At 34.3% G+C, this 110,839-nt stretch overlaps 12 protein-coding genes and 2 pseudogenes across 15 annotated transcripts; 9 read left to right on the top strand and 5 right to left on the bottom strand.

The window, feature by feature from the left end:
* Positions 1–2,793: 2,793 nt before the first annotated feature.
* Positions 2,794–12,104, bottom strand: LOC128183547 (xaa-Arg dipeptidase-like). Of its 3 annotated transcripts, none has more exons than XM_052852600.1 (7): positions 11,982–12,104; positions 8,893–9,304; positions 7,293–7,441; positions 6,774–6,916; positions 5,485–5,639; positions 4,277–4,520; positions 2,794–3,941 (listed from the first exon to the last, which is right to left on the bottom strand). In XM_052852600.1, exons 2-7 carry the CDS (start codon positions 9,265–9,267, stop codon positions 3,814–3,816), a joined length of 1,194 nt encoding a protein of 397 aa, XP_052708560.1. In that variant the 5' UTR covers positions 9,268–9,304; positions 11,982–12,104; the 3' UTR covers positions 2,794–3,813. The 3 variants fall into 3 exon arrangements, with proteins under 3 accessions (XP_052708560.1, XP_052708559.1, XP_052708561.1); XM_052852599.1 differs by lacking the exon at positions 11,982–12,104 and adding an exon at positions 11,550–11,642; XM_052852601.1 differs by lacking the exon at positions 11,982–12,104 and adding an exon at positions 11,542–11,565.
* Positions 12,105–12,218: 114 nt separating this feature from the next.
* Positions 12,219–28,455, top strand: LOC128183548 (xaa-Arg dipeptidase-like). The gene is made up of 7 exons (XM_052852602.1): positions 12,219–12,338; positions 14,835–15,230; positions 16,825–16,973; positions 24,616–24,758; positions 25,167–25,321; positions 26,032–26,272; positions 27,494–28,455. The coding sequence occupies exons 2-7, from the start codon at positions 14,856–14,858 to the stop codon at positions 27,619–27,621; spliced, it is 1,191 nt and encodes a 396-aa protein (XP_052708562.1). The 5' UTR covers positions 12,219–12,338; positions 14,835–14,855; the 3' UTR covers positions 27,622–28,455.
* On the top strand, positions 19,830–24,512 carry LOC128183546 (uncharacterized; annotated as a pseudogene).
* Positions 28,456–30,980: 2,525 nt separating the features above from the next.
* On the top strand, positions 30,981–32,271 carry LOC128182793 (pyroglutamylated RF-amide peptide receptor-like). The gene has a single exon (XM_052851544.1). The coding sequence runs from the start codon at positions 31,130–31,132 to the stop codon at positions 32,114–32,116; it is 987 nt and encodes a 328-aa protein (XP_052707504.1). The 5' UTR covers positions 30,981–31,129; the 3' UTR covers positions 32,117–32,271.
* A 3,503-nt stretch (positions 32,272–35,774) lies between these two features.
* LOC128182794 (uncharacterized) lies at positions 35,775–44,228 on the top strand. Its single transcript, XM_052851545.1, has 7 exons — positions 35,775–36,010; positions 36,623–36,727; positions 39,529–39,600; positions 39,850–39,879; positions 39,991–40,091; positions 41,070–41,853; positions 44,079–44,228. The coding sequence occupies exons 1-7, from the start codon at positions 35,997–35,999 to the stop codon at positions 44,182–44,184; spliced, it is 1,212 nt and encodes a 403-aa protein (XP_052707505.1). The 5' UTR covers positions 35,775–35,996; the 3' UTR covers positions 44,185–44,228.
* A 452-nt stretch (positions 44,229–44,680) lies between these two features.
* Positions 44,681–54,079, bottom strand: LOC128185688 (uncharacterized). Of its 2 annotated transcripts, none has more exons than XM_052855315.1 (3): positions 53,620–54,079; positions 46,370–46,549; positions 44,681–44,866 (listed from the first exon to the last, which is right to left on the bottom strand). In XM_052855315.1, the coding sequence occupies exons 1-3, from the start codon at positions 53,674–53,676 to the stop codon at positions 44,696–44,698; spliced, it is 408 nt and encodes a 135-aa protein (XP_052711275.1). In that variant the 5' UTR covers positions 53,677–54,079; the 3' UTR covers positions 44,681–44,695. The 2 variants fall into 2 exon arrangements, with proteins under 2 accessions (XP_052711275.1, XP_052711276.1); XM_052855316.1 differs by lacking the exon at positions 53,620–54,079 and adding an exon at positions 53,398–53,537.
* A 4,862-nt stretch (positions 54,080–58,941) lies between these two features.
* LOC128186034 (interleukin 17-like protein) lies at positions 58,942–60,926 on the bottom strand. The gene is made up of 2 exons (XM_052855759.1): positions 60,811–60,926; positions 58,942–59,692 (listed from the first exon to the last, which is right to left on the bottom strand). Exons 1-2 carry the CDS (start codon positions 60,835–60,837, stop codon positions 59,147–59,149), a joined length of 573 nt encoding a protein of 190 aa, XP_052711719.1. The 5' UTR covers positions 60,838–60,926; the 3' UTR covers positions 58,942–59,146.
* A 1,811-nt stretch (positions 60,927–62,737) lies between these two features.
* On the top strand, positions 62,738–63,974 carry LOC128184987 (interleukin-17F-like). The gene is made up of 2 exons (XM_052854652.1): positions 62,738–62,774; positions 62,984–63,974. Exons 1-2 carry the CDS (start codon positions 62,763–62,765, stop codon positions 63,494–63,496), a joined length of 525 nt encoding a protein of 174 aa, XP_052710612.1. The 5' UTR covers positions 62,738–62,762; the 3' UTR covers positions 63,497–63,974.
* A 164-nt stretch (positions 63,975–64,138) lies between these two features.
* LOC128184988 (uncharacterized) lies at positions 64,139–65,177 on the bottom strand. Its single transcript, XM_052854653.1, has 2 exons — positions 64,913–65,177; positions 64,139–64,709 (listed from the first exon to the last, which is right to left on the bottom strand). Exons 1-2 carry the CDS (start codon positions 64,958–64,960, stop codon positions 64,248–64,250), a joined length of 510 nt encoding a protein of 169 aa, XP_052710613.1. The 5' UTR covers positions 64,961–65,177; the 3' UTR covers positions 64,139–64,247.
* Positions 65,178–72,937: 7,760 nt separating this feature from the next.
* LOC128184563 (toll-like receptor 4) lies at positions 72,938–76,393 on the bottom strand. The gene has a single exon (XM_052854103.1). It carries the CDS (start codon positions 74,844–74,846, stop codon positions 73,263–73,265), a length of 1,584 nt encoding a protein of 527 aa, XP_052710063.1. The 5' UTR covers positions 74,847–76,393; the 3' UTR covers positions 72,938–73,262.
* A 3,636-nt stretch (positions 76,394–80,029) lies between these two features.
* LOC128182816 (complement C1q-like protein 2) lies at positions 80,030–81,165 on the top strand. The gene is made up of 2 exons (XM_052851568.1): positions 80,030–80,114; positions 80,644–81,165. The coding sequence occupies exons 1-2, from the start codon at positions 80,042–80,044 to the stop codon at positions 81,105–81,107; spliced, it is 537 nt and encodes a 178-aa protein (XP_052707528.1). The 5' UTR covers positions 80,030–80,041; the 3' UTR covers positions 81,108–81,165.
* Positions 81,166–81,948: 783 nt separating this feature from the next.
* Positions 81,949–95,112, top strand: LOC128185263 (uncharacterized; annotated as a pseudogene).
* Positions 84,182–85,298, top strand: LOC128185662 (complement C1q-like protein 4). Its single transcript, XM_052855282.1, has 2 exons — positions 84,182–84,266; positions 84,782–85,298. Exons 1-2 carry the CDS (start codon positions 84,194–84,196, stop codon positions 85,243–85,245), a joined length of 537 nt encoding a protein of 178 aa, XP_052711242.1. The 5' UTR covers positions 84,182–84,193; the 3' UTR covers positions 85,246–85,298.
* LOC128185661 (complement C1q-like protein 4) lies at positions 88,574–89,717 on the top strand. Its single transcript, XM_052855281.1, has 2 exons — positions 88,574–88,658; positions 89,198–89,717. The coding sequence occupies exons 1-2, from the start codon at positions 88,586–88,588 to the stop codon at positions 89,659–89,661; spliced, it is 537 nt and encodes a 178-aa protein (XP_052711241.1). The 5' UTR covers positions 88,574–88,585; the 3' UTR covers positions 89,662–89,717.
* Positions 95,113–110,839: the final 15,727 nt, after the last annotated feature.

Raw genomic sequence — 110,839 nt, 5'->3', positions numbered from 1 at the left:
TGATTGTTCAAAACTCCTGAAGATTATAATGAAACCGGTAGAGTTTTGAATCGGCTTTCTGTTATTTTTTATTATTTAATACTTGTGTGGATTAACTTTACTCATTTTGGATTATATATATATATATATATATATATATATATATATATATATATATATATATATAAGGTCGATTATATGATTATACTTGTCTAAAGTAACTAGAAATGTCAGTATAGTGGGTCCTGTACCTTTGGTTCACGCTATATAGTATCGCTTATCTAACTGCTTTGAGTGCAAAATGTTAGTCTTTTATGGAAAAAACGCCGATCAGGTTTTCTACTGTATACTTGTTCTACATGTTGTCTGTTGAAAATCCATCGAGCTAAATAAATGTATTCACAAAGGGGTATTTATCGAGGAATAAAATCCTCTATTTCATGGTAATGTAAAGCTTACGTGGCTTTTACTGATATCAAATAAAACAAAATGAAAAAAAGTAATTCCGCTGCTTTAAATCATTCCTAATATATTTTACTTTATTACTTATACTAAACCAGAACCTTTTGGGAACAAACTGACCCCTTAAAATATAATATCATCTGCACAAAAGACTATATATAAGATCTGTAAATGACGCAATCACTGACTTCTCTTGTTTTCAAAATGTGCTGACTTTGTCCTAAGATTCGCGCTCTTTGAATTGTTTTTCCCCACACATGCATATTGTTCAAGTTGAAGAGCTAAAGTTATAGTGTTTTAAGTTTTAAAGCATCAAGTTTTAAGTTAAATCATCTAGTGTTTTATGTGTTAAAGCTTTAAGTTAAATCAACATTGTCATTTTCCCCATTATTCATATACACGTAGAAGCATTGATAAAAAATAACTTTCAAAGAACTAAAAATTCGACCTCAGGTTTTTTTTTATCACGTTTTACTTATTAAGAATTAATTGTTTATCAAACACAACATGGGGGGGGGGGGGGGTGAAAGAGGGACGCGTTGAGTTCTTGAAGTTTATAGAAAGTATTTTTCTATTACAAAAAAGGATGGCCCTTTCTTCTTCTAATGAGGTAAATATTAGCCGGGTAAATAATAATAATATAACAAACTTTGTCTGATTTCTGTCGTCGTCGTAAACTTTTAGATTTCGTCTACCACACTTGGCACAAAGTATCCTTAAATAAAGGGAATACAATTTTTCAACTATAACGGATCAGGCCATCTTTAAAGTGGGAACAGTTTAGAAATTATTGCACATTTCTTTTCATGTTTCAAAAATCTCCCTCTCCAAAACCATATGACCAGAAATGCTACGTCGTATAGAAGCATCATCAGGTAGTGTAGATACAAGTTTGTTTAGACTATGATATGATATCCTGGGTACGGGTTAGGCCACAGTGAGGGTGGGTGGGGTGGGGGTAGAATTTTTAACATAGGAATAAATATGAGAAACGTTTTTAGCTCACCTGAGCCAAAGGCTCAAGTGAGCTTTTCTGATCACAATTTGTCCGTTGTCTGTCGTCGTTGTCGTCATCGTTGTAAACTTTTCACATTTTCATCTTCTTCTCAAGAACCACTGGGCAGATTTTAACCAAATTTGGCACAAAGCATCACTAGGTGAAGGGGATTCAAGTTTGTTCAAACGAAGGGCCACGCCCTTTTTAAAGGGGAGATAATGGAGAATTATTGAAAATTTGTTGGTATTTTTCAAAAATCTTCTTCTCAAAAACTATTAGGCCGGTAGAGCTTAAACTTGTGTGGAGGCATCATCAGGTAGTGTAGATTCAAGTTTGTTCAAATCATGGTCCCCGGGGGTAGGGTGGGGCCACAATTGGGGGATCAAGTTTTACATAGGAATATATAGAGAAAATCTTTAAAAATTTTCTTCTCAAAAACTATTAGGCCAGAAAAACTCAAATCAAAATGGAAGCATCCTCAGGAAGTGTTGATTCAAGTTTGTTCAAATCATGGTCCCCGGGGGTAGGGTGAGGCCACAATTGGGGGATCAAGTTTTACAATCCTTAAAAATATTCTGGGAAAGTTTTCGGTCCAAAACTCAGTACTTAGTGTGAAAGCACAGGTTATGAGATTAAAGGTAGATTTAAGTTTGATGAAACCATGATTCCCTAGAGAATAGTGGGGCCACGAAATGGAGAGGGGAGGGGGGGGGGGGTTATAGGAATAGAGAAAAATCCTCTTACAGGTACAACAAAAGGGGCTTTACTAAAAAATAAGAGGTGGATAAAAATTGGCAGATTTTCAATTTTTTTTTAGCAAGATCTACTGTACTCAGTTGTCAAGATATTTTGATACTGTAATGCTAATTTGATCAGAATTAAGGCAATTGTTGCTCAGGTGAGCGATGTGGCTCCTGGGCCTCTTGTTTATATTTTAACCCAATTTTACCAACAAAGCTGAAACTTGTGAGGAAGCATCTTCAGGTAAAATATTTTTACACCTTCTCAAATTATGACACCTGGGAGTACGGTAGGGCCACGATGGGGGTTGAAATTTTATAAAGGAATATTAACAACTATCAAGTATTTTCTTAAGAAAACCGATTGTGATTTCTAGCTTTGTAGAATCTGAAAGGGCTGAAATCTACACGATAAAATTCAAACCCGATTGAATAGTAAATTAACTCCCAATTCAGCCAACATAAGTAACTTAGACAAAGGATGGAAAATTGACGCTATGGCTATTACTATCAGTCTGTGGATAGAGACGGACAGGTCAAAATGATTCACCTCTCAACCCAGAATAACCCCAAATCAGAAACAACCATTGTGTAAAAAGGCAAAATAAAAAGTAGTGGAAGAGATTCGTGTTTTATTTGAGGGAAAAAAAAACCCAATGCTGAAACAAATCTTACATGTACAAGCATACTCGTTGTTATGAAATAAACCACAGCAACTTTGAGACAGACTTCATCATCCAGAGAAGTACATGTAAATTCACAATAATCTGCATGCAAGTTAATTAAAATGGAAAAATTAATACAGTGATTGTGTGTTGTATATCAAAACCAAAGACATCTGACTTTAAGAGGAAATTGTTTTAGACTGTCTAGTAGATTTACTATGACTTTCATCCAATAATACATGACACGTGAATGCATTGTGTATAAAGCAGTGCAAAATTTATGTGTTTTCTTTATTGTCACTTTTGAAGCCGACTATTCCAATCTGATAAATTTTTACACCAGAAATCTGATAATATTTGACATTGACTACTTGCAAGCTAGCATGTATATAATAAAACCCTGAGGCTTCAAAAAATGATAATACAGTAAATCAAAATAAAAGACCAACATTGATAATTGCATTCTATAAAAAAAAATTGATATACCTGCCATCACCTGCCTGAAACATTTATACTGGTACACCAGTGAAACTCTTATAAAATGTCACACAGTATGCAATTAAGTACAAAAGTCATTAACTACTTCTACTGGTAAAATCCCCACATTAAAGACAAACAAATTATGCATATTTTGGTATTTTTTTGGTCTATCACATAAAGACTGTTTTGATAATCATGACCACAACCAACGTTTTTTTCCTTCACAAAATCATTAAAATACTGGTACTGACCCGAGCAAGAAGACTTAATCTATATGGCACATAAAAAACTTGGGATAAAGTTTATTGCATTTTTTCAAATTAAATGCAAGATCCAAACTACAAAGCTCAATTTATCTCTCCGTGGACACAAAGACTGAGAAACAACATTTAAAATCAACTGAAAGAAGAGTGGGTAAAAACATGCACATTCATCTTAATGGGACATCAATATCTTTTAAAAATTGGAAAAAGTTCTAATAAATGCTTCATCATTGTGACTCTACTTCGAATTCAGCTTTAATTTTGGCTAGTAGTTCTGGTTTAAGCATTATATCAATGCAAGTCATAGCTAGAGCCTTGGCCATGTCTAAGGTATATTTCTGGGCTTTTGGATCACCTGCAGAAAAAAATAAAACATTTTACAGTTAACACTCTTTATGGTGATATATATATATATATATATATATATATATATATATCCTGAATTGCAACTTAAACTGGTAAATGAGAGAGAGAGAGAGAGAGAGAGAGAGAGAGAGAGAGAGAGAGAGAGAGAGCTAATGCTTTAATGTTTATACTAACAAATGGTCCAAATCAGTTCATAAACATTATAGTGGGACAGACTGACTACAGACAAATTATACAGTATCACAGTATTTGGAGTACCAGTGGTGCCATGTAGTACCTCCTAATATTAAATCTTCAGAACTAATTTCACCCATCAATCCTTACCAGCAGCAGTTGTGAAATCCATGGAGTGGGTGTTACAGTCCGCTCCTATCTCAAACTCAGGGTGTATAGTGGGAACTTCATAGGACACATTGCCGACATCGGTGGAGCCCCCGAGCTTCTTCAGAATGGACTCCTTGTCCGTGTCTGTCTGTATACCCAGTCGACTGGCGTTCTCCTCATAGGTCTTGGTCATCTCTTCGTTGGTCAGCAGATTCAGGAAGGTGGAATGTAACTTCATTTTAACCTTTGGGAAATTTAATTCATTGGAGGTTACTGTATATGCTTTGTTTATTAAGCTCTCAACATTCAGCTTCCACCTTTTTGTTTATAATGATGGTGAAAGAATTAAATACACATACACTGTATATATCATCTAGCTGATTCTATTTTAAATATCTTTTTCACACCTTATATCAAACCTCCAACAAGTGAAAAGCTGTCAATGTGACAGCAAACCGGGTTTTCTTTTATGTAAACTGTATCCATAATCCATGTCAACCCTTATCCAGTGAAATGGAGTACCCTACATGTATATGCAACATTTTGCCAAAAAATGACTAAGTTCAAAAGCTGGTATTTTTTCGATAAATTATCGGAAATCAAAATCCTAGCAATATGCACACCTCTGATATATGTACAATTGATCTGCAAAAGAACAACTTCCTATCTTGAGAACTGTAGGAGGAGTTATCCGTACAATGAGGGTTCCCTATATGCAACATTTTGCCAAAAAATGACTAAGTTCAAAAGCTGGTATTTTTTCGATAAATTATCGGAAATTAAAATCCTAGCAATATGCACACCTCTGATATATGTACAATTGATCTGCAAAAGAACAACTTCCTATCTTGAGAACTGTAGGAGGATTTATCCGTACAATGAGGGTTCCCTATATGCAATATTTTGCCAAAAAATGACTAAGTTCAAAAGCTGGTATTTTTTCGATAAATTATCGGAAATCAAAATCCTAGCAATATGCACACCTCTGATATATGTACAATTGATCTGCAAAAGAACAACTTCCTATCTTGAAAACTGTAGGAGGAATTACCCGTACAATGAGGGTACCCTTTTGGCAGCCGCCCACCCGCCCGCCCCGCCCGCCTGCCATCCGCCCGTCATTTTCACCATTTTAATAACCGGATTTTTCCGTTGGAAAACCCGGTTAAAAACTAATAATAATATAGAAGAATACATGTAGTACACACATCACAGTCAGTAGCCAGAGCTGCACCATCCACACAGTTCTTAAGCATTTTCTCTAGTTTCTTTAGATTCCTGTTCTTTGGGGTTCTGATGTAATACTCCAAGGCTGCGGTCCTTGGTATAATGTTAGGCCTAGCACCCCCATCAGTCACAATGCCTGTAATAATCAAAGAACTGAAACCACTCACAGGTTGGCAGATATTATAGGTAAAAATTCCAATATTGACAACAGAAAATCAAAGTACTGAAGTACTGAAAGCCGGGCTCTTTTGGTGTGTCTTTATGCATATTGTGTAGTAAAGACTGAAAATCTCTCTCTCTCTCTCTCTCTCTCTCTCTCTCTCTCTCTCTCTCTCTCTCTCTCTCATGCTTATGATGTCGGCAAAGCATCAGAGAGCGATCATTTTTTGTAAGCAGCAACAAAAGCAAAAATATGTCTGTCTAGTAGGAAAAAGTTCAAGAGCTTCTGCCTTGAATTTTGCAGCAAGCGTTGTATTTTCAATCCCCATTTCTTCAACGCGCAGCAAAGTAGTTCATGGAAATTCATGCGCATTGTATGTGTCCAAAATGCATAGTCTTGTTTTTAAAACACTTTATTATTAAGAAAACTAAAAAAGATAAACTATTCTCTCGAAATTATAAAAAAGCAACAAAATGCAAACACTTTTGACAAAACGTGGCTCTTTGTGTTACTATTTGGTAAAGCGGAAGCTTTGACTTTGACGCTGTTTGGTTTTTTGTTTACTTTGTGCTATTTATAGTAACATTGGCAATTTGCCTGCCTACAGCCAGGACTCTGCTTTCAGCAGAGTCCGGCTAAAAAGGGATAAATGACAAATTCATTAATTCTTACACTTATGAATTGGCAGTAAAAATTCACTCATTTCCAGAATAAAGTTTTGGTGAATAGTAAAGTAGTAGAATGCTCATACAAAAATAATTTTCAATTTCCAATTCAATGCACTTTTCTTTAAAAAGAGGACAGGTTTCAGATATATTTTTAAAAATAATTCCAAGCTCTGCCACACTTTGCAAAATGCTAACAAAATCTTTAGATGTTGTTAAGCACTAAAAATGATTGGAACTGTGATAACACTAAAATGTTTGACTTTGCAAACACTAAAATAATTGTGCACCTTGCAAACATTGCAGAATGCTTGAGACTTTGTCAACACTAAAAAAAACTTGATACTTTGTGAACACTTAAAATGTACAAACTTTGTAAACACTGAAAATACTTTGAACTTTGTATTTACTTCTTCATCAGTCTGTATAAATTGTATAAACATACCGTGAAGCATCCAGCCTGGAGGGAGTTGTTGCCTCATACAGGAGACATTGTTGTAGCACAAGATGGCGGCATCAAGGGCGTTAACTCCTTCCCAGGGAAACTCAGCAGCATGAGCCTCTACTCCAGTGAAATGCATAGTTACTCTATCAAATAAATTATATGATATCAAATCAATTCTGTGTAATAGTTTATTCTCACTTCATTCTAATATATTGTATTTTTACTAGTTGAATCACACTTGATAACGTATTTACTCCGTTTCAAATTTGTTTGACAGTTGTGTTTGAAGATGTAAGACTGTAATACCGTATAAAACTTACCATTTTGTATTGTTCAAAAATTAAATTTACCAAATTGCAATGAACATGATGAAATGGGTGAAAATTAAAGTGAGAGAAAAGTTTTTCAAATAGAGTACTTATAATTACAGATATTACATACCCCCTCCCCCCTTTTGTTTTTAACTTCACACAATTTTTTCATCCACATTAGTCTTAATTTGACAGTTCATGCACTCACTCTGATATGGCTACATAATTTGGTCTGGATATATAGTACTGAGAGGGATGGGCGGTCATTGCAAAATCGACATCTTTGAATACTTGTGCTTTGATGAAGGACAGCTTCCCTCCCCTCTGTTCCTCGGCCGGGGTGCCCAGTAAACTGACCTACAGCAATGGAAATTAAAGCAGATAATTAGAACAACAGATTTAAAAATAGCTTAAAAGTCCATTGTCAGTTAACAAGAAATTGTGTAAGCTTAACAATGTCTTTTTGTTTGAATATTCTACTGTATACATGGTTATATTCTCCCCGTGTTATTTTCGACCTTCTTCAAATCTTCACTTGCAAACAGTGTTGCCCTGTCTTGAATTCGCCCAGACAGAGTTGTGTTTAAAAAGAGATATAGTTTAAGCCAATGCAATTTGTCCAGTCTTAAATTTGCTCATAGACAAGGAGGGCGAAAGGGGCAAATATATTTCCCTGTACACAGTATGTATACCAGTAGCATTGCTTTCAATATATCAGGGAAAGTGTCAAAAAGATATGTATATATAGCAATCAATGATACTAATGCATTGTGCTAACGATAACAAATACTGAACTACTACAATAGTGATATAATATAGCAGCAAAACATTTTAAGTGATCAATTAGCCCCCCCCCCCCCCCCCCCCCCCGAAAATATGTTGAATTGTAAAGGAACCCACGCATGACTACAACTTGATACTCTGCTTGCACATGATGGTTGACGTCAAGTATATGTAGTACACTTATAAATGTACTCACTCATGATAAAAAATGCTTCCTGTTCTATATTTATATTTTACAGAGTGTTTCATATCATATAATCATATTTTGTTACATTTAATCCACAGCATGACATCATAGTTCTCCTTATCTTACTGCACTGCTCTCAATGACTACCTACCTCTCTGAAAAAAAAATTGCTTTTTCCAATGACTTTAAAATAAAACATATACATATATATATACAATGTCATGTACATGATGCATACATGTATATATTGGCTCATAAAAAAAAAAACAAAACAAGAAAAATTAAGTCAAGACTGGCCTAGCAGTTTATATGGAAAACTTGGCAAGTAATCTACATCGCGTTGGCGGGTTATGTAAATTTTTTCTGCAATGATGGCTACCTTCATAACCCACATGAATCACCAAAGAGAGCATTTTATTGTTTATATTAACATCTTTATTCTAACTTATTAATAAATTGAGTGTAAAAAGTAAGTAAAATTCACTAAATTACTGTTAATGTACATAAGTACGTTAGCTAAAAGAAACAGCCAAATCGTCTCCAGTGAGACTTTGAGTCTGACATCATCATGGTTAGTTCGTGCAGTCCGTGATTTTTCTTAAGTAGTTGTAGGTCTCGACCAATCGATAAACAGGGCGTGTCAATTCAATCCTGTCACTTTCTTGTCAGTTTCAGCCGCTGTAGATTTTGACCAATCAAAAACAGGGCGTGTAGATTTCAGTCTGGCTGTTTCTATAGAGCTATGAATTAACTATAAGTTTCCGTAAGAAATAGAGGGAATAATACTTGGTGGATGTAAATATACTGTTATAGCATGCACTAAATCAATTTTCCTCACCTTCCCGAAAGGTTGACCAGCTGCTTCAAAACATGCTTTAAGTGCAATCGCAATAGCCACACCGGACTCTACAATGAGATTGTGGCCACTAGCATGCCCTATTTCAGGCAGGGCATCATATTCCGTTAAAAGCGCCACATGTGGTCCCTTGGCTTTGTCACCACACACTGCTCTGAAGCCTGTGGGAAGAATAAACTTCCTGTCCACCTGTGGAAACTTGTACTTATCCAAGATCTCAGTGACAGCGTCGTGAGCTTTGAATTCCTCGTGAGCAAGCTCAGGATTGGACCAAATGAAGTGACTCAATTTCGCTAGATCTTCTGCTGCTTTGTCTATAGCTTCACATGCTACTTCCTTTAGTTTCTCTATATCCATATTATGTGACAGAGTTTTCTAACAAAATGGAATTTCTCTGAAATTATAGAAATAAAAATATCATCCAAATTGGCTAGCTAATAAAAATCATTGGTGATAAATCTATTATATTATATACTGGTTGAAATATTTAAGGTTCATGTACTAGAAAGTTTTTCAACATTTTTAATAAAAATCCATTCTATAATTATCATGGCTTATTGAAATATTGACTCTTTAAAATTTTTTACAGGTATTAAAAAAGGCCCCATTTCCATGAATATATTACATGAACAGCAGTTATGTAGATGTTTTCCATATATATAAATTAAATACATGTATGGAAATTGGTGTTGACAAAAAATTACAGGCAAGGATACCATATCATAATTTAGTTTACCGTATCCCATAAATAAAATAGTAAATAAAAAGTGAACATCTGGCTCATGCATTTACACATCTGTCACTGAGGGGGATTAAGGGCACTATAGAATAAGGGGAATTAACTCGTATAGGCCCAACCCAAGAGGCAGGGGGTCAGCCTATAGTTATTAGGCTTAAATTGACCTCTAAGTTGAATATGCATAGAGCTATAACTCGAAGGCAGGTTTTCACAATTTATTGATTAAGTGATTTAAATTAACTATGAAATATTAACAATAATCAAATAAAATAAAGTCAAATAGAACAGGATAAAAATAATTATTTCTTAAAATTCCAAATGAGTCAGAATGAATTTAGCTCAATGTTGCTTAGTCTTACTGACAGACTGGTGGACAATCAACTAGATAGTCAGTATGAAGACTTATTTAAGCAACGTACATGAGGTACATGTAGTGGCCAAAAGATTCTGACTGAATTGAATAAATTTCTATTAACTGTATTTATAATCTAAAAGATAATTAATGATAATAACTCAGATAGCTTAAAGACAACTCAGAACAATTATATAGACTAATTGGGGATAATTAGTAAAGCAGACTGACCCTAGCTAATTACTTGTCATTTGGCATGAGTAAACTCTTAAACATATTTACACGAAATGACACACTATGACACATCATGTACATGTAACCTTTAAAAAGCACAAAAATCATGATCAAAATTTTTAATATATATTAGAATTAAACAGTTACAATATCAGTGCAAAATAACAATCCCCATTTGAAAACTTTCGATGCTTTTAATATTGATTACATAGTGTAAATGGATATTGTATAACAATTTTAAAGACTTACAAATCCATTTTGAAAAACTCCCCCAATGTTCATTAAGTTCTTACAAAAATTTCCTTGACATGATCAAAATACAAGGTCTATGAACTTTTTATGGCTCTATCATGCCTCTGTATTTGTATGCAGCAATGAATTGATTCATATTTTCAGACTGATCAATAATATTTTTTTTGTCAGTCAGACTTTGTGTGGTATATTATTGTCCACAAATTTAAATAATTAAAACACTGCACCACAGGCCAGCAACCTCTGCTAATGACATGTATGTATCAAGTTAGCTTCAATAGTCCAATCCACACTATGAAGAGTCAGCCAAATGTCAAAATGCCTCGTTGTTACCCTCATTATAATTATCACCCCCCCCCCCCACTTTGTGTAGTGGGAATACAAGATTAACCCCCCCTTTTTGTTTTAACAATTTAATTAATTCAAAACAATATGTAATTGATTGTGCCAAGTTAACTTCATTCAGGTGTCTATTTGAGGTGGTATGGGACACATCCATGTTATGACGTACAGTATTTATCGAAATAGACAATAAAATCAAGTGTTATTTTATGATGATTTTTTTTCCCTAAAATTTTCACCTAACATCGTAGTGCATTGGGTAAGAGGCATATTGACAAATCTGTAAGTTATGAGTTTGAATGATCAATCCCACTGGGGATTTGAAAATTTTTACCTTTCCAAGAATACATTTTTTTTTGTTATTGTAAAATTTGGAAATTTTAAAACTGGTGAGAGTATTTTAATTATAATGTACAATGTACTTATATCCACATTATTATTGACAAATATCTCCTCAAAATACCACCTTAACCAGCTGCCGAAATCACCCACAGTGCCGAACTTACTTTTTCTACAGGTGCCGAAAATCACCTGGTGCCGAATTAACATGTACTCATCCATTCAACATTTTGAACACCAGTACAGGATAAATGGAGATTTTTCTAACCTGCTTTTATAGCTATTTAGAATATTTATGTAATCAAAATATTAAAAATAATTTGATCATAACAATAACCATTTAAAAAATAGAACATAATGACCATTAAAATACCTCATTACCTGTCACTAGTCACTCCTCCGGCAGAACTAAAAGGTATGACTAAATGAAGAAGATTTCGGTGCTGGGAAAAGGGACACGACATGTGTGTATTTTTAGAGATACAACATTGATGTGTTTTCATTGTAAAACTTTAATAACAAAATTCACTATTTAAAATTAATCACATGTTCACGTAGACACTAGACAACTGATCTTAGAGAAATTATGTATTTTTCTTTTTTTTAAATTTAAATTGGTTTCTGTATTACTATAACGGTAACAACGTTAAGCTATATCATAATAATATACATGTATATGTTTGCATGAAAAAGGAGTAAAATACTTATATTAATACAAGATTACGTTTCTCGGTAAATGTTTATTTTGTGTTTGTTACATGTATATATTATAATCATAAATCACATAAATGTTTTCCCGTTAAATAGACTGACCCTATTTTCGTTTTTGTTTCCTCCTTTTCGATCGACTGCTTTGTAAAGTTTGTTGTATGGAAAAAAAACCCAGCCTTTTATTCCAAGTTACGTAATTGCTCGTGAGCTGTATGACCTTTAAACTCAATGATTTACAGTTTTTCTATAAATCGATAACCTTTCAATGCGAGTGTTCAATAGGTCATTCGCCGGGTTCTACTGAGGATGATCCGGAAAATTGCAGTTCAACCAAGCTGATTCGTCAAAGCGCCATAGCCCGGCGTGAACCCGTCGTTTATTATAATATTATGTTATCGTCTGCTTGCTGTTCCAACTCTTGAAAGAAAGGATTTTCGGCAGGGCTTTTCGGGTAAAAATGTAGGTTGTGTTTACAATTAATTTCTTCAAAGTTTTTTCATCATTAATTATTATCATAGGCCTAAATTGTTGAATGGGAAAATTTCCAAGATATCCCTTTTGACACATTGTCATTTTTCAGCGTTTCAGAGGAAAAATGTGGGAAATTTTTCATACTTTTGAATAAACATCGTTTGAATCCTGAACATGCTGATGTATTATAGTATAATGAATATCGAGATATGAAGCAAAATGTGAATTGAGTAAATTGAGGATATCTTAGGACAGAGTATAGTACACACAGTACAGATGTACATGTATTTGATCAACCTCAAAATTTATTGTGGGAATTATACTGGCGTGTTTCGTGCAACCAGTTTTCGCAAAGTACCATTTCTCGCCAGTGCATTGTTACGTCATTTGATCAACACATTAAATCATATACGAAAAATGACGTAACAATGCACTGGAGAGAAATGGTACTTGGCGAGAACTGGGCGCACGCCAATAGCGCAAGATCACAGTGACATTATAGAACCATTTTAACAAGAGCTTGCACTATGGGTAGTTGTGTCGAACATCAATGTGACGTAGACCTGTCTATTTTACCACTGGTTACTCAGCCCTGTCTCTTTGAAATCTACAAGATTTGTCTGGCTTTTGAGCTAAGACTACGCAGTCGGTGCATATATAATTTTGCTTGAAATCGCGTCATTTTTAACTTGTTTTGACCCCAAAAATAGATAGCTATGCCCTATTGAAAGTCCAAGGTCTTGTTAAAATGGTTCTATGTTAAAATATATATGGAAATCATTTGTTTATGTATTTCGACTCGATACGAAGGAATGGAAGCATGTAAAAAGTCACTTGAGTCACACCAAAGCTTGTGCAATACTCAAAACGTGTCTTTAAACCTCTAGGAACTGTGAATTACAAGTGAAATGTCAACCACTTTTGGCATAGTACTACTGGAGCTATACTCTTTTAGAGAGCATTATGGGATGCTGCCCAAAAAGAACTCTTGATAAATCTGTAGGTTTAGCTCGTTTTTTTTCCAGTGCACTGGTTCTTAGGGCTGGCTTTGCTAGCTACTGGTGTGCGACCAGTTCTTGTCAAGGACCATTTCTCGCCTGTGCATCGTTATGTCATTTTTAACCGGGTTTTCCAACTGAAAAATCCAGTTAATGGTGAAAATGGCGGGCGGGCGGGCGGGCGGGCGGCTGCCAAAAGGGTACCTTCATTGTACGGATAACTCCTCCTACAGTTTTCAAGATAGGAAGTTGTTCTTTTGCATATCAATTGTACATATATCAGAGGTGTGCATATTGCTAGGATTTTGATTTCTGATAATTTATCGAAAAAATACCAGCTTTTGAACTTAGTCATTTTTTGGCAAAATATTGCATATAGAGTACCCTCAGTGTAGGGATAACTCCTCCTACAGTTTTCAAGATAGGAAGTTGTTCTTTTGCAGATCAATTGTACATATATCAGAGGTGTGCATATTGCTAGGATTTTGATTTCTGATAATTTATTGAAAAAATACCAGCTTTTGAACTTAGTCATTTTTTGGCAAAATATTGCATATAGGGTACCCTTATTGTACGGATAACTCCTCCTACAGTTTCCAAGATAGGAAGTTGTTCTTTTGCAGATCAATTGTACATATATTAGAGGTGTGCATATTGCTAGGATTTTGATTTCTGATAATTTATGAAAAAAATACCAGCTTTTGAACTTAGTCATTTTTTGGCAAAATGTTGCATACAGGGTACTCCATTTCACTGGATACGGGTTGACATGGATTATGGATACAGTTCACATTAAAGAAAACCCGGTTTGCTGTCACATTGACAGCTTTTCACTTGTTGGTATATAATTTTATGTGTTGATAAAATAATGTAACAATGCACTGGCATGAAATGGTACAGTACTCGGCGAGAACTGGTTGCACGCCAGTTTAATTTTATGTGTTCAACTTGATAAAATGACATAACAATGCACTGGCAAAAAATGGTACTTGGCGAGAACTGACTGCACCCCAGTAGCATAAAACAATAGACTAAATTTGAAATGCAAAGAACATTAACTGAGATGACAACATGAATGCTTAACAGAGGTCCTAGTCAAACTTTTATATTTTGTTATTCTTATACAAAATGGAATCATTGATATTTGTTGGCGCTTTATTTGGGTACTCCTTATCCATGAATATTTGGACATCCGCAACGAATTATAAATCAATCTTCATTTACTACACAAATAGCTACCTAGCTGCAATAATGTAGCCCTCTCCCGATTTTTTTTTCTCCAGTAAACATCAGATATAAAAATCGGAGAGGGCTACATTATTGCAGCTAGCTACGCACAAATTTACCTCCCAAAGTCTTTTAAGAACCTTTAAAAATTTAACAATCAACAAAAAACTGCCCTCAACCCCTCCCCCCCCCCCCCCCCCCCCGAAAAAAAAAGTTTTCCTTATCATCACCGATCATATTTTTTATGTTTTGTTTTCAGTGAAGGGATCAATTTCCAAAAATGGATGCACAGAAGTTACGTGATGTAGCATGTGCAGAAATTGACAAAAACGCAGAAGATTTGGCGGCACTCAGCAATGTACTCTGGACCAACCCAGAGCTAGCCCTAGAGGAATTTATAGCACACGATGCACTAACAACATTCTTAGACAAGCAAGACTTTGATAAAGTAGAGAAAAACTTTGTGTTGCCAACAGGATTCCGCGCTGTATTTGGGGACAAAAGTAAGGGCCCCCATGTGGCTATTATGAGTGAATTTGATGCCCTACCTGACATAGGGCATGCTTGTGGACATAATCTCATTGCTGAGGTGGGCGTGGCAGCCGCTCTCGGGGTCAAGGCTGCACTCAAATCTGTGGATGTGCCATTTGGACAGGTAGGACTTGGAAAAGCATTGCCAGTAAACCAACTTTTATTTGTGAGCCAGAAATTTTTGCGAGGTTTGCAAGAGCCAAGTTCTTCTTTTGTAAGATTTTATTAATGATTTTAATTGTGAGAATTAGTCATCGCGAACCAATTTATCACCACTTAAGTGCTAAATAATATCATCACAAATAAAAGTTGGTTTTAATTCAAGTTATGGTAATTCTTCAGTTTGATTACCTTTGATTTGAACTGATTTAAAACCAGGTCTTTTGTTACATATATTTACTAAAACTTTAAACAAACGTAATGCTTTTACTTCCCAAAAGAACCATGGTAAGTATCCAAAACGTTCCTTATTGCATAATATTTGCATATCCATTGTTCTTTCCCACTGTAAGTCCATACGGAGGAACTGCAATTATTTTTCTATAATCGCAATTGCTCTGTCTGTATACTAAGACGTCATATAGGTGTGACGTCATATACTTTTTCCATGATGTTATAGATTTAAACCACTATATGATACATGTACATCATGTGTTTTTCTCCAACTCCATCAAATTGATGTATTTGATTAAAATATGTCTTATATTAACATTTTAAAGGAATTACTGTTATAACATATCATTGATTCTGTTAACAAATCTATGTGAATTAAAAAGACACATTACAGTCTGAATGTTTATTTTTGATGCAAAAGCTAAATGTCAAGGTCTAGGCTAATACAGGTTATATGCGAGTGATAAAATGCAAATATAAGTAATAAACAACGATTATTTAGTGAACATGGCGTTATGAATAGCAACTGCTCTGCTGGCATATTTTCCATGATGCGCTAGTGCGCATCATGGAATATGCCAACAGAGCAATTGCTATTCATATCGCCATGTTCACTAAATAACATTGATTATTTCTTAAATATTCTCATGTAATTAAATAGCTGTACAAGTTTTTCGATGTTAAAGGTTGGTATTACATCTACTAAGATGTTACACTGAAAATTTTCAAGAAATATCGTCATAACGCCTTGTGTTAGGATTTAGGCATGTCTGTCTTAATTAGTACTTCATTGCTCCCTTATATGTGTCTGAGCTTGTCAATGTGAAAATTTTTTTTAGGTTGGAGAATGTTACCATGCTTACCGTCTTGCAATGCACTGTCACACCATACTGAGAATTCAGATCTAGCCCCATGCAATGTTTTACTTTTTCCAAAACTCAAAAAATTCCTATTTCAGAAGGTCTTTGTTAGTTAGTGTCTCAGAGGTTTACCTAATCAGTGTTCTGTGACAAATTTCAGAAATGGATTCAGAGATTAAAATTATGTTTATTAATAAGCCGCAGAGAATTCTTTGAGTGGATGTAATGTAAATTCATTCCACTATTTGAGTCAAATGCTGGAATTGAAATATCATGGAATACCCATTATATATCGAACAACCTCTTATACTATAGTATACAGGGTATGTATATAACGTGACGTTGTTTTTAACAAACAGCTTAATTGTTGTGATCACTGATCAGTCTTCCTCTCTCCTTTCCTATCTCTCTCTCTCTTTCTTTTTTGTCTCCATTTTGGTGATAGAAATTTTTTTGTTTGTGTAGGTGAGTTTACTGGGGACCCCTGCAGAGGAGGAGCATGGGGGAAAGATTGACTTCATCAAAGCGGGCGTGTTCAAGGATGTGGATGCTGCCATGATGGCCCACCCTGCCCAGTATGAGGTGCTCCGACCAAACTATGTGGCCATCTCCGAGTAAGACATCTCTCAACTTTTAGCTTTGGTCAAATTAATTTGTTTTTAGGTCACCTGAGTCACTTATTGCCTTCCATTTTTGCCAGCGTTATATGTCATTCATCAGTTTTAAATTTTCAAACATTTTTAGCTTCATCTTTTCTTTTGGCATATATATATCATCTGTGGGTGAAGGGAAGCAAAAATTTGGAAATTTATGGCCCCTGCCCCCCTGGGATGGGTTAAAACCATCAAAATTAATGTGATCTTTAAAAGTTCTTCTCTTTACTCCTGGACATCAAGCAGTCAAACTGCTGGCATGATTCTTTTAAGCATTGAGCTCTAATTGCCCCAGGGTCAGGGGTTCTTGTGCTAGCTAGGGTGGGGCTCTGATGATTATGTTGTAAAAATGCATTAAAGGGGAAGGAAACTAAAATTATGTTGTACAATAAATCAATTAATTATCATCCACTATAATTGTTAATTGATTTATTTTCATTAAAAACCCCAGAACAATGAATAAATCAAGAAAATCGATCGCTTAATTTAAATTTCCCGCCGCCATGGGGGCTTCCATTGAACTTTAATCTATGACGTCACACCATCTATTCCGGTTCGTCTTATCAACATAACATCATGATATTCGCTCTAAATGACAAGTTCTGGAAAATTTGAAACAATATTGATTTGAGACTGTTCTTTTACCTTTGCAAACTACAAACTAACATCAAATGGAGCATGTTTGTTGAAATCTAAAAGCGGAGGTTAGTGTCGGAGAAATCTCCGCGTAAATGTGGAAATTGTCAACAGATGCCAAGTATCATAGAAAATGTCTGCCGTCGTTAGTTCGACATGGTAATTCCGACTTTAAAGAATGAATTTTAAACATCCCGATTACAATTTTAACATTTATTTAGTTAGCGAAGAACTTGACTACGAATAAAAAATTTAATCGAGGTCGTTTTCAACTTTGAATGATAGCAGATTAACAGCTGTCATTTACTTATGAAAATGCATATATTTCTGCATACAATGATACATGTATTTATTCTTTAGATTGACGTGTAAACTCAAACATTATCAATTTTGTTAAGTCGATTATTTGAGTAACAGAAAGGCATAAACCAGCGTTAATTATATTCAGAGCACTGTGTACATTCATTTGTATATGTAAACCAAACCGGAATAGATGGTGTGACGTCAAAATAATTAATTTGTTTGGTTTTTAATACAAAAGAGGCAGAGTTCTACATCATGTCAGCCTCCAGTAAATACGATTTTTCCAACTTCAAACGTTCATTAAAGCTTAATTACCTATTTTATTTTCAAAACAGCATGACCACATGTGATAATTTACACCACTTTATTAAAATAAATAAATTATGTTTTTGACTTTCCTTCCCCTTTAAATCTTTGAAAATAATCTCCTTTGCTCCTGAATATTAAGCAAATGAACTATAAGTACATGCATAGTTATGATGAAGAGTGCCTCTTCCAAAATTGTGAATTTCATGGCCCCTTGGTCAAGGGTTCTAGTGTTATTGTTTTTGTAAATGCATGTAATTAAAAAATAGAAATCTTGTCTTGAAAAATTGTGCAAACACCAAAATCCCTGATCCAGAGGCCATTAAAATCAAAACTTCGGATGAGGCCTTTTCCGAAGTTATGATTTTAATGGCCTCTGGATCAGGGATTTTGGTGTTTGCACAATTTTTCAAGACAAGATTTTTATTTCTTATTATTATCCACTGCACTATAAGGCTAAAAGAATTTCATTAACCCTGTAATTATAATGGCCATGGATATGCATTACAAAGGCCACATTGCAGTTACTCAGGTGACAGATAAGGCCCACAGGCCTCTTGTTTCTGTAAAATAATTTGTTGAAGTCATAATTTCTGCCATCATCTGTTGTGCAGACAAACTAATTATATATGTAAAAATACATGTACAAGAATCATACTCCTATTTATATGTATTAGGTTTTATTGGTAGAACATGTATGGATGTACCGTATGAACTTAATCACATGTAAGTTAAAAATGCATAATACGAGTATGTTTTCTGTCGGCACTTCATGTATTTATGATGTAGAATACTAGCTGTTACAGTTTTAACTTACTTTGACATCCTATTGAATTATGAATCTTGTAGTTATTAGGTTTAAACCACACTGACAGGCAATTGTCATTATATTTGTTTCTGCAATAAAGTTTACCCCATAGTACATGTATAATAACATAAGGTATGTGTAACTCAAAATTAAGTGCAGTACCCCTCTTCTGTAAATTCCAACCACTTCTCTCAGTGAAAAACGGCATACAAGTGTTATTCTCTTCTGTGATAATTTAGCTACAATAACAAAGTAACTTGTTTGCCTATATTTCCATCTGTCAGCATAATCAGCATTGAAATGTTTTTCGCTGACTCTGAAAAATGTTACACACCAGGAACCTCTATATACTGGTCTTGGGCATAATGCAGAAATTAAAATCAGGTTTTTTTTTATAGAAAAAATACTTGTTTTTTTGCAGATAAAAGTAAACAAATGCATATGCAAGCATGTTCTTTATATATATACATGTACCAGTAGGTAAGTTATTGTAGAAGGAATGTAGTAAGCACTCTCCCATTGCATTTCATTCAAAAGCAAAAAGGATTGCAATTGATTCAAAGAGCGGGTACTCCACAGAATTTGGAGTTAGATACATGCATCCTGTATCATATTATACTGCATCAATAATTTTAAAACAGAAACAAGCCCCCTGTCGTTTAAACCTAGTATGAAAAGATTCAAGTCAGAATATCTTAACATGTTGATTAATACTGCAGGAGTGCAGGAAAAAATGGTATTATAATAATGATTGTTAATAATTAATATTTTCCGCGGTACGGAGATTAGCGGAAAATAATTGTCTTGTTGATTCGAGTAGAAAATTGTATCCAATGAAATTCATAGTTACGAGTCACGTGGTGACGAGTGTATGATTGGTGTTCGAATAGCACGAGAAATCAGTTCTAGCCCGTCTTCTTACAAAGACGCATCAATCATGGACGAATACGGGGATGCCGGTATAAGTTCCGAGGTTCAGCAAATAATTAGCTCCGAAGTTAAAAAAGCAGTGGAATCGTCCCAAAATCAAATTTTAAGCAGCATGAAGACTCTGATAGACAGCAATTTCAAGAATTTTCAATCGTCTATGGAAACAACACAGAAGGAACTCTCGTCATCGCAGTTAGCGAAAATAGAGGAGAACATTTTTGGCAGTTATAAGTTTAAACGTCATGGAAACGAAGCGCAGTACCGGGGAAACGCACAGGTCATCACTAAGCTGAGGGAAGCAGACGCCAGTTTGGACAGCGCCAACCTTGGCGTTGAAAACATAAACACCGCCCGGACAAAGATTGGTGAAGGTATTGAACTTTTGAATGAGAGACAGAAATTGATAAAAATAGCTGATTCTAGTCCTTTAGGGTGGAAGGTAGTAGCTGAATACCAAGCTAATCCCATCGCTGACGATTCTGACGATGAAAAAAGAATAAACAAGGCGCAAAATAAAGCAGAAAAAAAAGGACAAACAACAAAAGGCACAGCGGAAACCAACAAACGACTATTCAAGGCCACACCCATACAAGAAAGACAACTCTAGGTCACCTACGGTCAAGCCAGGGACGTGCTATCGATGCGGGTTTAAAGGTCACTGGGCGAGAGACTGTAGAAGGAAGCTCAACGATTCGGCAGAGATAAGTATTGTTACATGTAATACATTCAGAAATTCAGATAACAATTCAGTTTCAGAACAAAACTATTCGAATTCACGCCTGTCGACGTCGGTCACGGACGAGTGCACTACTAACAAGGTAAGCCCTGTCGGGCATTTAAATAGCCGTTTATCAAGGTGGGTTGAAACAGGTGTGGACAATTACATTAGAGATATAATTTCTCATGGATATAAAATTCCTTTTAAAACAATTCCAGAAAGTGTCGAATTAAAAAACAATAGATCCTCATTAGAAAATGTAGAATTTGTTTCGTCAGAAATCGAGTCTTTGTTGGCAAAAAATTGCATTTCAGAGGTGAGTACTAAGCCAAGTGTGGTCAATCCGCTTACTGTTGCATATAACAGATCAGGTAAGCCTAGGTTAGTCCTAGACTGTAGACATGTGAATTTTCATTTGCATAAATATAGGTATAGATATGAGGACGCTGAAGTAGCGAGAGACGTGTTTGATATCGGTGATTTTGTTTTCACATTTGATCTTAAGTCAGCATACCATCATATTTCTATATTTGCAGAACACAGGCAGTATCTAGGCTTTAGCTGGAATATCAATGGTCGGCAAAAGTACTATGTATTCAATGTTCTGCCTTTTGGTTTATCTACAGCTGGTTACATTTTTTCAAAAGTTACTAGGCATTTTGTTAAGTACATGAGGTCCAATAATGTCAAAATTGTCATGTATTTGGATGACGGTTTGGGAGGCAGTTCTTCACAGTCGGACGCTTTTAGAGTCAGTTGTTTTGTCAGGGATGAGTTACAAAAGTTTGGATTTTTGTTAGCTCATGAAAAATGTCAGTGGTTTCCGTCTCAAAACGTGAATTGGTTAGGTTTAGAATGGGATTTTCAGAATGGTTTTGTCAGGGTGTCTCGGGAGAGGATAAGTAGGACAATGTCTTTAGTAAATGATATTTTGATCAAATCAAAGCGTTCAAATATGTTTTGTGTTAGACTTATTGCATGTCTGACGGGTCAGATCATAAGTATGAAAGCTGTTTTTGGAAATGTAGTCCGGATTATGACTAGATTTTTATATTTTTGTGTAGAGACGAGGGCTAGTTGGAATAGCAAAGTATTGTTGTCAGAAAATGCAATTCAGGAAGTTTTGTTTTGGTCAGAAAGCATAAAGTCATTGAACTGTAGCGGTGCATTGTTTAGAAACATTGATTTATCAGAAACGAGAGATTTTGAATTATTCAGTGACGCATCAGATGTAGGTTATGGGGGTTATATTAACCCAACAGTTCAGCGTTCAGACAAGAGCTCCTCACAGCAGGGTGGGGATATAGTCCTACAGAAGGACAGAGTTACTGTGTCTGGTTCTTGGAGCCAGAAGGAATGCAATAAGAGTTCTACTTGGCGAGAATTAGAATCAGTTCATAGAATAATAAACACGCATTCAGATGACTTAAAAGGTTTGTCTCTGGTTGTTTACAGTGACAACAAAAATGTGTCTCATATTTTAGAGGTTGGCAGTAAGAAAGAGAATTTGCAATTAATTGCTTCTGATATTTTTCAGTCATGTAGTTACAACAAAATTACATTGATTCCAAAATGGATCCCGAGATCGGAAAATCAAGAAGCTGATTTGATCAGTAGGCAGACTGATAGAGATGATTGGGGTATTAGAATTTCAGTGTACAATTATTTGTGTGAAAAGTATGGTCAGCATGACATTGACGCGTTTGCAACGCATTACAATACAAAGTGTTCAGTATTTTACTCAAAATCTTGGTGTCCTGGTACTAGCGGCATTGACGCATTTAATTTTTCATGGACGGGATCAAATATGTGGCTTGTCCCTCCACCAGTGTTTATTTCAAAAACAATCAAAAAATGTTTGTCAGAAAAAGTGGTAGGGACACTAGTTGTTCCTAGGTGGATTTCAGCTCCTTTTTGGCCTTTGTTACAAAACTGTTCAAGTATTTCAGATTCGTTAGTTTTGCAAAGAACTCATATAATAGAAAAGGGAAGATATAAAAAGGGGGTATTTTGTAATGATCCCCTTCAGTTTGACATGGTCGTTTTCAGATTTAATCATTAGATTATTTTATTTTGACAGACATCGGGATACGACAAAAAATAATTGATGACGTAGCCAGAAGCGGAGCCGGAAATAACGACATTTTGAACGATTTGGCATACAAGATGTCCGACTATATTCTTCAGGGGAAGAGTTTTAACACAACGAAATCTTACCATAGTAGTTTTAAAAGATGGAAAAATTTCATTCAAAAAGAAGGATTTGAGTGTTTACCCGCACAACCTGTTCACGTCGCATTGTATATTACACAATTATTGGATCAAGGTTCATCTTCTCATGTGGTCAATCACGCAATCTATTCTTTAAAGTGGGCTCACGAATTACATGGATTTGCCGATCCTACCAGCAATTCTTATGTCAAGTGTCTACAGGAGGCGGCCAAGCGCATCGCAACTCCCAAAATAACCAGAAAGGACCCTGTCTCATCTGATATATTGATTCGTTTGTGCAATTTATATATCGAATCTACGGATGTGCTGATCGTAAGAGACTTGGCCATGATTTTGTTGAGTTTTGCCGCTTTTTTGCGTTATGACGAATTAAGTAGCCTAAAATGTTGTGACGTAAAATTTGTTGATGATTATTTATGTGTGTACATTAATAAAAGTAAAACTGACCAATACCGGCAAGGAAACGAGGTGTTGGTCGCAAATGGTTCCACAAGTGCTTGTCCTGTGAAAATGTTGCAAAAATATGTTATGTTGGCAGATATTAATTTGTTATCTTCAGAATTTTTATTTAAGCCAGTTTTCAGATCACATGGTATTGCAAAGTTGATATATAAAAACAAAAAGATTAGTTACACTACTGCAAGGGAAAACATTATTTCCAGGCTCAAAGAGGTCAGTTCTGGTTTAAATTTAGGTTTACATTCGCTTCGATCAGGCGGAGCTACAGCTGCAGTCGGTTCAAATGTAAACGAAAGGTGTATTAAAAGACACGGGCGCTGGAAGTGCGATTCTAGTAAGGACATGTATGTTGTAGATCAGTTAGAAAACCGATTGGCAGTTTCCAGAAAATTGGGGTTATGATTATCATAAAGTTTTTCACATTTTGGTTTTGAATTTATTATCAAATGTATGTTATATTTTGTTTTTTCCCTGATTCATTTCGTCGCCTCACCCTAACTTTGGTGTTTTTCTATGCATTCTGGGCTAGTCGGCAAATATATATTTGCTTGTCATTTTTGTAAGAATAGATAAGACTTAATATTTTCCGCGGTACGGAGATTAGCGGAAAATAATTGTCTTGTTGATTCGAGTAGAAAATTGTATCCAATGAAATTCATAGTTACGAGTCACGTGGTGACGAGTGTATGATTGGTGTTCGAATAGCACGAGAAATCAGTTCTAGCCCGTCTTCTTACAAAGACGCATCAAATTTACATCAATAAAAAATTGTTATTTTTTATTTTTTATTATACTATAATTTAGAAGCTTAAAAATTTTCATATTTTTGTTGTAAAGTCCCTGCACTACCCTTGAGACGGCGCGCATTTGCGACTTTGACATGGTTTGGGACACAGGTTTCCAGAGATTTTTCTATTTAATAGTTTTTTATTTCTGGTTTTTTCTGGCCGGTCACGTCGTCGATGAAAGGTTCAAATATTTGTTTAAAAAAGGGTGAGGCAGTGATTTTTTATATTACAGTATATGTACATGATACAATTTTGTATTGTTCAGCTTGAAATAAACTTCCGGCTCCCCCGTATGCATTCTGGGCTAGTCGGCAAATATATATTTGCTTGTCATTTTTGTAAGAATAGATAAGACTGCTATTATGTTGAAGATGTTTAATATTCCATGGTGTCATTGTTATAAAAAGTTATCCCCCTTTACAGAATCATCATTGACTTCATAGGTGTAGAGGCTCACGCGGCGGAGTTTCCCTGGGAAGGAGTTAATGCCCTTGATGCAGCCATCTTGTGCTACAACAACGTCTCCTGTATGAGGCAGCAGCTTGATCCGGGCTGGATGATTCATGGTACAGTGTGTGCTGCCTTTTGTTTTTCATCCCTTACTAATACATATGCTTTGAATTACTGTAGAAGCACATATTTTCGCTGTTTTTAAACGAAATAAGATTTCATTGGCATTTAATTTCATCATATCGTAATCTCTTTGTATTCATTAAAACTTCCCAATGGGTTAAAACTTCGTCATGGAATTAATTTCGTTGATTTTTACTGCCAACGAAAATAACGAAATTAAATCCTCAACGAATATTTCAGCTTCTACAGTAGTTTACTGTTCAACTGTTTTGCATACATATATTCAAATGTTTTCACCTCAAAATGTAAAATCAAGTGATGGTGATAGCAGTATGAGGCTGTTTTTTTTGTTATGTTGAGTATTCCTGATTAGATTATTTTACTGTGTTTATGTTGAGCAGGCATTGTGACTGACGGAGGAGCCAGGCCTAACATCATCCCCCGGCGGGCCTCGCTGGAGTACTACATCCGCACACCCAAAAACCGCGACCTCAAGAAGCTAGAGAGGAAACTCAGAAACTGTATTCAGGGGGCTGCACTAGCCACTAACTGTGAGGTACGTAATATATGGACAGGTAAATTATGCAGTAACGAATTGTGAGATACGTAATATTTTTACAGGTAAAGTATACAAATATGCTGGTAACTGTGAGATATGTAATATTTGGAAAGGTGGAGTATACAAATAATGAACTGTGAGGTTTGTAATATATGGACCGGTAAAGTAAGTATACAAAAAACAAAGTATGGGGTATATACATGGACAGGTAAAGTTTACAAATCAAGGAGGTAGAAACGTGTATAGTGACAGGATATAAGATGATGCTTGTAAATTTCTTACTTAGAATGGCAAAGTCAACTGTGTACAAGTACTATTACTGGCAAACTCAATCTTACCGCATGCATATACATGTACCATTATGATTAAATGAAGGTATTTGATTTTAATGAAAAGGCAGAATTTATTTTAGCTTGTGGGAATTGCAAGCTGATAATTATTCATGAAATGTTTTAAATTTGTCTTGCATGTAGATGTAAATTTCAATACTGGTACCATTTAAAATGATTTATTAAATTGCCTTAAACATTTGATAGTTAATAGGAATTCAAAAATGGCTTTTCCCAATATAGGCTGATAAATCCCTGCACACAGTGTATTATTGAGGATTATAAAGAATAAAATGCTCTACATTGCTAAACATTGTAACTGAAATCAATGGTAGCATAGCTAGCACAATCACAGTTATTTATTTTCATGTTTTACAGGTGCAGGTCAAAGTGAGGTCATCGTTCCTGAACCTGCTGTCCAACGAGACGATGATCAAGAAGTACGAGGAGTACACCACACAGCTGGGGACGGAGGTGGACACGGATGAGACGCACCAGGCCCTGGGGGGTGGATCCACAGATATGGGGAACGTGTCGTACGAGGTCCCCAGCATTCACCCAGACTTTGCCATCGGATCTGATTGTAACACACACACCAAAGAGTTTACACCAGCTGCAGGTAATACGGGATGTTAAGAATATACTTTGTTTTGGGTTTACCTGCTTTCGTATCTCTTAACTTTTATTTCAGTTTCTCTGTCTTCTATGCTCCCCACCCCTTTGAATAAATTAAGGGTCAAATCGTTTTGAACCTGTCAGTTGGTCAGAATATCTTTTGGTTTGTTTCACTAGTGTTGTTAAAGCAATATCTTTTATGGTACCTTTTCAATTTGCTGAACATACGTAAGATTTGATATACAGGTATCACTAACTTGGGTCATTGGGTCAATGTTAAAGGGTCACACCATCTGGAATTAGGAGATTATTGAATATGCTCTATTTTTTGGAAAACCTTTGCTAAAATAGACTTGATACTAGGTATTCTGGAACTTCATAGGAGATTATCCCTATTGATTTTTGATGTAGGACACAAAATAAAGGGACAAAAAATGGCAGGCACTGTTGTTATATATTGAGCATCTTGCTTACTTGAACTGGGGACTCCTCTAGATTGTTACTCAAAAGGCAAAGGCAAAGTCCTAGTCAATCTACAGAATTTTACAGTTCATTTAAACAGTTTTACATGTACCTACATGGGTTGCTACTGATGTAAAAAGTTTACAGATTGTAGTCATTGGTGCATTGTATTTAGTAATGGTTGTAATTATTGGTGTTGTATTTAGTAATGGTTGTAATTATTGGTGTTGTATTTAGTAATGGTTGTAATTATTGGTGTGTTGTATTAAGTATGATCCAGCTAGGTTATTATTTAATGTGTTGCATTGTTTGTAAGGTATAAATATAAGAATGCTGTATTTTGCCATGGCTGTAATTTTTGGCATTGTATTTGGTTTAGATATAGTTATTGGTGTGTTGTATTTGGTTGAAGTTGATTTGGCCTTAACAAATATCCATAATTATTGACATTGTATTTGGCCTGATTTGTCTTTGATGCAAAGACCAATCCACACTTTATAAGAGTTATGTCCCTTGGCCACCTTAATGGAAAAAACCTGTAGATTTCTCATAGCATTTGTAGTTTAGAGGTTCATCATTTAACGTTAAAAATCTGCTTCAGAACTGTAATGTGTTTTGATTGATTGATAGGTTGTAACCATTGACTGGTTTTATTTTGCCCAGGTTTTATATGTTGGTGTGTAATATTTGGATTATTTCATAATAAGTAATTTTGTGTTAGTCTATGTTGTAATTTTTGTTGCTTTTATTCTCTTTGGTAAAGGTTCAAAGGAGGCGCAGATCTACACAATAAGAGCGGCCAAGTCACTGGCCATGCTGTGCATTGACATCATGACGGACAAAGACTTCCTGGATAAGATCAAGCAGGAGTTTGAAGAGGAGTCGCAGTGACGAAAACAGTGCCATAGAAATATTACAGTTGTAAAATTTTCCCTCCACCTCAACCAAGCAAGCATTTTGTTCTTTATTTACCTCAACCAAGGAAGCATTGTTTTTACTACATGTATTATTTTTAATAGCAAATAATCTGTGTCCAATATTCTCTCCAAAAATAAATAGAGAGCATACATTTTTTGCTTGGTCCATGGGTCAAGTATTGCAACTTTAACTTGCAAGTTGAGGACTATTTTCTGTCCTTTAAGAGGGACTACATTGATGAATAGCCAGTCCTGTAGCCATTAAATGGCGGTAGTATCCACAACAATTCATTCTGCCAAGTATTTAATGTAATATCATCAACATTGGATGTGTTTCAAGATCCTTTATTACAGGAATTAAGACACAGTCAAACTCCTGAACTTGAGATACAAGTGTTTTTTTTGGCTTGGTAGGTTTTTTATTCTTTGTAATGGGGATGTTTGATTAAAAAAAAAAACCAAAATTTTGAAATGGGTATAAAATGACTGAACAAAAATAAAAATACCAGTCTGAGAGTTTCTGCTTTAATGAAAGTCATGATAATGAAAATGTCGCGGTAATCGAAATAATTGACACAAATACACATTTCTTCACATTTTCAGAGGGAAAAAGTTGTAAACACTCCTTTCTCTGTATATTTCATTTTTTATGAGGAAATTATCAATTAATGTGGGTTTTTTTTCGTTGGTTTGTTTGTTTTTTCTTAATTCGATGCTTTGGCTGTGTAACATTTAGTTTTGACTAAGGTGAAAAATTGTGATAATGATGTGAAATTGAAAAGTATTTATAAATCTTGTTGTAAGAGTGTCAAGTCATTTTTTTTATCAACAATTACGTGTTGATCCAATATGCCCCGCTGAATTTAAAGATTTATTTTGAAATTACATAGTTGGTTATTTGTAAACATTAAGAATCATTATAATTATAAGATACTGGTATATTGCTAATTTTATTCAAACCAGTGTTAAAATCTTATAAAACGGCAGATAACTTCGTAATGCTTCCAATTCAGAGTGAGAAAAAAATATCATGTAACCCTTGCTGGACACTGAAAGGTTTAACTTTTGCTTCATATTTTTTAAAACAACGTGGTATAATTATGGCAAAAAAAAATTACTTCTGCACTTGAAGTATGGATAAAGATGAATTTTAAAGATTCGTTTTCTGTCTATTTTTGAAAACCAGAAAATTAAAAACAAAACAAACACAGAAATGTGTTTAAAGTTTGTTTTGCAAACTAGTATGGATTTTTCGTTGAGTTGGCAAGAATTTGTAATCGCACAAAACCATCACACAGTATGGCATTCACGCACATCGTTGTTTGAAGCTGACGGTTCCACAAACGCCACAGCGGTATTGGAACTCATGACTTGCAGATTCGTGGTTAACGCTCTAATCCATTGCGCTACGCGGTTGGGTAATAATTTGGGAAAGAAAAAAATTACAGATTTTATTGTTTCTTTCGATAGGTAGTTTGTTTGAATGTGAAGGTGTCCCGTGCCACATTTAAAGCAGGCTGGATTGTCAACATATTAACCTTCAGTTCCTATAAAATTTAAAATATGATTTGTCTAGCTAGAAACTATTTTCTAGTGAAGAGAAAATGTATACATTTTATATAACTTTTAAATTTGGGGTTTTCCTATATTTTCATAATTATAGAACTCTTATTCTAAAGGAGATCAATATAATCTAAAAATGGACACGGCCGTCGATCCCTCTTAAAAGCAGATCGGATAAGACGCGTTTACATGCCACGTGACTTGATTCAAAATCCTCACAAATTGAGCGATTGCTTAGTGATCACAAATGGAATCCGTTGATGATACATGTGCAACTTACAAATAATGTATTTGAATTAATGAAGATTATTGGTATAATTATATTTACATCTCCCAAGTATTTTCCCCTCTATTTCTTACGGAAACTTATAGTTAATTCATAGCTCTATAGAAACGGCCAGACTAAAATCTACAGGCCCCATTTATCGATTGGTCGAAATCTACAGCGGCTGAAACTGACAAGAAAATGACAGGGCAGATATTGACACGCCCTGTTTATCGATTGTTCCAAACCTATAGCAACCTAAGAAAAATCACGGACTGCACGAAAGAATCATGACGATGTCAGACTCAAAGTCTCACAGGAAACGATTTGGCTGTTTCTTTTAGCTAACTTACTTACGTACATGTACATCAACAGTAATTTAGTGAATTTTACTCACTTTTCCTAATTAATTTATCGATTAGCTGAAAGAAAGATGTTAATATAAACAATAAAATAACACTGTGCCGGATAATTATGCCAGTGCCAAGGTGGCATTTTTGCACCCGCTTAAACTGCATATATCGAAAAATTCAAATATGCCATTTATGTTATGTATTTTTTCAGCAATGTCACTACCTTCATATCCCAAATGAATCACCAAAGAAAGCATTTTATTGTTTAAATAAAGTTACGTCGAACACGCTTACGAAAATCAATATCACGTGACACGCTGAGTGTAGACGAGTAATTAATGAAAGGTGAACAACATTGGTAAGGTTATTATAAGTAGAAAGTCCACTGGAATTCAGCATTTTTTAAAGAAGTTACATATGAGCGCATTGAGGTACATTTTTCTCGAGCTTCTTGCACATATATGTATAGATTTTTAAAACATACATCAATCATTTTGACCAGCAAATAGGGGAAAATGAACCTAGCAAATGATATTTGCGCTCGTATATTTCAAAGATTTTCTAGTACGGAGCTAAAAGCATACGGGGATTGAATGTAAACAGTGTATCCGCTATATGAAAAATATTTTTTTTCTCCCATGTGATTGTTTTATCATGGGTAAGAAAGGTACTAGTGTTCTGTCGATCTAATTTAAATTAGATGTTCTGATTCCACAACGGCTTTATAGGTAGCAGATTCAGAACATTTAGATTTACTTAGTTATTCCATAAGAGTACATAAATTATATCAACGATAGGTACATACGAAAAATATAAACATAAATTCCAGAATTTATTTGTTTACCAATTTACTGGGGGCCGTTTTTTACATCATATCCTTCGATCGATATGTTAACCCTTCATATGATTTATGTAAATTCGAAATAAAATGACGATTTCAATCAAATTGTGGGGTAGTCATTCCCCCCCCCCCTCCTTGCTACGTGCCCATGTACAAGCCAGGCTCAGTAACTATGCAAGCGTTCGGTATAGTTACTTTTAGACAATCGGAGTCGTATCTTAATTAATAAAGACAATTCCGATGAGTAATGCACACGGCAAGACGAAAAGAAGAAACCACTTGACAGTATATGTACGTTATGTGTGTGAGTGGCACGCAGACCTGTGGCTTTAAGTGTTATGATTTTCGAAATGAACGTATATATGCAAAATTCGAGATTCTGTGAAAACTACCTCAAAATGCCCCTGGCCTGGTGTTTGTACTTTCATTCTCGGATGCACGTGCACGATATGGTAGGACCATGACAAATCAAAGTGTTGTAGAGATTAACACTAGTGTGGAAATCAACACTACGAGTGTTCACGATGGCAATCTTCTACACTGTGTTGAAAAGGAAAGTCTCATTTTGATCATGGCGGTGGTGATTTGGGTTTTGGGGGTGATAGGAAACACTGTGACCTTCTTCAAGATCGTACTCAACAAACGGCTACGGCGCCCCGTGTCTGTCTCCATAGCCTGCCTGACTGTCGCAGACTTCTGCAGTCTGTGTATGCAGTTTATACGGATACCCATATCCCAATGCTTTTTTCTCACAGGTATCGGCGTCAAAATGATTGTCCTTGACATCACGGCGGTTGCCATCCATTCTTCAACCATGCACATTGTTATTCTCGCTGCCATTCGATATTGTCTGATCGTGTACCCATTCCATACAAAATGGCGCCTCACTTCCGGGAAAGTCATAGCAAGTTCCGGTGTTTCTTGGGCCATTAGCGTCTGTTTGGGAATATCTTACGGAATATATAACCGGAAATACTACAACAAGACAATAGACAAACAAACCGACGCCATTGTCCAGCTTTTTATCGGATTATATGTTCTGTTGGTACCGGTGACGTTTTTTGTGATTTTCTACATCAAAGAATTACGAACCATGAAAAAATCTCTTCTTCCAAAACGCACATCGAAATCAATCATAAGCATCTCCAAGATGATATCGATAATTCTAATTCTCTACTGTGTGTTCATTTTGCCGTACGTCGTCGCCGATTTATGTCGCGTTCTGTACTTCCATAATGTATTCGGCGACTCTGGAGACTCGACAGTGTATCAATCTGTAGTCATTCCAATCTACTCCGTGGCACAGATTACAATTTTATTGAACTACACTGTGAATCCCTTCATCTACTTCCTGTTCTCAAGGATGATCTTCCGGGTCCGGTCTTGGCCTTTCCGGAGCAAACTATCATATCGACCGCGCAAGCGCCGGGAACAGAATGGCATTTAAACAAAGACTGATAAAAGAGTATATAGTTTGTCTTTAAAATTAAGAAACTGTGCATGATTTCGAACCTCCTACAAGAGAGATAACTCTTTGTCCAACATTTTCAAATTTGCACCGCAATAAATACGGAAATATGTGCATTTTAATTATGATTAATATTTCCCACAGAAAATAAATTAGAAAGTTGTAAAGGGGGGGGGGGGGGTAAAGTTTGATTTAACGCAGTACAGGAAAGTGTATAATTATGTACAAGACTGTTTACGCTTTAAAAAGCGTAAATTTGTAATAATATAGTATGACTATATCGTGAAGATTTCTAAATAATATAATATTTTGAATACCACGTAGATTTCATGCGACAATTACACAACCGCTCATATACATGTACCTCTGTTTTAATTAATATGTTTATATTTATTGCGCTGGAACGCGGCGCGTGTCTTCAGAATAGCAGTGCCATCGCCCCTCTCCGCAATAGACCACCGTTTTAAGTCCGCTAAACATCTTTGACAGATGTCGTGGTGAATTTAATAGCGTTTATTTGTCACAAAAATACATAATCTCTTAAGAATTCTCTTTTAGATAGAAGGTTAGATCGAAAGCAAACACGTTATACTGTTAGAAGTATTACCAATCCGAATGCACTACTTATGTTTGAACCGGCATTATACGAGGCGTCCAAGGTTAGGATTACAAGTGCATACAGACTTTTCTTCTTCTGCACCAATGGGGAAAATAAACTGCTGCATAACTTTAACAAGTTTCACGTTGTTCAATACAGATTCCTTCATCGTCCTTATTTTCTTAGTCTACACAGCGCGGCTCGATCACATTTTTAAAGCATCTGCTTTCGCAATAAACAGTGTACCGGGAAAGACAATATGTGCCTCGTGGATTCATTTTCCCCCGACAGCTGTCAAAGATGTTTTGCGGACTTAAAACGGTGGTCTATTGCGGAGAGGGGCGATGGCACTGCTATTCTGAAGACACGCGCCCGCGTTCCAGCGCCATAAAAATAAACATATTAATTAAAACAGAGGTATACGAGCGGTTGTGTAATTGGCGCGTGAAATCTAAGTGGTTTTACATTGTCTTGCTGCGCTCATCACATACCGCGAAAATTATTTTCATGACGGTTTTTTTGGAAGGTTAAAGACGGAAAGGTTTCGAGTCGGGCACAATTCTGGCGAATTATTGGTGATTAGATATGACACCATGTTGTGATCTATATGCTGTGTCTGTCGTGTGTATATTCTTTCAAGTGCTGGGCTACTTTTAATTTGCAGATAAAATTCGGAAAACTTCCAACATTGAAATAGCAAGGAGCTTTCTCGGAATTTGTTCTAAACCCATCAAAGTTTTTATGCTTGGAAATTATTGGAGCCGTTAAATTGCATGGAATTTGAAATTCGAAGTTGATTTAATTGGGTGTGAATTTAAATAAGCTCATGCTTCCGGTGCCCAATTAACGGTATGTAAACTTCAATTTGATAGATGCATGAAATATTTAACAAAATCATTCACATGCCAAAGAGAAGAAACGAAGGATTTTAACCAAGGACATATATTCTAAAAATAAAAGTGATATTAAATGTTTAAATATGCGGGCAGTCTAGAACACCAGAAAAGTGTATTTGAATATTAAGGAGAATCATGCAAACAGTGGAGAATGTGACGTCACAACATGGCGAAGCCACTCTTCTCTGTGAAAAATGGGATATTCTTATATTAGTGATTACAACTTTAATATTTTTGTTTGGATTTATTGGAAATCTGATCACAGCTTCGAAAGTGATTATCGAGAAGAAGTTACATAAACCGGTACCCGTATGTATCTCTTGCCTGGCCATCGCCGACCTTTTGACCCTGTGCTTTCAATATGCCCGTGTGCCTCTTTCCCATTGTCGTATAGAGGTGAGTATATCTACCCGGGAGACATTTCTGAACTTGACTGCGATCATGGTCCATTCCTCCGCTATGCATATTATTCTTCTGGCTCTAATCCGCTACGGCTTGATTGTCCACCCTTTTACTATGAAGTACTGGCTCACTTCCGGGAAAGTCGTCATAGCTTCCTTATTGTTCTGGCTGCTGAGTCTAGCGATCGGACTCATGTACGGCCTGTACAACCGACAGTACTACCTGGGCAATGTCGACGAACACACAGACGCCATTGTACAGTTAACCATCGCTTTGTACATTCTGATCGTGCCCATCTGCTTTTTCGCGAGTTTATACGTGGTGGAGATGAAAGTGATGAGGAAATCGCTTCTTCCCGAGAAATCCTTCTACATTAAAAAAATCTCCAAGATGATCAGTTTGATCATGGTCCTGTACATAGCTTTCCTGGCACCGTACGTCATAGCCGATTCTCTGCGGCTCTTATACATGAAAGAGATTTTATCCATGGACCAGAGGAGGTTCGAAACAATGAAAAATGTGATGTTTAATCTAGCGCGAGTTTTTATTTTGTTGAATTACTCTATAAACCCGTTTGTGTATTTTCTTTTTATTCGTTGATAATCTTGCATTAATATTTTGTTGAATCTCCAATTTCAAATTGTTAACCACCTGATTTCATTCTCAAACCCTTTTATAATGCATTTGAGTGAATAGATTTCAATCCAGAAAATGCATGATTGTTATATTGATTGTACCACTTTATTTAATATCGCATTTCGTTTTGCGAAATTAATGTGATAACAAATTCTCGTTGTTATATAAAATATGAATTTTATATCTTCAGTGATTTTTGTAAATATTATCAGATAAAAATTTGTTAAGAGTTTGAACTACTCAAACTTCTACATTTCACAATTATCTGTGTGATTGAGTGCGCTATACGGCATCATAGCTCAATATCTCAACGATCTAGTAAGAGGGGTTAACAGAAGAATGTTACATATGCAACACTGCATAAAAATGGGAATATAATATTTAAGAAATGCTTATTTGATTCACGTCAATGTGAAATATACATTGTATAATTGGGAAAGTAAAGGTTCAGTTTTCAAATGTTACCAAAGTATGATAGCATGCGCCTATCAGGGGGTAAATCCAATTTTCTGAATTTCTTTTTCTGAATCAAGCATATTCCATATTTTGGGGATCTTAATTCAATTTTAAATGTATCTTAAATTTTAATTTACAAATAATTTAAAGTATGAACAAACCTTGGTATTCTACATGATCTTATATTTAGTAACTTTATCATAATACATAATAATGATATGTAATGTTATTTACAATACAATATGTAATAATGTTTTCATTGTAAAGAGTTTCATATTTTAGTAGATTCTGATAAAACTTACGGTTTGAAATCAATTTCTTTCACAGGTCTCATCAAAACTTCCTATTGCAAAACTGACAATATATTGAGAGATACAAAAAACATTTACATTTAGTTCAAAATTTGTATATATTTCACAATAAATAAATTCCAACGTAAAAAACCTTTAAATGAAAGTATAAAATCGTGTTACCCTGAGAGGATTACTATACTAAGAACATGTACATGTATATTATAACACTTTGACTGATCTGATTTAATTTACTATATACCTTTGGTTACTTACAATGCAAAGAAGAGAGCATTGCAAAATAGTGCTCAAAGAATCGAAGGTTATCATATATGGGGTCAGATTAAATACAGGGAATGTAATTCTTCACGTACATGTACAAGTACTTTACAACACATGCTAACATCGTCATTGTTGAAAAGTATTTGTTTTTATATTTAATGATAAAAGTTTAAAATATTTGTCCGGGATTTATTATTTTCTTTGACGTCCGAAAGTTATCTGGATGCTAGATTTCATCATAAGGAGGCTGTTTCTATGACGTCACAATGTAGCGAAAACTTTGACGTCACAATCTCAAAATGAATCCATCAAGGTAGGCATATTTTCGTGTTTTAAATATTAATGTTATGATTTTTTAAAGATTTAAATGGTTGGTTGTTTTCCGTGCATTTCCAAATTTTGCGGTCGTGATATTTATCGTTAATGCAAACATGTTTACATAAAAATATACGCCGTAAGATTTCGATTAATGTCAATATACTGATACACCTATATAATGTATCATGACCTCAAATGCATACTGTAAGAGGATTATTGAGGTCAGACAATTTATTGTATATACAGAGAATTTTGTGGCTTAATTTGTATAATTATTAATGACGAATACTTTGAATCGTAAATTGTAGCCGTTGAATGAGAAAATTTAATGTCTATTGAATTGGAAAATATAATCTTCAAGGAAGAAGAGCAATATACCCCGTGGATTTATTTTTATAAACAATTCAATTAACGTAAACGAAATCTCAAATCCTTCGAAAAATCGGTCGGTCGAAATGCTTGATAAAATACCAAGTTAGTTTATACAACCTTGATATCATTAAGTTAGGTCGTGGATAGAGAGAGAGAGAGAGAGAGAGAGAGAGAGAGAGAGAGAGAGAGAGAGAGATGACTTTTTTATTATGTTATATATTTACTATATCTACAGGAGTCTGGAGAGTACGGAGTATGGCCACCCCTCCCCCCGGTGGGGAGAGTACGACACCACAGAGAGTGGGAGGGACCACAGGAGGAGCGATGGGCTGACCAGATTGTAAGCTACTATTATATTATCATACTTATCAAAATCAGACTCCCTTCTTTATCTTAGAGCTGTCGTTGGTTGGGTCCCTGCTGAGGGGCTGATTTTAATCAGAATGAATCTTAACTAAGCTCAGCAGGGACGGGAGGAGGTGAAATAAGGGGGATGTATAAAATTTTGTAAAAAAAAAAAAAAAAAACCATAGTATCTTAAATTTAAATATTGCTAATCGGGGGAAGAAAAGATCTCAGATTATTTATTGTAATTAAATTAAGGTTAAAATTTAGTAGAATACAACAACACTGGCATTATAAATAATTTTCAAATATACTTGCTACGATATATATGTACCGGTGTACTTTTTATACTGACCTCCTTCCTTTGATTACATGTAGGACTTTGTTTATTTTCCTCTCTTTCTCTTTTTTGTTTATTTCTCTCTGTATTTCTGATATAAAACTCTGAGCTAACATTACATCATGCGTGTGTAACATTTTTTGGTAAAATCCAGGTGCTTTGCCACAGAATCCATGCAATATCAAAGTCGACAAATTAATTACATTAATGTTAATAAAACAGAGCTCTAGCCCGACAAAGATCGTCAATTAAACTATTTCTGTTCTACATCAATGCATCTTTCGTTGTAAATTTATTTAGAGCTATAGCATGATGGAGATCAGGCTTCGGAAACTCTTGAGCAAGAGTTCAAAACTTGTGAGGTCTGAAAGAATTCTTTCAAAGCTCCACAAAGAGCAAATTTTATACAATTGAGATTAGAAGTCTCAAATTAGATTACGTGTTTAACAAGAAAGAAAAAGTGCAATTCTAAAAAACACCTTTTTCTATTCATCAACTTTTGTGCTAGATTAATGAACACCCTTCTCTATTCATCAACGTTTGTGCAAGATAAAGGAAAATAGGGGGAAAAGAGTACATGTGCACCTCAATTAATTAATTTTATTGGTTAGTGGCACTTTATGGAAAATCATACGTTCAAGGTGCGCTTATCTTGTCTGTTGTGGTATAAGGTTAATAGGAATAAATTGAATTAATCTTTCATTCAAGATATTGATACAGTACACTACCGCAAGCCAAAGAATTAATTAACAACCAAAAATTGCATCAGTTTTAGATTGAAAGAAGATACCGAATGTCTTTAATATAAAACTTAAAGTACCTGTCTGACTTGTTGTAAATGGTTATTCCACGAAAAAAAAATTAATCGAAAATGAGACGATCGCGAAAATAATCGGATATGCAGTATAAGTTTATATCTATGAGTTTTATAGATATGCTTTTCACTATTAACATTTTTCAATAATTTCTAATAGAATTTTAACGATTAAGCAGGTTTCATTGTTCAGCAAAAAATATAAATTGAAAAATTCAATAAAGAAAGAAAACATTTTACTGTGACAATTTTATACCTTTCCTACATTACAGGTGACCACCGACTACCTATCAATCTTTTTATCATTATACTTATTACAGAAAAAAGGTCATACACTTACATGTTCCTTTTAGAATTATTACCATGTATAAAAGCGAGTTTTTCTAGTTTTTCTTCTTCTTTTTTAAAGGCGTGGTATTTTTTCGATGTCCAAACTTCTGAACTCAAGAGCGATAACTCTTTTACCCCTGTTCCTATTCTAATCGCGATGTATGCGATATCCCCACCAAATCAAGATCAATTTTTTCAACGAGTAGGGGGTTATGAGAATATAGAAATTGTAGAACGTATTCATTTGAAATTTTTTAAACACATGTATATACTGAATTTAAAAAGTTGTACTTCATATCATATATGGTTTTTATTTGTCTGTCTTTATTTATTCTAGAATGGTTTCAAACGTTAACTGGGCGAAATTTTTCTCGGCCCAGAAAAATAAAGTTGTTCATATATTGTACTAATATTTGGTAACAAAATATAATAATGAATTTTTTAAGAACCCATGGATGCATTATATGCATTCTATCTTTTATAACTGTGGATTTTCTAATATTTTGAATGAACAATGCAATGTATTGTATGTATTGTAAATGTTAATTGGATTACTAAAATGCTGTCAAGTAAACACTCAAAGACCAGCCTGTGCAGTCGGTTGATATCGTAAATTCTTCCAAAGGTCATATAGACTCGTATAAAACTTTTAAATCAAATTTTGGAGATGAGAATACAGATGTACTTGAGGTTGATATCGTAAATTCTTCCGAATGTCATATATATAAAACTTTTAAATCAAATTTTGGATATGAGATGTACTTGATCGAGTATTTTACTACCAAAATTCAGAAAAGTATTTGTTAAATTTTGAACTTCAAATCACCGACTTCCTGTAGAAACTGGTAGATGGTTAGACATTCATCTAAATGAAAGATGCTGTAATAATAATCAAATAGCCGATAAAATGCATTTTGTGCTAGAATGTAATGCTCTTTCATGTATAAGACAAGAACCTAGATTTTGTGAAAGACTAAACATTGTTAAATTTTATGAATTAATGTTTGCTTTAAAACTTTAAAAACTCAATTATTTATGCATGGAATTTATGAATCAGTCTGTCCTCCTTGAACATTTGTACATTTTCCTCATTTATTCTATAATTTACACTGTAACTCTGACAGTGTATCTAATTTGTAAATATTTATATACTTACCTCATGTACCGTCACGTTGACAGTTTGTGTGAAATATAAACTGTGAAGTAAAAAAAAGTGTGTGAATAAATTGAATTAAATTGATCATTATATTCAGTTCCGTATTTTAATTTTGTTGATCACATTTTTCTAATATTTAATAATTGTTTGTTGTAGTCGGAATAATTTTGACTGCTGTCACCAAGTTCCATTAGAAGGCCGGCCCACGGAGAGGTTCGAGGGTCATATGTAAGTTGATATATATGTTATATAATCATCAACTGTGATGGAAATCTCACCACAGAGTCACTATACTAGTCATGTTGTATATTTTATTTGATAAAATGAAATACATCGGAAAGGACAATATACTGATTTGTTTAAAGTAACGGCTTGTTGGGTATTATTTCTAATGATATAATCCCCATCTACTTCAATATATAAAATATATACTAAATATATATATTTGAATTATCTATATTATTTTTTATATTTCAGGATACCTAAACCCAACAATGTCGATTGCAGGTAAGTTTTACATTGTGGTATTCTGTTGTTATATTAAAGTGTGAGTTTTCCCACACAATATAGTTATTCATGAATTCAACGTTGTAAAATAAATATGTATTTTTTCTACAGCTCTCTCACCAATACAAAAAGCTACCGCACCAGTAGCAAGGAAAGGGAGGCAACCTTCGAGGTTTTTCCCCAACATCAAACCACGCGCTTAGACGATGAAGGTATTTTATATTTGATGAAAGATCGTATTTATTACTTTCTGTATAAGGAAAATATTCGCCCCGTTTTATTTTCGCCCCTTTCGCCCTCATTGTCAGCGGACGATTTTAACACTGGGCGAATTCAAATGTCTAAATTACAAGTACATCTCTCTTTAAACACAACTATGTCTTGACCAATTCAAGGACGGAACGAAACTGTTTGCAAGTGTGGAAGGGCGAAAATTACACGGGGCGAAAATTACCCCGCATACAGTATTTTTATGATAAAAGTAAATTGTTTTCCAATTCACGGGAAATACTCGTACGCGTGAAGCTCTTTTCACGTAAAATTCACATGAGGCACGTGTATATTGACTGTGTAAATCTAACACATGGGTTGGTAGTGTGTGTAGGGGTAGAAGTTGGGGATGTTAAGGGAGACTATGTTACCGATACGTATCAGTGACTATCATTTTTGCACGTACATTATGTACGCGTACAGTGTACATGTGGCTATTTTATGTGTCCAGAAGACTGTTTATGTCGAAACGTAGATGCAAGTACCCAAGCTTACCAACTATTTAACGTTATCCAGATGATGTCTTCGTGTGTATATATATGAAATCAAACAATGCAAGCTGAATAATATCGCTCATTCTCTTATCTTTTTCTAATGTGTCCTATGAAGTTTAATATAATAATAAAATAAACATGTAATTAGACATAACACATAAGTTATTGCAACGCTCGTTATAAAGTTAACGTTAATAAAAGAAGGATTTAAGCCATGCATGATTCCGAGCTTTTAAAGATTACGCAATGCTTGTACAAAACGCTGCTAATGCACTTGATCAATGTTACAGGGTCTCTTAAATTTGATTGTCAAAAAAGATTGATATCCGTAGCATAAACCTTGATTGAAATTCTAGCGTTTCATCGATGCAAATTGACAGATGAGGAAAATTAAACAGTGTTTAAATTTTCATTCTTCATTTGCAGGAAATTTCATTCTTGAACAACCCACCAGAGAGGCCATTAATCAATTGCGCCAAAAAATGTACGGCAATTCTCGCTACAACATCATCTATCCTGAAAATACCAATCCCGATAATCTCGGGAATTCTCGCTCCCTCTGTGAGGCGGGAAAACCGAAACGCGTTCGATTTGCTGATGACATCGGGTACAATTTAGAAATAAAGCCAACCCCTCGACAGGATTATGAAGCAATCATTAATCTTGAAAACTGGCCTCGTTTTGAACCAGAGCCCGAAAGTGGTCCCGAAGCTTTCTGTACGTATTTCGGACACACTGATAATTCTAAAGTCTGCGCTTCAAATTATGAGTATCCGTTTACGGTCCCAGTTCCTCCAAAACACATGGAAGATGAGAGGCAAATGAGAATATCAGATCTGGATAAAAATCAAAATTACCATTTCTTAACCGCTGCCATTTACAACTATCGCTTACCATCAGCGTTGCACCAGGAAGATTTCACCATTGCGGATAAATCAACATTAACTGATAACAATGATGTCGCACCTAAGAGGACTCCGCCATCAGATCTAGTTAAGAGGCATAAACGTCCAGCAATTCCAGAGAAACTCCTACTGGATATGAAGAATGTAAAAGACGAAATGAGACTGATGGAGGCAGAAGCTCCTGGGATCTCCAGAACGATTTCTGTGTTGCAGAAGAGTGATCTCCCCTGCACAATCAATCAGTGGATCGACTCGGCAGACTCGGAAAAACTGCGTCTGAAGGGGAAGTCTGAATCACAGAAAAGGTAAAATGTGTTTCAAACCGATGTTTTAACGTTGATAGAGTGCTTCATGTAAGAGTTCGATGCATTGTATGAAAGTGAAAGAATACAAAACCCGCAAAACAATTTACTAGGTTATATGACTTTTTTTTTTATCGGTAGTGACCGCTTCTTTCATATCCTGCATGAATTACAAAAAAATCACTGTTTATACTATGCTCTCTCTCTCTCTCTCTCTCTCAAATTACTCGTATAAAGTGAGCATTTTAATTAGATGGTTAGAACTTACAAAACGATAAATAGAGATGGAAAGACTTCAGTTATATTTATTAATTGGAAAATAATTACATGAAAATTTAAGGTGGTATGGGGCATCTCTATATTGTGACGTACTATTTATCGAAATAAAAAATAACATCAAGTGTATTTTTTTGGAATAGTTTTGTTCCCCAAAATTGTCATCTAATAGCGTATAGCGCATCGAATGTTTAAATCATGAGTTCGAGTCTCGACGGGAATTTTAAAATTTTTACTTTTTCGACAATTTTTAAAACGTATTTTTTATTAAATATTGTAAAATTTGAAGATTCTAAACCGGTGAAGGTATTTTAATTATAATTTACTTTAATCCCCATCAATATCGACAGATTTCCCATACCATCTAAGTGTCATCTTTTTCTAACAGACGAATATAAAATGAACAGCCCCTGCATAACATATAGGTTTTCAGAATTTAAAAGAAACCCAACAACACGAAGACGATTTATAAAAGCTAAAAATACCAATAGTGCAAAGAAAAAATCACTCAAATTTCTGGCTAAATGGGTGAAACGGTCTATCAGTTAGAACAGAACATGTTTTCAACATTTACTTTCCGAGTCGTTGTATAATTAGACGTGTAGGACATTTCACGTTAAGTCCCTACTCGATGAAGCCATTGTCTTTAAACGGTGTTGATTTCTGGTTTAAATGGTATTCACACAAACAATTAATGATTCAAATATAGCGACTGTGTATTCGGAAAAGAAATTTTATTTCTAGAAACGGAAAATTGATACATGTCTATGGGGAAATCACAGCCAAGAAAAAAATCTATAAAAATTAGATTCCCATGCGCTTTGATACACCTCAGAAGCATTCTTGGTTTACACTTGGCAAGAGAAATCAAATTTCCTTCTCTCGCTTTATTTAACTCGGTCTAAAAACCCTCCATTATGGAGATTCTGCGCTTGAATTGCGATTGTTGTGAAATGGGGATCTCTGCGGTCTGATTATCGTGTTAGATTTTCAAACATTGTCACCCTCTCTAGATTAAACACTCCGTCAACTTTTCACCGAGCTCGCTGGCGTTCGGAACGTGCCAGTGCTTAGACGTCGAATCACATGGCCCTTTTCAAGATGATGACATCGTTTGGAGTTTCATTTTGGATTTGCAAAGCCTCTTGGGAAGGGTGCTTCGTGTTAATGGGGAAATCATATGTGTGAACATTATCTTGCAGAGCTCGATCATCTACGGAGTTGATAAGTTATAAAATCAATAGGAATTACTCTGAATGCTTTTGTGGAAGCATTTATAAAAGTAATCAAAGTTTATTAGCTGTTGAAGAACGCAGTGATATTTGAAACTGCATGTACGCAGCGGCGCCATTGTGTTTGAGTGTGGATATTATGTTGGCATATAATGTTAATGTAGTCTATATTAGAATGAATCATAACGATGAAAAAGCTCGTAAAAATTGTACGTTTTATAAAACATTAAATCCAGTAGATGTAAATAAACGTATATAAAAATGTTTTGTATATCGAGTAATGCAAGACTGAAGTAAGACCAAGCTTGCTGATAAAGGTTCGCAAATGAATTACAAAAAGTTGTTGAAATAATAGGTTTTCGCACTAACCACCGATGGATAACGTAAGGAATTTGACCAGCTTTGCGTCCAGTCTATTGCTTTCAATAATAAATACAATTTTGTTTGGCCAGTTTTGCCATATTGTTTTTTGGGCTTTTTTGTGTTTTTTTTTTTACAAATTAACAATTTTTTAATTGTCAATGAGTCCATGGTTAATTTTTAAAAAAAAATGTTAATTAGTAACAGAAAATATTACCGCGCATATGCCAGCGGATCAATAACTGTTACAGTCAAATCGTCATATTTGCCCGAAAAGTGTCGCATATTGCTTTAAAATATTTACAATAATCTGACACAATCCCTATCAGCATTGACGGTTTATAATTGTTATGTTTCCAGGTTCCACCAAGATCATCCCGACCCCGTGCCCGATCTCAGGGAGCACACCCGCTACACCAAGAAGGTCTTCTTCGACGGCTTCAATTCGTGCGCTTATAGAGGATAAGTCAGTGATCAGTTATGTACATAGAGAAGGAATAATAAATTTGCATACCAATATCGCACTCTCTTTTGTTAGTTTCAATAATGCATTAATTGAAGGTCTTCATAGAAATATTACTTAATTCAAATCCAGCGTTGTGTATATACATATGATATGTTCCAAGGAGATGAGTATGGAGGAACCATAGTTTACAATTCATATATGCCTAACATACTTTGCATATTTATAATAAAATAATAATATTTCTAAGTATAGATCCAGCAAAACATATTTCTTTTTTGAATGTATATATACTTTTAAATAGTCCATACGAAATTAAGATTTTTCTCCCTAAAGCGTTGATTTGATAGTTGGCAAGAGATCTATCTTTGCAGTTATCTGCATATAACCACGTTTTCTCTTACTATGCCATCATGCGTAAGAACAGTCATGCATATATACATCTTCTGCAATTATGGTGAACATATAAAAGAAAGAAATGGTAATTAAAAAACGGTCTTGATTTTATTACTTGTTATCTTCTGATGCATTTTATAACTAAGGCGGGGCTACTGGAATTGAATACCAAGTTAAACTTGAGTCCATCACAACACCTTTTTGGCTTATATTCGATTGTGCCTATATCTTTCCCTGGCTGAACTCTCTCATTTTCTTCGAAGCACCTGGATGTAATTTCCTTTTTCGGCTGTAAAGAAGATGAACGTCAAAGAGAATTGAAACATTTAAAACAGTAAACTATAGTGTTAAAGTTAAAGTTTTAGCCGCACTTGCAGTCGGAGAACAACTGGGGCAGGATATTTCATAAGGAAATTTTAGAAATGTTTTAACAATTTAAGTGCTTGGACTTTGGCAGTCCGTGACAAACTTCGATTTATATATATAATGAAGGCGGGGTCTACTCATGGTCTTACTGTCTATATAATAGCTAATTGGCTATTAGATATGAATACATCGAACGCCAATGACACTTGTCCAATTTCATCCAGGGATGTATATTTCAGCTGAAACATACAGCAGAGCAGTTTTGTCCGATTTTGACTGTCTAGTATAAATATTGATGGGCTTCTCTTAGCGGATTAGAAGAAAGGAGGTCAATATTTGAAGAACAATCTAGAATAGTAACATCCCATCGAAAGTCCAAGCTATTGTTTAAACTGCTTTATTACATACTTAGTAATAAATACAGGTTTTTGGCATATGTGATACAGATGACATCACAAAATCCGTATCGGCCTCCGGTGCTGATACAGGTTATCAGCCCTCCAGGGCTGATACGGATCCGTATCACACCCCTTTCGGAACTCCTCTGCCTTTTTTCGCTTCGGCATTTTTGCATGTTTACAGACGAAAAATAAAATATTTTCAGTTACAGTCGACATTTTTAAGTACAGTTGAAAACTTCAAATGCTAGCAAATGTTTTAAAGCAGTCAATTTTTAAAATCTGATGAAATTCCATTCCGTAGCTTCATGTTAAAACAAGAAGAACTCATATTTTTATCAAATACATGTACACGTGCAGACTTTTTTCAAATAATATGAATAATCAATTTAAAAAAAATTTGATGTTTTTTTTTTTAAATTTATTACTAAGTATGTAATAAATATAATAATAGATACCCTTTTCCATATCACAGCTTGTATCAACCCTCGACCAATATCATCCCTCGGGCCTTCGGCCCTCGGGCTGATATTGGAGCCATATCACAGCTTGTATCAACCCTCGACCAATATCATCCCTCGGGCCTTCGGCCCTCGGGCTGATATTGGAGTCTTGGGCTGATACAAGCTGTGATATGGAAAAGGGTATGTATTATTCTTTATATTTAATATAGTTACACATGTATAGGACTACAGGTTATATATCGCTTATTAAATTACACTGCTTATATAGCTAAGAGCAAAGCTAACGATTTGAAGACCTAATACTGATATATGATATATAATTACATGTACATACAACTAATTTTTACCAAACATACCATATCAATTGTAAAACGATCTTACAACAATTTATGTTATTTTGTAATTGTATCAGACTTTATGGCTTTCCTTAAATTTTGAAACAGTAACAGACTTACCATATGATATTTTAGTATGTAATATATTATCAGACTTATAACCTCATGTTATACAATACCTGACTAACTATTCCAGTATGTCAAATTGTTAAATATATATGATACTCACAATGCATCTGAACTCGTAACCCAAAGCGTGGTTGACGGGGTACACTACGACGTCCTCTACAGACTGACAACACTGAAAGGAAGAGCAGGGCATTGTGGGAGGTGCCGCGAACGCAAGAGTTCCGTCACAGCACGGCCCGTCCTTCCGGTCTGTGAAAGGTCTTTCTGTTGAGTCCCACACCTAACAAAATGTATATAAAAAATCATCTCTCAAATACAAATAATAAAGGCCATTAAAATTTTATTTCTATTAATCAAAAGTAAGAAAAAAAGTTCGGGAGAAGGGTGTCAATCAAAAATGGAAAGAGCAATGCAATTTATTTTTATTAAATAATTGCAATTAAGGTTGACGTTAACTCAGAATTAAAAAAAAACCCACTGATGATAATGAAAAACCATCTATTGTGTGTTATAGACCTTTGCTTGTATTGTTATTTTTCACTTTCAGAAAAGTAGGTAAATTACATACTTTTTGAGTTAATGGCCATTGAATATTTATTAAAAAAATCAAGAAAAATACCACACTAATTTTACACTACGATTGAGATTTTCTTAATAAAAAAAATATTACAAATAATTAAACACTTTAAAAAATAAGATACACTTTATGAATGGTAGTGGCACTAAATAAGTACACATCATTAAGATTTCAGCATAAATTTTAGAAAATAATTCGGTCCGAATTTCCTCTATCATTTTTCAAATCCCTTCCCATTTTTGATTCAATTTTACAAAAAATTGAATGATGATAATACAAAACCATTTATGGTATTGAACTACTTATATTGACCTTATTCTGTTGGCATAAAATTTATATGAGGTAAATGATCAAAATTTGGAGATATGGTGTCTTTTATCGTTTTTAAGCATTTTTTAATATTCTTATTATTCGTGCCATAAGATTATTTTAATGAATAAGTGAAGTAAAACCAACGGATTACATTCACTTTAATATAAAATCCTAACTTTTAATATTAGACTACTGCCAAAAAACTTTTAGGAGAAAACAAAATCTGCAAAATTTAGTCTCTGTTTGGCTAAAAGTCAATTTTTGTTTGAGCCTAATTACATAATAAAGTAAAACTATTGAGTATTGAATGTTTTGTCAGTAATAATTCATTTCATAAATACTTTTTGTGTTTAGAACAAATTTTACTCATTACATTGAACTTTATAACAATCGGAATTTCAGAACTCAAACCCTGAGTAAATAACACCCTTAAGAAGCCTTTTTCGGTTTACTTCCATTCTGTTTCCTTTCTTGTTAATACATGTATTTGAATTTCAGCTGTTTTCTTAGGTGCTCTGAAACCAAGAAAGAGTCCACAAAAGCAAGAATCAATGTAAAACCACAGAAATACAATGTATAATATCATTTGGAGCGTAACTATTATAATACATGAAGAAGCAAGTTCTGCCGTTAAAGGAGACGCGCTCCCATTCTTATTTACGGCATCGTGTTTCAGCGGCAATATACAAACATTTGACAAAGACATTAGTTATTGCTGCTGAACTTAGATTTGCAGTTCCCAAAAGAAAACATTTGAGTGATTATGATTCTCACTACTTGGAAAAACACGCTAATGACTCAGACTCTCAGGCGAATGGCGTCGGGCCTTTGTTAGTAAAATTTGCAAAGATGTCACTCTTTGTGGTGTTTTGATATAATACCGTATTAGAAACAAATAGTGCCGTTTTCTATGACAGCTTTGCCAAATAATTGTCGGCGATCAATAGAATTAGTAACAGAGATTACGTGTAATGATTCTTATTATTTTTAAGAAGATTTTTCATGAAAGCGAGATGCTCCTGTTTTTTTACAGTAACTGCATTTCGAATCCTAGGATGTTCTTCGTTAATTAGGTCACATCGCTCACTTATGTCTCTAGGGTCAATGAATTTACTGGTGATCAATTTTGACGTGTAAATAAATTGATCCTCTTTTCTTAGGAGAATCTGGCTCCGCCGTCACCAACTTTTCTCAAGCCAATACCCAGCCTCTGGTACGAGTTTTGACTTATGCTCAAATTATCTCTTTTGAGGATTTGAGTTGAGGACTTAATTGAGTGATTTGAATATTTTAGTGACGGGGGGGCCTGAGTGTATTATAATGTTTGGTCATCCACGATTAACTTATCTATTAAACATCTTGTTATATGTAAAGAAATAGCATATATGTTTTATTCATGTTTGTGGTAAAAATGAGAGGATGTGCAGATTCAGTTTAGGTCGTACCATGTATAGGTCACATTCTATTCCTGGTGCCGTTGGGGAGACGTTCATTACGTTGTGAATATCATATTAAATTACCACAAACACAATAAAATGATGTATTGTATACGTAAACGTTTTCCACAATAATACTAGTACTGTTTTTTTCAAGTTTCCCAAGTTTTTTTCCTCTCTCATGGTATAATTAAGTTTCACTTCCGTTTTACATGTGGAATTAGACCGGAACTGACTGTTACAAACGGGTTCGAACTTTGCATGCTCAAAGATGCAGTAACCTTGATACCAATCGCAATTTTTCGGGCCTTTCCGGCAGGCTCGGAAAAACACCTCGAATGTATTACCTAGGCGTCCATGACAACCCCCCCCCCCCCCCCCTTTTTTTTTTTTTTATAAAACTTGATATAAATACAACACATTTTACGATCTGTTGAGATGTAAGCTACTCTTCAACAAAGTAAATGATATACCCTAAGATATAACACAGAAGCGACTTATAAGGCTGTCTAGCCGATACCTATTTTAATGGGAAGCGACTCCATTTTGTATAGAATTCTAACATCCGGTAATGTTAATACATTCGAGGTGTTTTTCCGAGCTTGCCGGAAAGGCCCGAGAAGTTGCGATTGGCAGTAACCTTGATATCTGTAGTGCAGCAGGTGTGTACTCGATAAAAACCCCAACTCCTTCGTTTGTGAAACAGTAGACTAGATTCAAGAACTATATGCCTACCCCACATTTACATACGGATACATTTTTTTCAGCACTGAATTTTATATTTATATTATGGATCTACATTTTCAATGCCAATTACCACTAGATTAGACTACGGGCAAAAAAAGCTTCCTTTGATGCAGAATGTTTGGATTCGTATATCACATTATGATAACGTTTTTTGTTTCTAAATCTCTAATTCCTTAATTGGGATTTCCCCGTCGTTACCCCTGGGCTCTGTTTCCGCTCTTGACATCCTTTGTCGTATTAACGTTCAATCTAGCCTCCTCGTGTTCAATTACAGCGATACTTAGCGCGTCTCAAGATTCTGCTAATGGAGGAAATTTTAAGGCTTCAATAAAAATCAATTTTTGAAGGACATTGTTCGCAAAAATTTTAAAAAACTTATATTTTCCCAAAAGCCTCAAAGCTTCTTACAGTCTGAGAGGAATCCTAACTTCAGATAACGCCATATTCTCTTAACGTGTTCGAATGGATATCGGCCTTTGCACAATCATTATGATATAATCTCGAAATGTGAAGCCCCTTGTTTCTGGCAGTAGGATTTAGCAAGGCAATTTACTTCAAGTTAATACCTAATGAACCTCGTATAATTATTGCTTGATTCTAAGCCATAGTAAGTAAAACATTGGATCGTTGAAACAGAACTTGAAGGAAAAGGGTACATATTTTGATAAACATCGAATGGTGTCTGAAGACATGCATGTATTACATGTATAACTGTTATTATACTAATATCTATAAAAAGACATAACTATAAATACAATTGTACTTAGAAATTTCAACAGAAGCAGCCAGCCCCCGGGCTGAATGGCTTGAATTACATACTGTGACGATATTGACAGCCGAGAAAAATCCAATATTGTATGACAATGACAAAAAAGACACCCAACACCAACTGAGGGGAATATTCAATAAAATATTCCACAAAATTGAATTAACAGATGATAGAATGGACATTTTCAAAAGCCTCAATAGCATCGTTTTACTCCCAGCATATTCGTTATAACATCGTCTTACGTAATAGTCAGCTCTTTTAGACTAAGATCAGAGAGAGCCTTGTTCATAATGAAATAAAATGCAATGATTTTGGCAAATTAGTATTTATTATCATGTTATTTTGCGCGGCCATTTGATGTAATCACGGTCTTTTAATATCATTTTTCGATTACGCACCGAATGTAAAAATGGGCCACGATTTGATGTTTAAGGACCAATAAGGATTTACTGGTTCCAATCCCCTTCAGAATCTCACGACCCGTATCAAAGGCAAATGCTCGCGAAACAGAATTCAGAGAAATTAAATTCACGGAACATTTTTCAATATGGCATCGATTTGAAATCTGTGTTTGACATCGGAGAGCATTATGGCCAAAGCGCCCGTCAACTTGATGTAGCTTAACCCTTTATGGCCGGCTGGCGTTTTGAGTTATGTTGGGAAGTCTTCTTTTATTTTCCTCTTTTGCAATAAAAGAATCAGATAAAGTCTTGTAATTAAGTCAAACTGTGTAAGAAAGCAGACTGTTTGTAAACATGCGAAGCGAATAAAACGCGGGCCTTAAGAGATGTTACGCTTGATTTTTTTTTCTTTCGGTCCTGACAGAAAAAATGACGGAGCATCCAATAGGGACACATACAATTTGATAATTTTAAAAGTTACATCTTGTGTTTACAAAACGCAACATCGCACATTCACCGCAAAACGTTATCTTTATTTTTAAAAATACAAAAAAGATGCCTGACTAGAAATGTAATTTTTGCAACACTGGAGTTTGAACAATGGTTTTAAGTTCTGAATTGTAATCATGGAATTTTTATCAATCTTGTTAAACCAAGCACAATCATGTAAAAATGTATGGAAAAAGAGACGCTCAAAACGCCAGATTCTTTACTGTTAGCTAAGCTATACTGGCCATAAATGGTATCTGTTTTTGAAACCTGCGTTGATATATACTACGACACAGGTAAATACAGGTAAATTTACTCATCATTACATATTTCAGTGGATGGTATATGTAACCACATGTATTTTGTAACTGAAGTGTAACTTCATATGTACATGTTTAACTCGTATATGTATATTGGTGTACATGTACATGTACATTTAATCGCCATCACATGATGTAAATGTATTTATTTCATTTTATGATTGAAGCGTAACATTTACATGTAGTTTGATATACATTTAGTACATTAGTCACAATTTCATTCTGTAAATGTTATAATGATATTAGGTAATATAACTTCAATTACAATTTGTAATTAAAACGTATACATGTCATGTAGTTTGGTAAATTTCGCTTTTTAGTAACATTATATTTTACTTATTCAAGTACATGAGAGAGAGAGAGAGAGAGAGAGAGAGAGAGAGAGAGAGAGAGAGAGAGTAGTAGTAGTAGTAGTAGTAGCTTACATTTAAAGGATCCCTCATTGCTAAACAAAAATCAGGACCAGATGTGTTTTAAGAAATGTTGAACAAATTAATTGTTTATAACATACAATTACATACATGCTATTTCTCATCAAATTTCAATGTAGCACAATAAGAGAAGCTTATTCAAACTTATTTTCTGTACAAATAACTAGATTAGTTATAGTTTATGTGAATACTTCTCTTAAACATGATCATATTAAATTTTTAGTCGTAATTTTGTATAAATTTTCTTGGCATGTTACGCCAGAAAGTTTTGAACTTGCCAAATTACGCTTGGAAATTTGAAATGACGATTGGCAACAACCTCTTTTACTTGGGCGTATTTGACAATTTATGTATACATTTAAGAGTTTCTGTGTAGTCTGCTGATGCCATTGTAAAAAGATACATATACACGTATAACCTTTCGTAAAAAGACTACAAAAAACGTAAACAATGAGCAAACACTGACCCTTGTTTTCGAAATGGAAACAATATTCATGGGAGAAATAAGTGTCGATTAATTCTGGCTAATTTTCATACATAAAAGAAGTAAATGTTAATACCAAACGACTGGTGGTCCACAGCGACATTTAACGAAGGTTTATTGGAGGAAAACGGCGCCAGATATATACAATGTAGTAAAAAAAAAAACCGGAACTATATTGTAAAGGCAAATCGCATTATTACAAAATGTTAAGTTGCTGCGAACAGTATCGAAACATCCTTTCATGTTTCATTTTTTTAGGTAGGTCGAGGGGATTAAATCATATGATATACATGTATATGAGAACATCTGGTTTTATAGTGTACATGTAAGCATGTTTGTAGAAAAAGGGTGGTATCTTATGAATACATGAATTCGCTCATATCGTTTGGATTCCTTTAAAAGAAATGAATATTTCTAGAGTAATGGCACAGCACAGAACAGAAATCGACTATTATAATTGTAGTTGCAGTTTTTTTCTCTTTGCAAAGAATACAAAATTGTATAATGGCCGTCGGAGAGAAAAAGACAAAGATTTTAATGTTTTATACGAAAATTAACCATGCTAAATGATGTCATAGTAAAAAGGAAGACATTTAATGTTTCAAACCGTGATTACGTAAACTTTGCTACGTAATCAATAGTTCAATACACAGCGTTTCATTCAACCCTCCACTTGTCTCTGTGTGTCGTTATTCAGCATGAGAATTGATAAAAGGAACGAGTTAATTACAAAGACATAATCAAATGAATAGTTTAATACCAATAGTAATATACTAGTTGTCATATTAAAAGGAAAACTCCTCATATTTTCACCCGAACGATCCAGTTTAAATGTTTACTAATCAATAGAAATGCAGAAAACTTATTTGTATTAAAGTTAACCAAAATATTAAGAAAGTTTCCAAAATAATCCCGTTTATTACATTGAACTTTACATTTATTTTATAGAAGCCATTCAAAATGTAACAGCGATTAGTTGTAATTTGTAATCAGTGCAATGATTTTGCCGTCAATCCTTTATAACTACATTGATAGAATTTGTATTGATGCATGGATAAATTTACTTTATATGTTAATTGCAAAGTAATATGACCTCGCAAAGTAACGAACAAAAACAAACTACATGTATCTTAAATTATGCGGAAATAACTTCATAACATACCATTAAAAGTAATAAAATACTATTCGTCCCTGGCACATTGAATCATCAATTGTCCGTTCCGGGGGAAAAATCCCACAAAACCATCTGTTTCATAATAGACTATTTAGAATCACTTCATCAAGTTTTACATTAAATCGAAAAACTTATTTATAGAATCCACTATCCCCCCAAAAAAGTCCGCTTGCGCTACATAACCTACAGTGTATATATATCTATACTTACAGAAAGTGAGACATCTAGGCAGATCATGATATCCAGTAACAGGGGTCTGATATCCATCTCCTAGCTAGCGGTTTGTAATCCAGACCGACACTATCTAGATATCGAACATCCCCCGTGTTAAATTACAATGGCAAAAGCTGTAATGGCCCCACAATGCACAAAAGTCATAACGATCATGACAATGTAACAAATTTAACGCTCTCGCTCTTTCTCGCTCTCTTTCAATTTTTGAAATATATACCCACTAGGACTCAACACTTATGGGACCGTCTGCTTTGTAACCAAGCGTTTAAATTAACTGATATTTTCATTTTTCCAATAAAACGGAAGTCAGAGATACTGATAGGAACTTTCTATAAACACGTGTTCATCTGTTACGACTCTCTGCCGATCATCTGATTAAGAAATACCGGAGCGAGGGTTTATCCGATATCTGTGTGCATTTATTGAGAAATACCAGTTCACTTTATTTCTCGGCTTCCCCTTCTTGAATGATAAAAAATCAAGTAATTAGAAATCGAAATGCGGACTGAAAGATCTCTCTCTCTCTCTCTCTCTCTCTCTCTCTCTCTCTCTCTCTCTCTCTCTCTCTCTCTCTCTCTCTCTCTATATATATACACTAGTATTGCTTCTGCCTATGAATGTCGTTTTATGAAGAAATTACTATCTTCTTTGGTAGTATATATAAGTAGAAAAGACATACATTCATTATGATACATGTACATGTATGTATACTCAATTAAGCAATAAAATTTAGGAAACTGTAACCTCAAGTTATGAATTCTTTGATTCACGATACTAGTGACTATTGAAGCTATGACACAGCTTATAGAGTATGTATGATATACTCAATTTGCCGCGATGATCAATATAGACAGAGACCCTGACGTTCTCTAATGAAGGAAGATAAAGACATGAACAAATTGTCCTTAGAATAAGTTTATTGCAGTCATTTGTATTAAGCTGTTACTCGATAGGCTCCCCGATAGGACCGATGATCCTAGATTTGTAGACAAAGCGATTGGTTTTTATTATTATGGGTTACTTTGTTAATTGCATCTTCTTGTCCAGTAATGCCCGCTAATGATACTCGCGCATTGGAATATTCCGAGGGACAAATACAATATATCTTTTATATAAACCCGGAATAAGTAGCCGGACGTGTAAAAGCTAATGGATATCCGATAGAGTGGCGGCTAATGTGCCGAAACCATCTTTGTCCTTAAGAGATATTTTTTATGGTTACAATACTGTAATTTAACAGTCGGTGTGGTATTCTATGAATAGAAAATTGAATAATATTTTAAACTTCAGAAATATATCTACTACTGTTTTGAAAGCTGTCAAGGTATTTATATTTCTGCAATTTAGCGTTTTTGTTAGATTGAAATTGATTTGTACTAAATATATTCTTTAATAATTGAAGGTATAATGATCTCCTTTATTCTTAATTAATACGAATTCAATCTTGGAAGTGAATTCAAAGGGTTGTAATTTCAGAATGATAAAATAGAATAAAGATGAAGAAAAATGATATGAAAATAAATTAGAATAACTGGGTTCAACATAAATTGTAAAATACTTGCTTTTGCTGAAATATCTAATCTTTATCTTAATCGCATGTGTCATATTGCAGGGTTTACAATATCATAAAATATACATGTACAAACCTATTGTTTTGAAATACAAAGATCTGCTGAAGTTGCAGTTAAAATGGTTAGATATCATTGGTGATTCTAAAGTGGTAAAAAAAAGACAGTGCGAACAAAATACAATATGATTACTGAGAATATTTCATCCAAAGTGATGGTTACAAATAATTTGTCTAGATGTGTCACTTAACCCTATATTAATAATAAGGATATGTTTTTCACCCTCATGAAATTCAATTGAATGAAAACTTGACTCAGATTCCCCGAAGATCTCTCTTTACAGCTGAACCTAATTCAAAACGGGGAAAAATTGCAATTGACCTTTTGTCGCAAAAGGAACTTGTGTACTTAACAGCCGTGATGCATTAAGAGTTTGTTATCTTCATTACAAAAAGAAATGTTCAATTATCCCATCTGGGTTGCATTAGCAGTGCTTTAACAAGCTGAGTTAATGAACTTCGTGACAGAGCTTAGAGTCCGTGAATTACAGGGGACGTTCCGGGAATTGAGCCGTCTCCACTGTGGAGGACTACAAACACGCGGTCTCCGTCGCCAGGCTCGATAAACCAGGAGCTCTGTAGCCATATCATCTATAGAAGTCAGTCAAATGTCACGACATGGAAAGGGGGGGGGGGGTCTATCACCAAAAATACAGCCTTCAATGACAGTGTTGTAAATTAAACAAAATGAATACATGTAACTAGTATTCGGTTCTCCCGGTTCTTTGGGGTATGCATGCATATCGCAAAAATAATTCTTTTATCAAATATTTGAAAATGACGATATGAAAATTTAATACAGGTGACTTTTCAAAAATTTTGTAATCGACTTGTCTCCTTGACAAAAAAAAAAAACAACCCGAAAGTAATCATTTACCCGAAATATCAGATCCTCTACAGCACAGGCTTCATGTAATTAGTTATAATTTGGGACTGCGATCCTTCTTAGAAGCAGTCTCAATGTAACACATAATTTGGGATGAAGAAAACTTTGGGTAAGGAGCGTGATCTATTGGAATTTTGGATTATCTATCTATCTATCTATCTATCTATCTATCTATCTATCTATCCACACACGCACGCAAGGACCAACTAAGGATTGGCCTCCATTCCTGTGCATCAAATTAAGTTCAAGAATTATGTTCTCTTCAATCTTAACATCTTTCATACCGACAAAAATAGGCCATCTTAGGCATATCAGAGATAAGATACTTGTATCTAAATTGGTCCTGAATACATTCAAGCAAGAACAAAGCTTAGCTATACTTTTAACCCGTCCTCAGCATTCAGCATATCAAATGGGTGACTGTAGGAAATTCTTCCCTCCCCAACTACTGGCTTATGATGGGCTAAACTGTAGCAATGTTCTATTGACTATTTTTTGGAGGGCAACAATTAACTTTAGAAACACGTAAACACTTTATTGTCATTTTCAATTATCTTCACAATATAACAATGCTTTTATATCACAAACATCCATAACAAATTAAATAGCTACTATATTATTTTACATCTTTTTGTCCAGTGTTGTGGTATACCAAGCTTTCAAAATTTTTCAATTTTTTGATGTACACCCCTTTCAAAATTTGGAATTTCCCTACTATTAATTTTATTTTCAAAGTTTTTTTTTGCCGGAAAACGAATCTGGTATACCACCAAGAGATTTTGATCAAAAAGAGAAAAAAAACAATGTCGAACGAAAATTATGACCTGAGCCATACATGTAATTCTTAACGTTAACAATACCGCCTATTGAAAATATATTGGTGGACTACCAATTTGTTCAATAAAGTTGTGCCTTAGTTAAAGAGGAATGTCTGGCCACCTTGTACGTTTGGGGACCAAAATGTGAACAGTTCTTTAACTGGCCTTTTTCTGCCCATAACTGACCAAAACCGTTGTCAAAAGATAAAAAAGGAATAAATATGACGTTCCACATGATGTTTCGTATGCAAATTACGCATACAAAAACAGAACAATGCCATATTCAATCACTTAGATCTGCGCAGCCACGAACTTGATTTTAAATAAAGTTAAGAAAATTAATATGAAACAATATGAAAGCAGTATTTTGTGTCATTTCTACAACCATTTGTTGAGAAAAAAAGTTAGCTATTCTGAAAAATAGTGTCGTGGTGTAACTAACATATGAGAGATAACTCAAAGAAAACGGTTACCGCTATAGTTGACTGAAATAAAATATGAAAACTTTTTTAATGCTAGTATTTAGTCAAGTGTATTTTTAATAATGTTCAATTTAGTGACTGGACCAGTTAACTCATTATGATATCATATTTTGATATTGCGTCACGGGATCATGAATTTCAAGCATTGTTTAAGCAACCTTAATCATCGCTGAGATTGTTAAATTTAAAAAAAAATTATTTATTATTGTCTGTTTTCACAAAATTTGTCAGTCCATGAACGTCACAATATTGGTTCGAAGATGAAATTAAGGCGTTTCGTGCGATATGTCATCGCATGGTAACTTAATGAAATTATGTTGAACTAACGTCATAGAAATTTACTTGAGGTTTTTTTCATTAGACACGTTAGCTTCCTGTTTCCTTAGACCTAAGTTTCATTCATCTTGTAGTATTTATCCCCAAAGGTTCGCCTAGGACATGGCGGAGGTAGCAGTGTGCGGATAAAGAGCGTTTCCGCCTACAACAAGGCCAGCATTTAAATGACTCGTCAGATGTGTGATTTTCCAATACATTTTGAAATACGAGAGCATTGCAAATTTCATTTCCGGATGATGGGTGGGTGTAAATTGTCCTGACTTGATTTTCAAGCTTATTGACAAAAATATGTTGTGAAATCTGACAATGGGTTGTAACATATATTAGCATTCTTATTTATCAAAATCAAAATAATTAATAATTTAGACTAAATTAGGGAACCCTTGAGTTTCAAATAAATCATTATTGAGAGAGAGAGAGAGAGAGAGAGAGAGAGAGAGAGAGAGAGAGAGAGAGAGAGAGAGAATAATCTCCTGGTCATTTCAACGAGCTTATAAAAACCTTTTAGTGTTAAACCAATCAAATATATATCAAGAGAAGCAAATGATTGATCAACCGTAATATTTTTTGTTAGCCGTGGTATAGTCAAGGAAGTTTTTAATTTTGGCCAACAGGTGTCTAATTAATACCTGTTAGTGTAGAGAACTCGATATGCCATGTTGTCTTACAGGCCTGTCATTTAAACACACGAATAAGACGTTTTGTAATTTGAGTCCAATGAACTTTGGCACATTTCGTATGGCTCACACCAAACGCGTAAATGCTTTACACAAAAGTATTCATCGCTCAATTGAAAGATATCCGTTTGCTGACTTTTATGGCGTGTTAAAATCATCAATATTCATGTAGTAAGACTATATGTTCACAATACAATACATGTGTATATATTCACAACATAATACATATGAATGTGAAATAGAAGAAACCCTAAATCTGAATTTAATATGTAAACGTTCAGCAGTATTTTAATTTCAGCTAAAAAAATACCGAATAATTTTTGGTTTTAACAACAGCCTTTTTCATATAGAATTTGATTCACTTAATTAAAGCAAAATTTGTGGTGCATTTACATCACAACAATTATTTTTTTTTTTTGTATCTATTTTGAATATAATTGAAAACCTTTAACAAAACTATTCATATCTTTTTCCCAAAAAGTCTTTATTAATCGTAAATCATATAATATTATTATGCAGTAATATAAAGTTTAAATCCAGTATTAAATATATTGCACAATTTCATACTAAATAATCAAAATATGATTTCCAAAAAAACAACAATGTTAATAATACGCATGTACAAAAGGAAAAAAAAAAAAAACAAATAAACCAAGGGACAAAATGAGTGTTCTTATTTAAGGCACCATCGTTGGTACTTGCGGGCTAAGAGCATCAGGAATTTTAACGCAAGTACAACCCGCCACAACCCTCTCTAGTTTGGTCTCATACTTAAACATGCGAGTTACAACGTCACATCCTGTTCTGCGCAAAACATGTACGTAGTAGTAAATTGGTTGGCAGCGAGAACATCCGGGTCGAATACCGTCGGCACAGCAAAAATCACTTCTTCTTCGACAGCAGGAAGTGCTGCATTGTGCTTCAATAATAGTTCTTGGGCGTCTGTTTGGATCAATATTTTTGACAAAATGCCACGGACATGTTGACTGAATTGAACAATCTCTTGCGGCGGTATTCGGTTGGTTTGTCAAGTTTTGGCGGGTAATATCTAGGAAGGATACGTCAATGTTGCTTATTTCCCCTAGTACTCTTCCTTCCTCTCCAGGCAGAATTGCGACTGATTCGTTGAGAAAATCAGTGGCAAGCCGCGGTAATGGTGTAGGATCTCTGCAGGTTACCGATCTAACTCGTTCAAAACAGGATATGACGAGCAGGATGACAACCTAGACAATGATAAGACGCATAAACAAACCCGTAACTTCTAAATCAGGAATTGTAACTTACGTTTCCGTGTGTCGCTACCACTTTAGGGGACTTGGACACGATTTGACCTTAAACTTCCAAATTTTATTTTTCCATATTTAATGTCTAGAATAGTTAATATGGGTATTGTTAATGCTTCCTCAAAATTTGACCCCCAAAAAAGTGACAAAAAAGAATAACAAGCAAGATACAGAGTTTGAAATTCTTTGTTTTGTAAACAAAGCTCTAGTCTTGTTATTGTTTACATATGTGTTGTATTGGTTTAAGTTTCGATTCAATGGTGCATATTTTGTTGACAATATTGTTTATGAACACATTGAATCGGTTTATCTTGTTTGCCACGAGTCAATTTTTTCCAGAGAAATGGTAATTTCTATAGTAAACAAATACAAGTCTCAAGCTTACTTTACATAACAATGAATTTTTACCCACTTATCTCGCTTGTAACTTTGACATCTAACATTTAAATTTTGGTCAATCATTCAAAATGCACAGATATACCATTTATGCACTAAAAATAATAAAATTGTGATCTGAAATCGTGTCTAAGTCCCTTGGTAAATGAGTGCACTCTGGAGTAAATATACAAACTTTTCATGTTGAATAATAAAATTTCATTCCATTATGATAGTGTTAATTCGCCTAAATAACTGCTCTTGTGTTTTCAAGACCTATGTTTTTGATCCTAGTATTGTTACTGTATTACATTTGGCTGTGTATTTTATTCTTTTTAGCGTTTTGGCGGAAAATGGATTCCACTAAATCAAGTTTATCGCCAAATGTAAAATATATAGGCACATAAATAGGTGCATTTAGAAATGCGCTAAATAAAATCCACGCTAGGTTGTTGAAAAATCACATTTCGCAAAAATATCATACAAGCTTAATATAGCAAGTTTTCATTATATCATTTTGAGTTAGAACATTGAAGAACATATTGTGTAAATATTTAAATGATTTTATATGAAGTAGTACATTTGAAAATTTAATTCAAATCAAAGAAATCCATTCTTGTTTTTAATTCCTATTATTTTACGTATTTTAACATTTTATTGTTTTGTGAAACTTTACAACAAACCTGTTGATGAACCCAAAATATCTTCATGGCAGTATCTGTCTGCAAGTGAAACACCTGTACAATGCTACTCTTATATATACTAAGCTTAAGGAATTATTCCGATTCTATATTCTTAAATTTAAAAAGGAAGTGAGATCGGATTTGGTCAAACACTCTCTTATTTGAAGATTATAGAGTAGGAAATGCCATAAAATTTCCCTTCTCATATAATGATCCATAATCGATAGATCAAAGGCTTCTTTTCAATGGTTTGTCATAAGTGATCACAAACGGATATATTTTTAAAAATAGTTCCAATTTTTAAAAATAGTTCCAATTAAATATCTCATGTAACAGAACGTGGAAATGCATATAAAATGTATACCATTTTAAATAATTTCATAACATTTTTATGTGTTACTTTGTCAAATACAATGAAATATCTATTGCGAAAATAAATCAGATTAGCTGTATCCTTTTTTCAGATGTCTTGCAGATTGCACAACAGGATATAAAAATTTGGTAAAGGGGCACCTGCTCTCTCTCTCCCCCCCCTCCCCCTTCACACCACTTTGACAGAGAAATAATAAAGTAAACAACAAATGTTAAAAAATTAGTTTTATTTATTTATCCATATTTTTCTTACACTAAAACACTTGAAATCTGATGATGACGGGTAGACTTCATAATATTTATTTGAAGATTATAGAGTAGGAAATGCCATAAAATTTCTCTTCTCATATAATGATCCATAATCGATAGATCGATAGATCAAAGGCCTCTTTTCAATGGTATGTCATAAGTGATCACAAACGGATATATTTTTAAAATTAGTTCCAATTTTTAAAAATAGTTTCAATTAAATATTTCATGTAACAGAAGGTGGAAATGCATATAAAATGTATACCATTTTAAATAATTTCATAACATTTTTATGTGTTACTTTGTCAAATACAATGAAATATCTATTGCGAAAATAAATCAGATTAGCTGTATCCTTTTTCAGATGTCTTGCAGATTGCACAACAGGATATAAAAGCTGGTAAAGGGGCACCTGCTCTCTCTCTCCCCCCCCCCCATTCACACCACTTTGACAGAGAAATAAAGAAAACAACATTTTGTAAATTAATTTTATTTATTTATCCATATTTTTCTTAAATTTCAACATTTGAAATCTGATGACGGGTAGGCTTCTCCATATATGAAAATTTCTACACGTCAAGGCTACATTCATTTGTGTTTCGTAAATCTATAATGTATATACTTTATTAGTCAAAGAACATATGTTGATCATCAATATGAATATGACCATAAATGGACAAAATCAAAATCAATCCTTTTGTATCAGCATGTCGATTTCAATAAAAGGGGGATTTTTAGTAAGAGTGTTCTTTTATACATTGAAAATAAAAAAGATGGTGGCTTGCAAATTCAGCCGAAGCATAAAAACAAAGAATTATGACAAAATTGACCTCTTTTTACTTTAGCATGGTATATTATTCCATAGACATTCGGGTGTACATGTATTTTACTTTAATTTTGACCTACCGATGCGGATTTCACAACTTATTTTTAGAAAAACCCTTATCAATTTTGGTCACATAATTAAAGCACTGCTGTAAATTGTTTTTTTTTTCGAAAGGAATAACGCACAATTTTCCCCGCAATTAGAATTCTTAAGAATAACCATAATTGCAAAATAATAAAAAGGGAAGAAAATTTAGATAATTATAATAGGAATCCGTCATTAACATAATCAATTGCCTTTAAATTTCATTGGCTATAAACCATGATTGTTCAGAGGTACAAGTGAAATTTAAAAAGAGAATAAGTTTTTCCTATCGTCTATTCGTTCAGTCTTTAGATTTGTTGATTGGAAAACCATAGAATGCATGGCTGATAATAGATTGTAAGCGGATTAGAATGGTATATATAAAGAAGTGTCCATGATTATCTTGGTCAACGAAATCACCATGATTTGGAAGGTTGTATATTACATTACATTTGAGTAAAAAAAATATATCATTTTTTCTAATTAAGAATCGATACAGGATATACCCAATTATATCTTTTTAAAAAGAATTATGTCATAACATGATTATATTAGTGTTAGCTTAAGGAACATAAATTTGAAAAGGGTGATATTTGCGATCTTTTTAACATTTTCATTAAAAAAAAAAAATTTCCATTGTAGATTGCCTTTTGTTTGGGATTAATCTACCACTGCGTAAGAAGCTCGTCTCATGAGACTTCTCATGGCCACCGCGGGGTGGACACATTGAAACAATCTCTATCCATTCCCAGACTTCATGGAGCTCTACGAGATGAAACGGAGTACGTCATGGACATCCTCCGACAAAATCACGTTGTAAATGCCAGCGAGAACTCTCTGCCGGATCTCTCACCTTCACGGGGATTGGACCATCTGTCCTCGTCCGGTAGCTGTCCATGGAGGTACGTGATAACACGAGACGACAATCGAATACCATCGACATTAATAGAAAGTAGATGTATTAATAGTAACTGTCAAGGCGTGGACCGAAATTCGGACGACGGTTGTAGAGCAGCCTGTCATTGTCAAGAAGTCTACCGGTTTGTAAAGGTCAAAAGGAAAAGGGTCTCCACATCGCGTATCGCGATGTTCAGTGAAGTGTGGGAACGATTAGCGGTTGGGTGCACCTGTACTTGTGACTTTTCTACGTCATGAAATCAAACGAAATTTTCTTTGGAAAATTTCAAAATCGTATGATCATATCCAAAATGACCAAACTATCCAAATTTAGACAATTTTCATTCATGACGTGAATTTATGTGTTCCGTTTACTAAAATATTGTACAGAAAAAAATATATATCACTGTTTATTTTTTTGTCATAGAAAGAGCCACTATGAATAAAAGTTAACATGGCAGGTCGTTTAAGAGTTAAACCATTCTCATAATATTGGAATATTTTTGATTTCTTTTTTTTTCAGTTTTTTAAATGACATATAGCAAAAAGGTGTACGCTAAAAACATATTGATTTACCTATCATAGTTTGAACACGTGTATAACACAATTTTTCAAGGAATGTTTTACATTATTAGACTGCATAATGAAAAAAACTTATGCATTGCATTTATATAAGGTAAATTATTTGATTGATGAAGACAAAATAAAAAGTAAATATAATTGAAAAATGTAAATTATTGTATTTTATTGCTGTATGGTAAAATAAGACTTGTAAAAAACTACATAGTATGTAAAAGTTGAAATATATAAACATTTAATACTGCATCACATGAAAAAACATCATATATTCTTTTGTATAAATAGATTAAGTATGAAAATCCTGACAGTCAGTAAATATCATGAAATATAAATATACATTTATATAACAAACCTATTGTGATTGTCATCAATGAGTTGTCGCAATAAGTGTTGATACAATGAAAGAGTTTTCTGTGAGTTTTTTTACATTTCAAGGGATCATTTGATTTGCGTCTAACCTGCGAATAAGCCTCACTTGTGTGCAGCCAACACTCAGTGGGAATATTTCCTGTGTGACATTTGTACAATTCTTTCTCCTGAGTACAGTGACGTATGTGTACACTGGTACACACCTGTACTGTAGACAGTCGGTCCGATGTAAACCACAGCGACACGCACACTTGGCCTCCCACAACTCTCTCGGTACCCTGTCATTGTCGACGTTCTTCCCAAAGGTCCAGGGACAAGTGCCTACTTCGTTCGTTGGTGGGTAACTTCTGAAAGTTGCGTCCATTCTGAAATCCTCACACTGTGTCTTCCCCGAGATGTTCCCAATCTGAGCTGCATATTGACTTTCAGTGAACATGTCTTGTGACGACTTGGTGAAGGACAGATAAAGCGGGTTGTCACAATGGACATCCAGGCAATTAATTTGATGAAAACTAATTATTACCTGAAAATATTCAATACAATGAAAAGCCTGTTTTTTGTGACCTTTACGAAAGGAAATCAGATAGGTGTCTAAAGTTCTAAACAGGCGTGCGATAATTTGACTCAATAAAATTTCAGACTTGAAAAACTGAACGATGAGAAAAAAGATAAAGCAGTATTCATTTACATCGAATAAAAATAATGAAAACGAAGAGAAATATATACCAAGGCAATAATTGAGTTAATTAAGGCTTTCCTGATATTGTGCATCATCGTTTGTTTCCCTGGGGCAAATTCTTCGATACTAATTACTTTTTAAGAGGTAATTTAATTATATATATACTAACCCGTTTCCGTTTGGAATTTTCAATATACCAAAAACAAATACGCTCGACTATTGCCAATGCAATCAAAATACCCTAATTTCTTTTGTTTTATATAAAACAATAGCAGACTCTGTATATTAAAATCTACACTTCCTTGATATACAAAATATACGGACTATCGATGATGTATTATGGAAGCTTTGAACCTATAGAAAAAGACATTATCTCGGATTATAACATGCAAAATGCAGTAGTAAAAAAGAAACTTTCAAAGTCTATAAAAAATATTAAAGAATAGAAAAGTAGTTCTTATGAATTCATTAGAAGCACTTTAATGTAAATGAGATAAAGCTTATAGCCTATATTGAAATCTTTGTAACAGGAATTACGCTTATTTCCAAATGTCCCATGAATGTGCTTTTTGCAAGGTGGTTGAAAAAGGGTTTGGATTTTTCTCATGACACAAATCTTTAAAAAACAGATCTTTGTTATGAAAATAACACACTTTTGTGTCTAGCAAACTGGATATTTCGAAAAAGACCCTGAGTATCATCAATCTACACCATAATCTACAATTAGATAAGGGTTTCTCTCGCAAAGAATTCTTCAGCTTCCTTTTACAAGCCCTGCCAAAAATCAAAGCATTACTTGAAAAGAAAAGAAAACCGCGAACTGTATAATTGTTTGTTTGTTTGTTTTTTTTTTAAACTCGATACGTTAATTTACGTGGGAAGTAATTAATTATGGGATAAACGTGAAACTAAGGTGTTGTAACTAGTAAAAAATAAGTCCCTGTGGGAATTATACATTGTATATTTTCTTTCTAATAACAATCAATAACTACATGTATAACCTTATGAGTAATTGTGTTAAAATTATTAAAATCAAATTATTGCTAACAATATCATTATAATTCAACAAATGTTTTGGTGCTATATTACCAAAAAAATCTTTCTACAACTTAGATTCTATTATACTTTTAGTGTAAAGTTTCGAACAGGAAGTCGTGTATGCGAATTTTAAAAAAATCGTAAATGTCCATTCAGAATGTGTTCTTTAAAATTTTACACTGTAATATAAACGTATAATCTGATTAGAACAACAAAAAATGCGGAAGAAGAAATGTCTTTAAAATACACTTAATTAATAACAAGAGAAGGTTTCCGATTACGGAGATAGGTGACGGTATTTACGTTAAGTTCCACTACCCGTTTAGTTATTTTACAAAACAACAGCCGATTTTTTTCATTCATTAATAGAGAAAGGAATACATTATGTTGTGGATGTGGCATAATATTTGTTATTTACAGAAAGGTTCATATAAAAACACACACATTTTTTTTTATATTTTTGAAATAATCAATATTTCTATATTAAATCATGGGAAAAGTAATCTCGATACCTACATTCAATTCATATATACATGTATTTTATTCGTCAAAGATGGATCAAAATCCAAAATTTGTTCCTTATTTCCTTCATGTATCAAAATGACAGTTTAAAACATGATTTTTCATTGTGTTTACCAAATATTTTAGCCCCGGTACATCCTATCAAACAAAGCTATTGTTATAAAGCCTCATTTATTTCTTAAAATTAAATCGGAATTTACATCTTAAATCTTATAAACCTGTAGGCACCTTTCATTTACTAGACCTTGACCTTAACAACAAATGAAATTCTACATAGATTAACGTATAAAAAAATATCGTATGTATTTTAAAATTAAAAGGAGAAAGGCATCAAGGCATCCAATGACGAGCCTGGCTTCTCCAGGTCAGAGATTCACATTTTATAAGCTTCTACGCGAGGGATCTTTAATATGATCGCATTTTACGTTTAAGGTATAAGGTTTGGACGATTGTAGTGAACTGTCCAACACTCCGTTGTGAGCAGTAAACTTAGCTCTCCAGTAGTAGAGGATGTCTCTCTGCTTTTTATTTTAAAAATACAGACTGAAATACAGGCTACTTCCAAGATAGATGAGAAATTTGAGTATACAACAATAGAACTTTTTTTGTCTTCAACAAAAAGTTAGATCAGGGCTTTTCGACACCTCTTTTCTCTTTTATTTTTAAATTAAAAATGTCAAGAAAAATCATTTTTTTCAAATTTTTCAACGCCTTGGTATAATTAGTTGCCTAGATAAGAACTTATAAGTAATGCAATGTCAAAGAAAGATACCTTCAACACTTTAAAAATAAATATATACTTTTAATTTCTAAAAGAATATTTTTAAAAAATCATAAAAATGCATGCAGTATTTATTTCTATGACAGAAAACTTTGTATGCCTAGAGTATTTACATTCTACGTTCTTTGAGCAAAGCGAGAAAACTCTTTCTGAATTAATTTTTCATCTTTTAAAAAGTTGTAATATTCATGACCTTAAGGGAGATGTGCGGCCATTTTGTACATTTCAGGATAAGAATGTAAATATTTCTTGAACTGGCTTGTTTCTGCCCGAAACTGGCCAAAATGTTGTCAACACATATAAAAGCAATATATATGAAGTCCTACGTGTCATTTTTTTTTTTAAAAGTATGCATACAAGAACAGGACAATGCCTTTTATTCACTCAGAGCAGCTGTCGAACTGCGCAGCTACAGACTTATTTTAAAGATTTAAAAATTTAAAAAATATGAAGGGGGTTCAATGGTGTCCTCTCTACAACAATTTGTTGAGAAAAATTTCTAAGCCTGATTATTAAATTGTAACTTTGTCTTAAAGTAAGGTACCCTATTCTTAAAATGGGCCCCAAAAAACCACAAGATATACATGCACTTGTCTGTGTCTATGGAGGTACATTGCAGATATATATTCATTGAAAGATGATGTATACTTTTTTAAATTAAGACAATCACTTTTTTGGACCCCTATCCCACGTCTTAAATGAATTTACTTTAATTTATACTTATATAACTAAAATATTCCCATAAAACAAACATGGGACAGATATAGAGATGTATATCAAATTCAAAACGGGTTGTTTTGAATTGACATTTATTTTTTTTTCTATGAAAATCTAACGTCAATGTCTCGCCATAGACACAGGAGTTCAAAGTATATAGTTTTTTAAAAAAAATTTTTGTTCTTAAAATAGATCCCGTGCCGACTGATAAAGATAGAGTACCTTATTTTGAGGCAAAGCTACAACTTAGATGAGCAAAATTCAAAGTTTTTCTCAACAAATGGTTGTAGAGAGGACACCATTGAACCCCCTTCATATTTTTCAATCTTCGAAATAAGTCTATAGCTGCGCAGTTCGACAGCTGTTCTGAGTGAATAAAATGGCATTCACCTGTTCTTGTTCATGTATGCATGCTTTTCAAACAAAATGACATGTAAGACTTCATATTTATTGCTATTATATCTTTTGGCAACATTTTTTGGCCAATTTCGGGCAGAAACAAGCCAGTTCAAGAAATATTTACATTCTTATCCTAAAATACACAAAATGGCCGCACATCCCCCTTAAAACTCCTACAAGAAGTCAAAAAGTGACAATCGGACCATAATTGTTAAATTTTACTGTTTATTCCAAAGTATAAACCAAAAAAGTTTAAAAAATAAGATGAAAAATAAAAAAATTACAGCTAAAGGGCTGTTTTCAGCTTTGACCCCTCTGATTCAATTATCATTCAATAAGAAATTAAAAACTTGCACAAAGCTGTCACCGGATAGTTAACAAAGCTGTAGAGGCAAAATGTGTGCGCAATTATTTTAATTCGCCGGATGCCTAATATACTCCCTGCGTGAAGGTGATTGAAAAAAATTAAAAATGTTTGCAATGGAATCTGACGTTTCTAATATTCTCAAGCAAATGCTTTCCTCCGTAAGCATGCATATTCTGACCGGTGAAAGGACAAAGTCGATCAGAAAAATGGTCATCACTGACTTTTAAACTATACATGTAACCTTCACTAAAGAGCAGAACAAAATTTATTTGCAACGCACACAGTAGGATCTGTTTGTATACAAAATCATAAGCCAAAGTAAAATATTTTTTCTCTCTTCTTTCCAATGTTTTTTAATTTTCCTAGTACAGTACAGGCAACGCGGATCCCGTATTGGCCCGCGTTACCGTCACGGTATTTTTATCGTTCCCGCGATACACCATCGCGGTTTTTGATCGCGGTATGGATTACGACCGTGATGACACCACGACGGTGTGATTTACCGTTATTCCTGCTGCTGCTTGTTCTTGTTACTTTACCTGTACTGTACATTACAGGCAATGCGGGTCGCGTAAATCCACGTCAAACATGCGACTTCAGATTTAAGCATAACAGCTGCATTGTAAATAAATTGTGGTTCATATTAATATAAAATTAATAAATAATATTTATGAAATAGAATTTCGTGAAATTGGAAACTACATTTGAATTACAACATAACACAACATTACGCAAATAAATTATGTGATGTGTAAATAAGAACACACATCTTTGTATTTGACGTGCTTATTTCAGTTATTATTTCTATTAGTTGTTAATCCTGTTTTTAGAACACTCTTAAAATTAAATATTTCATCGTATCAATGCAGAGCAATTTCATCTTCTCATTTTATAAGTTGACACGCATAGCGCCGTAAACTGTCAGTACATGTGTATGTTTTAAATTGAGAAATGAACAAATGTCGGGAATCAACTATCAAATATTTTTTTCCATTCAATAATAAAATTATCATTCAAATATAAAGTTGGTGCTGCTTTAAAGCGCCTTGAATAATAACGTCTCAGTATGCGTTCTTGTGTATACATATAAAGTTTAAGTCACGGTCATTTTCTGTGTATACATGTAGTGATTAACAAACTAAAGGGTAGAAGACGACATGCCCTTGAGGGTTTTCACACCTATTCACGACAAAAGAAAAAGTTTAAATCGCGTACGGCTTCGTCTAATCGCTCAACACCTTACAGAAGAGGAGAGAGAGAGAGAGAGAGAGAGAGAGAGAGAGGTGGGGCGTTTAGGAGTAATTTAACGTACACTTGTGTGAAATATAGTAATATCCAATTCTAAATATTCATAAAATTAGTATTCATAAAAGAATATGGTACACTGTGATTGAATCCATCATGCAATTTCAGATTTGAGTCCATGTGCTGCACCTGTCAATCAAATCAGCCCGCTAGTTCTACCACGTGTTCCCTCCATGACAAAGTTTCGTTCTATTAGTTTTATTTTTAATAAAGAAAATAAGAAGTATATCTAACAGTTAAGTTTTTACAATGTTCGTGATGCTTGATTTACTGTGTTTAGAAAGTTTAATTCGTTGTGTTTTTTCTCTCTCTCGTTTACTTAATAATGGAGGTTTTTTGCGGGAATGAACATCTTAAACACGTTTAACTGTTAAAGAACGCAGTAAAATGAATCAATTATCTAATGTAACTATTGTAAAATTGTTTGATATACATGTAGAATTCTTCTTGGTCAATCGTTACACAGATTATCTTCCTGCCTCATTCCTGTGTATTCTGTGCGTTCAAGCGTAGAGTGATTTCCTGTCAGTGCGATAGTTTCACACCTTTGTGTACAACAATAGGGACTAAAGTCAAATAAAGTTAACTTTGACAGACATAAAACTTTGAGGTGAGTGGGGGGGGGGGGGGGGGAACGGGTTTACATATGTGTAGTAGCTTTATATACAATAAAATTACAAGCACACATAAAATGATATCAATACATTTACTGAAATGTTTAAATGTTTTTTTATCGGCATGAAATATCAACAGCAAACTTTCAATACATGTTCCTAATTCGTTTGAAATGTGTAAGAACATAGGGATACGGTTTAACAACATTTCATTCTCAAAATAAATTATCTAGTTATTCTGTCGAGAGAGAGAGAGAGAGAGAGAGAGAGAGAGAGAGGGGGGGGGGGCTCGGTCGCGAGCGAACGCTAACCTCCGTCACGGCGGGTAGCTGGTACACCATCACGACAACATGACAAGGGATACCCACAATATCTTTCGATTACATAATTTTATGCAACTCTGGGTATCTCTAATGCTCCGTACTCTCTATTTGTTAGAGATACACGTTCATTTGATTTTTCGCATTACGATGGGGCGTATTCGACACGATTTGAAGCTGGAGATAGTTAGAATGCATCGGAGCGGTACTTCTGTAGCTGGGATTCGTGGACGACTTATCTCCATGGGACACATTAAATATTCAAGTCAGACTGAGTATTGAAGAACACACGGCTTCGCACTTGAAGATTGTCGTCGCAAACGTAACGCACTAGAAAGTGGGAATCCTCGTGCAATGACAAACGTCGAGCCAAACTTAAAGTAACGCAACACAAAATCACTAAAACGTGAATACACAAAAAATGTTCTTTACTAGAAGACCTTGACAGAAATGAACCGAACGTGCTAAAAATACCGGGTTGCTAATCATAGGAAGCCCTGATTTTGAATCACTTGCTCACCATTAGTTGACACGCATGGACTTCAACAACAAACGATACAAATGTAAGCGGACCATTTAATTGTTAAGAAAACACAATCACACTGCGTACACATTCATAATTTTAAAATCATTTCATGATAATTTTTATTTTAACGACCTTCTTGAAATATGATAATGGAATCGAAAATATTTTATTTGCGACTGCTGCACAAGTATTAAATTAAATACTATAATAATATATTTAATAGCTATGAAATAAAAAAAAATTATTAAAAAAGATTACAAGTATTTTGATTATAATCTCTGTCAAAATCTGGTTAAATATCGTCATTAAATATAAATTAACATGCAATTTATTTGTCATTCGGGGAGATAACTCCCGCTTGTATACGATACTTTTCCATCGATAATTTTACCGTGACGGGGACAGGTAGATGATCAGTTTACCGTGATGGGAACGCGGGATACCTGTCTCACCTGGCCGATCACCTCGATGTGTTTATACCGTGACGGGGCGCGGGAAACACGTGATCCGCGTTGCCTGTACTGTATGTTGAAGAATTTTTTTTACTTTATTCAGCCTTGATGTTAATGATTTTATTTTCCATCTAATAGTTTTATTAGACATTCGTGAAACTATTCGAATTTCTTGATTAATGCATTGTTAAGAGTTGTATAATTTGAACAATAAATTATTTTTATCTTTTAAAATAACTTTCAATCAAACATTGGAAAGTTTTTAATTGACAAGCGGCAGTCATATAATAATCGAGTTAACTTTTTGAATAAAATGGCGGCGTTTTTGGCTGAAAGAAAAAGTTTTGGCCCTTAGTACCTTTAAATCAACTCCTATTTTCTGGTTTTCTTAAATATGAAATGTACGCGTTACCATTACTCCTTGCTTCACTGCGCTCGGTATAAAAGCGGGATGAATTGTTAGAGTCAGAGAAAATCTCGGATAACCTTCAGGCTTTCTTATTTCCGTAAAAAACACATGTATGTGGTCCAAGTATTGCAGTCTTTTAATAAATGACGTCGACAACCCTTAGACTATATCAATATCCTTGAAAAGAAGATTGCTGTATAAAGATGTAGGATTTTGTTAAAATCATAAGGTTAAACATTTTGGAAATTATCTTTATTATATACCCATTAATTTTCTGTTTTTGAAACTGTCAATTTTACAGAGTGTGATCCGGATTCCACACTGTGGGTTTCCGATCCAGTACACTCTCACTACTCTGAAACTGATGAGTTAGTACACATTAAATAACGTCTGTACTTTAGCGCGGGTTAAACGAGTTCATTTAATTACAGCTTTGTTTTATATTACGTAAACGTCATACAATTGATTTTAAAAAAATGGTTCTGTAATTTAAACTTTTAAATAGACAAGGGTGTTATTTTTAATTTATCATTGTAACAGTGACTTGTTTCATAAATATATATTTATTATTAAAAAAAATAGTTAAAACATATTTTAGGTAAAAAAAACTCAGTGTAAAATTTGAAAATTCTAAAAGGGTGAAAGTGATTGTAATGTACTTTTATTCACATTAATATTGGCAGGTTTTCCATACCATCTTAAAAACTGAAAGTTCTTGTATCATAATGTACTTTCGTTGAATGCTTTTTCGGAATTTGTACAATTATTGGTGCTAATATTTTGAAAAGAAAAAAAGCCCTAGCATTCAGATTTTTTTTTGTCAGCGAGAATCTTCATTGTGGGGTTAGTATTTATTTAGCTAATTACATACATGTAATCATATGAATAAATGAAATAGTAACACATGACACACATAACAAATTTTTAGGACACTCCAAACTTTGATTTCAAAGAAATTCTTTTGAAATGATTGATCTTAATCTCTCCCAGAAATCATCCAAGGCACATTGTTCCTCTGGATATTCCGTAAAACACTCCTGCCTTACGAGATCTAAAGTTTGAATAGAAATCGACACATTGCAAACATCAGGAAAAAGAATTAAGTGGACACAATTTAAGTTTCCCCTGTCCTCGATAGCTTCCATTCTTGACATGTTTAATTCATAGTCCTGCAAATTTGATTTCAAATAACTTTTCGTCACAAGACATACAACTCTTCTGCTATTTTGAATAGCTTCCATAATGGTTTCTCCAAAAGGCGTTCCTACCGGTTCATCGCGGTCCTTGACATACAATTTAAAACCGGCCTCGTTTTCAAGTCTAGGAATTACGTCGGTTAGAACGAATGATAATTCTTTTGGAGAATATGAAATCATTGCATCATATTCATAACACGGCGTTCCCGATTGGAAGTTGGTGAAATAACCCTTATGTTTTCTAAAACGTTGTTTAAATTTATATACCACGTATCGAATCTTCCACTTATTTTTCACAAGAGTAATACCTATGATGATACTTGATAGAAAGGCTGCTGCTATGGAACTTACAATATATATTGTTTGATATATACAGCTTTTACTCAGCAACATAGCTGAAACGTCAGGATCCGAGAAATTGAATTTATGTGAACTTGACGAGGAACACTCATAGTATTCAAAGTTTATAAAATGTTTTCTATGATGTGTAATCCACTCAAGAAATTCTTTACTGTCACAGGAACACAGAAGTTGATTTTCCGACAAATCGATAGTAAGATTTGTTAGTTGGAATAGATTACCAAATGAGACTCTGGATAATTTATCAAAAGCTGTTAGTTTATTTTGTTTTAGGTTTATGTATTTCATATTTTTCATATGATCCACTTTCACACGCCATGACGAAAGTTGATTGTTTTGTAAATTTAATGTTCGGAGTTTTTGCATGTTCTTAAACATAGACGCTGAAAGATAAAATATGTTATTGTATGAGAGATCAAGAAACTCTAGGGACACAGTGTTCTCGAATATCTCTCCCTCAGCATCGGTTGCTAGACTCTTTCCAATATTATTTTTAGACGCCTTAAGGATCCGCAATCCTATTGCATACTTCATTATCGATTTCGAAATATAAGAGCAATAGTTATTTGACACGTCAGCTATTTCTATGTTTTCAACTCCATAAATAGGTCCATTCCATGAATAGAAGAAATTGTCTTGTACGTAAATTTCTCTTAAACCAGTTGCATTAATTCCAAATTCAGGAGCAATTCCATAAAACCGACTCATATTTGCATATATGACTTCTAGAGTTTTTGGAACAATTATTGTGCCAATTATTTTACCATGCCACCAACTTTTATAAATAAAACTGTTAAGAGAGGCCTGATATTCTTTTACACATTCCTTTGGCGTATGCAATTCCTTGAGCGCTGAGTCAAAGTTATCTGTTTTCTCCGTGCACGTTTCGAAAATTGATTCAGGATAAGGAGGTGGACGAAGCTGTACACTGATATTCAAGACTCGAATATTACGAAAAAAATAAAAATCTATCATATACCTTCCTTGAGTAAGTTTATTTTCTCCAAACGAAATGATATCTATTTTGTTTGGCAACAGTCGAAGTGCCCCCGGCTCAAGTTGCTCCAGTCTATTCTTTTCAAAGTAGATTTCGGAAATGTTTGTGTGTTTCTAGTTCTCAAAATGACGTTTCAGAATCTTCGTACCGATTCCTGACAAACAATTCATTTCATTACCACGTAACGATTTTATGGAGGTATTATTTAGATTATGAGTTATATTTGGAAGTGATGCAAATCCGAGTTGTTTGTTATGAGAAACATCAAGGTGTTCGAGATATTGGAGCTTTCCAAATGCGCCTTCTTCAATATCCAAAATATCACAAGCAGACACATCCACGTAGATGAGCCGTGGCATATGAAGAAACATGTTTTGTGATATTCTTTTGAAACTGCAATTTCCAGTTATGCCGGATAAATCTAATTTTTGCAATCTTGATAGGCTTGCAAATCCTTTTCCAAAAGTCACATAAGTCGGTCCATCAATTTTTAGAGATTGTAATGATATTAATTCTGAAAAAACGTCATCTTTTATTATCGTTCTTTTAAATTGATCTTGTATATTTCCTTTCAAATTCAGTTTAGTGAGAGAATGCAAATCGGAAAAAAGGCCTTTGTACATCAATGATATATTTATCCGATTTTTCTCTAAATTCAATGAATTTAGACTATATAAACCACGGAAAGGTTTTCTATCAAGATGATGAATCCTATTTCCAGATAAATCGATGTAGCCAACTATCTTTGGGAATCCAACGCTTATGTTGTCGATATGATTATTACTGAGGTCTATCCACGTCACATTTGAATACAACGAAGGAATCTTTACCAGTTGCCGTCTGGAACAATCGACTTTCAGTAGATTATCAGGAACTTTCTGGCACTCACACTCAACGGATCCAAAATGACAGGTGTCCCAGCCTTTCTTAATAAGAGTTGCATTTGTTATCACAAGTAAATGCAATGCTATTTGGAGACTTACGCTGAAAATAGCCATCCTGATATGTGCAGACAAAGAGTATAAATACGTTGTAATTACCGTTTAGAAGCTGTGAAATCATGGATCTCTGTCTTCGTTAAATATGATCTGTAACTGCGAGTGTATCCTTGTCGAAAAGAACGGAAATCCCTTCTGTAATTTTATAAACAGACGCTGTTGATTTCCTTAAAAAGCATTTCGATCACCCACAAAACATGACAATTTTGTTAAAGATATAATTATGTCATTCAAAATTATTCATCTGGAACTTTTTTGAAATACCCGTGTAATCCTTTTAATTTTAAATTTCCTGTTTATTTCCATGTAAATTCCATGTGTAAATATTTAATTTGGCGCACACGTGTTATTCTTCTCACTTGCTTCCTTCCAAAGAGTGTAGGAACCATAAGGTCGAGATGGTAGTCGACATTGAAATATATTCTGGATTACTGACAGAGTCAATTCATTTCCATCATGGTTCATTTCGTTTATTTAATATGCAAAGTAACTGATGTTATTGCTTAACCAGGAAGAAATAATAAGTTGGATTTTTTTAAAATTAAGTTCTTCCTATAGTTAGTAATCACATCAAGTAAGTATTAAATCGACACTTAACTTAATGTTTTTAATCCACTTGCTAAATAGTCAGCAATATATGCATATAGCTTAACGCCCCAGAAAAAAAAGGATGATATCTCTTAGCATATGCCATCGGCACATTTTTATGCAACGAAGTACAAAAAATCTACCATGATTCTGATAGTTTCAAATACGAGTGAAGAAAATGCACACATTCTGGTTTGTGTTAATATCTTTAATCGTTTTAATGCACGGTAATACACGGATGGACGCTTTATCGATGATTAAGTTCATAAACCAACAGTGAATAAGACTGTCCTTCTAATAATAAAAAAATGAATACAATTGGTTGACCTTAGTAAGTAGATCATATATTTATATATAAAAATTGAATAGAGTTTCCTTTACATAGTTATTATTTGGCATTGTTTATCGCCAAAACCTCGCAAACATTTCACCACTTGAGGGTATACCAAGCAATTGATAATAAGTCATTAATCATAGGTTATTTTAAAATATCTGATTTTGATTTAGATACAACTGCTAGGTATCACAAATATTAGAGGCGAGGGTAAAATTAGTGTTAATAAAACATGTGCACAAAAGTTACGATGACATGAGTATATCGTAGATGTACATTATCTGTGCTCACCTCTTTATTTTGACAAATATTCACTTAACTACTCTCTCATACATATATTGTCCATGTGTAATAGGTCGTTCGAGGAATAAGCAAACAGTGTGATTTCGTTTTTTAATTTTTTAATTTTTCTCTCTCTTACCTCTCCTATTTACAGAAATCCCATTCCCGTATGCCTGCTTGGCTGTAAAAAGTAAGTGGAACAAAATATTTATATGTTGGTTCAACGCTTGCTTCTATTTTTGTCTTTTAAATAGTGATGTATTTGAACACCGTAATTTTTCACAAGTTCATTTATTCTTATGGTTTATGTAGAAATTGGGAAAAAATTCAGTAGATGGTAAATCATGGGTTTGTGCTTCGTCATATATCTTAAATGTACAGATTCAAAAATTAAGGTTTCATATTATATTTTGAACATACCTGACATTTTTACATTACCCAAAGCGATACACTGTAGATCTAGAGGTATTCGGTCTATTGTTACTTCTTTATTTTGACAAATATTCACTTGTTTAGTTGTTCTCGAAGACTACATGTGGCGTAATATCGTGATGCCGTTAAAACGTACTGGCACGTGCGAAAACTAAATTTGATATCTCCTCTACCGATCGCCTAAGTTTCGTGTAAATTGTCTGAGCTAAGCAATAGTACTCTTCTAGTTACAGACTTATGTCGACGTTTAAGGGCGATCTTCAGTCCTACTTAGCACTGTCTTAGACTTAAGAACCATTTATGTTACGAGCTTATGACAGATAAGAATGAAAACGTTTGATTAATTATATAAGCGGCATGGAAATTTCGGAGTTTTCAAGATAAAATTAAAATTTATATATTTCTTAGAGAGATATGAGATTTTTCCATGTGATTAAGTTAAAAATGATAGCAAAAGGTTAAACATTTTTAGGAAAATTCATTTTTAAAAATAAAGCGCTATTCATTAATCAAATACAAAAGGTTTTGCTGTCCAAACCATGCAAATCAGAGGATCGAAGTTATATCTACGAACAAAATTGATAGACTCCCAAATTTGGCGACATACTAGTAGTTTATATATTCACATAGGGTTCAAATCGCCATGTGAAGACAAACTGTTATAAAAATTTAATGTCTCTTCGTGTCGACACATACAAAGAAAATATTGTCGGTATGTCTTGTAGAGGTAAAACATGGGGTTTCCCTGCCAGTTTGGAACTTCCTCGTAAATACTTGAAAGCTGTTAAACACAATCATAATCTAACGACATTTTTTGTACATTTTTTTCTTCTTCATGAAACCTAAGTATCAACATAAAAGCGTCATTACATTAAGGAGCGTTTTTTAAGATCATATCTGATCAATTCGTTATAAGGAAATTTTATAAGTCTATGTAACGAGGAAACTAGACACTCGTTAAAGTAATAACAAGTTGCTGTCCTTTAAAAATGGACTACAATACGTGGACCATTTGCATGTGTTTCCAACGAAAACGTGAAAGCCTTAAGATTATTAGAGATTCCACCAACTCTAGCCTCCTGCTTTTAACCACAAAATTTGTACGTTGTTTACGTATACATGTATGTATAGCCCTGACTTTTTATCTCAGAATTAAAAAGGCTTCATACTTCCTAAATAATCATGATCTATCTATTAATGAAGTTTGCATGTATAGTATCAGGCATTCGGTGAATTCTACTATTTGCTCACACATTACGATTCGCACTACTTTGTTAACTATGCAGGAACAGCTTTGTGTAAATTAAAAATTTCATATTTTAGTGCATTTTTCTTGAGGTTTAAACTTTTAAACAGTGACATAATTATTCAATCATACTTAAATGCTTAAAAAATTTTAATCGGTAAGGACTCTAGCTTCGCCTACTATAAAGGTAAAGTTAAGTTACATGTGTATTCGGAAAACAACAATACATTGCACATTATGCTATTTGATGCATGTTGTAGTTTCGGTATAACATTAACTTATTTCATAATACTGACAGTTCATATCACATGCTGATCATTTCTTTAAAAGAAATACTTTGTTTCCAACAACTTTACAATTACAGCGCATTTGAACTTATATAAGTGTGAATATGGCACGGATTCCCGATCCCGATTCAGATAAACGTGTGCTAGCCTGGTTCCCGGAGCTACTAATTACAAAAAAAGTACGCACAAGAACCAGACTAGCTCATGCGCAGGTTGCATTTTCCCCATAGCATCCGGTTTAATCTCGCTTATATATTTTCTGCGTGGACCACCGGGTCCACGCAAAAACGATCAGGCTGAGAACAGATGTTCGTATAGTGTTACTCTTAAGCTTGTTTTTAAAACATTTGAATTTTAATTAGTAAGATGAATACATATTTGGAAAAGAGCATTAATAAAGCGGTCAATCAAAGTTAAAGATTGATGAAGTCAATTGTTTTTATAAAAGAATTTTGCCGCTAAATCGTGTGTATAAAATGAAAAAAAGGGGGAGGCAGCGTTCTACCCTTTGAATTATTGCACAAATGTGTCAAAACATGCGAAGTAGACAACGGAAATACGAGAAGTTATTGTAGTTAAGCAAAACTGTTACCAAGGCCTGCAATAAAAATGTCATTAATCGTTTTAACAACCAAGCTGACAACGAAAATTTGATATATCAAAACCATTCTACAAGCCACCACCTTATTGAATTCTTTTGTTCCAGAATGTAACATGCGGTTTTTCTATATGATATATCGATGAACTCTTTTGAATTGTTACAATATCTTTGAAATTTAAAATGTTATGCAATTTTACATCAGCTAAATGATCAATTAGGAAACAGTATATATATATGCCAGTAGATATGCATTTTCAGTTAACCAACTTTAAAAAAGAACAAGGTAGGGTTTTTTGTTAACTAAATGGCATCATATAAGAAGTTTTCGATGCATTGAAATGAAAAAAAAATGCAAGGGTTCTCTTAATAAATGTAATTCTTTATTTTAGTTGTAGATTTCTCAGAATGAAGACCATAGCGCTGGTTTGTGTGGCGATATGTCTGACCTTCAGCCTGGCATCTTCCCTTTGTTACCATGGTAAGGGCATGGTGTCCGTTTTGTCGAACATGAAAAATCTCTTTATTCCATTCATAAAAGGTCAAAAAACGTGTGCAACATTCAAAACGAGACATGTTCTCAGATTGACTTTATCTGTTTACAACAATGTGCATATGACTTTTATCAATTTGCGTATATATGTGACACAACAATACAGCTATGAGGGTAAAATGTACTGTATTCTGTCAAATTTGTTGAGTTTTTTTTCTAATTTTGTTCAACAGTTTTATTAATTTTGGTAACATAAAGTTGCTTTAATTATTTCCCTCTAAAAGAATGTGGCTGAATGTACATGTATTTGCAGTACTCTTGGATGTTAACATATCGTCATCAACCAAAACTCAAACTCTCTCTCTCTCTCTCTGTGTGTGTGTGTGTGTGTGTGTGTGTGTGTGTGTGTGTGTGTGTGTGTGTTTTAAGTAGTTTTTACCATAGTTGAGAGAGGATGGTAAAAAGTTTGTGCTTTGTAATTTTATGCCTCTAAATTCATTTTTCTATCAAATTACAGGTTCTTACAGAACCTCCGAGGAGTCTTCCGTTGTACCAGTGGCTTTTTACGTGTACTATTCAAGCACATTTAAAGCCCTTCAGCAAAATCAACCTTTTATATTCGATTCTGTGGAAACAAACTATGGAAATGGATACGACAAAAATACTGGCGTTTTCACCGCTCTATCTGCCGGTCTGTATGCATTTTCTTGGACCATTCATGCTGCGGGTACACATCAAGCTGGCTCCAGTGGTCAGTACGGAGAGATGGTGGCAGTATTGAAACAGAATGGAATCGCAAAAGGGTCAATCTATGCAGATACAGAAAAAGAATATGATGACGATTCGGCCACAGGGTTTGTGATTCTTGCTGTTTCGACAAGAGATACGTTTCAAATCGTATCTCAAACGGAAGGTCAAGGCGCGTTTTACAGCACCATGAGCAATGGGAAGACATCTTTTTCGGGATTTCGAATTGCTTAGCTGATTTTTTTTATACCACATGCTACATGATTTGTCAAATATTAAATAAATAATGCAACAAAATGATTTTTACTACAATTTATCATTAATTTAAAGGCTGATTTTCAATGGAGAAGTCCATGTGCCTCACTCACATGGGCAAAATGACGAACTGACTAAACCCTGCACAACAAATTAGCACTGGTTAAAGTTAAACAATTACTTTTTGGGAGTTGATTTTAATTAACTCTTCTATGCAGTTACTCTGGCAAAACGGAAGTGAAACAGTGTTTGGACCTAAGCACAAATCATCACCGCTGACAAGACTAATACTTTAAGATAATCGATAATTTCGATGTAACGTATTCAGAAGCATTGTTTCTCAAGGAAACGTTTTTATAAATATCTTGAAAATAGTCAGATTTTAAGTGGTACGAACAATTTAGATATTTTTGTAGTCGTATGTATTTCTACGCCAGAGCTCAATAAGACTGGTTCTCTGTCATAATTACCAAAACGTCATGTCTACAGCGGTAGCGTTTGGAATCAAAAGCAGACTATCCATTGTAAAGATAGAACCAGAACTGGCGTAGACAAGACTTTATAATTATTAATTTGAAGCTCAAGTTTGCTTAAGCGTGGTTTATTTCTTAAGAACAGTGTTAATTCATATTCATCCATTATCAACATTTCTAGTTTGCTACAGCTCTGTACGTTATTATCATGTCTAAAATATTGCAACTGTATCTGTTACCAAGCACTACGAATTTATTACTTATGTAATAGGCAGATGGCCGGGGTAAATGCCCCCTAGTTATCGATCCAGTCACGTGACTTCTTATCTCAGATTGTTCTTGGACAGCTACAGCATCAGCTATTATTAATTTCTTACAAATCTCGTGGATTTAATCTTTTTGATAATCCATCGACGTTTTTCATGTTTGGAAACTAATTCCGTGAATAATTATATTCAAGAAGACGTGAACATTTTGTTTAAAATTACATTCTGTGTTCCGGAGATTGAACAATTTCGCGTGTAGTGAATCTTGTGACGATGGCACCGAAGCGTTCCACAAAGAGACAGAAAACAACGGGAAATGCACTGGACATGGGTAATTATCTTGATTGGCCTGCATCGACTTTACGAGAAAAACTTACGGAAGCTAATATCAACGCCTCCCCGAGTTTCCCCTCTCGGTACTTCGTAAACTTTACGCTGATAACATCATTGAATCCAACACTGATTCCAGTTCCAATTTGTTAAATCAACAAATTTCCAGCCAAGATACAGGAAATGTGCCCTCAAACAGTGTTATTTCGTCTGAAAGCGAAAATTCCAATAGATAAACACCACACCACAGAAATTGGTGGCTTAATTAGATCATATGAAACTCAATCAAACTAATGTTCGATTTAAATTTCATTAGTTGTTATACCATTAACTATCTTATACATGTACAATAAATGTATTTTATCATACAAACATGATCTTGATTAATTAACTCTAAGCCCAGTGATAATTCCTGCAGTTTCTAGCTTTTCAAGGATAAAAAAAAACAGTTTTTTTAAATAAAGGAATTTCTATTGATCGTTTCAGTAATCTAAGTAATTCAGCCTCACGCGGACCCTTCATGTATTCATGTAATTGTTACTATAGTATATCATAATGAATAGTCCAAGTTCCATCAGCCAGAAAATGTATTCCTAATTAATTTACCTCTAATTCACTCTTTGTCAATTGTCTATCGGTAAGATGGCTTCAATCCACCCCAGGATATTTGCACTAAATAGTAAATTATGTCAATTACATGCTTAATATTTATGCTAAACAGAGTTTGTTGTTGACTATGATTGTATTTAAAATAAACCATGTCTCTTTTCCATCTCCACAAAAGAATGAATATTGAGTAATTTTACACAAAATAAAACTAAGCTATAATCAATCAAAGAATTAGCCCTTTTTTCATTTTTAACATTTACTTCTATTACAAGTATCTTATTATCTTTTTTTTTTTAATTTTAAACATAATCTTAAACATTGTCTGTTATTTCATTTTTATTTAATTAAATATTTACCTATGGTCAATAATAAAACAGACTATAATTCACCTGTAATTAATTTCCTTTGTTCTTTAACACCCTTACCTGTGCACTATTCCCACTTAGCTAAAATCAGTCACCCATAAAAATTTCAGAATTTTAGTGGGAAGACACCAAAGAATTAGCTAATGCATATGCCCATTACATCCGATTCAAACAAAGTGTTAAATTCACAGATTAAAGTGTAGAAATAAAGAGATTAAAGTGTGAATTTTACTCTTTAAAGTGTGAATTTTACACTCTAAAGTGTGAATTTTACAGATTAAAGTGTAAATTTTACACTCTAAAGTGTGAATTTTACAGATTAAAGTGTAAATTTTACACTTTAAATGTGAAGTTTACACTTTAAAGTGTCAATTTTACAGATTAAAGTGTTAAATTTACAGATTAAAGTGTGAATTATACAGATTAAAGTGTGAATTATACAGATTAAAGTGTTAAATTTACACTTTAAAGTGTAGAAAATAAAAAAAATGTGAAGTGTATATGTGGCACTAATATGCTTTCGTACTATGCATCTCGTATAGAATTTGGACAAAACATGCTAAGGAGACAACGGAAATCCGAGAAGTTATTGTAGCTAAGCAGAACTGTTACCAAGGCCTGCAATAAAAATGTCATTAATCGTTTTAACAGCCAAGCTGACAACGAAAATTTGATATATCAAAACCATTCTACAAGCCACCACCTTATTGAATTCTTTTGTTCCAGAATGTAACATGCGGTTTTTCTATATGATATATCGATAAACTCTTTTGAATTGTTACCCTATCTTTGAAATTTAAAATGTTATGCAATTTATATCAGCTAAATGATCAATTAGGAAACAGTATATATATATGCCAGTAGATATGCATTTTCAGTTAACCAACTTTAAAAAAGAACAAGGTAAGGTTTTTTGTTAACTAAATGGCATCATATAAGAAGTTTGAGATGCATTGAAATAAAAAAAATGCAAGGGTTTTCTAAAAAATGTAATTCTTTATTTTAGTTGTAGATTTCCCAGAATGAAGACCATAGCGCTGGTTTGTGTGGCGATATATCTGACCTTCAGCCCGGCATCTTCCCTTTGTTACCATGGTAAGGGCATGGTGTCAGTTTTGTCGAACATGAAAACATCTCTTAATTCCATTCATAAAAGGTCAAATAACCTGTGCAACATACAAAACGAGACATGTTCTCAGATTGACTTTATCTGTTTACAACAATGTGCATATGACTTGAATCAATTTGCGTATGTATGTGACACAACAATACAGCTATGAGGGTAAAATGTACTGTATTCTGTCAAATTTGATGAGTTTTTTTTTCTAATTTTGGTCAACAGTTTTAATAATTTTGGTAACATAAAGTTGCTTTAAAGATTTCTCTATAAAAATGTGGCTCAATGTACATGTATTTGCAGTACTCTTGGATGTTAACACATCGTCATCAACCAAAACTCAAACTGTGTGTGTGTGTGTGTGTGTGTGTGTGTGTGTGTGTGTGTGTGTGTGTGTGTTTTAAGTAGTTTTTACCATAGTGGAGAGAGGATGGCAAAAAGTTTGCGCTTTGTATTTTTATGCCTCTAAATTCATTTTTCCATCAAATTACAGGTTCTTACAGAACCTCCGAGGAGTCTTCCGTTGTACCAGTGGCTTTTTACGTGTACTATTCAAGAACGTTTAAAGCCCTTCAGCAAAACCAACCTTTTATATTCGATGTTGTGGAAACAAATTATGGAAATGGATACGACAAAAATACTGGCGTTTTCACCGCTCCATCTGCCGGTCTGTATGCATTTTCTTGGACCATTCATGCTGCGGGTACACATCAAGCCGGCTCCAGTGGTCAGTACGGAGAGATGGTGGCAGTATTGGAACAAAATGGAGTCGCAAAAGGGTCAATCTATGCAGATACAGAAAAAGAATATGATGACGATTCGGCCACAGGGTTTGTGATTCTGGCTGTTTCGACAAGAGATACGTTTCAAATCGTATCTCAAACGGAAGGTCAAGGCGCGTTTTACAGCACCATGAGCAATGGGAAGACATCTTTTTCGGGATTTCGAATTGCTTAGCTGATTTTTTTTATACCTCATGCAACATGTTTTGTCAAATATTAAATAAATAATGCAACACAATGATTTTTAATACAATTTATCATAAATCTAAAGGCTGATTTTCATTGAAGATGACCATGTGCCTCATCAATATTCGCATGGGCAAAATGATGAACTGACTAACTCTGGCTAAAATACCTGTACAACAAATTAGCACTGGTTAAAGTTAAACAATTACTTTTTGGGAGTTGATTTTAATTAACTCTTCTATGCAGTTATTCTGGCAAAACGGAAGTGAAACAGTGTTTAAACCTAAGCACAAATCATCACCGCTGACAAGACTAATACTTTAAGATAATCGATAATTTCTATGTAACGTATTCAGAAGCATTGTTTCTCAAGGAAACGTTTTTATAAATATCTTGAAAATAGTCAGATTTTAAGTGGTACGAACAATTTAGATATTTTTGTAGTCGTATGTATTCCTACGCCAGAGCTCAATAAGACTGGTTCTCTGTCATTATTACATGTACCAAAACGTCATGTCTACAGCGGTAGCGTTTGGAATCAAGAGCAAACTATCCAATGTAAAGATGGAACCAGTACTGGCGTAGACAAGACTTTATCATTATTAATTTGAAGCTCAAGTTTGCTTAAGCGTGGTTTATTTCTTAAGAACAGTGTTAATTCATATTCATCCATCATCAACATTTATAGTTTGCTACAGCTCTGTACGTAATTATCATGTCTAAAATATTGCAACTGTATCTGTTACCAAGCACTACGAATTTATTACTTATGTAATAGGCAGATGGCCGGGGTAAATGCCCCCTAGTTATCGGTCCAGTCACGTGACTTCTTATCTCAGATTGTTCTTGGACAGCTACAGCATCAGCTATTATTAATTCCTTACAAATCTCGTGGATTTAATCTTTTTGATAATCCATCGACGTTTTTCATGTTTGGAAACTAATTCCGTGAATAATTATATTCAAGAAGACGTGAACATTTTGTTTAAAATTACATTCTGTGTTCCGGAGATTGAACACATTCGCGTGTAGTGAATCTTGTGACGATGGCACCGAAGCGTTCCACAAAGAGACAGAAAACAACGGGAAATGCATTGGACATGGGTAATTATCATAATTGGCCTGCATCGACTTTGCGAGAAAAACTTACGGAAGCTAATATCAACGCCTCCCCGAGTTTCCCCTCTTGGTACTTCGTAAACTTTACGCTGATAACATCATTGAATCCAACGCTGATTCCAGTTCCAATTTGTTAAATCAACAAATTTCTAGCCAAGATACAGGAAATGTGCCCTCATACAGTGTTATTTCGTCTGAAAGCGAAAATTGCAATAAATAAACACCACTTTAAAGAAATTGGTGGCTTAATTAGATCATATGAAACTCAGTCAAACTAATGCTCGATTTAAATTTCATTAAATGTTATACCATTAACTATCTGATACATGTACAATAAATGTATTTTTATCATACAAACATGATCTTGATTCATTTAATTAACTCTAAGCCCAGTGATAATTCCTTCAGTTTCTAGCTTTTCAAGCATAAAACAAAACAGTTTTTTTAAATAAAGGAATTTCTATTGATCGTTTAAGTAATCTAAGTAATTCAGCCTCATGCAGGCCCTTCATGTATACATGTAATTGTTACTATAGTATATCATAATGAATAGTCCAAGTTCCATCAGCCAGAAAATGTATTCCTAATTAATTCACTTCTAATTCACTCTTTGTCAATTGTCTATCGGTAAGATGGCTTCAATCCACCCCAGGATATTTGCACTAAAAAGTAAATTATATCAATTACTGTGGAATCATTAGAATTCGTGGTGGCTCAATTTTCGTGGTATTCGAGGGTAGCCCTCGCCCACGTATTTACATCCTCAACGAAAACTAATTAATAAAGATTTAGTTTACATACTGAAACTGAAAACTGACGCATCCACGAAATTCCATCCCAACGAATCAGCAAAAAACCCACAATCCACGAAAATTGGCCCCCATGAAATTAAATGATTCCACAGTACATGCTAAAATATTTATGTACATGTATATGATCTTCAAAATACGTTATAATTGCTAAACAGAGTTTGTTGTTGACTATGATTGTATTTAAAATAAACCATGTCTCTTTTCCATCTCCTCAAAAGAATGAATATTGAGTAATTTTACACAAAATAAAACTAAGCTATAATCAATCAAAGAATTAGCCCTTTTTTAATTTTTAAAATTTACTTCTATTACAAGTATCTTATTATCTTTTTTTTAAATTTTAAACATAATTTTAAACATTGTCTGTTATTCTATTTTTATTTAATTAAATAATTACTTATGGTCAATAATAAAACAGACTATAATTCACCTGTAATTAATTTCCTTTGTTCTTTGTCACCCTTACCTGTGCACTATTCCCACTTAGCTAAATTCAGTCACCCATAAAAATTTCAGAATTTTAGTGGGAAGACACCAAAGAATTAGCTAATGCACATGCCCATTGCCCGTCTTACATCCGATTCAAACAAAGTGTGAAATTCACAGATTAAAGTGTAGAAATAAAGAAATTAAAGTGTGAATTCTACTCTTTAAAGTGTGAATTTTACTCTCTAACGTGTGAACTTTACATTTTAAAGTGTAAATTTTACACTTTAAATGTGAATTTTACACTTTAAAGTGTCAATTTTACAGATTAAAGTGTAAAATTTACAGATTAAAGTGTGAATTATACAGATTAAAGTGTGAATTATACAGATTAAAGTGTTAAATTTACACTTTAAAGTGTAGAAAATAAAAAAAATGTGATGTGTATATGTGGCACTAATATGCTTTCGTACTATGCATCTCGTATAGAATTTGGTCAAAACATGCGAAGTAGACAACGGAAATCCGAGAAGTTATTGTAGTTAAGCAAAACTGTTACCAAGGCCTGCAATAAAAATGTCATTAATCGTTTTAACAGCCAAGCTGACAACGAAAATTTGATATATCAAAACCATTCTACAAGCCACCACCTTATTGAATTCTTTTGTTCCAGAATGTAACATGCGGTTTTTCTATATGATATATCAATGAACTCTTTTGAATTGTTACCCTATCTTTGAAATTTAAAATGTTATGCAATTTTACATCAGCTAAATGATCAATTAGGAAACAGTATATATATATATGCCAGTAGATATGCATTTTCAGTTAACCAACTTTAAAAAAGAACAAGGTAAGGTTTTTTGTTAAATAAATGGCATCATATAAGAAGTTTTCGATGCATTGAAATAAAAAAAATGCAAGGGTTTTCTAAAAAATGTAATTCTTTATTTTAGTTGTAGATTTCCCAGAATGAAGACCATAGCGCTGGTTTGTGTGGCGATATGTCTGACCTTCAGCCTGGCATCTTCCCTTTGTTACCATGGTAAGGGCATGGTGTCAGTTTTGTCGAACATGAAAACATCTCTTAATTCCATTCATAAAAGGTCAAATAACCTGTGCAACATACAAAACGAGACATGTTCTCAGATTGACTTTGTCTCTTTACAACAATGTGCATATGACTTGAATCAATTTGCGTATGTATGTGACACAACAATACAGCTATGAGGGTAAAATGTACTGTATTCTGTCAAATTTGATGAGTTTTTTTTTCTAATTTTGGTCAATAGTTTTAATAATTTTGGTAACATAAAGTTGCTTTAAAGATTTCTCTAGAAGAATGTGGCTCAATGTACATGTATTTGCAGTACTCTTGGATGTTAACATATCGTCATCAACCAAAACTCAAACTGTGTGTGTGTGTGTGTGTGTGTGTGTGTGTGTGTGTGTGTGTGTGTGTGTGTGTGTGTGTGTGTGTGTGTGTGTGTTTTAAGTAGTTTTTACCATAGTGGAGAGAGGATGGCAAAAAGTTCGTGCTTTGTATTTTTATGCCTCTAAATTCATTTTTCTATCAAATTACAGGTTCTTACAGAACCTCCGAGGAGTCTTCCGTTGTACCAGTGGCTTTTTACGTGTACTATTCAAGAACGTTTAAAGCCCTTCAGCAAAACCAACCTTTTATATTCGATGTTGTGGAAACAAATTATGGAAATGGATACGACAAAAATACTGGCGTTTTCACCGCTCCATCTGCCGGTCTGTATGCATTTTCTTGGACCATTCATGCTGCGGGTACACATCAAGCCGGCTCCAGTGGTCAGTACGGAGAGATGGTGGCAGTATTGGAACAAAATGGAGTCGCAAAAGGGTCAATCTATGCAGATACAGAAAAAGAATATGATGACGATTCGGCCACAGGGTTTGTGATTCTGGCTGTTTCGACAAGAGATACGTTTCAAATCGTATCTCAAACGGAAGGTCAAGGCGCGTTTTACAGCACCATGAGCAATGGGAAGACATCTTTTTCGGGATTTCGAATTGCTTAGCTGATTTTTTGATACCACATGCTACATGTTTTGTCAAATATTAAATAAATAATGCAACAAAATGATTTTACTACAATTTATCATAAATTTTAAGGCTGATTTTCAATGAAGAAGTCCATGTGCCTCATTCGCATGGGCAAAATGACAAACTGATTAAACTCTGGCTAAAATACCTGCACAATAAATTAGCACTGGTTAAAGTTAAACAATTACTTTTTGGGAGTTGATTTTAATTAACTCTGGCAAAACGGAAGTGAAACAGTGTTTGGACCTAAGCACAAATCATCACCGCTGACGAGACTAAAACTTTAAGATAATCGATAATTTCGATATAACATATTCAGATGCATTGTTTCTCAAGGAAACGTTTTTATAAATACCTTGAAAATAGTCAGATTTTAAGTGGTACGAACAATTTAGATATTTTTGTAGTCGTATGTATTCTTACGCCAGAGCTCAATAAGACTGGTTCTCTGTCATTATTACATGTACCAAAACGTCATGTCTACAGCGGTAGCGTTTGGAATCAAGAGCAAACTATCCAATGTAAAGATGGAACCAGTACTGGCGTAGACAAGACTTTATCATTATTAATTTGAAGCTCAAGTTTGCTTAAGCGTGGTTTATTTCTTAAGAACAGTGTTAATTCATATTCATCCATCATCAACATTTATAGTTTGCTACAGCTCTGTACGTAATTATCATGTCTAAAATATTGCAACTGTATCTGTTACCAAGCACTACGAATTTATTACTTATGTAATAGGCAGATGGCCGGGGTAAATGCCCCCTAGTTATCGGTCCAGTTCTTATCTCAGATTGTTCTTGGACAGCTACAGCATCAGCTATTATTAATTCCTTACAAATCTCGTGGATTTAATCTTTTTGATAATCCATCGACGTTTTTCATGTTTGGAAACTAATTCCGTGAATAATTATATTCAAGAAGACGTGAACATTTTGTTTAAAATTACATTCTGTGTTCCGGAGATTGAACACATTCGCGTGTAGTGAATCTAGTGACGATTGCACCGAAGCGTTCCACAAAGAGACAGGTAACAACGGGAAATGACTGGACATGGGTAATTATCATAATTGGCCTGCATCGACTTTGCGGGAAAACCTTACGGAATCTAATATCAACGCCTCCCCGAGTTTCCCATTTCGAACATCTCCAGTTCCAATTTGTTAAATCAACAAAATTCTAGCCAAGATACAGGAAATGTGCTTTCAAACAGTGTTATTTCGTCTGAAAGCGAAAATTCCAATAACCTTGCGGCTAGCAGCGACGCTACGTCCCGCTCGACTTCACCAAGTACGACCTGTCTAAACACAACCGGATCAGAATCTCTCTTCATTGTACAATCTCTGATGAATACTGTTCAAACTCTTCAAACGATGGTCAGCAGTTTAGCAACCATGGTAACAGCGGAGGAATCCAATCCAACCGCCCAATACAGCCTTCAGAATTATTACCAATCAACAGAGAAGACTTGCTCACATTCTACTTCGAGGAAATTCGGAACAAATCCCGAGGATTTACCTCAAATGGAACTAATCTCTCCTTCGTTAAGGAAAAATATAGTTGAAGGTAAGGATGTCAACCTCGCCTCTCTTTTCATTTCTTAATTCGAAGTTCGGTCATCTGAGAAAGAAAAAGAAAAGGATGACTATAGACTCAAACGAAATCTAACCATTGCTGAATTTCTATCATCTTTCGGCAAATACAAAAGGGTTATGAGCCAAGCTTTTCCGAACCGACGAGAAGAATTAGACATGTACGAGGCAAATATAGTAGATATATTTAACGTTTACGGCGATAGATTTTACGAGTATCATAAGCTTTTCTCTCTAAAGAGTGCAAGTGCCCTCGCAATCCACAAGATCAAGGTCGACTGGTCCGCAAGAGACAGGGACCTTATACAACTAATTGCATCCAGAGCTCGATCCTGCAGCATATGTTCTGAGGTGTCCCACAATACAAAGTTCTGCCCCTCATTTCAGAAGTCCGACGTCACTCCAACAACATAGATCGGCATAGCAGAAAAAGAACTTCATTCAATTTTCAAGAGATCTGCAACAATTTTTTATTCTTCAAGACTCTGCAACCGTAGCAACACGTTTGTATCCTATGCAAAGGCAAAGACTACTCAGCCGTCACATGCACCCAATCAAACAAAACCAAACCCAAAAACTCAACTCAGCCCTCCAGCACCCGAAAAGAAGATATTAAGTGACTTTCCGATCTAAAAGTGTCTCAATCTCTTAAAACATTCAACAGTTAAAACTCGAACTTAAAAATCATGAAGACTCAGAATTTGTCTCCTATATCTTGGACGGATTTACATTCGCTTTTGATACAAAAGTTAAAAGGTTAAATCTCGAAATTCAAAAATGCAAGAACTTATTGTCTGCCCAACAGAACAATCAGCAATTGATGAACTTCTTTCTTCTGAAATCAAAAAAGGCTTCCTCTCCGGCCCATACCAGACAGCCCCTTTCCAACAGAATAGAGTTTCCCCTCTCGGAATAGCCGAAAGGAAATACTCAAAAAAGAAAAGACTCATCGTAGACCTCTCGGCTCCACATGCACCCCACCATCAATGACTTAATAGATTAAATGTATAAAGAAATACGGAAAGGATGCGTTGATGTGCAAAACGGACATATCTGATGCCTTCAAGCTCGTTCCTATTCTACCATCTCAGTTCCACCTGTTTTGTGTTAAATGGAGAAATCAATACTATTCCTATAATAGACTGGCTTATGGGTTCCGTTCCAGTCCAAAAATTTTCGATCAGTTTTTCCCAATCAATTTGTTGGATTGCTGAAAATAACTATGAAATAGAGTGTATTTTCATTTACTCGACGACTTTCTCACCTTAGACAGTCCAGATTTCCCGGCAGATTGTACAATGGCTATTCTAACCATGTTATTCAACAAGCTCAACGTTCCCCTTGCAAAAAACAAAACCATTGGTCCAGACACCGTCATGGAATACCTTGGAATTATCCTGGATTCACATCAAATGCAAGCGCGTCTACCTATGGACAAAATACTAAGAATAAGGGAAATGCTCGAATCCTTCAGCGATAAGAAAAGTTGTACCAAGCGTGAGCTACTGCAACTCCTAGGGCACCTAAACTTTGCGTCACGTGTTATAATACCAGGGAGATCATTCGTTTCCTACTTGCTGAGCCTTGCATCATCAGTCCGCGAATTACATCATCATGTTCATCTTAACGCTGAATGTCGAGAGGACATTCTTATGTGAAAGTTATTCTTAGAACAATGGAATAGAGTTTCCTTCTTCTACGACATTGAAATGACACCCGCCTAGTGTTAAATCTAGGATCTGAGTAATCAAATGTGACCTCAAGATGTGTAATGAAACAAGATTATTGAACAATAAATGATTAGCTTTTACATTCACACAAGTCTTATTCAATATTTTAATTTCAATTGATTTACTTTTATTTTTATCCCTTAGAACAGTCATGGCATTGGTCTGACTAGTTTTAAAGTATAATGTATTTAAAAATCTTTATTTCATTTAGGCTTTATGTAATATGTGAACTTAAACACATCTGTATCGAGGAATGAATCATAGGACATGTATAATGTAGACGATATTCTCTTTTGAGAAGTGGACCGGCATAGCATGGGTGTAAGCTATGCCTGTCCACTTCTCAGTCAAAAGATAATAATTATGTAGACAATTGATGGCAAAATTATTAACTCCTTTTTACCACACAGATTTGAATTTTGAAATTGTTGTTTTATCTTTTAAGCTTTTTGAAAATCAATTTGCATTAAAATCTGCATAACAATCTTTTATTATGAATTAAACTTTTGCATTCTTCAAAAAGAAGAGTTACGTTTTTTGGGAAACAGAGACAATTCTGGTTAATCTTACGACTGTTTAAAAGCTTAAAAAAGAATTAGAGAACTTCACATCTAGATTTTTAGTAAAATGTTTCATTAGTCAAAACATGGTTTTAGGTGCCTCAGTGTTAAAATTTCAAATTATCTTCATAAAATATATTTTTTGTGTTAATTCTATTTATAGATAACCTTACGATGTACCTATGATAAGCTAGCTTGAGCCTACTAATTTGAAGGAGAGAATTCAGTTGTTATTTTTCAAATTAGTGTACCAGTAATTAGGTGTCAATTCACCCGTTTATACAGGACAGCTGTGTATACGCCGTGTATATCCCCTCAGCTTGGGCCTCTCCAGGGTGAACCCTCTCCGGTTTACCTGTATCGTCTATTGTCACAGGTCACTCGTGCATGAAGTCCAGCGAGTTTGGGTTTAACTTTGCAATCAAAACAAAGGCTAGGGCAATGATGGTTGAATTAAATTTACTTTCAATAAAAAGGGCATCACTTTTATTTATTATTAAAAGGGCATGTCGTATAGAAAAAGGGCGGCGCCGACAGCATGCAACTATACACAGACGCATCATCAACAGTTGGATTTGGTGGTTTCTTTCAAGGACAGTGGTTAAGCGACAAATGGCCAGAAGATTTACCAAAGAAAGAAAATGACGAAATTTCCATGGCCTTCAGAAAATTGAATCCCATTGGGATCGCTTCACTCCTATGGGGTCACCTTTGGACCTCTAAACGCATTTTGTTTTATTGTGACAACGAATCCACAGTAAAAATCATATACAAAGGACGCTTAAAATGACTTTCTATAATGAAGTTGATGAGGCAATTGTCCTGGTGTTCTGCTAAATTCAATTTCTGCATCTATTCAAAACATCCTCCTGGAAAAACTAATCTAACGGCAACAAAAGTCTCACCAACCTAGTAGAAAACCTATCACCAAAATCTTACACGACATGGTAACATCACTTCAACAAGGAATTTTTACACATTATTCCGATATACTGATGTCTACAGTGTGCGTAGTGGCCTTTTTTGGATTCCTCAGATGTGCGGAGTTCACCTGCAAATCATCATTTGACCCCGAATGCAACCTGTGTTTCAGTGATCTCGCTATGCATGATAACCATGCAGTTCTTACCTTGAAACAATCGAAAACCGATCCATTTCGTTAAGGAATCGACATCAAATTATTCCGTACCAAAAGTACAGTGTGTCCAATTCAACAATTGTCAACATATTTACCCATGAGGAATTCAACCTTTGTTTGCAAACCTAACGACCCATTTTTCATCATGGAAAACGGTAACGCTCTGACCAGATCCCGATTCCTTGAAATGCTCAAACAACTCATACATCGTGCGGGACATGCAGAAAGTAGTATTACCGGTAACTCCTTCGGTATAGGTGCTGTTACGTTCGCAGCCAAGGCGCGCATCGAAGACTACCTCATCAAATCAATGGGTTGTTGGTCTTCGGACTCGTACTTAAGATACATCAGAACAGCTGATTCTACGATTCAACACGCCCAGCTATCCATGCTTCATTCGCAGTGACTTCGATAACACGCAAACTACCATCAGCTTAAATAATTTCGAAATCCTTTGGGAAGTTTCATTCATTTCTTTATTCTATTGTTAAGATTCTGGAACATCTATGTAAATAGATTCTATGCATATGTTGTTTACATGTACACATAACCCTGTCTCTTCTACTTTAGATAGTATGCAATCGTTCTTCGTTGTTCCTTTTATCTTTACAATATGTGCGTAATTTCATGTGTTTATAACCTGTATTACCATGGCATAATTTCACACTTTATGGGGTACTCAGTCACTCATGCTTCATTCCTGAGTTTTGGCCCTAATATTTCATATTTTTCCCCATTAAGTATTCATTTGCTAATTGCAATATCATAACTTGTATCATTTCAATTGCTCATACAAATTCAGTCCGTCTCAGTATTCTCGTACTGACGAAGTTCTACATCGTAGATCTTCCAACCTTTGTCACATGCCCTGCTGGGTTCAACAACTATCGTTGTGGCGATGTCACACACATCGGGTAGCTTCTACCACGTGGATGCTTCAATCCAGCAGGTTCTTCTTTCTAAAGTGAGTGACTGAGCCAGTTTTTTTGTACCAAGATGTGTTGATAAGCTTGTATAGATATTATTTGTAGATTTGTTTCTATATAAAATGTTTCTTTCCTAGACTATATCTTTTTATTCTTGAGAAATAAATTGTTTGCTAAAAATCGTTTGGATACAATTTTCCAGAAATATCTCGATTACTGGTACATGATGCATCGTACAGTTTGATTGCGCAGTTAATTCTATTTTTAAACATTACGCAACATGATTCATATGGGGATTTCCTGTCTATATGTCGGATTTCTTGTCGGAAAACCCAAGAATTCTTATTTTAAAAAAATAGTATGAAATTATTCAAATACAGCTAAGAAACTACTTGCCACGCGAAATTTCATATCGTTGATTTTAGAATAAATAATGATTAATATTAATAAAATCAACTCCCGTCAGTACTTCATTACTTCATTTACTAAATATTTTTTCATACTGGTAAAAAAAGCATAAGTAATTTTTTTTTCATACTTCTTCATACGTATTTTGATGATGTTTACAATATGCAAGAAATGTTTTATGAATTTTTAAAAGTGTTCACCCATTCCACTTCTCCTTTTGAATAAAAAATACATATATCCGTAACAAAACGGTTTTATGTTTGCAATTACAGTTTAAATAAATGCGATTGATAACGTCGAGAAAGGAAATGATATCTCAAGTCTTTTTTAAAGCGCTAAGCATAGCTCAGCGCTTTATTGTCGTTAGACTTCTACTTCCGGTGCATCGAATAACTGCCTCCTATGAACAGAAACATACATCATTTAAACTGGCTCGGGAACCAGTTTCAGGGGTTTACGCACATAACTGCACGGGCTATTGTGAATCTAATATGCAGGGCTTACGAACATCATTGCAGGGATTTCACCATGCATCGGACACATACCTCGGATCGGACAATTTCGGAAATAAACATACAAAATACTCATCATTAGTTCGTGTTTTCTTTTAATCATTTTTAAAGTCCATGACCTAAACACAACAACGATCATGATTTTTTTGTATCACGTGTTTCATAAAAACGCACTACACTGACCTTCGGTGACGTCAATTTCGCCATCTTTAAAAGGTAAGGTGCCGGGATTTTATGAATCATCAAAAAATTAGAGTTATCTTTCTTTACTTATTGTTGTACATATGCTTTAGTATTTGATCCATAAAGTGAAAAAGACAAATTTTGAACCATATTTTATAAAAAATAGCATTACAAATAAAGTCAATTAATTGTAGCCTTCAATTTATTAAATTTGATCATTTCACCTTGCATCGGACGCTAATTAACCATGCATCGGACGCTAATTAACCATGCTTCGGACGATGTCCGATGCATGGTGAAAATATGTGTAAAGACTAGTTCTTGTGGGTCTTATTATTGTCATTTGCTCTGTGTACATTTAGTTTTATTAAAATCATTTTTGTTTAGTTAAAAGCAGCAATTAATTATTATAGCGAGCGCAGCTCGCCGGCGCGCAGCGCCGGCGCGAAGCGAGCTCTACCGGCAAGGCGTGTGTGAATAGAAAATTCGGACTAGTTGCACATTCATTCAACGAATTTTTTTGGCGTCAGTAAATCGGACCAGTAATGCATCGTTTTAATCGTCCCAGTAGTTCCCTGTAATCATGGCAATTTTTATCACTTCACACTCTCACGAGAATCAGCAAGACAAATTTAGACAGTAAAAACAATAACGATGTAAGCGACATACAGTCAATGTTACCTCTAAAGTTCACCTCAGTACACTTTCAATCAAAAATAATCGTGTGACGTCACAAACGTTTACACATTGATCCGATATATTTTTTCGGAGTCAGTAAATTTTGACCCACAATTCATAGTACCAATGGTTTCCAACCTCACGTTCCAACATCACGTTTTGCCGAGAATCAAAGTAAAACCTTTGAAAAGCTTATAAGATGTGTAATTTTAAGAACATCATGCTTTTTAAGTAAATAAAACAGTATACTTCGCATACTTTTATTTCTCATGGGAGTTTTAAAGAGTAAGACGACACTTAACCAACGTCAGCTTTGACGTCACAATAAGCACTGATAAGGGGAAATTACTCTAATTGAAGTTATTGTAAATCTGCTGAAATGACCAAAATCCTCTTAAAATCTTGCAAAGGCTAAGATAAAAAACAGCTGACGAATAAGGACATTTCTTCAGATACAGGAAACAGTTGTAAATTGCACTAATTTGGCTGAATGCTCACAAATATTTTATTCACTATAATTACGGTAATTTCCTGAAACGTAACGTTATACGTAGCAGCGCCTTTTTTTAAAGGGGGTGGGTGGATGGATGGCAGCCTCATCCAAAAAATCTTTGCAAGCAAAAAGAAAAATAAATCATGAAAATTCTAATCCTTCAGCTCTTTAGCAGATCAATGGTTTCTTTATTTTCACTTCCATTTATTACATGCGGGGGGGGGGGGGGGGGGGGGGGGGGGAGGGGGGGGAGAGACAACACCATGTTCTTTTAACATGATAAGCAAATATTTTAAGCGTAAATTAAAAATAAAATTAAACATTAATTATTTTTTTTTAAGTGGAGGGGCAAATCCATGGTAAGTCGATTTTCTATGTATAAATTGACAAAAATGAAAAAAACTTTAGCATGGGGGGGAGCTCTATGGTGAGTCAAGTTTTATATGTAAGTTTAAGAAAAAATGTCTACTGCAAAAAAAAGGGGGAAATCAATCAATCAATCATAATCACAATCACTTTAAAAGAGGAGATGCAGTGCAATGAATATTTATATATTAAAATCTTTATTATTTAACAACATTGTATCTGAGATAAAACTATTGTTCTACATATAAATAAATAAATTATAACAAATCTTATAAACTATGAATAATAAAAATTTACTGAAAAATATGTATGTTTTATTTTTTGGCATTGAAATTTCACGTTGTTAATTTTATTTTATTAATTTATTGTAATTCATTGTTTGATCACATGCTGTGCTCGCCCCAACGGTCGCACCGTAAAACATATTATTTTATATCCAAAGGTATATTTTCGAACTATAAAGATAGACACCCCCCCCCCTTTCTATAGTAAATTGATAAAAATAAATAAAAAATTCATTTGGATGAAAAAAAAAATAGCCAACTCAAGTTCATTAACTCCTAGGACCCACAGGACCCCCCCCCCCCCCCCTTACCCGGGTCCTTTTACAATTAAATAATCGTCAAAGTGCGAACCCCCCCCCCCCCCCCCCCCCTCTTTCCCATTTTCTTTGGTTTGGAATTCAATTTATTGATCTACATCCGATATCCTTACAAACAAAATAGGAATGGTAGCTCGTAGATTTTATCAGGCATGTAGCATCCGACTTTTTCTTTCACGAACATTTTTCTTTAATTTGCAATAAACAAATTAATTAACATGGAGCTGCCCCTCCCCCCTTTAGGAGCATGTTAAAAATGAAGTGATAAAGGCAAAATAATAAAATGTCAAGCTATATGTGCAATATGATATTCCCTCCCCCCTTTGGATTAGGATTTTTTTTATGATTTTGCGTAAATTTTTTTTTGCTTGTCAAGATTCACCCCCCCCCCACTCACCCCTATTTTCAAAAACAACGAAACGTGCAGTTTTGAGATAAATTAAAAGTTTGATAATAGAGATACGAATAATTTATTTTGCAGAGTAAAAAAACATAACAGATGTATCCTTCTAAAAGAAGAAGGTTGTCACCAGAGAGCATGGCGGCGGCTGTGAACGAGGTTAAAAATGTCTTTTTGTCCTTGCAGAAAGCAAGCAAAAAGTACAATGTTCCGAAATCAACATTACATGATCATGTAACTGAGACGGTTAAAGAACGGGCAGTATATGAGAAAACCCCAGTTCTGACAGCGGATGATGAAAAACAGCTTCTTAAAAGTACCACCGAACGGGCAGAGATGGGCGTAGGTTTCAGTAAACGGAACTTTTTGCGTGCCGCTAGGGCACTTGCTAGGAAGGGGGGGGGGGGGTCATTTAAAAATGGTGCACCCTCGGAGAAATGGTGGACGCTGTTCAAAAAGAGGAATGGAGGTGAAGTCTCACTACGACTGCCGGAGGCCACAGCAACAATCCGACATCAAATCATGACGAGACAACGTACGGACAAGTACTTTTTTGCTTTAAACGACATTCGGACTACAAACAAACTGGACAACAAACCAATGAACATATGGAATATGGACGAGAGTTTCACTGCACTCTCTTCTGATTCCCCACTTGTTGTAGCCAGGTAATATCTGATAATCCTCCACAAGTAAAACACACCATATACGCGGATCAGATGCCCGTTTTATATCGGCAATTTTGAATAAACAAAATTGACTGCCGTGTGGGCTGTGGTGTTTTTTTTCTGTTTTTTTTCTTTTTGCACGTCATACGACAAAAATAAATTTCCAAAATCTATTCTCCAAAATTTTGAGGTTAGAAAGTGAATATAGTGTGGGTTGGTACATGTACATGTATATCGTATTTCTGCTGCTGAATTCGTAGAAAGCTTTCTAAAGAAAGCAACTTCAAACTGGAACACAAAGTCACATAATATTGCATGCCTGTCCACTCTTAAAGTTAAATAGTATAATTTTAGAGCCAAAGTGTTTGAAATAAAATTATAAAATATCTAAATGTTAATATTTAAGCCAAAGTGAAAAAAATGCGACACTTAAAAAATAAATATGACAAAATGGATAAAAAAAATTCTATTTTTTCAATTTGCATAATCCAGAACAGGCACAAAATACATTCATTCGAAGTCTGGGAATCGAGAGAACATTACAATTCTGGCATGTGGCAATGCAGCAGGTGTAATGACGTCTCCTCGCTTCATCACAAAAGGCAAAACGCACGAAGCACTTAAATCCTGGGACACAGAAAATGCCCCCTTTGGGTCTTTCATCAGCGGGTCTGATTCTGGGTGGACAAAACAGGTACATGTATAGATTACATTTCATCATTCCTTTCTAATTGTTTGCTTTCCCTCAGATACAAAGTGCTTGGGGCATTTAAATGCGTCTTTATTTAAACAAGATCATTCCTCCTTAAAGAACATATCCCTCATATGGTTCGCAAATGTATTTCTGAAAAATGTGGGAGAGGAACGACCCCCAATTCTCATTTTCGATGGTCATGATAGCCACCATCATGTGGAACTCATTGAAAGTGCACGAGAAAAAACCAGATCATTCTTATGGAAATGCCTGCTCCATGCTCACATTGGCTGCAACCTTTAGACAGGTGTTAATATTTACATGACTATTGTTTTCTACTATGGTCATCATTTTTTTCAAGTAACACATACATGATTTAAGACTTACTGGCTAATGGGTGCATTCAATGGAATTCTATATATTGGTTATACATGGTCATGTTCCCTTTTAGATCTGTGTTTGGACCCTTGAAAAACATCAAGAAAGATAACTCTTGGTTCTAGACTGTACAGAACAACATCAAGACAGCTTGTATATATAGTGAAGATTCTACATTGTAAAAATCGGGACCCTCAGATTAAAACTGGGGCCCCAGGCGGGGTTCAAAGTTTAACATAGAAATACATAGGAACATATTTAAAAAATCTTCTTCTCAAGAACCACTGCACCAGAAATGCCAACAATAAAACAAAAGCTTGTATATATAGTGAAGATTCTAAATTGTAAAAACTCTTGGTTCCACTACATAAGAGTTTACACAATTTGAGGATCCTTGCATAGTAATCTCACAAACTGTAGCATTATAGTTCTCGAGAAAAACTTTTTAAAAACATTTTCAATATATCTTTTTATGTTAAACGTTGAGCCCCTCTTGGGGCCCCAGTATTAGTCCAGTGCCAAAGCTTTATTTATTTGGAATCTACATTCTTTAAGGATGCTTGCATAGTAATCTCACAAGCTGAAGCATTATAGTTCCCTAGAAAAAGATTTTTAAACATTTTCCCTCTATATTTCTATGCTAAACTTATAACACCTCTTGGGGCCCAGTATTGGATCGAGGGTCACGGCTTTTATAATTTCGCATCTACACTATTTGAGAATGCTTACATAGTTATCTGACAAATTGAAGCATTGTAGTTCTCGAGAAGAAGATTTTAAAACATTTTCCATATATACTTCTACATTTAATTTTTAATCCAGCTTGGGTCCCAAGTATTAGTCTAGGGGTCACTATTTTAAAACTATCAAACCTACATTATCCAAGATTGTATGCATGCTAGTAATCCAACAAATTGAAGCATTGTAATCTTGAGAAGAAGATTTTTTAACATGTTACCTTTATATTTCTACAATAAACTTTGACCCCCTCTTGGGGCCCCAGTATCGGTCCGGGGGTCACGATTTTACCAATTAAGAATCTACATAAGCCAGGGATGCATGCATAGTAATTCCACAAGCTATAACATTGTAGTTCTTGAGGAGAACATTTTTAAACGTTTCCTTTATATTTTTTAAAATGTTTAAATTTTGAACCCCTCTTGGTGCCCCATTATTTGTCCGGGAGTCACGATTTTTACAAATTAGAATCTACATTATTTAAGGATGTACATGTATGCATAGTAATATCCCAAACTGTTTATAGTTCTTGAGAAGAAGATTTTAAAACATTTTCCTATATATGTTAAAAATTAAACCCCTCCTGGGGCCCCACTTTTTGTCCGGGGGTCAAGATTTTTACAATTTAGAATCTTCACTATAAATACAACCTTTTTTGTAAATGTTGGCATTTTTGGTGCAGTAGTTCTTGAGAAGAAAATTTTTTAAACATTTTTCCTATGTAGTTCTATGTTAAACTTTGAACCCCGCCTGGGGCTCCAGTTTTGGTCCGAGGGTCATGATTTCTACAATTTAGAGTCTTTACTATACATACCAAATGCCGGAACGCCCACAAAGGCCTCGAGCTGACATTTTCTTTAAGATAGGTTTCTTTAATTCAAATTGCTGTACCAATAGACGTATATTAAATAATATCAGAATAAAAATATTTTGTGTAACTAAATTCGTACATATTATACTATTTATTGTCAAGCAGACAACATACAAATACACATAAAACATGGGTTCATCAACAAGAGTTCACAATAGCCCTCGCCGTGCACCAGGACACATTCGTCCTCGACCAGGGAGCCCGCAGAGATCCATGCAGGTGTCACTACAGCATTAAATTTTACTATATATTCTTACCAAAATTGCACAACTTTACATACAGATTAAAAATTTAAAACCAACTTCTGGAAAAAATCCTCTTGACATCTTTTTAAACAACGCTTCATTTACAAATTTCTAGCAAAATACACACGTGCATCCAGCAAGGCGTGAGACTTTGTTTACCTCCAAGTTACACATGTGCCTGAAAATCAAGCCCAGGCCTTTAATCCCCCCCCCCCCCCCCTCCGGAAACAACACGCATCAAAAATTCAAATGACCTCGCATTATTACAAAACTAAAATAGTTAGACCTCTTACAAATTGTTTTTCATCTCATAAAAAATTCAGCTCCTGTTGCGTGCGGAAACGCCCCGAATTCAAAGGTAAATTCGGGAATTATTTTGCCTCAGCCATGTTTTGACGTGAACCTTCAGTGAAATACTGTTATTGACACCTGCACGCGCTGTCTGAGTTAGGTCGTACGTACAATAAGTCCATAAATACCACAATATGCAACTATATTTTTATATGCAATTTTAACATCACCATGTGATTGTATACTCAGTATAAAATACGTAGTGATGCATTTGTAATACAATGAATCATAACTCATCATGGTTACAAAAAACGAAGAAATTTCAAAGTTCATAAATAAATTATCTTCTTTCTGCTTTAAACACTCTTTGAACAAATTTTACGGTTCATCATTTGTATACGAGAGAAACACATAAACAGTGTTTCTCTAATTATAATAAAACATACTTGTTTTTAAATTTAATTCCCGTGTGAAACAAGATTATCTATGGTATGGTTGTTTACAAATAAATCCACACCACGTGCGTTGATCTGCCGTATCTATAATGCCCAACCAAACTAGCTGCAATCGTGCAACAAAATCACAAGATAAATTTATCGCTTATATTTATCTTGGAGACCGTGCCCGATAACAAATAAATTTATATATTAATTTTTATTTTTATCGGGCACGGTATCCAAATAAAATGTAAGCGATGAACTAAAATAATATTTAGTGAATTTTTACACCTTATCATATTCATCCGTCATTTCTTGATTAAACAACCTTATATACTTATGCAGTGAGTTGTCAATAATCAGGGAGAGACAGTTGGGTTTTTTGGTGCACAATTTAGTTGAATAAATGGAACAAAAGTCATGTAAACATTTTTGCTATGTATTTCTATGTTAAACTTTGAACACCGCCTGGGGCCCCACTTTTTGTCCGGGGGTCACGATTTTTACAATTTAGAATCTTCACTATATATACAAGCTTTTGTTTTATTATTGGCATTTCTGGTGCAGTGGTTCTTGAGAAGAAGATTTTTTAAATATTTTCCTATGTATTTCTATGTTAAACTTTGAACCCCGCCTTGGGCCCCAGTTTTTATCTGAGGGTCCCGATTTTTACAATGTAGAATCTTCACTATATATACAAGCTTTTATGTAAAAATTGGCATTTTTGGTGCAATGGTTCTTGAGAAGAAGATTTTTAAAGACACGCACCCTATACTCACTGTTTCGCAATTATCATCCTTTTGAAAAGGACTGTGCACTTTATTTTAACAATTTATAATTCCCTTTCCATAAGGATGCTTTGTACTAAATTAGGTTAAATTTGGCTCAGTGGTTTTTGAGAAGAAGTCGAAAATGTGAAAAGTTTACAGACGGACGGACGACGGACAACGGGTGATCAGAAAAGCGCACTTGAACCTTCGGTTCAGGTGAGCTAAAAATGGCAAGAAATCAGTTCTTCGTTCACAATATAGACAGCCTATCTTGTGACTCATGCCAACTTTTTCCGGCTTTTCACAAAGTCATGGAGCAGTCTGAAACTCAATTATCTTGTAAATGGGTTCAGGGTGACTGGTATTTATCCGACCAATCCATCTGCCATTCCAGATGAAGCCTATCTTCCATCACAACTGTATGCTGATCTTGCAGATACACATAAAATATGTAACTGTCATAATTAAAAGAGGATCGTATTTTAGATATAAAACATTAACACTGATTAACAATGATTTCTATCATATATAGACATAGCTATTAGAAAGTTTGATTAGTACTGTTTAATTAATTTTTTCTAAATATTAGAAAATAGTGCAAAGGGAAACCCTGAAGCAATGACCTCTTCCTACATATCATTCCCTGCAGATTGTGACATGGCTGGAGAATGTACACCAGCTCTCCCCCATACAACTCCCTCAGTTGCTGCTTCCACTATTCGGAAACAGCTAGAGCTTTTCACCGTAAGGTTGAATAGCACCTGTAAACACCAAAACATCAAAATTAAACATTTAAAATTTTTGGAATGAATGCTTTTCATGAAGATTTTCAAAGTTTTTTTTCTCTACACAATTTGAGGATGCTTCCATACAAGTTATAGTTTTTCTGGCAAAAAGATTTTTTGAGAAGAAGATTTTTTAACGATTTTTCTCTATATATTCCTATGTAAAAATTTGCCCCCCCCCCTTGTGGCCCCACCCAAACCTGGGAATTATTTTTTCTATATAATACTACTGGTATGTAAAAATTGGACCCCCACCCCCCCCCCCCCCAACCTCCAGGGATCATGATTTGAACAAAACTGAATCTACACTACTTGAGGATGCTTCCATTCAAATAACAATTTTGCTGGCCAATTTGTTTTTGAGAAGATGATTTTTTAAAGAAACCAACAAATTTTTATAATTCTTAATTCTCTCCCTTTGAAAGAGTGTGTGGCCCTTTATTTTCACAAACCTGAATCCCCTTTATCTAAGGATGCTTTTTTGCCCCATGCCAAGTTTAATTGAAATCGGCCCAGTGGTTCTGGAGAAAAAGCCGAAAATGTAAAAAGTTGACAGACAGACAGACAGACAGACGGACACCAGATAAAAAGTGATCAGAAAAGATCACTTAAGTTTTCAGCTCAGGTGATTAAAAGCTTTAAAAGCTATAATATGTTACTCAATTCACCTGTTTTAGCTTTTGAATATTCAACCTTGACATTTTATCACCATCCATCTGGTATTAATACTTATATCATTATACATGCACACTGCACATCGACGGACATAGACCAATTGCAATAGGTAACCTGAGTGACTCAGGTGACCTGTTAAAAATCTACATTAAATTTTGAACACCAAAATGTCTGTTCAATCACCTTTATTGTGTCAGGTATCAGGCCATCCAATTAAAAATCAGCCTTTTGTTTAAATGTAAATTGAAAGTACCGAGTCCATCTTACCATATTACTTAACTGTTTCAGCGGATGAAAGTGATTTCCAACTCTATGCCGATATCCCCAATTTCTCCGCTGATGAGATTGAAGCATTTAAGAACATGGGGTTTGCTGTCACGAACGTGGAGATACCAGCACTGCAGCCAGCAATGGAGAGCACCAATGGCGAATATCCTCCTGATCTCGCTTTGGCTGCCATTGAATGCTCCATGACAGTTGGCCGGAAGCAGTTATATGAGACATTCTTTGAGCACGGGGTCAACATTGATGGAGATTCAGTTATCCACACCTGGAAAAAATGAAAATCAAGGTTTAAACACCTTAAATATTCTAACAAACTGAGTTACTTTATTATCCATGTAACATGTATACGAGAACTAAATGAATTCAATCTGATATCACAGCGCAGGAAAAGGCATTTAGCACGTTGAACATTTTTCCTAATCTTTAATAATTTAATTCTGGTTGTAAAGCCCTTTCTGATTGGCTTAAAAATAATATAATAATAATATACGGTATAATAATATCGTATAAAGAATGTTGCCTACGTCATAGTCAGACGTCAAAAACGTATCAATACGCCTGACGTTTCGTTTGAATTTTGTACAATTTACGTCATTTTAAAGGTCAAATGACCGTTTTTTCTACAATGAAGAGTAAAAAAATTAAATTATAAGCAATGAATTCAATATTTATTATTTTTATACGATATTAAATGGTTTGAAACAGTTTACACTTTTTTATAAACCGTTTCACGGTTTATATAAAACCAAACCATTTTATATTGTATAAAACAAATTAATATTGAATTCACTCCTTAAATAATTATAAACTTCTAAATAACTGAGGGGAATGGGTTCTATTTTAACTATGATACAACTTATAGACAAATGAATACACAACACCTGTCCACTTATCACCAAAAAATTGCACAATTAATTCTTTTCATACATGCATCAATCAATATGTTTCATACTAGCAGATGAAAAGTGCCCGGCCAACAGTTGATCTTCTTGGAAATATTCCACATGTTCCAAAGCTGGCAGCTAAAGAAAAAAACAAACCTTCAACTGGCTCCAAAGATGGGTATTTCGTCATCACATGTGATGAAGCTTACCAGACAAAAAATAAGAAAGACGAGGAAAAGAAAGAGAGAGAGAGAGAGAGAGAGAGAGAGAGAGAGAGAAAAGAAATTAAATGCAGAAAAAAGAAAAGCCAAAAATCAGTTAAAAAATAAAAAGATTTGCAATTTGTACATTTGTATTCATTTTTTTTTTACCAAACAAAATTTGTTATAGCCATAATTTACATTTTCCTGTGTCTTTGCCTGTGATAACACTAAGTATCGATTTTGTACTATATAACTCATAAAGCCAAACTGAGGCGCCAGCGGGGTTTACTTATTTATATTTAGATATTTAATCGTAAGATGGTTTAAAATTATATAAATATAAGTAATAAGGAATCATTCTTTGAATAGTATGAGGTGATAATTTCGGTCGGGGCGTGATCAAATCTATCATAAAGCCCTTCGATACGTTAATTTACGTGGGAAGTCATAAATTGTGGGATAAACGTGAAACTAAGGTGTTGTAACTAGCAAAAAATTAGTCCCTGTGAGAATTAAAAATTTTCTTTTTAATAACAATCAATAATTACATGTATAACCGTATGAGTAATTGTGTTAAAATTATTAAAATATCAAATTATTGCTTTAAGAAATGAAGATAATAATTGTTCTATTGATTGACGTATCAAAGAAAAAATTGACCGGAAAACTTCATCAATGCGCGTAGCGCATTGATGAAAAAGTTTTCCGGTCAATTTTTCTTTGATACGTCGGTCAATAGAAAAATTATTATCTTTATTTCTTATCATTTAATAAAACATTTTCAAATCAAAAAATGTTAAGTGTCATTGATCAAAAATGTAAATAATGTAAATGAAGCGGCGCGTATGAATACAAAACAACAACAGCAACAATATTCAAAATGGATTCGCCTTCAGCTGATGCAGAGCTACCGAGCTGAATTAATGGATTAAACACAAATAGTGAGTTAAAATCTGAACCGGCTGAATTAAAAACAAAAGGAAAATACATGCGATAGCTTGTGATATTATTCACTGTGCTGAAAAATTCGTAATATTAATAAAACTAGTTTTCATGTGTGATCGCTGGAATATGCAACTGGACTTAACCATCCAAGGAAAGGCGATCGTGGACGAAAATAGTTGATATGTCGACAAATAATAGTATGTATAAGCGACTTTTGTAAAGGTTGTGGCTAGCTAGCCAATGATGTACTTAAATGGTATATCTGCCGCTTGGGATGCGCCGGAGGAGTTATAGTCCGAAATATCTGACGTTTTTCTGGCTTTTTTAACGATTTTAATATTTACTTGCCAGGAAAACGTCAGAACCGGCGCCATAACGAAAACTGGAAATTTCGCCGCCTCCAACTGGAGGCGGCGTTCACGGCCCGATTTTAAATACTTGCGAATTGTATCAAATATTTAACTTACAACTTAACAAATGACTTTACTACTCACTCATATCGCTCAAAATTAAATATGACTCCATATTTTGATAATAGAAGCACACAATTACAGTCAACCGTATTTTCGCTGTCTTTTGAGATAACGAGTCACGTGACTCAAATCTCGCCGGACAGTTCGATAAAAATGTGTTGAACAGACGGTTTGTAGAGTAAACAAACCCATTAAAGCGATATGAGTGAGTAGTAAAGTCATTTTTTATTGTTAAGTTGTGAGTTAAATATTTGATACGATTCGCAAGTATTTAAAATCGGGCCGAGAACGCCCCCTCCAGTTGGAGGCGGCGAAATTTCCAGTTTTCTTAATGGCGCCGGTTCTGACGTTTTCCTGGCAAGTAAATATCAAAATCGTTAAAAAAGCCAGAAAAACGTCAGATATTTCGGACTAGAGGAGTTAATGCATTACTCTTAGATTTGCTTTACGATCTTATTCTGATGACCGATCATGTACGTGTGTAAATTTAAAGATCATCGTTACCAAATTTGAACAACAGTGTTACCGTGAAAGTGTATTGGTCTATATGTTCGTTATAATTATTCTGGAAAAGGAACAGCCAGCCTCGCAGTAATGTTGATTGAACTCAAGCAGACGAAATCGTGAGAAGACGCTTAATTTTCTATTTCGTGAATCAAATAATGTGTTTTGTTTATTTTTGAAGGTTAAACTTTCAAGTATTTATGTTTATAAAATTGCATTTTGTCTGCTGACAATAAAACAGGCATAACTTTACATTTTGTTGACAGTGTTTATTTTGGAAATTCCGGTTCTATAAATAGTGTTAGATCAGAACAGTAGAGAAAAGTAGATCCGGCAAAATTTTATTGATGCAGGTATCAAAGAAATTTTTCAACCAATCAGAAGCGCCGATATCTCATCAAACGAATAAATATTAAATGATATAAATATCATTATAATTTAACAAATGTTTTGGTGTTATATTACAAAAAAAATCTTTCTACAACTTAGATTTTATTTAATACTTTTAGTGTAAAGTTTCGAACAGGAAGTCGAATTTTAAAAAAAATCGTAAATGTCCATTGAGAATGTGTTCTTTAAAATTTTACACAGTAATATAAACGTATAATCTGATTAGAACAACAAAAAATGCGGAAGAAGAAATGTCTTTAAAATACACTTAATTAATAACAAGAGAAGGTTTCCGATTACGGGGATAGGTGACGGTATTTACGTGAAGTTCCACTACCCGTTTAGTTATTTTACAAAACAACAACCGATTTTTTTCATTCATTAATATAGAAAGGAATAAATTAAGTTGTGGATGTGGCATAATATTTGTTATTTACACAAAGGTTCATATAAAAATACACAATTTTTTTTAAATTTTTAAATTAATTATTAATATTTCTATATTAAATCATGGGAAAAGTAATCTCGATACCTATATTCAATTTGACATCATTTAAAAAAAAAGATGTCAAGAGCCTATTTAATTCCGTTTTGGAAAGACTTAAGGCATTCTATATATACATTTGTTATACTTTCATGTTAAATACTGAAATCTGATTGGTTAAGACGCAGTTAATAATATTTTCTATTACCCTCAGCGTTAGCAACGCACTTAGCAACGGGTAACATTAAAAAATGTTACATGCGCGAAAATTATGCGCGTACGGTTCGCTGTAGAATTCACGTTATTCCTATTTAAAAGCAGTAAAATTTTCTTAAAAATTAAGACATTCAGTATAACAAAATAAATAGTGCCTGTTTGGGAGGATAACAGTTGAAATTGACACCCCTCGAAAACCATTGTCAACCTCCGCTTCGCGTCGGTTGACAATGGTTTTCTCGGGGTGTCAATTTCAACTGTTACCCTCCCAAACAGGCACTATTTATATAGTATTTTATTCGTCAAAGATGGATAAATCTCCAAAATTTGTTCCTTATTTCCTTCATGTTTCACTAAAAATGACAGTTTAAATCATGATTTTTCATTGTGTTTACCAAATATTTTAGCCCCGGTACACCCTATCAAACCAAGCTATTAATATAAAGCATCATTTAAAGAATTCACATCTTAAATTTATAGACCTGTAGGCACCTTTCATCTACTAGACCTTGACCTTAATAATAACAACATATGAAATTCTACATAGGTTAACGTATAAAAAAATACCGTATGATAATAGAGGGAAAAAGGCATCAAGGCATCCAATAACGAGCCTGTCTTTTCCGGGTC

Source organism: Crassostrea angulata, chromosome 5, assembly GCF_025612915.1.
Source record: "Crassostrea angulata isolate pt1a10 chromosome 5, ASM2561291v2, whole genome shotgun sequence".
Classification (NCBI taxonomy): domain Eukaryota; kingdom Metazoa; phylum Mollusca; class Bivalvia; order Ostreida; family Ostreidae; genus Magallana; species Magallana angulata.
The sequence above is the reverse complement of the archived record's forward strand: the minus strand, read 5'-3'. Positions and strand labels throughout refer to the sequence as shown.

Excerpts from the sequence above, each read along its gene's own strand:
- LOC128183547 (XM_052852600.1), bottom strand. The coding sequence starts at position 9,267 with ATGGATATAGAGAAACTAAAGGAAGTAGCATGTGAAGCTATAGACAAA. Across the intron at positions 7,442-8,892 it reads CTGGTCAACCTTTCGGGAAG|GTCAGTTTACTGGGCACCCC; the intron begins GTGAGGAAAATT and ends CCATTGCTGTAG. Across the intron at positions 5,640-6,773 it reads TCCAGGCTGGATGCTTCACG|GCATTGTGACTGATGGGGGT; the intron begins GTATGTTTATAC and ends TGATTATTACAG.
- LOC128183548 (XM_052852602.1), top strand. The coding sequence starts at position 14,856 with ATGGATGCACAGAAGTTACGTGATGTAGCATGTGCAGAAATTGACAAA. Across the intron at positions 15,231-16,824 it reads TGGATGTGCCATTTGGACAG|GTGAGTTTACTGGGGACCCC; the intron begins GTAGGACTTGGA and ends TTGTTTGTGTAG. Across the intron at positions 16,974-24,615 it reads AACTATGTGGCCATCTCCGA|AATCATCATTGACTTCATAG; the intron begins GTAAGACATCTC and ends CCCCCTTTACAG.
- LOC128182793 (XM_052851544.1), top strand. The coding sequence starts at position 31,130 with ATGACAAATCAAAGTGTTGTAGAGATTAACACTAGTGTGGAAATCAAC.
- LOC128182794 (XM_052851545.1), top strand. Across the intron at positions 39,880-39,990 it reads CCCAACAATGTCGATTGCAG|CTCTCTCACCAATACAAAAA; the intron begins GTAAGTTTTACA and ends TTTTTTCTACAG. Across the intron at positions 41,854-44,078 it reads AAGTCTGAATCACAGAAAAG|GTTCCACCAAGATCATCCCG; the intron begins GTAAAATGTGTT and ends TTATGTTTCCAG.
- LOC128185688 (XM_052855315.1), bottom strand. The coding sequence starts at position 53,676 with ATGGATATCAGACCCCTGTTACTGGATATCATGATCTGCCTAGATGTC. Across the intron at positions 46,550-53,619 it reads GCCTAGATGTCTCACTTTCT|GTGTGGGACTCAACAGAAAG; the intron begins GTAAGTATAGAT and ends ACATTTTGTTAG. Across the intron at positions 44,867-46,369 it reads GTTACGAGTTCAGATGCATT|CCGAAAAAGGAAATTACATC; the intron begins GTGAGTATCATA and ends TCTTCTTTACAG.
- LOC128186034 (XM_052855759.1), bottom strand. The coding sequence starts at position 60,837 with ATGAAGATATTTTGGGTTCATCAACAG. Across the intron at positions 59,693-60,810 it reads TATTTTGGGTTCATCAACAG|GTTGTCATCCTGCTCGTCAT; the intron begins GTTTGTTGTAAA and ends ATCATTGTCTAG.
- LOC128184988 (XM_052854653.1), bottom strand. The coding sequence starts at position 64,960 with ATGATGCACAATATCAGGAAAGCCTTAATTAACTCAATTATTGCCTTG. Across the intron at positions 64,710-64,912 it reads TTAACTCAATTATTGCCTTG|GTAATAATTAGTTTTCATCA; the intron begins GTATATATTTCT and ends GAATATTTTCAG.
- LOC128184563 (XM_052854103.1), bottom strand. The coding sequence starts at position 74,846 with ATGATAGATTTTTATTTTTTTCGTAATATTCGAGTCTTGAATATCAGT.
- LOC128182816 (XM_052851568.1), top strand. The coding sequence starts at position 80,042 with ATGAAGACCATAGCGCTGGTTTGTGTGGCGATATGTCTGACCTTCAGC. Across the intron at positions 80,115-80,643 it reads ATCTTCCCTTTGTTACCATG|GTTCTTACAGAACCTCCGAG; the intron begins GTAAGGGCATGG and ends ATCAAATTACAG.
- LOC128185662 (XM_052855282.1), top strand. The coding sequence starts at position 84,194 with ATGAAGACCATAGCGCTGGTTTGTGTGGCGATATATCTGACCTTCAGC. Across the intron at positions 84,267-84,781 it reads ATCTTCCCTTTGTTACCATG|GTTCTTACAGAACCTCCGAG; the intron begins GTAAGGGCATGG and ends ATCAAATTACAG.
- LOC128185661 (XM_052855281.1), top strand. The coding sequence starts at position 88,586 with ATGAAGACCATAGCGCTGGTTTGTGTGGCGATATGTCTGACCTTCAGC. Across the intron at positions 88,659-89,197 it reads ATCTTCCCTTTGTTACCATG|GTTCTTACAGAACCTCCGAG; the intron begins GTAAGGGCATGG and ends ATCAAATTACAG.